The sequence below is a fragment of the Triticum urartu genome, chromosome 7A (genome assembly GCF_056163025.1).
Source record: "Triticum urartu cultivar PI428250 chromosome 7A, HENAU_Tu73, whole genome shotgun sequence".
Classification (NCBI taxonomy): domain Eukaryota; kingdom Viridiplantae; phylum Streptophyta; class Magnoliopsida; order Poales; family Poaceae; genus Triticum; species Triticum urartu.
Window position 1 is genome coordinate 48,638,802 of NC_141879.1, and position 144,179 is coordinate 48,782,980.

Sequence of the window (144,179 nt, forward strand, 5' to 3'; positions counted from 1 at the left end):
ACAAGATCTTCTTCACCAAGGGAAAGTGATATACTTGCTAAATGCTGAGATATCTCAACAACATAAGTTGATTCACTAGTATCTCCAGAACTTACCATCGAAACCCATCGATCTTTAGCCTGGAATAGGTGGACAAGATTGACTTCTGATTCTTTAACAAATGAAGCTATCCTATTTAATGAAAGCAGAACATTTGGTTGCTTGAATCCATTCTTCAGATAGGTACTCCATCCAATGTCGTGTTTCTAACCAACAAGATGCAAATACTCATCCACGGTATCCTCGATCCCATGCACAAGCATTCTCACATCCTGCACCCAAATTTCATATGCTTGATTGTTGCGATTCCGTATGTCTAGTCGACAAAGATATCCATGCATCAGCCTGAGCTCCCTTCTGATGCGACCCATTGTACTTTGAAGCTCTGTTAGCTGTCTGATGAACTGTTTGAAATGTGAACTAGCCTGGTTGATTGCTTCATACCCTAGAGCAGCACTAATCTTTGTCACAGCTAAAAGACTCACAGCCTCAGCCATTGCGCCTTGAGTCCGAAGGTGTTTGTTGAGTTGGCATAGATCAAGATTAGGATTTGTCACTCCGAGTTTCGGAGAGGTATCTCTAGGCCCTCTCAGTAATACACATCATAAGCTTGCAGGCAAATGACTAAGGAGTTAGTCATGAGGTGATGTATTACGGAACGACTAAAGAGACTTGCTGGTAACGAGATTGAACTAGGTATGAAGATACTGACGATCGAATCTCGGGCTAGTAACATACCGATGGACAAAGGGAATTACGTATATTGTCATAACGGTTCGACCGATAAAGATCTTTGTAGAATATGTAGGAGCCAATATGGGCATCCAGGTTCCGCTATTGGTTATTGAGCGGAGAGGTGTCTCGGTCATGTCTACATAGTTCTCGAACCCATAGGGTCTGCACGCTTAATGTCCGTTGATGATATAGTGTTATATGAGTTATATGATTTGGTGACCGAATGTTGTTCGGTGTCCCGGATGAGATCACGGACATGATGAGGAGTCTCGAAATGGTCGAGAGGTAATGATTGATATATAGGACGATGGTATTCAGACACCGAAAGGGTTTTCGAGATGCATCGGATAGCCATCAGGTCACCGGAAGGGGTTTCAGACACCCCCGGTAGGTGTTATGGGCCCAATGGGCCAAGGGAAGGACAGACTAGCCCCTGGTGTGCCCATTCTTTGGACAACATGCCCTAAGGGAAGGAAAGGAGGGAGGTCTAGCCCCTACTGTCTTTCCCTCTCATGGGAGAAAGGAAAAGGGGGGGTGGGGCGCCACCCGCCTGTGCCTTTCCCCTACACCTATATAAGGAAGGAGGGGGCGCGGCTTGGGAGGGAATCCAAGTAGGATTCCTCCTACTTGGGTGCCTCCCTTGGCTGCTCCTCCCTCCCTCCCACCTATATATATGTGGGAAGGGGGCGCCTAGCACACACCATATCAATTGTTAGCCGTGTGCGGCGCCCCCCTCCACCGTTTACACCCCCGGTCTTATTTTCATAGTGCTTAGGCAAAGCCCTGTGGAGATCACTTCACCATCACTGTCACCACGCCGTCGTGCTGACGGAACTCATCTACTACCTCGACGTCTTGTTGGATCAAGAAGGCGAGGAACGTCACCGAGTTGAACGTGTGCAGACCGCGGAGGTGTCGTGCGTTCGGTACTTGATCGGTTGAAGTGCGAAGAAGTTTGACTACATCAACCGCGTTGTGAAACGCTTCCGCTTACGGTCTACGAGGATACATAGACACACTCTCCCCCTCGTTGCTATGCATCTCCATGGATAAATCATCGCGTGTGCGTATAATTTTTTTGTTTTCCATGCAATGATTCCCAACACTCTGCACATTTTTCAGTCACCAAATCCTATGACATTCCATGAGATGACCAAGTAGAAGGCAAAATTCATTATGAAATATAAGCAACACCGATTACAGAACAGTACCGAACTAGCCACACCCCACCCCAACCAAAAGTTTGTGAGGGAAATAATTAAGTGGGCCAAGAAAAAGGACATGTGGGGAGACACGATTCGCCGAAACTGTCGCCGGCGCCCCCAGGAGCCCCCCAACGTGCTGGGTTTCGCCTGGGTTTGCCGACGCTATTTTGATATCCTGGGGGAGCGCTTGGGGCGTGGCTAGGCCGTTTTTCGGCAAAAAGCGCTGTCCGAGCCTAAAAAGGTGTCCTGGGGCGGGTGGAAATGCTCTAAAGTATGATGAACTAAGCCTATCACTACGGAAGTAGCACTCTAGGGTGGATACAGTCCACAAGCGATGCATCATGCAGAGCGAGCTCGAGCAGACACGGGGCAGAGACAGCCAACAAACATACCCCTCCTAGGGGCAGCATCCAATCAGCAGGAGGCAATTGTCAAATTTACGTTGTGCGGTCATGGGGTGCTGGCAGCACCAAAAGAGGATGGGATGTCGGCAACATCACCAGCGGGTGCTACGCAAGTAGTAGCGATCATGGCGAGAGAAGATGGGGAGGCCGGGACGGTGTTGTCCGAGGTGATGTCGCTGTCCTTGTTGCATAGCCTTGCGTGCACCAGTGCCTCCGACAGCTCCTTGGACGCGATGGATAGATCCAACTTTTTTGCCTTCGCGTGCATGGCCCGGGAAGTCATAGAGCCATAGAACAGCAGCTCACGCTCGCACAGCTTGCGCTGCGACATGGCTTGAGGCCGGAGTCTGAGTCCATCTTGGCTCGCCTGCTATTGTGACGCGCAATGCAAACATGGGGGCTCATCCACAACGGGGTCATCAAGAACAGAAACACCATGAGCCGCCCGACATCGACAACCGCGTCGAGAGGATTAGGCCTCTGGCGCTGGCAAGGCTAATGGCACAGTATTGGCATGCAGCGCCATGCATGGAAAGGCCGCCTCTTTGCAGTGCAGAGTCGTCAAATAATCGCACTGGAGCAGGAAGAGGGTTGCGCCCATGGCGCCGACACCAGCATGGCCACCAGAGCACCGTTAGCCATGACGGCGAGGAGTGGCTCACCGTCGAGAGGAGGAGAGTTCGCGCGAGCCCGAGTAGGGGAAGGAGAAATCCCGTATGGTGCTCTGGCTCGTAGGCAGAGGTAGACAACAAAGTCGTGGAGCGGAATTGGTATGCAAATCCGCAAGAGATCCTAGGGCTTCGGATGTGGCGGTGCGAAGAGGAGTCGCTGATGTCGCTGTCCAACGAGAAATGAGAGGGGTCGTCAGGGTCAATGCCATGTACTTAGAGAGCAGGACACTTGAGCTGCACCATGATGACATCGTTGCTGGGAAGGCAGGCGGGTAGGCTTGGAAGGATGGTGTAGTCGCGCGCGATTATGATGAGGGCACGCATGCTGTTGTACTCGCCCTAAAAGCAGTACTCATCCGGTGAGAGGAAATCTCCTATACGTACAAGAAGAAGTATTCAACCCCCTCCAGGGGCCAAAGCTCATAGGGGTAGTCAAACGCCTCCCCCGCAAAAAAACACCTCCACCTCCAGCCGCCATGTCGACGAAAAGAGTGATGGAGGAGTTGTCGGGGTGCTCCAACCGCTCGAAGAATAGTGTGTTTCCCTCATCATGGATTGGCCCGCGTCCGGTGACAGGGAACCACTCGCCTCCGTTGGAGAAGGAGAGGCGAGTAGAGCCGTGGCTTGAGGAGGTGACACCAATGGTAGGGTTGTTGCGGTGCTCTACGAGGGCGTTTGGATGAAGCGGAAGGGATTGTGCTGCGATGTGGATGTATAGCCAATGTTGCCGACTTCCGGATGAAGCAGCGAGGCGGCATGAGGAGTGGCATCGGAGGCGCAAGCAGAGGTGCCCACTTCGGTAGACCACGGTTACCCGAGAGTAGTGTGGTGGAGTCAGAAACCTACCTACAGAGGATGCGAACGACTCCGGTCCGATGGAAGAAGAGGACGAAGGGCTGGCAAGGGACACCAAGGCGGAGAGCCGATCTCGCGGCGGAGGTGGCAGCGCGGGCTAACGATGCCATTTCTTCTTCTTCCTTCCCCCCTTTTCGCTTGCTACTTTTGGGGTTGTTGGTGAATTCATTCGAGTTTTTTTTTCTGTTCTACTACTACTAGGCCCCATTCGAGTTCGCTGATCACCACTAAAAAAAATAGCATTCTATAGCATCGCTATATCACATTGAGAATTGCCTCGCTATATATATCAATGTACAATGTCTCGCTAATAGCATACTTAGCACGCTAATAGCATATTTTGAGGTCGACGCTAATTTGCTGTAGCGCGCTATTTTTTTCCTTGCTGATCACCGTTGGATTATGGGCTCTGGGGGTGCAATTTCTGGATACCCCTAACATTTCCATGATTTATGCAGGGGTCCATGTTTTACAAAGTTCAACCTTGACTACCATTTTTCTGCCAAAGGGATTTGCAACACGGGCACGATCAACATAAAAATGTATTTAGTGGTAGAGTGCAACGGACGAAGAAACACCACGTCGCAATGAACATCGCAATAGTGATGTCTCGACCGAATCGCAAGGTTTTGCTACACCAACCGTAATATGCTACACCGGAGAGAAAATGCTCTAAATGCATTGTAGAATGATGTCGCTCCTCGAGTATTCATAGATAGTGTCAGTGAAGTTCACGGCCATATCGCGTCAGAAGCATCCTTTGTATATCCAGTGCTGCTAGGAGACATGAATGGTGGATCATGTAGAGACTTGGAGACCTGCATTAGGCTGCTAGATCCGCATAGCAACGGTTGCTTCTCTCCTAATGTCTCCAGTTCCCTCATGTTTCCAATACATCTTAGTTTTTCACCTATCTGATGTGCTAGCATGTTCGAATAGAAGATGTTGTAACAAGCATAGGTGAATAACAATGTATTTTTTAGGGAATGGAAGTGAACAGATTCTTATAGTTGGTGCTACTTTTTTCCATGATGGAAGAGAGAATGGTTGTTGCGGTTGCTATGAGGAACATTGTGCCCCGCAAAGTTCCAATTTATAGAGCCGTGTCTCAGGCAAGGAGAAAATAAGGAGCGACCATGTACTTCTGCTATGTCACATGCCTAGAAGTTTGCCATTGCTCATAAAGGCATGATTCCATTTTCAATCACTCATACTTCGTTTTTTTTATAAAGCATACCTTATCTGTCACAGGGGAGTACAAGTACACATGTGATGATGCCATTCAATAGTCTCCCATCTTTGTCGGCATTCTCAGAAGTGTGTGGCAAGTGGAAGATTCGTTGATTTCTCCAAATTTTCTACACATCTCTGATTTTTTTGTCTTTTTTGAAATCAAATATCTAGTTCTGTTATTTTTCTCTTTTCTAGGGAGATATTCGTAGAGTTTATTTACGTGTGATACATTTCATCTAACCAACTCACTTGAATGACATCAGTGATGCTAGATCTGAGACAGGCAACCGAATTGCGTGAAAAAAGTTATGATTTTACTCTATGAACAACTGATGCTAGGTAAGCAACTCCTACAAATCAACGGAGATCACCAATAATATAAATCTCATTGTCCTTTCGACATTCAACACACCATTGGAAGGTGCATAATCAAGCAAAAAAATAAAATAAAAAGTAACACCTCGCATGTTCATCCACACATGATTTTGTGTGTGAAAATGATCAGATCAATCATAAGAGTTTACCTGATGTATAAAGCATCTCAAATATAGTAAAAATTACATCGAGATTCTGAGGCCACCGGAAGACCATTATTGTCGCCAGAACGAGCCGTCGACACTCCGCTGTCGTGGCTCCCCTACCGGAGCCGGCTTGATCTTGTCGATGACATCCGGGAAGTCTTCGTGCACAGACCCTAAGGACCAGTGCCTTGGAGCTGCAGTCGTCGCCGTTGAAAACTGGAGGCATAAAACCGATCGTTGAACTAGTTTCACTCATCAGAAAAATACAAAAATAACCTGCAGCAAAGAGGATTCGAACCGAGGAGGCTAGATATATAGGAGCGTAAATTGCAACTTTGGCCCCATAATCACCGTGGCTAGCCAACTTTTTTGTTAGATTTAAGTAAATGATTTTATTTTACGTCTATTTAGTATGACACTAATACACAAGAAAATTAATTATGGTATAAATCCATACTTCAAACCTGTGAACCGGTGGTCCGGCCGGTAAAAACCTGAACCGGCGGCATCGCCGGTTCGATCACTGGTTCGGTTTTTCAAACTATGCTCTGATTCCCTCATGTTTCCAACACATCTTAGAGTAATTGTGACCTATCTAATGTGCTAGCATGTCCGAATAGAAGACGTTGTTGTAACGAGCATAGGCGAATAACGATGTAATTTTTATAGGATGGGAGCGGCCAATTTTTTAGAATTAGTGCAAAAGTTTTGCATTTCATGGCATGTAGTAGTTGCTGCTAGTTTTTTCTTCCTGGTGGGAGAGAGAGTGGTTGTGGAGGTTTTTATGAGAAAAGTTATGCCTCGCAAAGTTGCAATTTATAGAGTCGTATCATGCAAGGAGACAAGGAGCGATCATGTACTTCTACTATGTCACATGCCTAGAAGATTGACGTTGCCTATAAAGGCATGAGTCTATCTTCAAACTGATACTTCATTATTATTATAAAAGCATACCTTATCTGTACGACAGGATTATAGGTTGACATGTGATGATGCCATTGAATAGTCCCCCTTCCTTGTTGGCATTCTCAAAAGTGAGAAGCAAGTTCAGGATTAGTTGATTTCTCCAAATTTTCCACGCATCTCTGCATTTTTTGTCTTCTTTTAAAATCAAATTTCTAGTTTTGTTCTTATCTTCTCTAGGGTGATATTCATAGAGGAAGGGAGGCTATGCGCATCTTTACCTCAGGTGATGCATGATCCCAGGCGCGCCGCTGGCATCGCGCTGTGCACGGGCATCCGCGTCTCCAAACCCGCCGTCGCTGACCTGCAGGGAAACTTGAGGTAAGCACGCGCCCGCAGCCACCCACCCATCGATCGATCTCTTGGACAGCCTAGCAAAACCTACTTGCGGAAGACCCCGGCGGCATAAGAGGACGACGAGGCGGCGATGGACGCCCGGCGGAGAGCGGATTTCACGGCGGACGCGGCGGCGTGGGCAGGCGATGCCATTTTTTGCTTCCTTCCTCTCTCTCGCTTGCAGCTTTCCGGGGTTGTTGGCGAATTTGTTCGGGTTTATTTTTCCTTTTCTATCGGTCCTGCTCGGTTTTGTTCATTTGGGCCTAGGATCTTGTTATTTATTTTATGTTTTTAGAGCAAGGGCCTGGGCTCTCGTGTGAATTCTTGATTTATACTAGCAAAAGGGCCCGTACGGCAACTGGATTTTTTTTCATAATCTCCAATGGCCATGATCACATTTTGCTGTGTCACCGAGATACACTATCACTCTCAATTTCGTAAAATCATGAAAATTATTTTAAACTCATGCACATATTTGAAATCATGAACATTTTTTCAAATTCATTAACACTTTTACTAAATTTCAAACATTTTCTAAAATCTATAACAATAAACGAATTCGTTAACATTTATACTATTTGTAAATATATTTTAATATTGTGAACACTTTTTAAAGAACTTTCTTGAATCGGCGGACATTTATAGAATAGGTGAACGTTTTTGTTGGAAATTGTTGAACAATTTTTTATTTCACGAACATTTTTTTATTCAACGAACATTTTCTTTGATTTAACGAACATTTTTTGAAATGTATGATCATTTTTAAATCAGCAAACATTTTTGTGAATGAAAAATAATTTGTAAGTCGCGAATAGTTTTTGAATTTTTAGGATATTTTCCCATTCATGATTATGTTTTGAATTGGCGACATTTTGTTCAGTTTCATTAACATTTTTTAATACACTACCTTTTCAAGAAATCATGATTTTTTTTAATTTCCCGAACATTTGCTTGCAAAATTCCAATTTTGTACAAAAGCAAACATTAGTTCACAAAATCACGAACTTTTTTTGATTCATAAACTTTTTTTAATTCAAAGTGCTGAATCTGTTTATGTTTGGAATTTTTTCATGTCCCAGATTACTTAAAGCATAAACGAAAACAAAAAAAATTGAAATTTGAAAAATAGCCCGCCTGGACGTGGGCCAAAACAAACTGGAGCGAGGCTTCTTGTCCCAGTGCGCAGATCACAGTATAGGAGGTCCCGACCAGGCGGGGATTCCCATTTGAGAAACGTTTTTTTATCACTTATATGTTGTATTAGTGGGTAATATTTTGTAACTTTGGAGGCAATTTTGTGACTTACCGCTAGAAGCAATACCCCCTTTATTGTTGTAGTAAAATGGCCCGTGCGTTGCAAAGCCAACGGGAGACTTTTTTCCCATAATCTCCAATGTTGATGACCATATTTTTCTGCATCACAGAGATATACAATCACTCTCATTTTCATGAAATCATGAACAATTTTTAAAAATCTTCAAGATTTTTAAAACTCGTGAACTTATCTGAAATCGTAAACATTTTTTAAATGCAAGGACTTATTTTACAGGTTTTCAAACATGTTTGAAAACCATGAAGATTTTCTGATTTAATGACAATATTATACTATTTTCAATCGTTTTTCTAAAATTGTGAATACTTATTGAAAACATTTTTCTTGAATAGGTGAACATTACTGGAATCCTTGAACATTATTTTGGAAATTGTGTCATGAAAAAGTTTTTGAAATTCACGAACATTTTTTTTTGATTAAATGAGCTATTTTTGAAATGCATGATTTTTTTATTAGCATACACTTTATGAATCAATAAACTATGATGTAAGTCACGAATAATTTTTTGAATCTTTAGGATATATTTCAATTCATGGATAATTTTTGAATTGGCCATTTGTTTTCCAATTTCATTAACATTTTTAATCCACGAACTTGTTTAAAAAATCATGGACATTTTTTTATATCCTTACCATTTGTTTTCAATATTGCGACTATTTTTAAAATATGTGACCATTTTTAAAACTTGCGAACATTTTGTGAATCCGCAAATATTTATGAATTATTAAACATTTTATTTCAATATTCTCGTTTTTTAATTTTTGGAATTGTTCTGAAGTCCCAAATTATATAAAGGAGAAAAATGAAGACGTAAAGGAAAACGAAAATAAAAAAATGAAATTCAAAAAATAGTCCGCCCGGACATGGGTCGGCCCAAACAGGCGTTGCTTCTCTCCCGAATCCTGGTGTCTCCAATTGCACCGTGTTCCTAATACATCTTAGACAGCCACCTACTGATGTGCCGTCATGGTAGACAGAAAATATGATGGTAAGAGAAGAGGTGAATAACAATGTGTTTTTTATGGGATGGAAGCGACCCGGTTCTTGGCCTTACTACAGGAGTTTGGCCTTTAATGGCATGCAGTAGTTGGTGCCAGTTCTTTTTTTTCCCTTGAATGGTTGGCGCTAGTGCTACGTATGCCTAGCATAGTCACAACATATATAGCAAGGCCAAGAAAGGAGATAACAAGGAGGAGCCCACATATTTCTGCTATACTTTAGTTACTCATACTTATTTTTCACGCACGGCAGGCTTGGTCGCTCGGCCTCCTCTCTCGTCTCTCTGTTCGACCATGGTCGCACCTCAGGGTGAACGACACGAGCGGTACTTTCGGACCGGCTCATGGGCCGCTCGGTCCTGGCCAGCTCGGGCCTAGCCTGCTCAAAAATGATGCGGTCCGGTCCCTGAAAACAGGACTGAAAAAGCTTTGATTTGCTGCGGTTAAAGCTCGGTTCGACCGAGCGGACCGAAGAAGCTTCTGCAGGCAGCCGATGGCATGGCGGGGGCGCAAGCAAGAAACTGTCTATCTACGTCCGCCGCTGCAGGGCCGTCGTCTGCGCGGCCACTGGACTCTCAGGCCCCGGTAACCATGTCCATTGGACGCGCCCCACTCGGATCCGTCATCTCCGCCAAAGAAATTGACGTGAGAGGTCCTACATCACTGCATCGGCCATCATCCCCTTCATCTCCGTCCATCGGCTGTCGTGCTAAATTTGTCCCTAATGAGCTCCCTCTCGTGATCTTCTTGGTTCCTTTAGCTCCCTTTGGTTCTTCCAAAGCCGCCGGATACCTCCACGACGAGCCGCGCTCCCTCCAGCATCCTCCCAACACTGCGATCCTCCGGCAGTATACTCTATGGTGGCCATTGGCCGGTCCGCTCGGTCCTACTCGGGCTTCGTCGCTGCCGGTCCGATCCCTGAAAACAGGACCACGACGCTGCTCGGCCCGGTCCAGTCCGGACCGCCGATGACCGGTCCAAACAATAGCTCGGTCAGGGACCGGACCAGCCCAGACCGTGTCCATCCTGAGTCGCACCGCCAACGGCAGGATGGCAGTGGCCGGCAATTGCAGTTCAAATTGAAGGTAGTGAGATCAGATCCCCACATATTCCACCTTTTGTGCATGTCCTGTCTTACCTAATAGTCTACCTAGCACAATAATACCCTTTGCCCTAATTTTCTATTTTCCTTTTTCATAATTTTGCATTGATCTAGTCTATGAATAATTATTTCTCAAAAAGAATTGATCATTAGATTCAGATAAAGATGCAGACACTTCAAGGCCCTCCGTTAGATGTGTGCAAACTTTATCAAATGTCGTTCCTGCAAATAACCTCTAAATCCTTACATGTTTTGTTTAATCTTTTTAGATGATGGAAATCAAAAGGAGACAGTCCGATTTATATGCTTCTTTTCGCTTGATGAGATGCATGTTTTAAGGAAGATAAATAGCTACAGTTGAAGCTATGAAGTTACTTTGGTGCTACTCTATTTCCAGTACATAAACAAGTGATCTTGTAAGTTTGTTCACAGTTTTTTTTTAATAATAAACAACTATATGTGATAATGGGTGTCATATTCCTATACATTTTGTTGTATTTAATTTACTCTTGTTATATAATAGACAGATAGTGTTACATAACACTTTACCCTTAATTAACTCATCGAGATCACTCGCATAGCCAGCCGTAGGAATATGATACCCCACCACCGGTGAATTGAAACACTATCTGAACAGTGTTAAATTTAGATAACACCATTTTATTACTGGCTACGCCACTGCTTGTGATGAGTCAATGCTTGAACCCATTCAAGAAATTTTCTGGCTCCGCCCCTGCTGCCTAGCAGAAACCTTCCTGCGGAGGATCCCAGCAGTTTAGCCAGCGGAAGAGCGTGGAAGCGACAAACCGGCAAGGGGAGTCTGTCAGCTGGTCTAGCGACGGAGGCGGCGGCGTGGGGTGAGAATGCCATTTTTTCTTCTTCCTTCTTCTCTTGCTTGTGGCTTTTGGGGTTGTTGGAAAATTCGTTTGAGTTTCTTCTTCTTCTCTATAATAGATCATGTTCAGTTTTGTGGATCACCGTTGGATTTTGGGCTTGGGATATCTTGTAAGCATGCTTAATGCACATGCGGAATTATTACTTTTACTGGTAAAATTGATAGGTGGAAATTTGATTTCCCTGTACCACATTCCAGATTTTTTATGTATGACGACCATGTTTCCTAAATTTCGACCTTAAACACATTGCTTACAAAACTGATTTTTTTTTTTGCGAATGGCTTACAAAACTGATATACATACCTAGAACTTGTAAAATGGCCATAAGAAATATTATTCAAAGGTACGAGCCTGGAACTAAGTGAAGAAGCGTATTGCTGAAGTGAAGGTCATAAACAAGTTCTCTTGTAGGAGAGACGTGGCTTCACCGTACCAGCCATGCTACACAAGAGCGAGACTCGGCGAGAGCAGCCGAGTAATGGCTGTTAATGCACCAGAGAGTGGTTTAGCTCCTCAAGAATTGGTTGATATGAGTGAAGTTCATGCCCCTACCGTCTACAAAGACTTGGTATACCTAGTACTATTAGGAGGCATGTCTGCTAGATTATGTAGATACAATCATATAATATGCCTCGTTGCTGGATTCGCTAAGCAATGGTTGCTTGTCTCCCGATGTCTCCAATTCCACCGAGTTCCTAATACATCTCAGACGGCCACCTATTTGATGTGCGGTCATGGTAGAGAGAAAATATGGTGGTAACGAGAAGAGGTGAATAACAATGTATTTTTTCATGGGATGGAAGCGACGAGAGTCTTGACCTCACTACAGGAGTTTGGCCTTTAATGGCATGCAGTAGTTGGTGCTAGCTTTTTTTTTTCTTGAATGGTTGGTGCTAGTGCTACGTGTGCCTAGCATAGTCACCACGTATATAGCAAGGCCAAGAAAGGAAACAACAAGTAGGAGCCCAGATATTTCTGCTATAACACATGCCTGGAAGATTGCCATTGCCCATACTTTAGTTACTCATACTTATGTTTCACGTACAACATGCCTTATCTTTAATAAAGGAGTACCAAGTGCGCCCATCATGACACCATCAATCAGTTTTCCTTCTTTCTCGGTAGGCATAGCAAGTGGAAGATCGCCTGCTTTCTCCTCACCAGTTTCATGTCTTTTATTTATAGACCAAATTTCTTGTTTTGCTCTTCTCATCTTCTCCAGTGACAGCTTCGCTACAATTTATTTATATACGGAACATATCGTACCCAGTCACTTGAATGCCACCCGTGATGGCTAGATCTGAGATGAAAACCAAATTACGTGAATAACACTGATTCTAGGTAAGCAGTTCCCACACATTTGTGAAGATCACCAATAATCTATTTCTTGTTATCATTTTGACAATCAAAACATCATTGGAAGGTACAGGGCGAAGCAAAGAAAGTACAGAAACAAAAACCTCTCATGTTCATTCACACATGGATTTTTCTTGTTAAGTTTGTAATCATTAAACACATGACACACACCCACACATGAGCATGTGCATCACACAGCCACTTCACACAGTCACACAAGCACATGTACACATCCGATAAGCACAATAGAATTGATGGAGACCGGGAATAAAATCTTCAATCTTGCTATAATCTTGGTGAATCTTGATGGTTGCATATTTCCGGCACCTAATTAGTTAATGTTGAATGTAAACAATAGCTGCTTTTTCTGGTTACTGTGTCACAAACAATCAACATATTTCCATATTGTGTTATTTGAACAATTGGCACATCGCTCTTCTAGTGTTTTTTATATGGACATGGGTGACTCAAGATATTATTATTTTTAGTGCAAAAGCCTTTTTGGTGATCTTACACGCAGCCCTTTTGGTGATCCCACATCTTAACATGGCACAAGATGGTTGTTCATGACCACAAAGGTTGTTCACCATGCAACCCTTTTGTGGAGCAGATGGTTGTTCTCGACTGGAAAGATTCTCCATCACGCAGCCCTTTTTTTTTTGAGACAAAAAAAAAAAAACAAGATGTGCGGCTCTTTTCGCCCAACGAGTTGGCTATCCGGGCTAGGCTGAAGACACAGGCTGTGGGCTTTGCGGTCCTTGAGCGTGCAAGAAAAAAACAATGCGCGAGACATTCCAACCTTCGTGACGGTAACGCCAACACCAAATTATTCCGCTGATGGGTCAGCGCTAGAGGACGCAAGAACCACTTCCATCGAATCAAGCACAATCATGGATGGGTAACTGACCATGAATGTAAGGAGGAGATCATTCGTGATCACTTCTCGGAGGTCATGGGTAATGGTGTCATGGCGGCCAACAACCTAAATTAGGAGGAGGTTGGCCTCGAGGCCCCCGACTTGAGTAACCTAGCTGTCATGGCGCCCAACGACCTAAATTGGGAGGAGCTTGGCCTCGAGGCCCCCGACTTGAGTAACCTAGCTGATCCAATATCCATGGATGAGGTGTGCGAGTCCGCGAACCTATAAAATCTCCACCCCGGCTGTCCATTTGGCCAGAGCACAGACAGAGAAGGGAATTAGCACCCAATCTAACAAAGCAGTCTTGATCTCTCGATCCGGTGAGCAGCGGGAGAGATCGAAGTCAGGGAGCTGTGTAGGTGCCTGATCAAAGCTAGCAGGATCCATGGCCATGGAGAGGTTCTTGACTATGCTTGTCTTCTGCGAGGAGCCCATCGACGGGTACAGTACGTCTGTGATGACAACTGGCTCGGTCAGCAAGCTGGTCTCCGGTGGCACGTCCAAACCGGCGTCTCACAAGGTGGACGACGAGGAGAAAAAGCAGGGATACTCCGAAGGGTCGACGTTGCAGCGGCATGCTTGGTTCCAGCTAGCCTTCGACGGCCTCAACTGCTTCGACACCGTCATGATGCACTGAGCATACCTTTTCTTTTTACCTGTATAGGACTTGGATCAGTTAGATTGTTTTCACGTACGTAGTAGTAATCATTTTTTCATCTGATTGCACTGTTTCACTAGTAGTACATATGCATAAGCTTCAATACAAATGAAAACAATTTTAATTGGATATATATTTGTCTAGTTGGGGTGTATGACAACTCAAAAAAAAGTTTGGGGTATATATATTTTATTTGTTTGTGCTTCGCACAGAAAACATATGGATCGTTCCGTGACTCTATTTGGGTTACTACGATGTAAACTAAAACATGCGGTCGGTAACACGTTTCGAATCTTCTTCAAGTTTTGTTTCCAATTCGAAGAAAGTCTCAATTTTGGATGTGGACAACCTCTATTTCAATTTGGTAGGAATTATACTTGATTAGTGCATAAGCTTCAAATACAAAAGAATGAAATTTAAATAAGCATATATAAATATTTTTAATTAGGGATAGTGGACATGTATCACTTGGTAGTTATGAAAAGAAATATCTATCACTAGTAGAAAAGGGGGCAACGATCCAGGCCGGGTTAGCCCATTAGTCCTGGTTCAGTCCAGAACCGGGACCAATGGGGGCATTGGACCCGGTTCGTGAGCCCAGGGGGCCGGCCGGGCCACGTTGGGGACGAACCGAGACCAATGGGCCTCGCGCCTGCCCACCACCATTGGTCCCGGTTGGTGGCTTGAACTGGGACCAAAGGCTCCCCTTTAGTCCCGGTTCATGCCACCAACCAGGACCAATGAGGTGCCTATATATACCCCCTCGCGTAAGAGCAGAGCACACTACTCTATTTTTTTCTGGCCGAGGGGGAGAGGGCTTGGTGGTGCTCTAGCTCACCTCCTATGCACACAAGGTGTTCGATGGAATGCCCGAGCCACACTACTTAAGCTTTCTCCTCTCCAAGCTCGACCTCCAAACTCCATTTTCCTCAATATTTGTCTAGGTTTAGCGGTCCGTCACGCCCCATCCCCGTCTTCACCGCCGTCGATCACCCATGCCGAGCTCATCGCCGGCACCATCATGGTGAGCCTCTTGTTCTTATCTTCTTTCTGAAAGGAAAAATATTCTTACTTGTATGTTTACATAGATACTTGTATTATTTTCTTACTTTTATTATTGCATCTTATATAATGCGATGGTTTTGGTATCCGCCCCCATCGGCCCTCGTCCTGTCTATGATTCGGATGTGGTATATATATTATCTTTATAACTATTGGTTCATTTATTGTTTATGAAAATTATGCCGACCAACGTGACATAGATTTTATTTATGTAGGATGTATGTGAATCAGAAATTCCAACCGACCCTATTGTCGAGAGGTTAAATTTAGTTGGAGAAGAAAACAATTTGTTGAAGGAAAAAATAAAAAAAATTGAGGAGGAGAAGATGATATTGGAGTTGCATGTTGCGGATGTCGTCGATGATCACAAGATCAAGATGAATGCAATGCGCTTGAAGATTAGAAAGATTAGAAAATATGTCATTCATACCGAGGCTTGGTATCATTATGCCGTTGGATCAATTGTTACCTTGGTTGCGATTATGATCGCATTTGTTTTCGCATTGAAATGTTTTACATAGTTCCAATGTATGGTTTAATTAATTAGATGCTCTGGAGAGCTATATGTTGTTAGATGAGAACTATGTATGTACTTTGGTTTTAATGTGATGATGAACTTCTATTAATTTGGACACTTAATTATATATAATGCACGCAGATGAACCGGCAATGGATGTACGGTGACAGACACACCTCCGAGTACATTAAGGGCATGCATGAGTTTCTCGATGCGGCTGAGGCAAACAAGCAGAATGGTTTTATGTGTTGTCCATGCACTGAATGTGGGAATACGAGGTCTTACTCTAAGCAGAAAATCCTTCACTCCCACCTGCTTTACAAGGGTTTCATGCCACACTATAATGTTTGGACGAGGCACGGAGAAATAGGGGTTATGATGGAAGACGGCGAAGAAGAAGAGTACCATGACAACTATGTGCCCCCTGAATACAGTGATGCTGCAACGTGGGGAGCTGGTGAAGATCAAGAGGAACCAGACGATGTGCCCAATGATGCTGCAACGGGTGAAGCTGCTGAAGATCAAGAGGAACCAGGCGATGTGCCCGATGGTGATGATCTCCGCCGGGTCATTGTTGATGCAAGGACGCAATGCGAAAGTTAAAAGGAGAAGATGAAGTTCGATCGCATGTTAGAGGATCACAAAAAAGGGTTGTACCCCAATTGCGAAGATGGCAACACAAAGCTCGGTACCGTACTGGAATTGCTGCAGTGGAAGGCAGAGAATGCTGTGGCTGACAAAGGATTTGAGAAGCTACTGAAAATATTGAAGAAGAAGCTTCCAAAGGATAACGAATTGCCCGACAGTACATATGCAACAAAGAAGGTCGTATGCCCTCTAGGATTGGAGGTGAAGAAGATACATGCATGCCCTAATGACTGCATTCTCTACCGCGGTGCATACAAGGATCTGAACGCATGCCCGGTATGCGGTGCATTGCGGTATAAGATCAGACGAGATGACCCCGGTGATGTTGACGGCGAGCCCCCCAGGAAGAGGGTTCCTGCGAAGGTGATGTGGTATGCTCCTATAATACCACGGTTGAAACGTCTGTTCAGAAACGAAGAGCATGCCAAGTTGATGCGATGACACAGTGAGGACCGGAAGAAAGACGGGAAGTTGAGAGCACCCGCTGACAGGTCGCAGTGGAGAAAAATCGAGAGAAAGTACTGGGATGAGTTTGCAAAGGACCCAAGGAATGTATGGTTTGCTTTAAGCGCGGATGGCATTAATCCTTTCAGGGAGCAGAGCAGCAATCACAGCACCTGGCCCGTGACTCTATGTATGTATAACCTTTCTCCTTGGATGTGCATGAAGCAGAAGTTCATTATGATGCCAGTTCTCATCCAAGGCCCTAAGCAACCCGGCAACGACATTGATGTGTACCTAAGGCCATTAGTTGAAGAACTTTTACAGCTGTGGAATGGAAATGGTGTACGTACGTGGGATGAGCACAGACAGGAGGAATTTAACCTAAAGGCGTTGCTGTTCGTGACCATCAACGATTGGCCCGCTCTCAGTAACCTTTCAGGACAGACAAACAAAGGATACCACGCATGCACACACTGTTGAGATGACACTGGAAGTATATACCTGGACAAATGCAGGAAGAATGTGTACCTGGGCCATCGTCGATTTCTTCCGACCAACCATCAATGTCGAAAGAAAGGCAAGCATTTCAAAGGTGAGGCAGATCACCGGAAGAAGCCCGCCATGCGTACCGGTGATCACGTACTTGCTATGGTCAATGATTTACATGTAATCTTTGGAAAGGGTCCCGACGGACTAGCTGTTCCGAATGACGCTGAGGGACACGCACCCATGTGGAAGAAGAAATCTATATTTTGGGACCTACCCTACTGGAAAGACCTAGAGGTCCGCTCTTCAATCGACGTGATGCACGTGACGAAGAACCTTTGCGTGAACCTGCTAGGCTTCTTGGGCGTGTATGGGAAGACAAAAGATACACCTGAGGCACGGGAGGACTTGCAACGTTTGCACGAAAAAGACGGCATGCCTCCGAAGCAGTATAAAGGTCCTGCTAGCTACGCTCTTACGAAAGAAGAGAAAGAAATCTTCTTTGAATGCCTGCTCAGTATGAAGGTCACGACTGGCTTCTCGTCGAATATAAAGGGAATAATAAATATGCCAGAGAAAAAGTTTCAGAACCTAAAGTCTCATGACTGCCACGTGATTATGACTCAATTGCTTCCGGTTGCATTGAGGGGGCTTCTACCGGAAAACGTCTGATTAGCCATTGTGAAGCTATGTGCATTCCTCAATGCAATCTCTCAGAAGGTGATCGATCCAGAAATCGTACCAAGGCTAAGGAGTGATGTGGCACAATGTCTTGTCAGTTTTGAGCTGGTGCTCCCACCATCCTTCTTCAATATCATGACGCACGTCCTAGTTCATCTAGTCGACGAGATTGTCATCCTGGGGCCCGTATTTCTACACAACATGTTCCCCTTTGAGAGGTTCATGGGAGTCCTAAAGAAATAAGTCTGTAACCGCGCTAGGCCAGAAGGAAGCATCTCCATGGGCCATCAAACAGAGGATGTTATCGGGTTTTGTGTTGACTTCATTCCTGTCCTTAAGAAGATAGGTCTCCCTAAATCGCGGTATGAGGGGAGACTGACTGGAAAAGGCACTTTTGGAAGTGACTCAATAATATGCAGGGACGGATATTCTTGGTCTCAAGCACACTACACAGTTCTACAGAACTCTACCTTGGTGACCCCGTATGTCAATGAACACAAGAACAGTCTGCGCTCCAAACACACGGAGGAGTGCGACAACTGGATTACATGTGAACACATCAGGACTTTCAGCAGCTGGTTGGAAACACGTCTCAGAGGTGACAACACTGTTTGTGATGAGCTGTACTTGTTGTCCAGGGGACCATCTTTGATTGTATTGACTTACAAAGGATACGAGATAAATGAGAATACATTTTACATGATCGCCCAAGATCAAAAGAGCACCAACCAAAACAGCGGAAAGGACACATATTATGGTTACATAATGGACATATGGGAACTTGACTACATGATTTTAAGGTCCCTTTGTTTAAGTGCAAATGGGTCAATCTGTCAGGCGGCGGGGTACAGATAGACCCACAGTATGGAATGACAACAGTGGATCTGAAAAATCTTGGGTACACTGACGAACCATTCGTCCTAGCCAATGATGTGGCACAGGTTATCTATGTGAAGGACATGTCTACCAAACCGAGAAAAAGAAAAGATAAGGAAGCGAATACATCATATGATGAGCCAAAGCACCACATAGTTCTTTCAGGAAAAAGGGATATCCTGAGAGTGGAGGGCAAGACAGACATGTGTGAAGATTATGAAAAGTTTCATGAAATTCCTCCCTTCAATGTCAAGGCTGACCCAAGCATCCTGATAAACGATGAAGATTATCCATGGTTACGGCGCAATAAGCAAATGACACAAGCGAAGAAAAAGTGAAGACCTTCTCCCGCAACTATTATGATGATACCATGCCAACTTTGTAACACACGAGTATGCTATGCCAACTTTTTCAGAGTTCATTTGAAAACTATGAATTTAGGTCGAATTTTCTCTATAGGTGCATCTATGTTCATTTTTTAGTAAAGTTAATCACAAACTTGTGATTCACACAAATTTCAAAGAATTCAAATTTTAACTATTCAAATTTGAAAACTAATGGCACTAACATAAAGTTTATAATTTTTCTAAAACTAATGGCACTAACAGAAAGTTTATAATTTTGCTGACCTAAAAGCAAAAAGAATTTAAAAATAAAGCAAAAAACAAAAGAAAATAAATAATACAGAAAACAAAACAAAAAAAACTGAAAATAAAAATAAAAATAGCAACAATAAGTATTTTGTTGTAAGTAGAAACAAAATAAAATAAATAAAGCAACAAAGAAAACAAAAAAACTAAAAAAGTGTTTTCAAATTTGAAAACTAATGGAACTAAAAAAAGTTTATAATATTCTAAAACTAAAAGCAAAAAGAATTAAAAAATAAAGCAAAAAACAAAAGAAAATAAATAATGCAGAAAACAAAACAAAAAAACTGAAAAAAATAGGCACTAAAAGCAAAAAAACAAAAAAAGTGTTTTCAAATTTGAAAACTAATGGCACTAACAGAAAGTTTATAATTTTTGTGACCTAAAAAAAATTCACTAAAAAACTATAATTATTTTGTTCTAAGTAGAAATGAAAAAATAAATAGAAAAATGCCTATAATATTTGTTATGACTAACTAAAATTACCAAATTGAGTATAATGATAAAACACAGTAATATTAAATAGCAGGAAAAAGAATGACTCAAAAATCAATTTTTATAGTAAAGTTATTCATAAACTAGTGATTCACACAAATTTTGAAAAAAATCAAATTTAAACTATTCAAATTTTAAAACTAATGGCACTAACAGAAATTTTATAATTTTTGTGACCTAAAAGAAAAAAATCACTAAAAAACTATAAGTATTTAGTTCTAAGTAGAAATGAAAAAATAAATAGTAAAAAAAATGCCACCTACTCGGCCACCACGGGCTGAATACGACTAGAAGCCCATCCATGGCCAGGATTCAGGCCCGCAGAAGGCCCAGCAGGCCCACATGCATTGCGGTATGAGATTATGCCCAAAAGCCTGCAGTTCTGAGGAGTTCGATGGAGAGGGCGGGGCAGCCCTTATAAACAGGTGCGGCTGCTCCTCAGCTAGCAAGGTGGGACTAAACATCCCACCGCACCGCGGCTTTTGCAGGCGCAGGCCATTGGTCCCGTTGGTGGCACCAACCGGGACTAAAGGGGGGCATTGGTCACGGTTCGTGGCACAAACCGTGAACAATGCCCCCCTTTAGTCCCGGTTGGTGCCACCAACCAGGATCAAAGGTCGCCGCTTCCCGTCCTTTGGGCTGCTGAAAAGAGGCCTTTGGTCTCGGTTGGTGGCACCAACCGGGACTAAAGGTGGCATTGGTCCCGGTTGGTGCCACGAACCGGGACCAATGCTCTTGGTATATAACCAGGACTTGTGAAAATTTCAATTTCTCATCGACCATTTGCCGCCGACGACGCCGAGCTCATCGACACCGCCAGGCTGCCCGACGCCCCCGACGCCGTCCGCCGCCCCTGCAGTCGCCCCCGACCGCGCCGTCGCTGTCGCCCGTGCCCTCGCCCGCCGCCCCTGCAGTCGCCCCCGGCCCACCCGTCGTCGTCGCCCTGCCCCGCCCGTCGCCGTCGCCCCTGCCCCGCCCGTCGCCGTCGCCCCGCTCCGCCCGTCGCCGTCGCCCCGGCCCGCCCGTCGTCGTCGCCCTGCCCCTCTGTTGGTCCGGCCCCCCTGTTTTATTTAGTTCTATATGTTTATATTTTGTATTTTGCTTTTTTATAAAAATGTATATATGTTTGTATGTTCTCTGTGTATATATGTTCATATATGCAAACAGTTAGATTTAAATATTTAGAAAAGGATTATCTATATATGTTCTCTGATTTAGTACATTTTAGGTTAGTTTCATTTCAAGAAAAGTTTTATATATTTAGGAGGGGAAAAAGGAAAATAAGAAGAGGAAAAAGGAGAAGAAGAGGAGAGGAAGAAAAGGAAGAGGAGAAGAAGAGGAGAGGAAGAAAAGGAAGAGTAGAAGAAGAAAGGAATAGAGGCGAAGAAGAAAAAATAGAATTTTTTTTCTATTTTTTCTTCTTCTCCTATATTCCTTTCTTCTTCTCCTCTTTTTTCTTCCTTCTTTTTTTCTTCGATCTTCTCCTCTATTCCTTTCTTCTTCTCCTCTTTTTATTTCTTTCTTCGTACTCTTATGTTTTATCGGGTCTGTCGTCGTCGATATACCCCTCCCGATAACTTCAACACGAGGGGGGGGGGGTCGATATACCCCCTCCCAATAACTTCAACACGAGGGGGGGTCGATATACCCCCTCCCGATAACTTCAACACGAGGGGGGGCGTCGATATATATAACACCTCCCGATAACTTCAACACGAGGGGGGGATCGATATACCCCAAATAGCAAGTATTGTCGATGTGAGATACATGTGGCCGTCGGTGTTGGACACTACATCCACGTCCCACAAGTGACGCGGGCTTCGACGCCCACGTCACTTGTGGGACGTGGATAGCCCACGTCACTTGTGGGACGTGGATGTAGTGTCCGACAGCAACGGCCACATGTATCTCACACCCACGATACTTGCTATTTAGGGTTTCCTCTACCGCTCGGCGACCCTCGACGACCCTCGTTCCCGATAAAAAAAAGAGGAAGAAGAAGAAAAAAGAGAGGAGAAGAAAGAATAGAGGAGTTCTTACTCCTCTATTCTTTCTTCTTTTTTTCTTCTTCCTCTTCTTTTTTTATCCTTGAAGCGTTGTTGAGGCCACTCCAAACCCTAGAGAAGCAGCGTCGAGGCCACCCCAAACCCTAGAGAAGCAGCGTCGAGGCCACTAATTAATATTAGTTCTACGTTTGCCACTAATATATCCATCTGTCATGTTTGAATAATAATTGCCATGTTGTAAATATTTGTAGAAACTATGGACACCACCCGAGACGAAGTACAAGAAGAGTTGTTGGGGGACATAATCGCACGAGGAAGTGATGCCGTCTGCTCATTGTTTCTCAACGACACCGATGGTCTGGAAGCATCTGGCTATGATTATGATGGTTCCGGTGATCTAATGCCGGTGCAAGAAGGAGACCGTGAGGACGGCTCCAGTGACACAATGCCGGTGCAAGAAGGAGACCGTGATGACGTCTCCGGTGACCGAACCGAGTCCGGCCAGGTATATATATTAGTTAAGCTTCTGCTGACTAGCTAATTGATGCATTCATTGTTTTGGTATGTACACATATTAATTAAGTCTTTGTTCTTTTTTCTAGCCCTCCGGATCGAGCACAACTTCGGTAAAGAGACGAGGCCCGAAGAGAAAGTTGAGCTCGGATGAAAAGTTTGAGATCATAGCAATCGCGCCCGACGGCCAACCGATTGAACCCCTCCGGACAAAGAGCGCATTTGTTGCTCAGTGCGGGGTTTTGGTTAGGGACAAGATCCCGATCAGCATCCAGCAATGGTTAAAGCCAGCTACAGAGGACCCTGAGGTGTCTTATGTCAATGATATGCAGAAAAATGATCTTTGGACTAAGCTGAAGTCAAATTTCACCCTACCGCCAGAGGATGATCCGGAGAAGCCAGTTAAAGAGCAATTAATAAAGTCTTTTGCTCTTAAGAGGATGGCAGAACTATTCAAGAGGTGGAAGAAAGAGCTGAATAAGTTTGTCGAAAGTAAAGAGACACCAGAATTCAAGGGCAGATATAAGAAGATCAGAGATCACTGGCCCGCATTTGTGGCCCACAAGACACCGGAAAAGAGTAAGAAGATGTCGGCGACAAACAAGCAAAATGCTACGAAGAAGAAGCATCACCATCGCACGGGGTCAGGTGGCTACCTCGCAGCCTGGCCTAAGTGGGCCAAGATTGAGAATGATCTGGTTGATAAAGGGATCGAACCAGAGACAATTAACTAGCCAGACCATTGCCGGACTTGGTTCTTCGGGGCTGGCGGAACCTTGGACCCTGTATTAGGGAAGTGCATCTGGACGGACGAGCAAATGGAAATACCAGTCAAGAGTCTTAAGCACTATATAGAAGCAGCGCAGCAAGGGACATTCGTTCCAGACAGAGAGAACGACGAGCTCACAATGGCCCTCGGGAATCCTGAGCACCCTGGACGGACACGAGGCACGCCAGGCTCCATTCCGTGGAAGGTTGGGTTTCCGGACACAGGCGGTTACAATTGCCACGAGAGGAGGAAGAAAGTGGAGCAGACCCAACTGCAGGCGCTGCACGCTAGGGTACAAGCAATAGAGGAACGAGAAGCAAATCGCAGCAAACGAACTGCCGAAACTTCCCCCGAAACTACCCCGCCATCTCAGCAGAGAAGCAGCGTGGCTTCCACTGAGCTGCTTTAGCCGGAGCATGTCTTGACGGCTCCTGCCAGCTATCCCGTGGATGCTATCACGGAGTCTCAAAATTGCCACCTTATGACGCAATGGATTAATATGAAGGTCAAGGCGGCTGTTGGCTCTGTTTTTCCTATTGAACCCGACGCAACTTTTCACTGCCGGTCGATTCCAGAAGGATATGCTAGGGTGATGGTGGATGAAATAACGGAGGGATTTGAGGACCTCCAGCTTGACCACCCTACCGGTGAAGGGGAGACTCGGCTGGGTTCTGCTCTGAAGACTCCATGCCTATGGCGGAAGGAGCTCATCAACCTTCCGAACTGGACGCCTCCGCCTCCTCCTCCTCCTCCGGCGAGTCAGGGCACTCCGCCTCCTCCACCGCCTCCTCCTCCGGCGAGTGACGATCAGGGCACTCGCCCGGCTCCTTCTCCGGCGTGTGGCGGCACTCCGCCTCCTTCTCCGCCTGTGTCGGCGCGCCCGAGCAGCCAGCCTCCTCCTTCTCCGCCTCGTCAGCAAGGGCGGAAGAGACCCGCCGCTGCTCCGGCTACTCCGGCGCGTCGTAGTCCTTCTCCTCCGCCTCGTAAGCAAGTAAAGAAGACAACCGCTCCGTCTGCTCTGCCGGCGTCTAGCAGTACAGCCAGAGGCGGGAGGACATACATATTCGGTCCTTCTCTGAAGGCTCCAGAGAAGTTACCATACGACAGGAGGAGAACGCTGGGATCGCACGAGAAGAAGTGAGGAACTTCTTTGAAGGGGTGAAAGCAAAGAAACATCCACCTCCGGAGGAGAAGGTAGATCCGGTGAAAGCGAAGCGCACTCTGGCTGCCCTGACAAAACCACCCAAGTCTCCGCCGAAAGGAAACTATGAGCGCATTATTGGAAAGGAATTTGCCGAAGCGGAGCGGTAGAAGTACTGTCAGTGATCAAAGGCTGAAAGAACGATGAGCTGGGAAACAAATTGCCCAGCTCGGCGAACAAGCGAAGCAATCGTGCCCCCCGCTCAAGGTGCCTAGCGACATCATCGCTAATGATTCGAGGATGGTGCCCGGTTATAGCAATCTTGGAGATTACCTTCCCGACGATGTACATTATGATTTCATGGAGGTGCAGATAGAAAGATACGAGTACGGGAAGCCTCTCGTCAAAGATGAAAGATCTCTATCAACGATGATGCGAAGATGGCATGATTGGTACTTGAAAATCTGCAGAGAGTCTGGGGGGAGGAGTACTTTGTATGTGAGAGTTAAAAAGGAGCATGACCTCGTTGGAATTGATCTGTTGCCTGTTCCATTTGAGGAGTTCTTTCAGTTTTTAATCAATTAGCCCTCGATAAAGCAACGGTCACCTGCTACTGTCTGTAAGTAGTACCACTTCTGTCATTAAGTCTCTCTATATAGCTCAGCTCTTTCATTGCATGTATTTATAATTATCCTCACTATATTATGTAGATTGAAAATCGTCGAATTGAAGAAAAGACAAATCGGTGATATTGGGTTCATTAACACAAATATCATAGATGCAACCCAGGTTAAATTTCACGCCGCAGATACCGAGACCAATTTGCTACGATCGTTGGTAATAAATGAAAACAAAGATATAATACTCTTTCCTTACAACTTCAAGTGAGTGTTACTGTCTTGTGCATATTCGGTTTCCCTTATATATTAGTCAAGGTTATAGTAATGTAATTGATGAGTTATGCATGCGTGTGCAGTTTCCACTATATTCTCCTAGAGATTAAGCTTGAGCAGGGAGTAGTAACCGTCTTAGACTCTAAACGAAAAGATCCCCAGGACTATGCAGACATGACTCAAATACTCCAGAAGTAAGTTAAATCAATCATTATCCACCATATCAGCAACTTTGTTCATTTCCTGATATCAAGTAATTGTTTTCTTTGTCCGGCAGGGTTTGGAGAAAATTCACCAAAACAGTTCCTGGACTGCCGAAGGAGCTGGAATTTAGACACCCGAAAGTAAGTACTATAGTAGCATGTTCCGCGCATCTCCTAGTGATTCAAGCGCTAGTTTCATTAATACCATTTAGCATTCTTGCTTATCAGTTTGATTGACCTCTATTTCTTGTAAAGTGGTTGTGGCAGGAACAAGGGAATGATTTCTGTGGATACTACGTTTGCGAGTCCATCCGCCACACGACCTGTGAGCGGGGCTACTCTGACGAACAATATGAAGTGCGTAAATAACAACATTCACAATTTTATTTTATTACCATCATTTTTGTTGAGTTACATTCATTCATATATATGTGTATTGACCCCCTTCTTCAAATTAGATGTTTCGGAAGCGGGATGAACTCCTAGCACCAGCTCGCATGCGAGCAATTCAAGAGGAATTGGCGGCATTCTTTCTTGACCACGTGATCGTTGAAGACGGAGAATACTATGTGTACCATGAGTCCGTACGTTAGGAGATTATATTTGTAAGAGATAATTATTGTATATATGTAGCCGGTAGTGTCGGATAGATATACGAGAACTTGTTGTTCGACCAATCTCTTGGAGAAGGAGAGGTGGTCGATATCACTTCTCTCTGTATGCATATATGTTCATGACGATCTTCTGTTTCCTTCGTTTGCTTACTAGCTAGCTAGCGTGTCTAGTCCTCTCTATACGTATGTATAGTACGTAGCGTCGACCAAGCACGGACATAAGAGAGGACACTTCTCTCTATTAATTATAGCTAGCTAACACAATATATGAAACACCTAAATTAACCCCCCAAAACCTCCAACCCCCCCCCCCCCCCCCTTTAAAAAAAACAAAAACCCCAGCCACAGAAATACTGACGCGTGGATGCCTATTGATCCCGGTTGGTGCCACCAACCGGGACCAAAGGCCCTCCTGCCTGGGCTCCGCGCACAGGCCACGTGGAGGCCCATCTGTCCCGGTTCTGGATTGAATCGGGACTAAAGGGACATGGCATTAGTACCGACCCTTTAGTCCCGGTTCAGGAATCGGGACAAAAGACCCTTACGAACCGAGACAATAGGCCCTTTTTCTACTAGTGTATAGACATTCGACCAAAGAAAAACACCACAAAAAAAATCAACAAGTAAATAAATACTACACCAACCTTAGCTGGTGTGAATAATGGTTTCTTGAAATATAAGTCTATTCATAAGAGCAGATGGAATATCGCGTAATTTTCCTACACTTCTATATGTGCTCCTTAATTTTAGTTGTTAGATTATGAATAAGGATGCGAAAGACAAGATAATGCGTGATGAAGTGAAAAAAAGTTAACAAACATATGTGAATCAGAGACATTGGGAGAGATGCAACTGAAAGTAGAATCATCTGATACTGGCACTGAAAGACAACTAGTGTGTGCATGGAGGAGCTAGGAGAGAAAATAATCGCTGTTTCTTAGGCTAGAGGGGATGGAGGTGGTTTTGGTGTCGGGGAGCTGCTGGAGATTCAAAAGAAGGCCAGAGGCATATGTGAACATCGTTGGGAGAGCAGGAAGAGGGCGCCAGCAGCCTGTGACTTTTTATTTTTCCTGTATAGGACTTCGAACAGTTAGAATGTTGACATGTACGCAATTGTAATATTTTGTTCATTTGATTGTACTTTCTTGACTAGTATATTGCACATGCATAAGCTTCAATACAAACCAAAGGAATTTTAAGTGGATGTGCAAAGTGTATAGACATCATTTTCAGTCAATCTCTCTGATTACGCGCGCGCGCACACACACACACGCACGCACGCACGCACGCACACACGCACACACACACACACACGCACACACACAATACTTCGAGTGATTTGACTTCCGATGATGCAACAACCTCCTTATATATGCCCCCAATGCAAATTGGTCTTGATAGTCATTGCCTTCATTCAACACTTGTGTGCCATCCCAACATCATATCCTCCTACTAATCCAACATGATCACTTTGATCCATTCATTTTAATCTAATCCGTGTTTCTTCTACAACCTATTCATTGCTACTGTATAAAAATTTATATAATAGTGTATAAATATAAAGACATGAAATACGCATGAATTGTAGTGGCGCGGGGCAACCACCGGCGCTGCTGCTATTTAGCAGGAGCGCTAGTCCAACCCACGCGCTACTGCTAACACAAGTAGACCCGCGCTACTACTACCAGTTAGCTGTAGCGCTCTAGCAGTAACTCCTAGCGCATAACCACGCGCTACTACTACGGTTTTCCCTAGCAGTGTTAAATCTACTATGCAAGCATGCATAACCTGAGAGAGATTTCTTTCCTTCTATGATCATTTATGCATATTAGCTTGTTGATGTGTTTGATCTTAGCTTTATTGTTATCCGTTAATATGGCCCCAAAGTAATATGATATGTGGTTTGTTTATATATATGGTGAGTGGGAGATGAGAATGCTACAATCCTGACCTAGTGGCTTGGGGAGGTAACATTGATTTTACAGGAATCTGGCACAATTTTTTAACATTGATGCTTTGCCAGGTCTCGAGGTGGCTATTAACAAATGTGTTTCGTTGAACTTAACTTTCAATTTCTTTTGCATGATTTTCCCGGAATATGTTTGTATGGCATTCTACATACATGTTCCTTTTACAAGTGAAAATCTAATATTTTTATTCTTTGCAAAATGAATGGCCATGGAACTATTTGCCACTTTTCCGTTGACCCTGAGTCACTAAGCTGAATATTTCTTTTGGGTGTGATTATCGAATAGAACTAGGGTTGTCATTATGTTTCTCAGTGTCCCACCATGAAAGTTAGTCAAACCACTAATGTTATGAAAGATAATATGACCGGCTAACCATCTTTGACTCCATCCGTATTAAATGGGCAATGACGTACTCCCTCCGTCCTTCAAAGAGTGTACTTCCAACATTGTTGGAGGGTCAAACTATCTCAAAGATTGATCGAGTTTGTGCAAAAATATATCAATGTTCATGAAACCAAATAAGTATATGATAACAATATATTTTATCATGAATCTAACGCTACTAATTTGATGGCATAAATGTTGCAGTACTATTGTATAAATACGGTCAAACATAAAAAAGTTTGATTTTCCAACTAAATTGGAAATACACTCTTTAAATGACAGAGGGAGCACCCATTTGGTTTTCCATGTCTTGGCAAGATAGACTCTGTTATGACTTATGAGAAGTATCAATATAAATGCATTTGGCCAATAATGCGAGATGGTAATAATTAGTTCTAGAAAAATACAACACAACTATGTAAGGGTGTAACGACAGAATGAAAAACTGGACATTTTTAAATATGACATGCTCTTGTTTTTACTTTCATGTAATTTTCATGAAAAAATGAAATTTTCTGTACCCACGTAAAGAAAATCAAAATTCAGTTTTAAGCACTGAACTTTGTTTTTACAGGGGCTGAAAAACTGATCCTTTTTATATATTTGCAAGATGCATTGTCTCCGAATTATTATACTAGAATTTACCCGCTAAAGAGGCAAACACAAATCTGTGCAATTATTTCAGTCTTATTTCTCATTTTAACACTTTTCACCTTGGAGCACATGCTCTTTGATGTCACTCTGAATTAACCCTATATATAACTCTATCCTCGCCCGAGACGATAGCAAAGTTTAGTAATTCGCCCACACCATACATTGAGCTGCTCCTTTTATCTGACATGTTAGAACACAAATAGGTCACAAATAGATAACAGAGAAGATGGAGACAAACCAATTGAAGAGATGCTTCGACACGTGAGAATCGGAGGCATTGGGAGAGAAGCAGTCTTAGCAAATTGAATTTAGTGGCCTTCGCAGTCGGTACCGTCTTTATCACTCGTAGGAGACATGTCTTATGATACTATTGGGCTGGCTGGGGCGAGATGTTGTACAAGAAATTTCTAAAGTTGTAACCTTTCAGCTGGCCGCTCATCCTAATTGTGAGAAGTTGTACAAGTTGAGTACAATTTTGACTGCGGTGAGAGCTTGGACCTTACAGTTGGGCAAATAAGCCACAGCGACCGCGTCGGGTGCGTGTGCGTGCGCGCGGCGCGTCGGGTGCGGTCCGGGCCGCGTCGGCTCCGTGACGAGCGTGCGTGTGTGTGCGTGCGTGCGTGGGTAGTGTTTTGATGCGCGTGTACATGTACAGGTGACGCGCCGTAGTAGGGGTAGTCTGTTGGTGACCTGGTCCGGGTGAGCATAGCGATCAGGGTGGGCTCGCCGCAGAGCGTGCATATGGGCGTACGTGGTTGACATGGCCAGAGCGGGCCAGATCGTGGGCTCGCCCAGGTTTTTTTTCGAAAAGGGGATATAAAACCCGTGTCATGGTCGTTGGAACGGGAAGTGGTGTGGCTCGAGTTGTTGCTTGAGGAAAAAAATTGCCGTTGTCGTGGCGGGCGTTCGTGCGCCGGGAAGCCCCACCGTGTCCACTGTACCTCCTTTTTCTTCCTTTCTTCTTTGGTGTGCGCTAGTGAAAGGAGAGCAGAGAGTGAGGGAGAGGACTCCGACGAGCTAAGGCAAGGCTCGGCCCCAACATTTACCACAGGCTCTCGCATTATTAGCATCAACCTGGTTGTTTTCTTATTTCTTTATTGTTGTTGTTTGTCAAGTTGCCATATGTCTTGTTACTAGTCCTTGTAAGCATGGAGCATCTCTGATCTTACCTGTGTGAATCAGGAGAATATGTGTGATGATGTCACCGGGCTGTGCAGGGACATCCATGTCTTCAATCGCGCCATCGTTGACGTGCAAGGAATAGCCGATCTCTCGGAACGCCATATAGTTGAGGATCCTACCGACTTGCACACATATAGAACATCCCGGGTGCAGCAGTGACGAACGGGGAACGTCGCTAGTGAGGAGCATCGATCTCGCCGGAGAGGCTGTGGCACAGACCCACAATGTTCTTAATTTTTTTTCCTTTATCTATTTCTCTCACAGCTTTTGGATCATTGGCGATTTTCTTTTTGTCCTTTTTTGTAGTATTTCCTTTGGTTCATCGTTTCTTTTGAAAAATGATTGAAATGCGGATGCTTATCATAATATATTTTACCTTGATGACTCTAGTCTAACAACAGATGCAATGTGACGAGGTTGCATAAAGTAAAAAAAAGTATACCCTGCTCATAGAGGAAAGTTGAAAATCTTCCATAATAATTTCCTGATTTATGTAAGGTGTCCATAAATTCGAATATTTAGCCACAGTTTTTGTGGAGTAAGTTATTCATGTTACAATTTATAAACTCAACACTGCATAAAGTGCTTCTACATTGTCACATCGCATTGTTTTAACTAAACACGTGTATGACTGCATATGAGCATGAGGAGGCACCAAGATATGGTGAAGATCGTAAAGATGTCCCTTTGTGGAAGTGTTACCATCACAATTAGGAAACGCTCATGGACTCAAATTTGAACCACCCAGAAACCAAGGTCCAGATGTAGTGCAGACTTTGTTTGGCCCCCTCATGATAAAAACAACCATGTAGGTATGTTTGAGCACATATCGCTTTGAAAAGTGATAAGTGTTCACATACTAGTTCATTACTTGTCAGGGCCTGTCTAATGGATTATAGAGTCGCAGAGGATTGTGCATATTGGATCTGCCTAGCAATCGCTTCTCCCCCAGTGTCTCCAATTCGCCTGTGTTTCTGTTATATCTGAGATTGCCACTTATGTGATGTGCTAGCATGTTAAATAGAAGGGAACAAATGGTGATAAAACTGAATAAGTTAGATTGTCTTGCTAACACAATGAAAACGAGAACTATATATAGGCTTATAACATCACTCACCCAATTAAAGGTTGCTGTAGAAATTAACTAGTTTGTTCACGTGGAGAATGTACTTTTTTCATAGTGCAATTTACTAACCTTATGGTTGATAAGGGCACTTCTTACTGATCCCTTATAACCGGTTAGAGGAGTGAAAATGCAGTTTTACTCCTCTAACCGGCACCTAGCCAATCCCTTATTAGCGGCGGATCCAGGATTTGAGCATAGGGGGGCGAAGGATACTATATATGACAGCAAAACAGACTTGAAGGTGCCCTTTGCATTCCACATCTAGAAATTTGTATTGCTACTGTAGTATATTGATCGGAGTTTTCATATCAACCGAACTGATTTCACTGTAGAGTGGCCCCTTCTATCTATTAATTCTTTAAATATAAACAAGTATAAACTTAAATTTAAGTATCATATGATCTTTTTGCTTTTTTCTTGTGCAATTTTGCATTTGTATATGGGGATTAATTATGTGGAAGTTCCTAACAACTACTAGCATGTAATTTGTACTTCTATAGTCAATTAACAAAATTATGAGCATGCAATTCTTATAAATCTAAGTGTGATACCATACCCTAGATCTTAGCGTCATTACGTGGGTTGCTGTGACATCTACCTCCACAGTTACATTTCCATTTTTCACTTGTAGAGTTATAGTCGTAGCAATTGGCTTGAAAAAATTACTTAGCGGTGGTGTCTTCCTCTTCATGACCTATGCAGTTATAATATTAGTGCAAAGCAAATATGTAATCTGTAATTTTTCTTTTGAACACAGTACAGACGCAAGCGCTCATATACACGCGCATACACTCATCCCTATGAACGCACACACGCACACACAACCACTATGAACACCTTTGAAAGGCTGAGTGGGCATATCATCTTGAAATTTACGAAGTCAATGTTTTCTCCCATTGAATGCTCATCGCTGAAAATCCTGAAATAAATCCAGAAATAAATGCGAGCACCAGGACTTGAACCCTGGTGGGCTGGGGATACCACAGTCCCTCTAACCATTTAACCACATGTTGGTTCGCATGTAATCTGTAATTGATCTTACAAGTGACAAAATATACTAACTACTAACACATGATTAATTCATTTGTTCAATCAAACTGACAAGTGACAACTAGAGTACTATGAACCTGTAGACAATAATACATTAGTAGTTTAGTACCTCCTTCCCTGATTTTTGAAAGAAAACCTTCTTCCCTGATCACGGGATCATGTTAGGAATTGGGAATTGGGTGTAGGCTTGTGGCGGTGCCGTCCGGCTGCCTGTACTTGATTGATGCGCGGCCAGCGGCAGTTTCGCGAGTTACCACGCGAAGACGTGAGGAACACAGCGGGGCGACGTCCCGCGGCCGGCGTCAATGAAGCCCTAGCGGTGGGGAGGAAAGAGTCCAGGAAGCAAGTCGCCTCAACGCGTAAATGCGTGTGTGTGTGTTGATTGATCGCCGTCGATCGATTACCTAGTACGTTTCTTTTTTGAGTAGAATTACCTAGTACGTGAGCCGATGGTGGATGCGTACCAGCGTACATACGTGCTGAGAACGTGTAGGCTTGGCATTATTGCGTTTTGGGCTTCCCTGTTAGAAACAATCTTGTCATGATGTATCATGTTTTGTTTTGTCGTTCGGCATGTAGCTTATGGAGTAGCTTGTCAAGGCAAAGCTTCAGTTGTGCGCACGAAGGAGGCGAGATGCCACGAGGCCGTGCGATGCGGCGAGAGCAACGAGATGCCGACGGTGCCGTGTGAAACGGCGATGCCATGAGAAGTGGCATGGCGTGACAGTGTTGGAGCATGACAAGCTATACGTCGAGCCGGTTGAGCCGGATAGTCCGATAGTCATAGGTGCATGTAGTTTGCTTGGGCTAATTAGTGGCCGGGTCGCTAGAGTGATTCTAGGAGAGGAAGACCAGGTTAGCCGTTGGTACCAAGGTGAGTGCATGAGTTAGTTAGTGCATGTGCAAGTGTTGGCCGAGCCAAGTGTGATGGCCGGTGTGAGTGCATGCGTGCATGGAGGTAGTGGGCATGAGTCGTGCCTAGAGACTTGGAGTTAGTGGTCAGATGTGGCTGTCGAGTGGTGCGTGATGGTTAGCTCCCTCTGTATATATATAAGTTCAGCCAATGAATGAGAAAAGTGAAGCTGTGAGGGCTAGAGAAAAGATGTAGCCCCTCGTGTACCAAGGAGAAAGGCCTCTTTGCAAAGCCAGTTGGATTTCTTTCTGGGTGTGTGCGTGTGTGTTGTATTGAGAAAAAGAGAGAGAGTTGTGCGAGGCAGCTCGAGGAAGAAGAAGAAGCGGCGCTGCGGGAGGCGGCGCCAACATTCACAGGGGGGGGGGGGGGGTCTGCCTCAGTCTCTGTCCCTTATCCTTATAAGAGAGTGAATTTTTTTACTCCGGCCGTAACTTTCCCCCTAAATATAGTCCACCATTCAGCACTCGAATAAAAGCTGCGGCTCTCCTCCACGGCCTCCCCCTTTCCCTCCCGCGCCCCATCTGTGCCAGCGCCGCCCCTCCCACCCCCCACCGGTACATGCTTGCCGCTGCGGACACTCCGTAGGCTCCACCACTGTCCTCTACCACTTCAATTTTTGCCTCTTCGTCCTATCGCCGACGAAGAACTGGTGGACCTGCGGCTGCTCCCGCCGCTGCCGGATTTGGCGTATCTGGTCATCGGTGGTTGCGCCTTGCCATGGATTGGCCGGGAAGTAGACTAGAGAGCCCTGAAAACGCCTTTGGGCCGCATGCAGGTACCGGCTCCTCTCTAGCCACTCGAATCTCTCTTATTGGCGGCTCGCCGACAAAGGAATGCCCGACCGTCACCCGGGCTTGGTGCTGGCCGAGCGGCTTGTCGGCTCGCCGTTGCCAGTAATACAGTGCGACGATTGCCCGCGGCAGGTGGTGCGCCGAGTTTCTACCACACCACAACATCCCATATGGGTGTTTTCTAAGTGCACAAATGATGGGGTATGTGCTTGTTTTCATTCGGTTGTTCACCCGATTCGGTGCAATTTCAGTAGCTCATCGTTTGGTCAAATTTGTGTGTAGGATGTGTGGAAGTTTAGGTATTGGGAAGAAGAATATATCGATCTATTGATAGCACGAAAATTGATTGATGTTCGTGCACCCGTTGCTAGAATCGAAGCTAGAGATGAGACTAGAGATAAGATTAGATGCGAAGCAACGTCTACTTCTTTAGAATCGAAGAAGAAAGAAATGTTCGAGCTCGAGAACGCACAAATCAACAATGGAGGCATCGAGAAGATACTCCTCCATCCGATAATCTGCTATTTTTAGGGAATGAATTAGAAATGCCCTAAGTGACTAGTCATCTTAACCTGTCAATTCAGAGAATACTCTAGTCAATTCAACACGAGTTTTTCTCATATGGGCAATTTAGTCTAGGTCTTGAAACATTCTGCACCCAAGAACTGCATGAACAATGTAGGAGAACGTATCCAGTGGACCGAGCTATCTGGTGCACCAGATGCTCCGATAGCTCATCGGCCAGTAGATGCGGAAGGAAGGGACCTGATCCATCTTCAAGGGAGCCTGCCGGTACATTTGCAAAACAGACCCTGAGGTGCAGCTAAATCTAGCGAATCGATTGCCCCAACCCAGTTCGTCTCTCTCCCTTCGCCTTCCTGTACCACCAGACCAGGCTGAGCTTGGTTACAGAAAATGGGGAATCACCTCTCTCTCTATCTCTCTCTCTTCCTAGTATATATTTTTCGTAGAATCATAAGGAATTCTTGCTATGTACTATAGCAAGTTCATAAAAAATTCTTGCGCCATACTTTAGCAAGTGGAAACATCTGCAGCAGTTCAAGAATCTTGCGCGTATTTGCTTCTTCCTTTAGCCATGTATCAAGTTCATATTCTATTCTTAAAGTTCCAACACCACTGTTTCCCCCATTCACTGAATCAGTTGTTTGGAGATACTGTGACTAATGTTGTTTCAGTTGACTTAAATGCATGATGTTGTTGATTGAAATTAGGAATTTTGTGATTGTTTGAGGATGCATGAGCTACCAGTATACCTGTATAATCTTATCCTCTATCAAAATAGTCTGATGAATGTAAAAGAAACAAATGATGTGCTTGCTGTTCTGATTCTTGGTTTGTATAAATTTAAATAGGAGGTGCACTTATGAAGTCCAATTTGAAATTTGTGAAAGCAGTACTAGTTGTTTCTGATCCAGATTTTATTTTGCTGCAATCCTCCAAAAAGTAACACCTTTGATATGCAGCTCTTGAATAACTAAGTATCGTGTGATAAGGACCACGAAAAGCTTCTTTTAATCATGAATCAACAAGGGTTTTAGGAGTAGGAAGTAAGAACCAAGATCTATGAAACATAATCTTATGTTTTTTTACAAATACTACTGAAAGTTTCAGCAATACAGACATGAATCTTGTCCAATATATTGTTTTGTTTATATTTTTGTATGTACATCTGAAACCTGATGTTGTTCATGTTTTTCAGGTCCCCTCTGAATGTTCAGCTACATGCTCATCTGTAGAAAAAAATTGCTTGTTGTCCAAGCTAGTGTTCAAGTTGAATATATTCCTCCTTCTGCAAGTTGTGGTATCTCTTTCAGATGATCAGAAGAGATGCGTGTGGTGGTTTACTTATCATACTCTAAGTGCTTCAGTACACAGTGGGACATGTTCAAATAAATGTATGTGTGGAGGAACAATTGCAGATACAAGAGTTCGACAACGTCGACGTAGAGCAAGAACACTTATGTTTTAATTAGAAGGATTTTTTGGAACATGGCAGATTAGTTAGTCTTAAGCTCTCGTAAACATGATTTTTCTTCCTGACGTGTTGAGTGATAGAGGAAAGGTAGAGAAGCGAGCGACCGGAACAAAAATTATCTTACTCAATCTACAAGGGTTGTTTTGCAAATGGCCAAGGAAGAGTGATGAGTTGGCTTCAGGAGAATGCATCACTGATTTCATCAAACTACAAGGGTTGTTTTGCAAATGTGTCAGCAGGCTCCCTCATAGATGGATCAGGTCCCTTCCTTCTGCATCTAGTGGCCCACGAGCTATTGGAGCATCTAGTGGCTCTGGTGCGCCAACATTCACAGGGGGTGGGGGGGTCTGCCTCAGTCTCTGTCCCTTATCCTTATAAGAGAGTGAATTTTTTTACTCCGGCAGTAACTTTCCCCCTAAATATAGTCCACCATTCAGCACTCGAATAAAAGCTGCGCCTCTCCTCCACAGCCTCCCCCTTTCCCTCCCGCGCCGCATCTGTGCCAGCGCCGCCCCTCCCACCCCCCACCGGTACATGCTTGCCGCTGCGGACACTCCGTAGGCTCCACCACTGTCCTCTACCACTTCAATTTTTGCCTCTTCGTCCTATTGCCGACGAAGAACTGGTGGACCTGCGACTGCTCCCGCCGCTGTCGGATTTGGCGTATCTGGTCATCGGTGGTTGCGCCTTGCCATGGATTGGCCGGGAAGTAGACTGGAGAGCCCTGAAAATGCCTCTGGGCCGCATGCAGGTACCGGCTCCTCTCTAGCCACTCGAATCTCTCTTATTGGCGGCTCACCGACAAATGAATGCCCGACCGTCACCCGGGCTTGGTGCTGGCCGAGCGGCTCGTCGGCTCGCCGTTGCCAGTAATACAGTGCGATGACTGCCCGCGACAGGTGGTGCGCCGAGTTTCTACCACACCACAACATCCCATATGGGTGTTTTCTAAGTGCACAAATGATGGGGTATGTGTTTGTTTTTATTCGGTTGTTCACCCGATTCGGTGCAATTTCAGTAGCTCATCGTTTGGTCAAATTTGTGTGTAGGATGTGTGGAAGTTTAGGTATTGGGAAGAAGAATATATCGATCTATTGATAGCACAAAAATTGATTGATGTTCGTGCACCCGTTGCTAGAATCGAAGCTAGAGATGAGACTAGAGATAAGATTAGATGCGAAGCAATGTCTACTTCTTTAGAATCGAAGTAGAAAGAAATGTTCGAGCTCGAGAAGCACTAGTGCAGAACCGGGCAATAGCACCGGTTCGTAAGGCCCTTTAGTGCCGGTTCCATAACCGGCACTAAAGTGTGGGCACTAAAGGCCCCCCCTTTAGTACCGATTCAGCACGAACCGGTGCTAAAGGGCAACCACGTGGCACGAGCCAGCTCCGAGGGCCGGTAGCCCTTTAGTACCGGTTGGTAACACCAACCGGTACTAAAATGTTTGGGGGGTTTTTGGTTTTATGATTTCTTTTTCATTTAATTTTGTGTTTTCCATTTTAATTCTTTTTCGTTTGCTGGTATTTTACCATACTACACATTATACATGTTATGCATATATATATATAAATAGAATTTCTAGTAGAACCAATCATATATATATCATCAATGTCTCACAAACCACCATATTAATTCACACATACACACATGTATAACTATATACAATTTCTCCTACATATGCATGTTGCCTTCGGAGCCAGTGGCATTAGCCTAATTGGTCCCTTCGGAGCACGATGACAATTGGAAGTGGTTCATGACCTGGTCGATGGGGGCGGTAGCGGGTAATAGTATTCTCCCTTCGGATTTATGATCTGGTCGAGCAAAAATCCCGCTATTTCCTTTTGAAGTGCTTCTACACGCTCCGTTTCTAGGAGCTTGTCCCGCACCTCCGTGAACTGTTAAGAAGGAGATCAATATGCATGTGTATTAGTTGTGTGACTAGATATCGATAATGGTGTAAAAATTGTGAATAGTGTTCTGACAAGCGTACCCATTCCTGTCTTTGAGATCTGCTCCTTTCGGACGCCATCATGCGAATGTTCTCGCAAACGCAGAATGCACACAGATCAGTCCCCTGCGCCTGCTTCAGGGCCTTTATTACGAGAATGAAATTTAATTTGATCAGATAATAATTAATCAAGCATGATAATTAAAGAGATGGCAGCTAGCTAGCTAGCTAGTACTACTTAATTACTTACCTTGGGTCGAAACCATTTCAGTTGTCGTTTCCATTCGCCTTCCGTGACGCTGATGAACCTTGCCCAAGCCCTGCCCGCCGACAAAGAAAATGAATAAAGGGGTTACTAAATAGTTCATATCATGAAATGACGAACTAAATAGGCCGAGATATATAGTTAATAATGATTGAAATTACCTGTTGACTATCCCAAACAAGATGTTATAGTCACTATTTGTTTTGAGTAGTGAGTCCAGTATTTCAATTATTCCGGTGTCAACTTTAATGATACACAAGATCCAGTGATATCTGCATGCACACACGTTTGCATGTCTTAATTAAGCGGGCATATGTAAGCAAAAACATGTAGCTAGCTAGTAGGCAAAAACAGAGAATTTGTAGTACAAGAAAGTGTGACTCACTGGAAGTTGTAAGGAAGTAGTATATCTTCATTGTATTTGAGGCGCTTCAAGAACTCTAGCATGCTGTCCTCTACCTGCTTTTAATGATGCTTGTTTATTTTCCATGTGTATTCGTTAACGGTGTTTGGGTCAATGAACCCAATGCCATAGCGTCCACCTTTTCTCATTTCATACATCTTCATCCTGCATAATACCACAGAAAAGAATATAGTGAGGATAATTACAGGTAATGATTGATCAAAAGGATCACTACAGCTAGCTTGAGACTTAAATTACAGAAAGAAATCACTTACAGACAATAGCAACTGGTGATAGATTTGTCGAGTGCGTCTTGATTCTATAACTGAAACAGTTCAGAATACTCAACGGTCATAGGTTTCTGATGGTAGTAATGATCCTTCTTGACTTGCACCATGAGGGACTCTCGATCGGATCTCTTGGTAATGTCCATGTACCATTGATGCAATTCATACATTCTCGTTGGGAGCTTCTTGACCTCTTCTGGCTTGACCAAAGGTTGGCCCCGGGCATATTTCCATTTTATTTCCTCCTCTGTAAGCACAGGCATGTCCTCGATCTCGAGGAGTTGTCCAACAGTGATGTTGAGAGTTTCAGCCTCCATTATATACTCCTGGGTTATTACCACATCACCCACCTCGGGAACGTAAACTGTTTGCCCACAATAATATTGGGCGCGCGTACTGTCACGTGTTGTTGGCGGCACAACAAACGGGGGGATCGATTGCGCCGCCTGTTCTCCCAGCTGGGCAACGGTTTTCCCGCATTTTTTGACAGCTGCTTGTTGTTTGCTCGAGCTCGAGCTCGCCTCCTTCTGTAGACGTTGTCGATGTAACTTCCTGATGTGGCACTCATAGTCTGTGTCAACAGGCTTAGGAGCTGGTGGTTGAGCCATACGAATGAAGTGGTCAACTACTTCCATAGGCACTTTCTCCCTTAGTGGTGGTGGCGGTTTCGGTCCAAAATGGGCGTCGACTTCTGCCCGCACTATGGCATTGGTTTGCTCCTCGGTCCTGTCGTAAGCCCTCTCAGGAAGAGGAGTACTGAGGTTTGGACCATATTTATATCGCTTGCCTCCGCCTGTACTTCCTGTACTATGACCTCGACTCGTACTGCTACGCACCATAGCTGCAGGGTGTCTCTTCTACGATTGCTGAGGCGGCGGAGACGGCTGACGGGGCTGAGTTGGACGAGGAGGAGTGGCTTGAAGCTATGCCGGACTTGGAGGAGGAGTGGCCTGAGGTTGTGCCGGACTTGGAGGAGGAGTGGACGTCTGACGTTGTGTCGGACTTGGAGGAGGAGTGGCCTGACACTTTGCCGGACTTGGAGGAGGAGGAGTGGCCTCACGGTTGGTGGACTTGGAGGAGCGGGAGTCTGCTGACTCGGTGGCGGACTTCGACGAGGAGTCGGGTGACGCGGTGTCGGTGGCCTTCGAAAGATGATGCAATCCTTTCTGCATAGGATGATACGATGTTTGGCATCTCCGAGTGTGTGCTCCTCGTCACCTCCAGGAATGTCAAGCTCTAGCCCCGAATATTGGTCCACCACCTCATCAACCACGACACGAGCATAGCCTGCTGGAATCGGGTTGCAATGGAAGGTTGCATCGGGGGAATTTGTATAAGCAACGCCGTCCGCCACCTTCAAGGATATGTTCTTAATTTTGAAGTGTAGCTCGTAGTTAGTGTTCTCCGCGATGTCATCCACGGGGTATCTATCCAGCATTGCGTCAAACGGGGCAGAACCCATGCTGCTTCTCGGCATGGATGGGGCGGTGGTATCCAATGCTGGATCATCCGCTAGCTGCTGCAGCTGCTGAGACCCCCTTTGCTGGCTAAGTGAGTCGATCTGCTCCTGCTGCCGCTGGAATTTGACTACCAAGTCCGCGTGCGCTGATTCTAGGCCTTGAAGGCGTTCATAGTCCAGCTTCCTCTTCTGCTCCTCCATCTTCCTCTGCTTCTCCTCCGCAATCTTCCTTCTCGCACGGGTTCTGTAGTCGGCGTTCCAGTCCGAAAACCCCTCATACCACGGAATAGCGCCCTTTCCTCGTGTTCTTCCCGGGTGCTCAGGATTTCCCAGGGCACGCGTAAGCTCGTCATTCTCTCTGTTGGGCTGGAACACCCCCGTTCGATCCTCTTCTATTGCAACAAGTATATTATCGTCGGCCCCGTTCAGACATGCCTTCGTCGAAACTTTGCCTGTCTTCGGGTCCAACTCCCCCCATGCGCATAGAACCAAGTCCTGCACCTGGGGGGCCAGCTCTTAGTAACCGGAGTGACACCTGCATCCTCCATCTCTTTCTCAGACTTATCCCACTTAGGCATTGCCACCCACGTAGCCACCTGGCCCCAGCTTATGGAACTTATCCTTTTTTGGCATTCTTCTTGTTTATTCTCGACCGTTCCTTAGCTAATTCTGAATCCTTGAATTTCACGAAATCGTCCCAATGAGCACTTTGATTCTCTAGTGTTCCCTCGAATACTGCAGTCTTCCTTCCTCCCTTGACGTACTTGTCCCATTCACGATTCTTGTGGTTCTTGAATGCAACCGCCATCTTCCTAAGAGCAGCGTCCTTGACTTTTTGCACATCTGCTTCTGTGAAATGATCTGGTAGGGTGAAATGTTCCATGAGAGTATCCCAAAGCAGACTTTTTTGTCTGTCGTCGACAAAAGTAAGATCTGGACGTGGCTTTGCTGGCTCTCTCCATTCTTGAAGGGAGATCGGGAGTTGGTCCTTCACAAGAACTCCGCACTGACGAACGAACTTGTCCGCAATCTTCTTAGGCGCTAATGGTTCACCATTAGGTTTGATTGCCTCGATATTATACTTTACGCCCTCCTTCAACTTTTTGTTCGGGACTCGTTTCGTCCTATTGCCTGAAGATTTGCTCGATCCGGATGGCTGAAAGAAGAAAGATCGATTCGTTAATATATCTTCAACTCATTTAAAACATGTGATGATCACCAGATGCCTGCTTATATAAATATATATACCTCGCCGGTCATGACTTCATCAATTCGGTCGTCGCGATCGAATATCATATCACCCTCTCCGGTGTTGTTTAGAAATTCGGAGCCGTCATAATCTTCTTCATTCTGATCATCATCTGGCCCGCGTATTATATCGAACATGGTCTGTTCTCCCTCTCTGTCGGTATTGTCCGCCATAGCTTTTATTTAACTATGCCAAAAGAAATATAAAACAATTTAGTATTAAAATTACATCGTCTCAAATAATAGATATAATCTCGAATACATCGTCTCGAATAATAGATATAATCTCGAATACATCGTCTCGAATAATATATAATATTGAATAGTACATCACTGGCTAGGTAGCTAATTAAAGATCGAATACTACAGAAGAATCTAGGACACTCGCGGTTCCTGCGGCGCGGGCGGTGGACACCCAAAGAGAAGGAACCCTCACAGGATCATAGCTTAAGTGAGATCCGTGAAGAAACTGCCAGGTATTGGAGAACTTGCCGCCCTCTAACGCAACCATGTAGCGATGGACGTGCTCGTCCTCCTCCCTGACACGGCGACGTACCACCTCCGGCGGGGCCGGCTCCCTCCGCACCGAAACTGGCCCACGCGAACGCCACCAAACGAGATCAGGGTCGACGATGGGACCCGGGGCCGGGTTCCTCATCAAGCGGCGGCCCCTCCAGGCAGCACCTCCCAGTGCCAGCCCGGCGGAGCCCAGTCCCGGACATGGGTCAGTCGGACGTCGTCGCGGACGGGTCGACGGCGAGGATGCGGGCCGGGCATTATCGAGAACAAATACTAGCTATATGGCCGCAAAAAGTAACATTTTTTTAATGATTGGATTTTGATAACTAAAATTTCTAACATTTCTATATAACACTAATTATGCTATCATTGCATATGTTAAAATTCTATATGCTATTTCATACTAATTAAGCATCTAACACTAAAAACAGAAAACACAACTTTTATACATCCATTAAAAAACTGAAAAACAACATTATATAAAAAATTTCCATACTAATTAAACACTAATTATATCCATCTAACATGCATTCATACATATATACTAGTAAAAAAATAATCTAAAAAAATCTAAACTAATTAAATATACAAAATACGTATATACTAATATATACATGCATTAATTCATACATATGTATGTGTGTGTGTGTTCATCATGCTTGTGTGTGTGTGTATGGGCTCGGGGAGGGGCGGCGCCCATGGTGGCCGCCGGGGGCGAGGGAGAGGGGTTAGAGGGGGAGAGCTCACAGCGGGGCGACGGCGACGGCGAGGCGACGGCCGGGGGCAGCGACAGGCCGGGGCGTGACGCAGGGGCGGCGACGCGGGGACGGCGCCACGGGGACTGGCCCAAGGCGGCGACGGAGACGAGGGCGGCGACGGGGACGGGGGCGGCGACGACGACGGCATCGATCGATCGGGGCGCGCGGGCGGTGCTTCAGTGGGGAAACAGAGGAAGAAACATAGGGAGAATGAAATTTTCGTAAGTGTTGTATATATAGAAGGCACCTTTAGTACCAGTTGGAGCCACCAACCGGTACTAAAGGCCTGTTTTGGCCAGGCCAAGCGGCGGGAACCGCACCCCCTTTAGTACCGGTTGGTGGCTCCAACCGGTACTAAAGGCCCCCCTTTAGTACCGGTTGGTACCACGAACCGGTACTAAAGGGGGTGCGCTGGCGCAGGTGCGGTGCGCAAGTTTAGTCCCACCTCGCTAGCCGAGGGGCGACCGCACTGGTTTATAAACCCCCGTGCGGTAGCTCTCTCGAGCTCCTCTCCAAAGCAGGCCTACATGTTCTGTGCTGCCCTGTTGGCCTACTGGGCCTTTGCGGGCCTGCATCCTGGCCCAACAACAGGTTGGGTTTCTAGTCGTATGCAGGCCGCTCTGGCCTAGTAGGCGGGCTTTTATTTTTATTTTTTTTGCTTTATTTATTTTTGAGTTGTTTTTTTGTGTATTAGAGTTTCTTTGTGAATATTTTTACTTTAGGTACAAAAAATTACAAACTTTCTGTTAGTGCCCGTAGTTTTCAAATTTGAATAGTTTAAATTTTGAATTATTTGAAATTAGTGTGAATCACTAGTTTGTGAATAACTTAACTTTAAAAATCAGTAAAGGCATGAAAGAATTTGTTTGCACATAAAATTTCTTCGCGTTTCAAATGCCAAAACACATAATTAACTACCCTAACTATTACAGAGATTCCCTTCTGAGTGTGAAACACAGAAGAAAGTGATGATAGTGAAGCCGATCACATCCCAGATCTTTGGGTGTGAAACTTTTTCTTCGCGTGTGTCCCTTTGCGCCGTAACCATGGAAAATCTTCATCATTTAACGGGATGCTCGGGTCAATATTCACTGTGAATGGAGCAACTTCATCAAATTTTCATAATCTTCTGACTTGTCTGTCTTGTCATCCACTCCCACGATGTTTCTCTTCCCAGAAAGAACTATGTGCCGCTTTGGCTCATCGTAAGATGCATTCTCTTCCTTATCTTTTCTTTTTCTTTGCTTGGTAGACATGTCCTTCACATAGAAAACATGTGCCACATCATTGACTAGGACGAATGGTTTGTCTGCATACGCAAGATTGTTGAGATCCACCGTTGTCATTCCGTACTGCGGGTCTTCCGTTACCCCGCCTCGTGTCATATTGACCCATTTGCACCGAAGCAAAGGGACCTTCAAACCACGTCGATAGTCAAGTTCCCATATGTCCTGTATATAACCATAATATGTTTCCTTTCCCGCCTTGGTTTCTGCATCAAAGCGGACACCACTGTTTTGGTTGGTGCTCTTCTTATCTTGGGCGATCGTGTAAAATGTATTACCATTTATCTCGTACCCTTTGAAAGTCATTATATTCGAAGATGGTAACTGGGACAGCAAGTACAGGTTATCTTCAATAGAGGTGTCATGCATGGTACGTGTCTGCAACCAGCTGGCGAAACTCCTGATTTGTTCACGTGTAATCCAGTCATCAGACCGCTCCAGGTGTTTGGAGCGTAGCAAATTCTTGTGTTCATCCATATACGGAGCCACCAAGGCAGAATTCTGTAGAACTGTGTAGTGTGCTTCAGTGAGAGAATGTCTGTCCATACATATTATTTGTTCCCCTCCTAGCGTGCCTTTTCCATCCAGTCTGCCCTTATGCCGCGATTCAGGAACACCAATCGGCTTAAGGTCAGGAATAAAGTCAATACAAAACTCAATGACCTCCTCATTTTGACGGCCCTTGGAGATGCTTCCTTCTGGCCTAGCACGGTTATGAACATATTTCTTTAAGACACCCATGAACCTCTCAAAGGGGAACATATTGTGTAGAAATACAGGACCCAAAACGTTAATCTCTTCGCATAGGTGAACTAGGACGTGCGTCATGATGTTGAAGAAGGATGGTGGGAACACCAACTCGAAACTAACAAGACATTGCACCAAATCATTCTCTAACCTTGGTATGATTTCTGGATCGATTACCTTCTGAGGGATTGCATTGAGAAATGCACATAGCTTCACAATGGCTAATCGAACGTTTTCCGGTAGAAGCCCCCTCAATGCAACCGTAAGCAGTTGCGTCATAATCACGTGGCAGTCATGAGACTTTAGGTTCTGAAACTTTTTCTCTGCCATATTTATTATTCCCTTTTTATTCGACGAGAAGCCATACGGTACCTTAATACTGAGCAGGCATTCAAAGAAGATTTCCTTCTCTTTTTTGGTAAGAGCGTAGCTTGCATGACCCTGATGTAGGCCGTCTTTTCCATGCATACGTTGCTGGTCCTCTCGTGCCTCAGGTGTATCTTTTGTCTTCCCATACACGCCCAAGAAGCCAAGCAGGGTCACACAAAGATTCTTCGTCACGTGCATCACGTCGATTGCGGAGCGGACCTCTAGGTCTTTCCAATAGGGCAGGTCCCAAAATATAGATTTCTTCTTCCACATGGGTGCGCGTACGTCAGCGTCATTCGGAACAGGTTGTCCACCAGGACCCTTTCCAAAGACCACCTTCAAATCCTTGACCATATCATGTACATCAGCATCAGTACGGTGGCGAGGCTTCGTCCGGTGATCCGCCTCACCTTTGAAATGCTTGCCTTTCTTTCTTACGGGATGCCTGCTCGGAAGAAATCGACGATGTCCCAGGTACACATTCTTCTTACAATTAGCTAAATACATACTGTCGGTATCGTCCAAACAGTGCGTGCATGCGCGGTATCCCTTGTTTGTCTGTCCTGAAAGGTTACTGAGAGCAGGCCAATCGTTGATGGTCACGAACTGCAACGCCTTTAGGTAAAATTCTTCCCCCATGTGCTCATCCCATGCACGTACACCTGTTCCATTCCACAGTTGTGAGAGTTCTTCAACTAATGGCCTTAGGTACACATCAATGTCGTTGCCGGGTTGCTTAGGGCCTTGGATGAGCACTGGCATCATAATGAACTTCCGCTTCATGCACAACCAAGGAGGAAGTTATACAAACATAGAGTCACATGCCAGGTGCTATGGTTGCTGCTCTGCTCCCCAAAAGGATTAATGCCATCTCCACTTAGACCAAACCATACGCTCCTTGCGTCATCTGCAAACTCCTTCCCGTACTTTCTTTCGATTTTTCTCCACTGCGACCCGTCAGCGGGTACTCTCAACTTTCCGTCTTTCTTACGGTCTTCTCTGTGCCATCGCATCGCCTTGGCATGCTCTTTGTTTTGGAACAAACGTTTCAACCGTGGTATTATAGGAGCATACCACATCACCTTGGCAGGAATCTTCTTCCTGGGGCGCTCGCCCTCGACATCACCAGGGTCATCGCGGCTGATCTTATAGCGCAATGCACCACATACCGGGCAAGCGTTCAAATCCTCGTACTCACCGTGGTAGAGGATGCAATCATTAGGGCATGCATGTATCTTCTGCACCTCTAACCCTAGAGGGCAGATAGCCTTCTTTTCTTCGTACGTACTCTCGGGCAATTTGTTGTCCTTTGGAAGCATATCCTTTATCATTACCAGCAACTTTTCAAATCCCTTGTCAGATACACCATTCTCTGCCTTCCATTGCAGCAATTCCAGTGTGGTTCCTAGCTTTTTCTTGTCACCTACGCAATTCGGGTACAACAATTTTTTGTGATCCTCTAACATGCGCTGCAACTTCTTCTCCAAATCACTTGCGCAGTTTCTCTTTGCATCGGCAATGGCCTGACCTAGATCATCAACGGGCTCATCTGATGCCTCTTCTTCAGCTTCTTCCCGCATTGCCGGCTCAGCTTCTTCCTGCATTACCGGCTCAGCTTCTTCCCCCGTTGTTGTATCATCGTATTCAGGGAACCCATGGCCAGGATAGCTGTCGTCGTCCTCTTCTTCTTCATTGTTTTCCATCATAACCCCTCTTTCTCCGTGCTTGGTCCAAACATTATAGTGGGGCATGAAACCGGACTTAAACAGGTGGACGTGAATGGTTCTTGACGTAGAGTAATTCTGACCATTCTTACAGCCAGCACATGGACAAGGCATAAAACCATCCGCCTGCTTGTTTGCCTCAGCCGCAAGCAGAAAAGTATGCACGCCCTCAACGAACTGGGGAGAGCATCGGTCATCGTACATCCATTGCCGGCTCATCTTCATTACACAACACCGAATAGACCAAATTAATACAAGTTCATACATAAATTTCATACAACACTTAAATGCAACAAACAAATAACTCTCTAGCTAAAGCATTTAAATGCAATAACAAATGCGATCAAGATCGCAACTAAGGTAACAATGGATCCAACAGCATAATGATACCAAGCCTCACTATCGATGGCATATTTTCTAATCTTTCTAATCTTCAAGCCCATTTTCTCCATCTTGATCTTGTGATCATCGACGACATTGGCAACATGCAACTCCAATTCCATCTTCTCCCCCTCAATTCTTTTTAATTTTTCTTTCAAGTACTCATTTTCTCTTTCAACTAAATTTAACCTCTCGACAATAGGGTCGGTTGGAATTTCCGGTTCACATACCTCCTAGAAAAAATTTCTATGTCAACTTGATGGGCATAATTTGTCATAAACATGAAATGCAACTAGTTTTAAAAGAGAATATATATACCACATCCGAATCATAACAAGGACGAGGGCCAACGGGGACGGATATCAAAACCATGGCACTATATGTATAACAAACAACGTACAGGTAAGATAATTATACGAGTAACTATATATCCAAATCACACAAACATCAATTTTTATATAAAATTTCATGAACAAGAGGCTCACCACAAGGTGGTGCCAGCGACGGGACGGTGCGGGCGATCGACGGTGGTTACGACGGAGATTTAGAAGGCACTAAGTAAACCACACCTACATATGCAAACTAAGTGTTATTTTTGACCTCAAATTGCATATAAATCAAATACTAGCACATATATATATATCCTCCCAAATTACTAAACTCACAAATTAATCACTATATAAAGCATTGCAAGAGCTAATCTAGCAATGAGAGATGAAAGGACAAAGTTGCTAAACTTTGTGATCATTTGAATGGATGGGGGCCTTCAAATCTTGACAAATTTTGGGCAAAATGTGTGATGAGCTCGAGAGGAAGAGGGGAAGAACAGAGAGAGGAGAGGGGAAAGGGGAAGAACAGAGCGAGCTCAGGTGGACGAAGGGTTTATGTAGGACGACCTTTAGTACCGATTCGTGCCAAGAACCGGTACTAAAGGGGCTGGAGGGGCCCCAGTTTGACAACATCCTGCCACCACTCTCATTAGTACCGGTTCGTGGCACGAACCGGTGCTAAAGGTTTGCCACGAACCGGTACTAATGAAAGCGGCCCGGCTAGCCGTTGGAACTGGCACTAATGTATACATTAGTGCCGGCTCAAATACAAACCGGCACTAATGTGCTTCACGTTTGACCCTTTTTCTACTAGTGAAGGCACAAATCAACAATGGAGGCATTGAGAAGATACTCCTCCATCCGATAATCTGCTATTTTTAGGGAATGAATTAGAAATGCCCTAAGTAACTAGTCATCTTAACCTGTCAATTCAGAGAATACTCTAGTCAATTCAACACGAGTTTTTCTCATATGGGCAATTTAGTCTAGGTCTTGAAACATTCTGCACCCAAGAACTGCATGAACAATGTAGGAGAACGTATCCAGTGCACCGAGCTATCTGGTGCACCAGATGCTCCGATAGCTCGTGGGCCACTAGATGCAGAAGGAAGGGACCTGATCCATCTACAAGGGAGCCTGCTGGTACATTTGCAAAACAGACCCTGAGGTGCAGCTAAATCTAGCGAATCGATTGCCCCAACCCAGTTCGTCTATCTCCCTTCGCCTTCCTGTACCACCGGACCAGGCTGAGCTAGGTTACAGAAAATGGGGAATCACCTCTCTCTCTCTCTCTCTCTTCCTAATATATATTTTTCGCAGAAGCATAAGGAATTCTTGCTATGTACTATAGCAAGTTCATAAAAAATTCTTGCGCCATACTTTAGCAAGTGGAAACATCTGCAGCAGTTCAAGAATCTTGCGCGTATTTGCTTCTTCCTTTAGCCATGTGTCAAGTTCATATTCTATTCTTAAAGTTCCATCACCACTGTTTCCCCCATTCACTGAATCAGTTGTTGGGAGATACTGTGACTAATGTTGTTTCAGTTGACTTAAATGCATGATGTTGTTGATTGAAAATAGGAATTGTGTGATTGTTTGAGGATGCATGAGCTACCAGTATACCTGTATAATCTTATCCTCTATCAAAATAGTCTCATGAATGTAAAAGAAACAAATGATGTGCTCGCTGTTCTGATTCTTGGTTTGTATAAATTTAAATAGGAGTCCAATTTGAAATTTGTGAAAGCAGTACTAGTTGTTTCTGATCCAGATTTTATTTTGCTGCAATCCTCCAAAAAGTAACACCTTTGATATGTGCAGCTCCTGAATAACTAAGTATCGTATGATAAGGACCACGAAAAGCTTCTTTTAATCATGAATCAACAAGGATTTTAGGAGTAGGAAGTAAGAACCAAGATCTATGAAACATAATCTTACGTTTTTTTTATAAATACTACTGAAAGTTTCAGCAATACAGACATGAATCTTGTCCAATATATTGCTTTGTTTATATTTTGTATGTACATCTGAAACCTGATGTTGTTCATGTTTTTCAGGTCCCCTCTGAATGTTCAGCTACATGCTCATCTGTAGAAAAAAATTGCTTGTTGTCCAAGCTAGTGTTCAAGTTGAATATATTCCTCCTTCTGCAAGTTGTGGTATCTCTTTCAGATGATCAGAAGAGATGCGTGTGGTGGTTTACTTATCATACTCTAAGTGCTTCAGTACATAGTGGGACATGTTCAAATAAATGTATGTGTGGAGGAACAATTGCAGATACAGGAGTTCGACAACGTCGACGTAGAGCAAGAACACTTCTGTTTTAATTAGAAGGATTTTTTGGAACATGGCAGATTAGTTAGTCTTAAGCTCTCGTAAACATGATTTTTCTTCCTGACGTGTTGAGTGATAGAGGAAAGGTAGAGAAGCGAGCGACCGGAACAAAAATTATCCTACTCAATCTACAAGGGTTGTTTTGCAAATGGCCAAGGAAGAGTGATGAGTTGGCTTCAGGAGAATGCATCACTGATTTCATCAAACTACAAGGGTTGTTTTGCAAATGTGTCAGCAGGCTCCCTCATAGATGGATCAGGTCCCTTCCTTCTGCATCTAGTGGCCCACGAGCTATTGGAGCATCTAGTGGCTCTGGTGCGCCAACATTCACAGGGGGTGGGGGGGTCTGCCTCAGTCTCTGTCCCTTATCCTTATAAGAGAGTGAATTTTTTTACTCCGGCCGTAACTTTCCCCCTAAATATAGTCCACCATTCAGCACTCGAATAAAAGCTGCGGCTCTCCTCCACAGCCTCCCCCTTTCCCTCCCGCGCCGCATATGTGCCAGCGCCGCCCCTCCCACCCCCCCACCGGTACATGCTTGCCGCTGCGGACACTCCGTAGGCTCCACCACTGTCCTCTACCACTTCAATTTTTGCCTCTTCGTCCTATCGCCGACGAAGAACTGGTGGACATGCGGCTGCTACCGCCGCTACCGGATTTGGCGTATCTGGTCATCGGTGGTTGCGCCTTGCCATGGATTGGCCAGGAAGTAGACTAGAGAGCCCTTAAAACGCCTCTGGGCCGCATGCAGGTACCGGCTCCTCTCTAGCCACTCGAGTCTCTCTTATTGGCGGCTCGCCGACAAAGGAATGCCCGACCGTCACCCGGGCTTGGTGTTGGCCGAGCGGCTCGTCGGCTCGCCGTCGCCAGTAATACAGTGCGACGACTGCCCGCGGCAGGTGGTGCGCCAAGTTTCTACCACACCACAACATCCCATATGGGTGTTTTCTAAGTGCACAAATGATGGGGTATGTGCTTGTTTTCATTCGGTTGTTCACCCGATTCAGTGCAATTTCAGTAGCTCATCGTTTGGTCAAATTTGTGTGTAGGATGTGTGGAAGTTTAGGTATTGGGAAGAAGAATATATCGATCTATTGATAGCACGAAAATTGATTGATGTTCGTGCACCCGTTGCTAGAATCGAAGCTAGAGATGAGACTAGAGATAAGATTAGATGCGAAGCAACGTCTACTTCTTTAGAATCGAAGAAGAAAGAAATGTTCGAGCTCGAGAAGGCACAAATCAACAATGGAGGCATCGAGAAGATATTCCTCCATCCGATAATCTACTATTTTTAGGGAATGATTTAGAAATGCCCTAAGTAACTAGTCATCTTAACCTGTCAATTCAGAGAATACTCTAGTCAATTCAACACGAGTTTTTCTCATATGGGCAATTTAGTCTAGGTCTTGAAACATTCTGCACCCAAGAAATGCATGAACAATGTAGGAGAACGTATGCAGTGCACCGAGCTATCTGGTGCACCAGATGCTCCGATAGCTCATCGGCCAGTAGATGCGGAAGGAAGGGACCTGATCCATCTACAAGTGAGCCTGCTGGTACATTTGCAAAATAGACCCTGAGGTGCAGCTAAATCTAGTGAATCGATTGCCCCAACCCAGTTCGTCTCTCTCCCTTCGCCTTCCTGTACCATTGGACCAGGCTAAGCTAGGTTACAGAAAATGGGGAATCACCTCTCTCTCTCTCTCTCTCTCTCTTTCTTCCTAATATATATTTTTCGCAGAAGCATGAGGAATTCTTGCTCTGTACTATAGCAAGTTCGTAAAAAATTCTTGCGCCATACTTTAGCAAGTGGAAACATCTGCAGCAGTTCAAGAATCTTGCGCGTATTTGCTTCTTCCTTTAGCCATGTGTCAAGTTCATATTCTATTCTTAAAGTTCCATCACCACTGTTTCCCCCATTCACTGAATCAGTTGTTGGGAGATACTGTGACTAATGTTGTTTCAGTTGACTTAAATGCATGATGTTGTTGATTGGAAATAGGAATTGTGTGATTGTTTGAGGATGCATGAGCTACCAGTATACCTGTATAATCTTATCCTCTATCACAATAGTCTGAGGCCTCCTTTGGTTTGGAGGAATTTCGTAGGAATTCTAGAGGATAGGATTCTTATAGAATTTTTTTCCTTTAGAGCCCTTTGGTTTATAGGAATAGATTCCTATTCCTACATAAGATTGTTCCTATCCTCCACATTTCATAGGAAAATAAAAATGAGCCTAGACTCAATGAAAAAATCCCTTTGGTGTCAACCAAATGACATCTCATTTCCTATTCCTACTCATAGGATTTGGGATACATGTCATCTCATTTCCTACAAAATTCCTATTCCTACGATAATTCTATCCTATGAACCAAAAGAGGCCTAAATGTAAAAGAAACAAATGATGTGCTCGCTGTTCTGATTCTTGGTTTGTATAAATTTAAATAGGAGGTGCACTTATGAAGTCCAATTGAAATTTGTGAAAGCAGTACTAGTTTTTTCTGATCCAGATTTTATTTTGCTGCAATCCTCCAAAAAGTAACACCTTTGATATGTGCAGCTCCTGAATAACTAAGTATCGTGTGATAAGGACCACGAAAAGCTTCTTTTAATCATGAATCAACAAGGGTTTTAGGAGTAGGAAGTAAGAACCAAGATCTATGAAACATAATCTTACGTTTTTTTTATAAATACTACTGAAAGTTTCAGCAATACAGACATGAATCTTGTCCAATATATTGTTTTGTTTATATTTTTGTATGTACATCTGAAACCTGATGTTGTTCATGTTTTTCAGGTCCCCTCTGAATGTTCAGCTACATGCTCATCTGTAGAAAAAAATTGCTTGTTGTCCAAGCTAGTGTTCAAGTTGAATATATTCCTCCTGCAAGTTGTGGTATCTCTTTCAGATGATCAGAAGAGATGCGTGTGGTGGTTTACTTATCATACTCTAAGTGCTTCAGTACACAGTGGGACATGTTCAAATAAATGTATGTGTGGAGGAACAATTGCAGATACAGGAGTTCGACAACGTCGACGTAGAGCAAGAACACTTCTGTTTTAATTAGAAGGATTTTTTGGAACATGGCAGATTAGTTAGTCTTAAGCTCTCGTAAACATGATTTTTCTTCCTGACGTGTTGAGTGATAGAGGAAAGGTAGAGAAACGAGCGACCGGAACAAAAATTATCTTACTCAATCTACAAGGGTTGTTTTGCAGATGGCCAAGGAAGAGTGATGAGTTGGCTTCAGGAGAATGCATCACTGATTTCATCAAACTACAAGGGTTGTTTTGTAAATGTGCCAGCAGGCTCCCTCATAGATGGATCAGGTCCCTTCCTTCTGCATCTAGTGGCCCACGAGCTATTGGAGCATCTGGTGCACCAGATCGCTCGGTGCACAGGATACATTCTCAACGATGTAGACAGGAAGCAGAGCGCCGGCCATCGCTCTCGCATAGTCGGCCCTTTCTGGCAGTCAGCCTCGTGCGTGGTGCTTTTCCCCACCCTTGCTTGTAGCCGGCTACGTGCGTGCTCTCGCTGTCTGTGGTGCAAGTGATGTAGGCGCTCTGTGTTACCTAGCTTCGTTGAGTCATTTTCTCACAACGAAAGAGAATGGTCGATTATGGATAAATCGGAAATTTCTCGGCTGGTTCGGATTCCGCCTTCAGTCTGCGACCACGACTGGCGTGGATTCCGCGTTCGCGCATGCCGGTCGCAGCCGGACTGCCGGTTTTGACCACTCCATCTGATTAACGCCCACGGCACGGTCGCCATCAATCCTTTCGAGTCCGACTCTTGCATGCGCACAGGTCTGTGCCGCTATCCTGTAAAATCTCCGCCTGGGTGTTCCCTTCGACCAGAGCACAAACAGAGGCGGAAGTTTTGCCATCTGATCGAGCAAGCACTCTTGATGTCTCGATTTCGCGGCGGCTGCACGGGCCGACGATGCCATTTTTTTTTCCTTCTTCTATTTCGCTTGCGTCCTCTGGGGTTGTTGGCGAATTCGATCTAAGTTTATTTTTTCTTTTCTTGGCCCTGCTCGGTTTCGTCTTTCGCCGTTGGATTCTGGGTTTGGACTAGGGATGGTAATGGATAGGGTAGAGCAATACCATATTCATACCTATGTAGTCAATGGATACAAATTAAATTTTACCTTCCCATTGGTAATGGGTAGGGTAGAGCAATACCATATTCATACCTATATAGTCAATGGATACAAATTAAATTTTAACTTCATCATAGCTGTACCCGTGGGTATTAAACTTTACCCGTACCCATACCTGACGAGTATTCATACCCATTGGTTACCCACGGGTAAATCAAACAGTACACACGTTGTTTATATTTTTACATTCATTGATAGCACATTTGACAAAAAATATATTTAACAGAGACCAGGGGATTTTGTGTGATGATGTGATGCTTAATTATAGGAGTATAGTTGGGTCACCCAACTCCTGTGATGCTACCGACCCTTACGCATATGTTGGAGCTCCATGAGTAAGGTCCACATGTCAATATATGAGTATATTCATGGGTACAAGGCTATACACTACCCTACCCACGACTTAACGGGTAGGGTACGGGTACTACCAATGGTTATAAAATTGTGCCCATACCCTATCCATGCGGGTACGGTATCGGCGGATAATTATACCCATGGTTAAAATTGTTGTCCTTAGCTTGGACATATTGGGTGAGCATGCTTTAAGAGAGCTGCACAATTACCATGGGAAAAAAGGGTTGCATAATAATAATAATTTTTATTATATTTGAAGGGTTGCATGTTTTTTTATTTTTTGGGGGAAAACTTTTCATCTATTCATTTTCAATCATGACAGTACAACCAACATTATAATTATAAAGAATACATCTAGCATAGACCGCCTAGCAACGACTACAAGCACTGAAACGAGTCGCAGGCATGCCGTCGTCATCGCCTCGCTCTCGCCGGAACCGGGCAAAACTTATTGTAGTAGACAGTCGGGAAGTCATCGTGATAAGGCCCTATAGGACGAAGACACTAGATCTGCAATCGTCAAGATGAAGAGTAGTGTAGATCGGTAGAATCCAAGCTCAAGACATACGAACGTAGACGAATAACGACCAGATCAGGGCAGATCCGTAGGAAACACACCTCCACACACTCATTGATGTTACTAGAGCCACCACCAGGATGGGTGCTAAGCAGGGAGAACCTTATTCCATTTTCAGGAAGGGCCGTCGTCTTTCCTTCCTGAGCAGGTCACAACCCTAACAAAACTTAAAAAGGAACATCTGAATACATAGCCGTCCCACTGGTAACAACCTGGATCGATTGCGCCCGCATGAGGATGACCTTAAGTCCACCGGGGACGAGGCGGACCGGCGATGGCGCCGGTGGAAGGCGGAGGAACTCTAAGCTGTTTTTTAGAGGAGACGGCGGCTGAGTGAGCTTTAACAAATGGGCCTTAAAGACAAGATCTACTTGCTTGTGTTAAATAATGGATTGATTGGCACAATTTCATCCCGACTTTCTTAATAGGGCTGCACAATTGTTGTTCTTACTGACTGATTGGTGGAAATCTGAATCCTCCATGCCACTTTCCTAATTTGCATAAGGCGTCCATGTTCTAAAAATTCCAGTAAGTATTGATCGCATTGCTTGCAAAATACTATGTCCAAGCCCTAAACGAAGTGACTAAGCACATCGTTGTCGTGAAGATCATGGGCACGTTTTCTTGAAGTAGAGGCGCGACTTCATCACACCAACCGTGAAGCGGTGCATAAGACTAATCATAGTGGGAGTAACTTTAGGAGTAACGTAAACTCCAGCTCAGCAAAATAGCTTATGTGATTTTGACTTAATGAGCAGAGAGACAAATTGAGTAACTTAGCTAGTTACAAAATCACATACCCCAATACAATATGAGTCTATAAACTAATAAATGGAGGTTTGCATGACACCACACTTATGTTCCTACACACTATGAAGATAGTAAGATAGCTGAAGATAATGTGTATGTTACTCTTTGAAGTTACTCTCCATTATGGCTAGTCTAAGAGCAAGACTAAGCCAGGGCAACCACTCTTTCCTGTACTAATGATTGTTGTTTCTCCTCGAGAATTGGTTGACCTTGTCAGTGAAGTTATCGGCCATGTCATGTCAAAAGCCATGGCAGTGTACCTAGTGCTACCATTAGGTATGTCTGTGGGGTTATGTAGAGAACATGCAAAGATACTAGGTCACCGGATTCGTCAGACAATGGTTGTGTCTCCTCCGATGTATCCAATTCCCTCGTGTCCCTGATACATTTCATATTGCCACATATCAGATGTGTGTGATGGTAACAAGCAAGCGTGAATAAAATTGTGTTTTCTTATGGGATGGACGCAGCTAGAGTCTTGATCTTACTACAAGGGTTTCACCTTTGGGGCCATGTATTAGTTGGTGCTAGTTTTTTTGTCCTTTAAGGAGTAAATAGTAGCTAGCTAGTTGCTACGAGGTTGTGCCTAGCAAAGTCGCAATTTATATAGCTGGACCAAGCAAGGAGACAACTAGAAGGGGCCATGTACTTATGATAGATCACATGCATGGGAGATTGCCATTACCCATAAAGGCATGGATTTATCTTTAGTTAATTGTAGTTAATTTTCACTTTAAAGCATACCCTGTGTACAGAAGTGAAGTACGGAGTACGTCCCGGCATGACACCATCGATCAATTTTCGTTCTTCGGCGTTGTTGAAAGTGCATAGCAAGTGGAGATCCATTTTTTCTCCAAATTTTCATTTGCGATCACGGTCCATGGGAAAATCATCCTCTAGAATTCCAAGTAGTTTTTGAGAGTTAAACTAATGGGATATATCTTGTATCTTTGTACCCCAGAGTTCCTGGTAATAGTCACCAGTAAGAAAACGAGATAGTGTATGTTTTGAATTGCACTACTAATTTGAAATGACTTACTCTAAAATCTCAGTAGAATTGATTAATTTGATGCAGCTACAAAGTGCACCTACTAACTCATCTAGGCTCATGTTGAGAAGAACAGATATCAGAGCTAATGAGATTAATGTTTTTGAAAAAAAAACGTCTAGACTTTCCAACATTTTAATATCACTAGGTACCTGCATGTGAATTGCCAAGGGGGTAAAAGATTTTTTATCTGAATAATTCGGTACATGGTTCATGCAAAGAAAGTAAATTAATGTAATTGACCGGCGTACCGGAAGGTGCGGGGATATATGGCATGGAATTGAGCGGCTTTATTCCGCGTTATTGCAAAAGGTAAGTTAATTAAGGTGGAATGAACAAAGAAAAAAAACTTAGGGTTCCCTTGCCTCTCACCAGGACCGCCGCCGGCCGCTTCATCTCCGGTGGCCGTAGGGCCATGGAGGCTTGATGGACCTAGAACCTTGCCGGCTGGAGGGATCTTGTTCCATTTTTAGGTGTTTTTCTGAGTTCTTTTAGGGTTTGTGTCCTACACAGAAAGATGAGGAGGTGGCGGCTCAATGAAGATGGGATTCGGTCGATGCTGATCTTTGATGGACCTACTTGGATCCAGTCTTTGTTCGTGTGTCTCTATGTTGGATCCTTTCAATATATACTTCTCATTGTTGGCAATGACTCGTGTGCTGGCCTGGGAGGACCTTAGCATGATGACTTCCCGACTGTCTAGTACAACAAGTTTGGCCTGGCTCCGGTGAGGAAGGGGCGATGACGGTGGCGCACCTCCGTCTCGCTCCAGTGCTTGTAGTCGTCGTTAGGTGGTCTATGGACATAGATGTAATTTTTTTATGACCATGTTGTTTGTACTGCCATGGAATGATGAATAGATCGACAGTTTTCTCAAAAAAATTTAAGATGAAACTGATGTACTGTTGCAAAAGGTAAGTAAATTAATGTGATTGTGCGACGTACTTGGAAGATGCGGTAAAATTTGACATCATAGGGAAAACCCTCCTAGATGAAGAAAAAAAACTCGATGGAAGGATGTGGTGGGAGCGTGGAACCGGTTGACAAAGAGTAATGCCTGGTAGGAAAAGGAACACTACTTATTTTTTAAGTCTCTACTACTTAAAAAGAACGTAAGGCTCCCATTTCATCTTTCTTCTCACCACCCCTTCGTCCAACCTTCTATGTATGCCTAGATGAAGAAAAAAAACTCGATGGAAGGATGTGGTGGGAGGTAGGGATGGCAGTTTTGCCCATGGGTACCCTACCCGAAAACAATGGGCATGGGCATGACTTGGAGAGATTTTGTACCCACGGGTAATGGGTATCCATACCCGTTAAATATATGGGTAGGGCATGGGTATGAACTTGTGCCCATGGGTAACCCAATGGGTACCCAAAAAATGATAAAAAATAAAAATAGTTCCTATGACATCTGGGTCAACATACAACTCCTATGGTCCAACCCTAAATCTCATATTCCTTAAACCGTCCATAGCTCATAGGCCCGTAATCATTTGCTCGCCACTCCTCCTACGGCCTATGTGACTCCTCAAAAATATGAAATATCGACTCTTCTCTATTGGACTACTTTCTAACGATCAAGCTATCCCCACGAACCGCTGCTCATACTCCATTGATGCCTCCAAGAGGCCTCCCACGTGAGGAGTCTGTGTGTGTGCTATACTGCTTGCGCATCATCACATGATTTTTAAACTCATTTCTCTACCTTTTAAAAATGTAATATTATGCATTTTACCCACTGGGTATCCATTGGGTATAGGATACCCATGGGTATGGGCACGGGTGTTAATTTATGCCCATGGGTATTGAAGTGGGTGGGTATAGAAAGTTTCTGTGGGTATGAATTTGGGCAGAAGGAGGTTGTACCCGCCCATATCCTAACCATTGCCATCCCTAGTGGGAGGGTGGAACCGGTTGACGAAGAGTAATGCCTGGCAGGAAAAGGAACACTACTTATTTTTTAAGTCTCTACTACTTAAAAAGAATCGTAAGATTCCCATTTCATCTTTCTTCTCGCCACCCTTTCGTCCAGCCTTCTATGTATATGATAATCAATCGTCTTAATTACTTACCTTCTGAACCAATTCCATTTATTTTACTTACCAAACTTCTAATCAAAATATCTATACTACTTAAAAAGAACATAAGTTTCTCATTTTACCTTTCTTCCCACCACCCGTTCGTCCAACCTTTCTTGTATATGATAATCAATCACCTTAATTTACTTACCTTCTAAACCAATTCCATTTTTATTTACTTACCAAACTTCTAACCAAAATATAAGAATTCACGGGCAGAATTTGATGAACATACACAATCGCATTAATATTGACAGGTAAATCACAAGCTAACGTATTAGAATATTTATATCCCGTTGTAATGCACGGGCATTCTTCTAGTAACATAAATAAAGTAGTGATTAGGATCTCGCATGAGTGTTACAATCACTTTGTTCAACCCTTTTAGATTTTAGTCATCTTTCTAATATTTGTTCCCAACATAATATTATGCTGCCTTATACCTAAAAGAAGGAATAATTTCCTATGCAGCACCAACAACTATTAGTATACATATTATATATATATATATATATGATCACGGGATCAGAATAATATTCTGATCACAACATGAACTTCCCGAATAACGCGCCTGACCTTCCCTGAGTACTAGGTTGAACTTCAGCTAAAAGGTGTCCAGATGGGATTGCGATATACCGTTGGATAGCTATGGACATCAGTATCATGACCCAAGTTAAATTTTTGGCAAAATGTAAGCGGTTTAAGAGCAGTTTTGAAAACCGTTTTTTCGTCATACAAAAAACGTGAATCATATTTTCGATCGCATTTTTAAACCGTTTATCGGAATGAGGCAAATAATATGGCGTTGGAAAGCTGCTGCAAAACCGCTCCTTCCACATGTTGAAAGTTTACTCTAATTCCCTACGGTTAAAGAGTAATTCGGAAAATCGTAAAATTTCGTAAACCGAACACCCGAGTTCGTATTTTTGACGCCATTTCTAAACGGCTAATCCAATTGAGGAAAATAATATGGCGTTGGAAAGCTTATGAAAATGCGTTACTTTTTTATGTTAAAAGTTTTTTCTGATTTTGAATGGTTTAAAAGTAATTTAGAAAATGGTACAAGTTCCACCGAGTTCGTATTTTTGAGCTAATTTTTTAACCGTGCGTCCAAATGCAGCAAACTACGGTTTTATGTCAGTTTTGAAAATGGTTAAAAACATATTTTTGCCGTAATTTCTACAAACTTTATCGAGATGGGGCAAATAATATACCGTTGAAAAGCTACGGAATACGGCAAATAATATATTGGAATGGAGCAAACGATGGTTTTCTCTAATTCCTAGCCGTTTTCAAGTAATTTCGAAAACGGCGGGATCATGTGTTCTGCCTTTATCGCGAAACAGATTCTTCGAAAATGCACCGCGTGAAGAACCTGCACTTCTCGGCGCGTGTACCTGAACTTCACTCTATTTTTCACGTGATTTTTTTGCTCGTAGGTCTCCATCCACTTCTCGTAACTCTCCATCCATTCACCGGAATTAAGCAGGTGATATACGGATGGAAAACTGTTGTAAGCACGCAAGTTTCTCATGTTGATCATCTTTTCATACTCGCGACGATTTTAAATGTTTTTAATCTAAAATTCATTCAGCGTAGTAGTTGAACTTCCAGCTGTTTTCACGTTGAACTTCTGTGACGTATTTTTGTTTGTAATTTTCTAATCCATTCGTCAGTGTTACACAAATGATATTGTTTTTGTACAAGCCTCTCTCACAATAATTTTTTTCATTTTTTCTGACTGAGGACTTAAACTTACACAAATGATATTCCCGACGTTTTGAAGTAAATTAGAAAATGACGAGATCATGATTTCTGCCTTCATCGCGAACGGAAACGCACTGCATGAAGTAGTTGAACTTCTCGAGCATGTCTGTTTGAACCTCACTCTGTTTTTGACGTGCTGTTTTTTTGCAGTGCGTGAAGTAGTTGAACTTCTCAGGCATGTCTGTTTGAACCTCAATTTGTTTTTGAACATGCTGTTTTTTGCACTATATGAAGTAGTTGAACTTCTGGGGCATGCTGTTTGAACTTCACTCTGTTAGAATTTTTTTGTATTTTTCTTATATGAAATACACACCATGTAGTATGTGAACTTCTGGTTGTTATCACTCTGAACTTCTCTCTGGTTTGAGAGAATTATTTCAAAACACAAAAACACATTTTTAATGTATTTTGGACATCTAAATACACGGTGAACCTCTCTCACAACAATTTTTTGAACTTTTCCTCATAGAGCACTTGAACTACTAGCAACCTTTTTTCGTTTATGAGTTGTTTTTAGAAGTGCAAAAAATGGCGTTGTGTTTTTTTATTTTTTGAACAGATAAATCCTAGGTTTTGATAAACTCCAAACTTCTCTGTTATTTCAATATGAACTTCACCTTTTTTATATTTTCGAGTAAATAATTGTATTCAATTTTTATATAGAAAAAACCAAACATGGAAGTACAAGGTGAAACTCTTTCGCAAGAATTTTTGAACTTCTCCGCACATAGCTCTTGAACTTCTTTTCAACAAATCTGAGTTTTCTATATACTTTGAAATTCTTGCGAAAAAAGCATACCCATAGCACGAGCACATCAAACGCACGCACACTACTGTCTTATAAAAGAAATGGGTGGTGATATACTGTGGGCTTGCCAAGTTTTTCTAAATTGGTTTCATTTTATCTCAAAACGAGGTTTAGTGGTGATTTTCCTTCTCTATTAGTAGTAGCAGGACTTCACATATTCACCAAATATGCTAGTTACTAGAGAAAAAACCAAATCCCGCAAATCCACGTACACACATGCTTGGAGTAAATGAATCATTTTATCATTTTGTTATAAGGTGGGGCAGAGACTAATTGCAAGACACACTGTCGAACCCGTTTACCATATATATAGCCTAAGGGTGTTTCATGGTTACTCTAGTAGATCAAAGGGTGTTTCCTTAATTATCTGGATAAGCAATACTGGTGGAAAATAGGAACACAATCATTTTTATGATCAAGGGTGGAATTATTGACAATCATACTGGAATAAAATCTCGACCCCAAGGAAACTACAAGTGACACTCCCAACATGACATGCTTAGGATAAGTGGGAGGAATTAACTTGGAATGTAATCTCTGGATAATTGTTATGTGATTTTGGGGAAGTCACTATAAATAGTAGAGGAAGACTCCTAAGAAGGCTTAATTTTTTTACATCATTGTCAACTATGGGTGGAAGAAATGCGGGAAGGAGTAAACTCAATGAGGAATTATATAGTTTGGGAACTTATTATCATACCAAATAACCGCAAGCCCATTTTTTGTAAGTTTTTTTTATTTGTGAGGAAATTTGTCTCATTGGAATATTATATTGTCAAGCTTTCTATTAAGTTCTTTACACAAAGGGAAATATACTTTGTGGAAACTCTCTTTCCTGGAATTTTGGGAAAGAGGAACTAAAAAGACACGGTTTGCTAATTGAGTATATTAATATATGGTCTTATTACAAGCTTCACATCAATGGAATAGCAGGTCATATGGGTTTCTAAATGAAGCAAGGCGGTCATCTACAAATTCACATTGATGGAAGTGAAAGCTTGGTCATCTTTTAACTTTCATATGAAAGGAACATTTGAAACATCCTATGTTTTACGAGTTAAAATACATAGAAAATATTTTGAAGTGTTTCTCTATGGAAAATTGCAAATCTGTTAAAATACCATTGATAAAGGGAATCATACTCAGTGAGGAATTGTATTGAACCCCTGAGGAAAAATTGAATAATAAATGGTACTGGAATTCATATGTATCTTCATTATATTATCATACCTTAGCTACCGGAATTTATGATGCATTCAAGGAAAGACGAGCAGCTAAGGGAATCTCACACATCATTTAAGATTGTGGAAAGTGCATCACAACCTGTCACTTTTTCTAAAATTTATATTAAAGGTAAACACATTGAGGAAACTATTACTCTATCTACAAGATGAGAAATAAGTCCAGGTACGCATATTCTTTTTTTTGTAGTACTAATATGGTGCAGGTTCACTGACCGAAGTCAGGAATTTCTTTCAACACATGGTTAATTATGGAACTTCATTTACTGATTGGACTTGATATTTATGTGGTTTTGAAAATTTATTCAATATGGTTATCTTATACTTGAATCGATGTGGAATTAATCATATTATTGATATATGTGACGGAAAACAATTGATGCGGAATTTCACTTGAGGAAGCAAAATACTCAAGGTGCCTATAAAGGTGGAATTACACTTGAGGAAATAATACTCGAGGCGCCAAGGACAGCTATGCTGGAATAATTAGGCGGAAACTAAAGGTCTCTAGTGAACTTAAGTGTCACAGCAAGGAAACATACCGAGGGAAGGTATCGCTATATATTTCTTTGGATTTTCAACGTAGTGTTAACTTGGTTGCTGGCCTCTTGACTAAGCCTATTAGTCATGAGGTATTTGGTAAGCATGTTAAGGCTATGGATGCGAATATTTGAATGATCGTTTTGGACAAGTGGGAGATGTTGGAATTATGTGTCCCGCAACTATATTCAAATTACTAGGAATTACTAATATTTGGAATACCTCATTACGGAATTTATATATATGTACTTATGCATGAAATTAATTTACATGATTATCATGGAATTATTACCTGCTGGAAAGTACTTAAGTTTTGTATGCTTAAGGAAGCTGGTCGATTATTAGTGGAATACAATATACTATTTATATTGGAAAGACTACCCGGGTACACTGGTGATTGGAAGGAGCTAGATTGTATAATTAGATTACAGCCCTAATGTTGATCTACATAACTAGAGAAATTTACACTCTATTATGGCGCGTTGCTCACAAGCGCGTGCTCCGGGGACATAACGGGTAGAATCCGTTAACAGACAAATATGATCGTGGTTGGTAATTTGATCTGGACTCTATCCCGGAAACTAGTGGAAAAGACTAGGAATCTTATATCTGTATAAGAGGTGGACTCTTTGGAAAGGCAGTATAAGAAGGTCCCTACCCCCTAGCCTCAGAGATGCAAATTGTGAGCGGCACCACGATAAGCGCAGAGGAATAGGGGGTAGACCGCAAACCCTAAATTTCTAACATTGGTATTAGAGCTGTTTCATCAAACATCGTGTACTGTTGTAGGCACTCTGTGTTAGCATTCGTTGAGTCATCATCTCACAAGCAAAGTGAAAAGTCGAGATTTGCTGGTCAATAACTATGATGTTGAATAGGGAGAAGTGTTGACCGAGCAATCAGTCAGACCACGGCTGGCGTGGCTTCCGCGTTCGCGCGTGCCGGCGGCAGCCGGACTGCAGGTTTGACCACTGGATCCGATTAATCCCCACGGCACGGTCGCCATCAATCCTTTCCATTCCAACTCCTGCAGGCACGCTCTCAGCTTCCGAGTTTCATCCGGCGGCCAACACGCACAGGTCTATGCTGCGAGGCTAAGGCTATAAAATCTGCATCCAGGCCATGGAGAGGGAATTATTAGCATCTGATCGAGCAAGCCCTCTTGGTATCTTGATTCAGCGAGCAGCAACAGGTGGTCTCAGGTGCCTGATCGGAGCTTCCACACGATCCATGGCCATGAAGAGGTTTCTGATTGCGCTTGTCTTCTGCGAGGCGCCCCTCGATGGATACAGCATGTCAATGATGACATCCTCCATGGCGGTCAAGCCGCTGGTCTCCTGTGGCTCGATGAAGCCGGCAGCTGATGCGCCGAAGGCCGAGGATGCTTACGCCGGGAAGAAGCATAGATTCTACAGAGAGACGACGACACAGCGGTGTGCTGGGTATGAGCTTGCGTTCGATGGTCTCAATTGCTTCGATACCGTCGTCATGCACCAAGTATGAAAAATGGTCGGTTCATTGTATATTTTTATGGACGTGTGTAATGGCGTCAGGGTTCTTTCATTTTGATCTCTCTATATCTAGGACTTGGATCAATTGGGTTGTTACCATTCTTTCAAAAAAGAAAAGAAAAAAGAGACAGGATTTTCAGCACGTGGGTGCCCCTACACCCTCTATGAACAGTAACTTTAAAACAAATTAAAAAAATCAAAAAAATCTGAAACATTGGGACATCAAACTTGATCAAACATTTGATGATTTAGCAAAGTTTTAGCTAAAAATAACATTTGGGGAGCCCTCACCTTAAAAAAAATCATTGTTCAAAGTTTATGTATATTTTTTAGCAGCGATTTTTTTTGAAGGATCCATGAAGATTATTTCTTGCTGAAACTTTGCAAGAACATCAAATCTTTAATCATCTTTGATCCCTGAAAGTTTTAGATGTTTTTTATTTTTTGTCATTTTTTTTATGAATTTACCATTTATGAGGGTGTACGGGCACCCGGGGGCTGTTACACCTTTCTCAAAAAAATTGGATTGTTACCATGTGCGAACTAGCTAGTGGCTCGCTTTGTCATACGAACGATCACAGCATGTGGGTCGCTTTGTCATGTGAACGATGTAAGAGATTGTGTGGCAGTCTGTCCTTGAATCTTCTCCCGGCTTGCTTTGCCTAGATCATCCGGACGTTTGCCCGGATCGTCCGGCCGTCTCGCAGCAGTTCTTCTCACAAGTGTTATCCCGTGTTCCTCTCGAACATCCGGACCCCCTTCTACTGCGTTTATTTTATGAGGTGTCCAGATCATCTGGATTCCAAACCAAATCATCTGGGCCATGTCTAGATCATCCGGATTGTCATCCAGATCATCCGGGTAGGTCAACATATGCTCCAAAGGGCTGTAAACTCTGTGGAGGTATATATAGCTCTTAGCCCGTTCGGGATAAAATTGACCACTACACTCAAACACACACGAAAGAACACTAGTGCTCCCTCTCTCTTACTCTGCCACCAAATCCTAAATCCCGAGTCGATCTTTGAGAGTTTTTGAGAGTTGTTCCAGAAAGATCCACTTCCTCTCCTTCTTGTGACTGAACCAAATCGTGATTTGAGCAAGTCTTGAGTTTCCCCCCTTGGATCTTATTACTCTTGGAGGTTGGAGACTCCTAGGCGGTAGGAGGTTTCCAGTGAGGAATCAAACCATTGTGATCACCCCCCGGAAAGTTTGTGAGAGTTTGGAGACCACCCCAAGGTCTATCACTAGTGGTTGGGAATCGCCTTCGTGGTGATATCTCAAAGAGAGAATAGGGTGAGCCTTCGTGGCGTTGGTGTGCCTTCGTGGTAACATCCACCTCTCTAAACGGTGACGTAGCTTCCCTTCAAGGAAGTGAACATCGGCATATCCTCGTCTCTCGGGGTTGTGGTTATTCCTAACCCTAGATGCCTACTTGTGGTTATTTGTCTCTTAGTCTTTACTTGAGTTATATTGTGCTTGTGTGTCCATTTACTAGCTAATCTTGTTATCCTTGTTTAGCTCTCGTATCATCTTTGCAATTGTTAGGCTCACTTTCATATTCCGCATTATTGCCTAAAATTGCTAAGTAAAGAATTAAAATTTGTAATTGTACCTATTCACCCCCCTCTAGCTAGGTCCATCTCGATCCCTTCACACGTCCCCTATGCGGGCACCGCGCAACCGACAATGTATCCCCTCACACCTCATTCTCTCATTCCTTCAATTTCCCTTCTAGTATTTCTCTCTCAAGTTGAATTACACCCTACCCGCTCCCTGCTACCGACAACATGGTCGCCACTCCTCCTATTGGTCGGCAGCAGCATGGCCGCCACCCGCAAGCCTTATTACGACTGTCACGAGGCACGATGTCATTGTCATCGATGTTGTAACTAGGTGGCATATGCTTCAACACTATGGTGCGCGACCGCGTCGGAGTAAGTTGCAGCCGGCTGCTGGATGGATGCAATTGGTGACCCTGGATGCTGTGACCGACGACCCCGAAAGCTACAACCTACGCTTGGCATAGATGTGATTGCGCGCACAGCGGTGGATGATGTTGTAACCGGCAATGTCCAGTGTTGGGGCCAGCAACTCCTGGTACTAGAACCGACAACGACTAGCGGCAAGAGTTGCATCTGTGGTGCCCGCAAGCTACGATGGCGATGATCGTGTGTCGCGTTTTGCTGCATCCGGCATGACTACTTGCTTCGAGCGGCATGGTGTTGAGTTGGGACCCGTCCGCATAGATGTTCCAACCAGTTAGCGGAGAGGAGATATGACGGCGGCGACAGCGAGCTGATTCGTTTGCTTGAACCGGCGTTTCTGGGTATCGTAACCGGCGTCGCCAGGCGCTGTGACTGGCAACTAGGGTTGCTGGAATGGAAACATCAATTTCCTCTAATTAACTAACGATTTGGGGTGCTGGAACCAGCAACCGTTGGCACTGCGACACGAGGAGAAATACTGGGAACGACGACAGTGATGCTGCGACTGCAAGGCTACGATCTTGGGGGTAGACACCCCCGTTCTTGCGAGCGGAGCGACGCTGCTGACGAAGAGTGTGGCGAATTTTTCCTTGCAATGCGCTAAGGTGGACGAGAAAAGAAGACCGAGTTGACCGAGTCAAAGACATATCCTAAACGTACAACGACGAGCAATCCTATGGCCCAGAAGAGGACTGGCTGAGAGCTGGCTCCGGTAGATCATCGCCTAGCACTGGCCTTTATGTAAGTCGTCCATGTTTTCTAAATTTCGATATTGGATGCATTGCTTGCAAAAAATTATATTCATAGTTAGAACTTGCGAAAAAGAAAAGTCATAACCTATAGTATTCAAAGGTACGAACCCTGAACCATGTGAAAGGTCATGAGCAATCTCTCAAAGGAAAGGCATGGCTTTGCTGCCCAAGAGCTACAGTCGGTGAGAGAGGCTTCCCAAGAGCTACAATCGGTGAGAGCGGCTGAGCAATGGCTATTAATGCACCAAAGAGTTGTGTGGCTCCTCTAGAACTTGTTAACCTTCTGAGTGAAGTTCAAGACCCCTGTCCTCTTCGAAGAGATATCATTATACCTAGTGCTACTAGGATGCATGTCTGACAGGTTATGTAGAGACTACCAGAATGTTCTTGGTTGTTGGGTTCGCCGATCAGTGGTTGCTTCTCTCCTGATGTCTCCAATTCCCATGTGTTCTTAAAACATTTCAGATTGCCACCTATTTCATGTGTTACCATGACAAATAGAAAATGTGTGGTGCTAATGAGCGGAAGTGAACAACAATAAATTTTCTTATGGGATGGGCGTAATCGCATTCTTGGTCTTACTACAAGAGTTTGGCCTTGCATGGCATGTAGTATAGAAAAAGAGTGATTGATGCTAGGATCTACGAGGAACGTTATGTCTTGCAATTTATAGAGTTGGACCACGCAAGGGGACGACAAGGAAGGGCCGTGTACTTCTGATATATCACATGCCCAGAAGATTTGGCATTGCCCATGAAATCATGGTTCTGTCTCATATTTAAGTTTCTCTTTAAAGCATGCCGTGACACAATCAATCAGTTTGCATTCTTTGTTGGCATTCTCAAAAGTGCATAGCAAGTGGAAGATCGGTTGTTTCTCCAATTTTTCCTATGCATGTCGTTTTTCTAGATCTAAGTCTTAGTTTTGTTCTTCTCCTCTGGTAGCAAATGTATGAATTTGCCACAGAATTCTTGTCATGTGAACTAAAATGTGTGCAAATTAGTGTATGTTTTCTTTTTAATTAATATGACATTTTTATGCTGTACAACATAGCAAATTTGTTTTTGTATAAGATGCCAACTTTTTGATACTTTTTTATTCTTTTACCTACATCATGACAAATCATTTTTTTCATTTTCTGTATACAAAAGGAATGGCGATTGGGCCTGGAGGCCGGGAAAAGGCCTATCCGGCAAAAATGCTTGTCTGGGGCTCTTTTCTACAGCGAACCAAAACGTTCCCGGGGGTGCCATGCGCCGCGAGAACTATTTATCGCATTAAGCCCTCGCTGAAGCTTTCCACCCCCTCGCGTTGTAATGGGCCGGCCCGTTAAGCGTGTGCAGTGTTAAAAATAGAAAGAAGGTAATTGGGTTAACCTGGAATTCGATCCTAGGTCTCCAGGGCGTAGTGCAGTGCTCGTAACTAGGCTACACTCAAGATCTTGTTCAATAGCTGGACGCGTCCTACGTGAGGTATAAAATAGCTGGGCACGCCCTATTTTTCTTTTCTTTCTCCATTTTCTTCTACGCTATTCGGTTTTCTTCCTTTTCGATTTTTAGTTCTTTTTTGTGTCTCCAAGAGTTTTCACTGTTTTTTGTATTTGTTTCTTTGGTTGTAATAATTTTTCTTGTGTTATTTTTTTTCTTTTATTATTATTCTCCGGTTTAATATAGTTTCAATTTTCTAAATCTTTGTACATTTGCTTCTTCCATTTTTAGTTTTTAGTTTTTTATTTTTCTTTTGTTTCATTTTTTATTCTCCGTCTTTTTATCATTCTTTCTTCTTTGTTATCAGATTTGTTTCATTATTTTTCGTTTTCTTTTGTTTCATTTCTTTTTTCTTCTCCTATTTTTTCATTCTTTTCTTTGTTCTTCTCCTTTTCTTTTGGGTTTCATTTTTTGTGGTTTTCTTTTTTCTTCTCAATTCTTTCCTTTCTTTTTCTGTTTTCTTATGTTTGTTTCCGTTTCACTCTAAATTTTTTACATGTCAATTGTTTTTTGTTTACAGGTTCAACATTTTAATAGTTAGTCAAGATTTTTTAAAATACATGTTCCACATTTCTAATAGTTATTCATCATATTTTCAAATACTTGTTCCACATATTTCTATACTCGTTCAACATTTTTTAATACTCGTTCACCATTTTTTAATACTTGTCCAACATTTTTCAAATACTTGTTCAACATTTTTAAAACGTATTCAACATTTTCAAACTCTTGTTCAACATTTTTGAATACTCGTTGAACATATTCTTTATTTTTCTTTTGTGTTCAAATACCTGAATAATGTCGGTTAACAAACATAGAAAAACACAAAAGAAAAAGAAAGAATATGTTGAACAACTATTAAAAAATGTTTGTTAACCGCCATTATTCGGGGGAAAAGCATGTGAAAACTGAGTAAAAAGAAAAACATAGAAAAAAAGCACGTTGAATTAGACGAGTAGAAATGAAGGAAAGGAAAGAAAGGGAAAAAGAAAGGTTAAAACAGGAAAAGAAAGTGAACATGGTAAATCCTAGCACATTTTTCCTTCTAGTAGGCCGTGCTCTCCATAATGTACAACAAGTTGAGTCTGTCGCAGTGGCTAGCAGCGCTGGGAAAGCAACTAGTTGATCCTAGGATCGGTCCGCCCTCCTCTCGTGTAACGCGAGAAATAGGGGCGCCCGCCATGCGCGGTGTCCTTTTATTGTTTTAGACTTTTGAACTTTGTGTATCTAGTTATGTAGAGATCGGGTCACACTCAGTACTGTAGTATCATCTTTATGCAAGGATTAAATGAAATTTCCTTTATTTTTTTGGAAATGAGGATTACCCCAACCTCTGCATCAATCGATTGACAAAATTATTTTTATTAAATTATTAAATAGAGTCTGACAAAACAAAACAGATACAATGGATCGACTCAAAGCAATCTTCATGACAACCTCAATCGCACACAAGTATGATGAAGTGCACTGGCGCATCCACACACGCCATCTATTCTGGTGGCCTCATGGCCTTAACAGGTTGCCCCGCAACAAGCCGAGAGCATCAACCGGTCTAGCAGACCATCAGCGCACAGAAGGACTACTCTAATCGATCCGTGGACCAAAATTTGTGAAGCGTGCCACGAAGCAGCTAGCACCAGTGACAACCGAAATGCTTTTAAGTACATACACATCATTGATCATTGTTCTACTTGACCTACTACTACTTGTTCTACGTCTTTGAAATTTAGATCATTGATATGCACGCGGCTGGCTGCAGGCCAACCGAATTGTAAGCGGAAGCCAGGGGAAGTGTACAAGGAGAAGAAGCAAGATACCGTGGCGTCTAATGATAAAATCATTACTACTGGAACTAGAAGAACGTCCGTGCGTTGCAACGGGGCCATATTAATTTTAAGAATTCAATATCAATTATGTTAATATTACATTTGATATTCTCATACATATTAAATGACGTTGACGATCTTTTTTACCATCAAATTATCACACACACACCCTCTCCCTCCCTCTTCCTCACTCTCTCTCCCCTCTCTCTCTCTCTAACACACACACATATCCATCTTATTGGATACGGGACCATAATCCATCTATTTCACACGCACACACGCTAGTGCATAACAATATATTTGCCACCACAACTGAGAGAATTAATTTCATGTAATCGGCCAGCCACAGCTCCATGACAAACAATACATCTAAATTCTCAGTGTTATTTTTATGTAACATTGGCAAGAGGTAAACGACGGTGATTGTTTCCTTTGTTTGGAGATTGATTACCATCCATGAGTTAAGCTGGGTACTAAAGAAGAATCTGATTGTGATACGTGAATTGATTGTTGCCTTGTACATTTGGTTTTGGTATTTGAAGATTGATTACCATCCGTTAGTTGGGTTACCAAAAAACAAATCAATCACCATATGTAGAAAAAGGAACTACATTGCACATGCTTACACCTCATCTACTCGTGAGAATATTTAGAATTGGAGCAAACAAAATAAGTGCAGACGAGAGATAAAACATCAATGAGGATCCCTAATGTCTTGACTAATATGTTGTCCTCTAGCTTGAGAAGCACCTACAAGAAATTGGGAGGTGGGAGGGAGGACAAAAAAACCAGGGGAGGTGGGACGAAAATAAACCCAGAACGGAGACTACCAACTGAGACATTAGGAGTAGAGATCATTTAGTTGATAAGAATAAATAGAAAATGGTGTTAAAAAGGAGAAATAAATTAGAATACATTGAAAAACCAAAAGGACGATGTAAAAGGGGATTCGCCCTGCCCCTCGGGCCTTGCCACCGAACCGGCTCAGCGGTCCAGTCCCCACGCGGTCGTCTTCTCCTGTTCCCCGAGCCGCGTCGCTACAGAGCCGGGCTCCCGCCCGACCACCTCGCTGGCATCGAAGGGGAATGGATAAGGGTGACGCCCTGCCTTCCCTGCCCCCGTGGCCTCACTCCTCCTCGACGCCCCCTCCCAAATCCACTTCTCCTCACTTGCTCGATCCCGTCGATCTGGACGAAATCAGACGCCATGGCCACCATGACCGACCCCGTGCACACGGCCACTGCCCTCCCTGCGGGCTAGGAGCTTGTCGAGGAGCTCCGAACGCCTTCGTTACTTCGTCTGTGCCAACGAGATCACCCCCGCATCGACGTCGCTGTCGTCTTCCTCAACCTTGGGCCACCACGACATTGCCGTTCGATCCGCGCCGCCCCGAGCTCCCATGTCTTCCCCTAGGGCGCCATTGACACCGCCATGATCTCCTCTTGCCTTTCCCCTGTTTCCCCTCTCGTTTGCTCTCGTTAGGTATTTCGCCGTGGCCGAGAACCGCCGTCCGCCATGGCCATTGCAGGGGTAGCCACCGAGCTCCTCAGATTAACCCCGTGGTACATGCCCGCTCCTATGCACACCCATGCCCGAGCCTGCCGCTCTTCTTCTGCACCCGCGGGGCCACTCCCTCTCCATGCCCACGCCCGTGCTACACCGCGTTGGTCGCGCCCGCCGCTGCCGTCGCGCTCGCCGCAGCCACCGCACCACTGTGCCCCGCGCGACACACACCCTGGCCGCGCGCCACACTCTCGTTGGCTGCGCTCGCCCCGTTTGGTGCTGCCTATCCCTTCGGTCGCCCCGCTATCACGCCCCTACCTCACGCCGCCTCCAGTCGTGGCCATCTTCTGCCGGCCGCCCCCTCAGCCACGGGACCGCATCTCGGCCCTGCACCGTCGCCCGCTCGCCTCGCCTGCTGCGTGCTGCTTCCTGCTGCTATGCGCTGCTCTACCGCTGGTACGCTGCTGCGCCATGCCCTCGACACCGCCGTGGACAAATGTGGCGGAGGGATTGTTAATGGAGTACGAGAAGGAGGTGGCGGAGAAGGTGTGGAGAGGCAGGAGGTCTGGGATGGTGTCACCTGGCTGTGGTGGAGGTGTTTATGCGAGAAGGAGCCGGAGTGGAAGGAGAGGTCACAATTGGAAAGAATCGCAAAAAAAATCATAACCCGGAGATCTCATTCCAAAAAATGCTAATATCGATGGAGGGGTGATTTCCTTCAATAGGTGGAAAATATAGGAAATATTGGTTGTTATCAAGGAAAGGTAAAAATTTAGGAAAGTTAGGATTTTTGAACTGATTTCTATGAAAATGGGGTTTTATTGTTTGGTAACGTGATATCAGTACCTGCCCGTTTGTGACGTGTCTGATTAGGAAAGTTTGCAAATGTTAAGAAACTATTTATTGGGAGGAAAGTTGTGACGTGTCTTCATTTGTTTCCTAAAACAAATTTCACTAATAAGAGAAATTGATTGATTTAGATAAGTTAGGAAAGTTAGATTAAAATGTATTATTTGCTTTCTGAAAATCTGTTATTTGTTTCCTAAGACAAATTGAACCAATAAAAGGAATCGATTGATTTGCATAATTTAAGGAAGTTAGATCCGTGATTTGTTATACGTTAGGAAAGTTTTGGTTGTAATAAAGAGTGGAGAGAAAAATAAACCGATGGACCAGGGTGGGAGAGGGTGGTGGGAGGAGAGACGGAAATAAACCAGCGAAAATAAACCGCGGAGACTATTCACCAACTCGTCCATTAGAAGTAGAGATTTATCTCAAGCAAAGCTTTGTCATACATTTCAGAATCATTTGTTTGAAAAGGAGAATAACCCCGGCATCGGCATCGATTGATGCACATAATCATCTTCAGGTTTTGCCACTATGCACGAACATTTCTGGACGCCATTCATCTATAAAAGAACTCTATGATTCACATGTATCTCGATCTGCAGTGCTTCTATGCTGCAGAAGAAGAGGACACATAAGTAGCCCAACTTCATCAGAGATTACATTATATACTGTAAACACGGAAACAACATACAGAGAAGATATCTAATGTGGCACGAGAGAACGAAGGTGGTGGTACACCACCTTGTACCTCTGATTCTAGGGCAGTTGTGCAGCAACTTCAAGAACTCTGGGGTGATTTCATAAAAGGTTACAACACGGAGGGTCACAAGGAACTCAAGACCAGGTGGAATCTCCATCATGTTGCTGAGGTTCCAAAGTGTCAGCTCTTCTAGGCTCGCCATGGCACCTTTATGTATCTCCATGCACTTCAGACTAGGCAGGTCTCGCAAAATGAGTCTCTTCAGCTTGGTGAAGCACCCAGTGAGAAATGCCAGCTTCTCCCCGTTGTAGGCGTTGCTGAACCTTAGCTCCGTCAAATTTGACAACCGAGAAAGGGAAGGAAGAGGATCTCCTCTCAGCTGTGACCAATATAGACGCAATGAATACAAGTATCGCCCTGCCTCTTGGAAGAGAGGAGACTGGTCCAGTGTGTCTTCATCTAGCTGTCCATTCAACCGTAACTTTTGAAGGTTTAGTGGGAGAGCATTCAACTGGAGAATCACATTCTCATCACTCGCGCCCACAGTTAGGTGGGACAAAGATTGCATCTGAGCTAGAGATTCACAGAGGTGTCCACAGTAGAGTCCCTCCACATTCCATATTCTCAAGCTTCTAAGCTGCCCCGGCTCACCCAAATGTCTAATGGAACCACTCTGTGCTTCCAATGTTTGTAACGTCTGCAGGTTCCTCGGGTTCCTCAAAACCTTGGGGATGCATATACCACTGAGGCACCTGAAAATTCGCTCAGATCGATCACTTGCTTTCTGAGAGAATAAGTGTATAAGCCTCTGCAGTTTGACTATCCCAATAGGCAACTCTTCTATGTTACTCCTATATAGGTCCAACGTCAACAAATTTGAAAGCTTCTCAATTGACTTCGGGAGCAGCTTCACCTTTGAATTCTGCAAACCCAAATGTCGGAGATTGAAAAGATCCCCAATAGAATTTGGAATCTTCTCAATTGGCAGGTCACTTAACTCCAACACTGACATATATCTAGCCTTCTCCCCTATCCGAGGCGGAAGAGTGGAAGATGGCATATTGTGGTCCAATGCGATGACAGATCGAAAGCCGGTATATACTTGGGACTGAATGGTGAATGTCCTTCCTTCTTTAGTTTGTGCACGACCAATCGACGGCCATCATTATCAAAAGATCCACCGTGTTTATCCTCATCATATGCAATACCAAAACATTCTTTCTCACACAAAACAACCGCTAGTTCACGTAGTATATCATGCATTCTGATTTTCTTTATCCTGCCAAATGAGTTCCTGTCAACAAGTTGTAGCATATTAATATGAACCAATTCTTTCACGTAGCTTTCTGCCACTTCTTCTAGTGTGCTTTCACCCCTCTCCTCGATGAGCCCCTCAGCTATCAATAACCGTACTCCCTCCATTTACTTATACAAGGCCACTATGGAATATATGTTTTGCATCTATACAAGGCCACCAACAGTAATCGAGGAAAGAATTAACGATATTTTCTCGCACTAGCAATCTGTTTAATACTTGCATGCATGCCGTCATAATAACACTAGCTAATTCCTCCATTCACTTTCCTTGCATGCATGTTGCGTATTGATGATCCCAGTAAAAAAGACAAAAGTTGGGTTGCAAAGTATGCATTACATTTTTCCTTGGTACCTGTACTATGAATTTGTGGACTTGTATATAAAAATGGAGGGAGTACAAGCTTTTTCCTTTGGAAAAGATAGTCTTCTGGAAACAAGGTACAGTATAAGAAACAACCTTTCAAGTAAGGTGGAAGATAGATAAAGCTCAAGTGAAGGATGTTTCTAACATCCTCCATGCTTGGATTATTAAGAAGCTCCCAGTCAAGCTGGTCACGTATTCGCTTGAATTCCTCTTTTGTCTTGTCACGCACAAAGAGGGTCCTGCCAACTGTGACAATTGCAAGAGGTATACCTTTACACTTGGAAACTACTTCATGTGTTAATTCTGCCAATTCTGTGGGGCAATGGCAATCTGTATCTTTTGGGAAAGCAGTCTTACAAAAGAGCTGCCATGGCTCCTTATTTGATAGAGGAGTTAGTGTTATTCTTCTATCTTGGAAAGCAAGGTGGGCCACATCATCAATGCGTGTTGTGATAAGGACTCTACTCCCCTTAGAATTTTGAACGAGTGCTCCAAACAAGTCATTGACTGCTTCTGGAGCCCAAACATCATCTAGTATGACTAAATACTTCTTGTCCTCTAGGAATCTCCTTAATACATCTTGAAGACATTTAGTGTCCATGTGATCGATGTTACCTGGGGTGTATTTGCTCTCTTTATAAAATTCAGTGATCAAACACTTTAGAACATGTTTTGCAGAATACCTCTGAGAGATAGAAACCATGCATGGCATTCAAACTTTTCTCTCTCCTTCCTATACACATTTATTAGACTATACTCATATTGTCTTGATATGTGTGATGTTACTCATACTACTAGTAACTAGCTATATTACCACAAGCCTCTCTTTCTTCATTTATTACTTGTCGCATCATCCATTTTATCTAGATATATGTGGTGTTACTACCTATATTACTCCCGCTGTGAGTAGTCAATACTAAGGCTGGTCATAATGGGAAGTAACTTAGAGAGTGCTTGGATCCAAGGGACTATTTTTAGTCTGACTAAAAATAGTCTCTTTTAGAGGCTAAAGTTCTAAGCACCCCTGACTAAAGAGAGGCTAGGACTAGTCTTGAGGCTAAAATTTTTTAGTTATAGGAAACCTACTAAAATATGTATTAGCCCTCTCTCTCCTTATTTAATGCCTCTTTTTTAACACATGCGAGTTCTGGGTTGGAGGGTTTGGAGGATAATTAATGCTCAGTAAGTTGATTTTAGTCTTTTTAGTATTTGGAACCAAGCATAGGTGAGGCTAGCAAGTTTTAGTCCCACTACTTTTAGTCATGGGACTAAAACGTATCCAAACACCCTCTTAGACTAGTATATGTTACTAGTCTATGTTAGTACCTCTATAATGCATAGTATTATAGATTAGTATCATAGATGGTCTCATTTATTGTCATGCATGACACATAGTAGCATCACATTTACTATGTTACGGTAATCATCTTTCTCTTATTTAATTGCCTGTCATATAAGCATATTTGCGAGTCCTAAATACATAATACTACTTATGTTACCCCACTATGACCAGCCTAACATAGACTAATAACATGTACATGTTACTAGTCTGTATTACTACTTTCTCCAGGTTTAAAGGGCCGAAGGCCACGACGCATCGTCCGTATTTTTTAGGCCGGGTAGTTATGGCGCCGTGGTAATTCGCGTGGATCAATAAGCATTCATTCTGGGATACGTGGGGACGGATGAAAGAGCAGGCATGCGAGCGCGCTGGTTGGCTGGCCGCACGGCTGCCCGCGAGATTTGTGGCGTGCAGGCTTGCTGATTGGCGAAGTTGGCGGAAGGTTAATTGTTAACGCATTAATCGGAGCAAATTAAGACGCGTTGCTTTGTGTACCGCTGCGCTACCTTGGTCCTGTAGAATCGGTCGGCCGGCCTTTTAAACCTGGAAGGAGGTAGTACTATCCATTGTAGCTAGTCTAACATCAGCATAGAACAAAGAGTTAATCTCGTATATTGCGCCTTTCTTTTCGCTCCTGCTCCTGACCTACAGCGGCGGACCTACTCTTCTGTCCAGTGAGTCCAAGGGCCCCCTCTCCCTCGGGCTATGGCTCCAACGACAGGAGAGCATGGGACCCCAGTGCTTCGGTCTTGTAGTGGTAGGGTTAAACGACAGGAGAGCATGGGGACCCCAGTGCTTCGGTTTTGTAGTGGTAGGGTTAGGAATAATACTCCCGCTATTTTTATATATATAAAGCCACAAACTCAAATTACATCTACCAAGGTAAATTAATACATGTTTTGCAACTCAATTTTTTTCGTTTACTGGGATCATTAATACACCACCTGCATTCAAGAAAACTGAGTAGAGCAAGTGGCTAAGTGTCAATATGAATGCATGCATGTAAGTACTATCTCCGTCCTGGTTTATTAGTCTTCTTTGTATTTTGTGTTAAACTTTGACCTTTGATTTAACTATCAAAAAATAAGTTATATACACTTGAAATAGTATCATTCAAAACCTTTTTCAAATATGAATCCAACAATATAAGTTTTTTGTCATACAACTTATAATTTTTTAGTCAAAGTTTGGCACGAAATACTAAGGGGATCAATAAACCCAGACAGAGGTAGTATTAAACAAGTTGCTAGTATAAGAAAACATCATTAATTTTTCCTCGATTATTGTTGGCGGTCTTATATAGATGCAAAACGTATATTTCATAGTGGCCTTGTATAAGTAAATGGAGGAAGTATTAGGGATTATCTTCGTTCGGCGGCGGCGAGACGATTGGGCCGCCATCAGTATGGAATAAGGTCCCCTGCCCTCGCACTCGTTCCGATGAAGCTTCTTCGTATCATCGAGAGGAGTGTAGAAGATAATATGTCCCCAGATCCGTTTCTCCTGGTCTTGTGGTTTTTCTTTTTGCATGTTTCTGTCATTTCTCTGTCCTGTAGAGCGGACAACGTGGCTATCTGTCTTGGTACTCCGGCTTCAATTCAAACAGATAAAGGTTGACCAGCCTCGACCTCATTGGCGAGTGTGTGAGCTTTGTGCTGCTCAGACTTCATCTGGATGGAGCTGGGGTGTTCTATAGACGCTCTCTGGTGTTTTCTTCTATGTGGCGGCACAAATCATGGTAGCCATCATCTTCTGGTCTACATTAACGACTTCTTGGCCACTGCTTCTATAAGCTTTTGGGTTCAACAACTTTGCCCCATTGAGATGAACGCTCATAGGCAGATGTGAGTAAGCACCACATGTGGATTCAGGAGGGAAAAGCCTTCGGCATATTTTTTTTCAATTTCTATAAGGGTGTTTTTACAGAGGTTTGTGATATTTAATATATGGTATTTGGCCTAAAATAAGAACAATGAATAACAACAGTAAACGGGTATTTAGCGCATAGCAGTCTCAAGGTGTTCTTGTGACATGTGGTTACCGTATATGGGGTCATATAATGTATAAAAGGAATTGTTTTTCAGTACAACCGTAATATGAGCAGTTACATAGTTATTTTCATGAATTGACACGTGTTATTCACCAACTCACTTCAAATTACTAGTGCATTTCCATATGAAAACGCTCATCTATCCTGCAGAATCAACATGATTTACTTTTACTAGCAAAAAAGCCTGTGCGTTGCAACGGGAGAAAAAAATGCATTCATATCTCTAGCTTGGTCAGTTGGACAAACCGTGCGTGGCCGGTTGGTAGGTTCTGATATCGAACCCTCCCATCGGCAATTTTATTTTTCTCCGAACCTGGGCCACAGTGCGCTGCCAGATGGGCTTCCTCTATTGGGCCAAACTGAGTGGCAAGTAAAGAAACCAAATAGCCTACATGAAATTAATTAAAACGGGACCAAATGAAGTGGGATGAAACCAAGAATATTATCTCCCTTTCATAGTAGGTATCGATATAGATATAAATATAGATATCTAGGATTTTATGTTGTATGAGTAGATGATCTCAACAACAAAGCCATACGCATGACAGTGTCAGCAAGCCCTCCCATGAACGCAACATGTGCAACCTGCCGAATGCAGTATCTAGCAGTGTTCTTGGAAGGGAAATCAATCAAATTTGAGGAAGGATTCCTGCGTTCGAGATCAACACAGTTCGTGCCGTACTAACTGACAATAGAATCCTCATAGTCATAGTGCAAAATCAATCACGCAAATTTTACTCTGCACAGCCATTCCCACAGAGAACCAAGATCCAATGTAATGTAAGCTAACGACCAGCAGAACAGGAGGGGGAGAAGAAGGGAGTCTATGCGCAGGTTTACCTCGGGTGATGCAGGATCCAAGACGCGCTGCTGACACCGCGTTGTGGAGGGGCATCCGCGTCTCCAGACCCGTCGCAGCCGACCTGCAGGGAATCTCGAGGTGAGCACGCGCCCGCAGCCACCCACCCATCTATCGATCGATCTCTCAGACCGCCTAGCAGAAACCTGCCTGCGGAGGATCCCAGCGGCTCCCAGCGGCTCCGACGGTGAGGGGCGCCGGACGGAGAACCGATCTCGCGGCGGAGGAGGCGACGCGGGCCGACGGGGCCATTTTTTCTTCTCCTTCTTCCTTCCTCTCTCTCGCTTGCGACTTTAGGGGTTGTCGGTGAATTCGTTCCAGTTTATTTTTGGACGCCGATAAAACCCACACGTGTAGCATACTAGACATCCGTCCACACATTATGTTTGGCATGAGCAGGAGGCAACCCACACGGGCTATGTGTGGGTGAACATTAGAATTTCTCACGTGTGAGGGCGGACCTATTTCGTGCCACACGCACAACAAATACTACTCATCTCCACTCCGCGTGTGTGACACGAAGTAAAAATGCCCACAAGTCCTGGCACAATTATATTAGATACTCGTGGGATGATGATTTAGTTGCCATCCGGGATGGCAGATGTAGTTATCCAAAATGTCAAATGTAGTTGTGAAAGTATGGTAACTCTATCTGTTTTCATTAACCATAGTTGCCGTGTGTGATTAACTAGTTGCCATACATGGCTAAACAGTAGTTGCCATGTGTGTTTACCTAGTTGCCACGTGTGGTACAACCATAGTTGCCATGTATGGTTAATCACGGTTGCCATGTGTGTTTATCTGGTTGCCATGTATGCGCAACTGCAGTTGCCGTCTAGCAACAAATCATAGTTGCCATGTGTGTTTACCTAGTTGTCATGTACGCGTAATTGCAGTTGCCATCCAACAACGTATGAGTGTCGTGTGGGCGAAAAGCAATTCGCCCACACGCGCGTGGACTAGATGGTGGTTTTGTGAGCAGAAACTAGTTCGCCCACACAGTGCTGCTGGCAAACCACGTGCTGCGGGGCGTGTGGAAGAACTCTTCAACGCCCACACACCAGCCCCGCCCTACGTGGCACGCAAATTCTGCCTTATTGTGTCAAGATTCGTGCAAACTCAACTGGACGGTGATCCACGCGTGTGGGCGAGTTAAAATACTGACACATGTGTGGGCGTTATCATTTGGATTTTTTTTTTTTTTGCAATAGGTTCCGTTCGAGTTCACTGATCACGGTTGGATTCTGGGCTCTCGGGGTGGAATTTCCGGACACTCTTAACATTTTCATGATTTATGCAGAGGTTCGTGGTTTACAAAGTTCAACCTTGACCACTTTTTTTTGTGAAACATTATAGCCGGAGCTTGCAACAGGGCCATGACCGATGCGACAATGCATTTAGGGGTAGAGCGGAGAACGGATGAAGAAACACTACGTCCTCGTGAAGATCGCGAGTATACCCTCTCCCCCGAATCACAAGGTTTCGCTAAACTAGCAGTATGATACACCGAAGAGGGTATTGCTCTAAGTGCATTGTAGAATGGTGTAGCTCCTCGAGGACATAGAGATAGTGTCCGCGAAGTCCACGGCCATATGGCTGCAGAGGCAATTTTTGTATACCAAGTGCTACTAGGAGGCATGCATGGTGGATTATGTGGAGACTAGGAGACTACCCTAGGGTGCTAGATTTGCGCAACAACAACTGTTTCTCTCCTGATGTCTCCGACTCCCTCGTGATTCCAACACATCTTAGATTCTCACCTATCTGATGTGCTAGCTGGTCCGAATAGAAGACGTTGTAACGAGCATAGGTGAATCACAATCTAATTTTTATGGGATGCAAGCGGCCAAATTCTTAGAATTAGTTCTGCTTTTTGTTCTTGATGAAAGAGTGAGTGGTTGTTGCGGCTGCTATGAGGAAATTTGTACCCCGCCAAGTTGCAACTTATAGAGTCGTATCAGGCAAGGAGACAACAGCGATCGATCGTGTACTTCTGCTATGTCACATGCCTAGAAGATTACCCATAAAGGCATGATTCTGTCTTCAATTAGTCATACTTCAATTTTTCTATGAAGCATACCTTATCTGCAGGAGGAATTCAAGTACACGTGTGGTGATGCTGTTGAATAGTCACCGTTCCTTGTCGGCATTCTCAAAAGTGTGAGGCAAATGGAAGCTTTTTTTCCTTTTTTAATATCTAAGTGGCCAATGTAAGATATTTGGTGCTCTCCAGCGAACGCTCCAGGAACCCTTGGATCTTGGTCACGGATGTTGAAGCACGGAAAGGATACATGTCAGCTATAGAAAAACGTTCGCTATATTCATGTTCCTAGCCAACCTCCTTTCTTTCTTCATTCCCATAAAACTATGGCTCACCACTTGGACTGGAAGCGGTTTGTGTACATTTTGATCAAACTTCTCATATGTTTTGAAGCTTAGATGAATTCGGTTTTTCCATTAAAAATTTTGGCCGAAAAAATCCAGAAACTCCAAAAAATTCCATCTTTGGAAAATAACAAAATCCCTGGAAATACAATGGGCTCCCATGTTTTTTAGAGAACATTTTTTTTTTGTAAACTTGCCATGTGCAATTTTTTTGTCATGTAGCCTTTTTGTACAAATCTCAAAAGTTGTCATGTTTGTTTAGTGGACAAATTTCCAAAACTTGCCACGTGCAATTATATTATAGGTGGCACGGCATTTTTGAGTAGGAACCATGACATTTTTGTAGAAACCATGGCATCTACAATTTATATACCATTGCATTTTTATTTGTGAGACCATACCATTTTTTATATTGAGAGCATGACATTTTTGTTATTAAGAGCATGCCATTTTTAAAAAAATATCAAGGCCTTGTTTAAAAATAGCATGTCACTTTTTTTCAATCACATGATATTTTTAAAAATATCAAGGCCTTGTTTAAAAAAAATTAACCATCACCAGGGAGGAGAGTTTCCCCGCGTGATCTCTCTCTCTCTCTCTCTCTGACAACCTCGCAGAAACCTACATGCGGAGGATCCCGGCGTTTTCGGCAGCGGAAGAGAACAACGCGGTGGCGAGGGGCACTCGGCGAAGAGCAGATCTCGCAGTGAAGGCAGCTGCGTGGGCTGACGATGGCATTTTTTTCTTCCTTCATCTCTCTTTCTTGCAGCTTTGGGGGTTGTTGGCTGATTCGTTCGGGGTTTATTTTTCTTTTCTATAGGCACAATTCGTCTTTGTTGATTCTGGGCGTAAGGGTCTCGTGTGACCATGTGCCATAGCAGGTGAAAATTTCCTCCACGGCATGAATTCATGATTTATATGGCTAAAACAATGAATTATTGATTTATGTAAGGTCTCCATGTGTTTTTCCTGAAAAAAAGGCATTCATGTTTCCTGAATTTCAGAAAGTACCGATCACACTGCATGATATCGTTCTGAAAGTAATGGGCACAATCTCTCGAACAGGAGGAATGACTTCACCACACCAATCGTGAAGCGCTACACAAGAGCTAAACTCCGTGCAGATGGTTGAGCAATGGCTCTTAATGCACCGCAATGCGATCTGCGTCGTCAAGAGCTGATTGACCTTGTCAATTAAGTTCATAGCCCTATCATCTTTCAAGAAATGGTTTATACATAGTGCTAGTAGGAGGCATGTTTGTTGGAGTACCTGCAGAACCGGAGAAGGTATTAGGTTGTCGGGTTCGTCGAGAAATGGTTCCTTCTCTCCCGATGTCTCCAATTCCCATGTGTTCCCGATACATCTGAATACTATGATCTATCTGATGTTTAACCATGACAAAAAGAAACTACGGTGGTAACAAGCAAACATGAATAACAAGGTGTTTTCTTATGGGATGGAAGCAAACTAGATGCTTTGTATTACTACAAGAGTTTCGTCTTCTATGCCATGGAGTAGTTGGTGCTAGTTTTTTCCCTTGAGGAAAAAAGAGTGGTTGATGCTACGTGCTACAAGGAATGTTGTGCCTAGCAAAGTCACAATTTATATTGCTAGACCAAGCAAGGAGACAGCAAGGAGGGGGCATGTACAATTGATATATCACATGCCCGGAAGATTTCCAACGCGCATGAAGGCATGATTATATCTTGTGTTAGTTGTCATTAAGTTTCACTTTAAAGCATATCTTATTTGTAAGCGGACTACCAAGTAAGTCCCATCATGATACCACCCATCAATTTTTCTTCTTTGTCGGTGTTCTTGTGCATAGCAAGTGGAAGATCTGTTGATTTCTCCAAATTTTCATATGCTTCACGAGTCTTGTGTCTTTTTTTCTATATCAAAAACTAGTTTTGTTCTTCTCATGTGCTCCAGTGAAATGTTCACTACAATTATTTACATCTGAAAGAAAAATTCTAACGGTCACTGGGGCGGAGAGCTTCCCCACCTGAATTACAAAAAACCATAGTCTGTCATTACATTAGGGAAGAGTCTAGAGCTTAGAAGAGAGATACAATATCTTTGATATAGCGACGTCACGCAGAGTAATTTTTGTAAATCTGAATATCCACAGTGAGAAGTTGAACACGGTGTTTTCTAATGGTGGTCTTGGACGTATAGAACTGAACACAGAAGACGAAAGAATTTATTGAATACCATAGTTTTCAAAGAACTGGAAGAGCCTCCGAAGGCCAGATGTTTGGATCTAGGCCAAGTGGCATGTTAGACTTCCATATATTTTGCAAGTCAGGATCAGGAAGATGTCCCAGATCGATCCAAACTTGTGAAGCGGTCAGACAAAGTAGAGCTAGGTGAGATATGTCTTTACAAGGGGCAGCACATCTAGGGCAATGTTCTTGTGGTGCATGTTGCCTTTTTTCATCCTATCTTTAAATAGAAGCCAACCGAAGATCTTCACATTGATGGGCACAGTCGAGGACCAATGAACGCATGCTTGCGGTCGATAGTCGTGTCATCAGTGATGATCATGTAGGCATTCCTTGGAGGGAAAGGCAGACCATGGATAAGAGAAGGCTCGTCCGCACGGTCGAAGACTAGATATCCTGCAAGAGTGAAAGGGAAACATGCAAATTGCGAGCGACAACAGTTGTAAGACAGTTTCGCGGGTTAGATAAATAATGCACAATTCCAGACAGTGGCTAAGTCTAGAAGCCAAGTGTCTAACAAAAAAAGTAGAGAGACCATCATTTGTTAGGACAAAGGTACAATCAATGAGGGTGGGTAGTTGTTTGTTGATCACTTTCTAGATATAAGGTGGGTTCTATGTTCTTCGAGAAAATAATGTGTGTAGTTTGAGTGGTACCACTGGACGCAAGGTAGGTCAGGGTTTTGTAGAAGTTTTAAGGCAAACTTCCTTAGGAGGCAACTATTCTGAATATGTAGTTTTTTAATGCCCATAACACCATTTTTCTTATGTTTGCAAACATTGTTCCAATCCATAAGACATCTAGGACCAGTGCACGGGTCCTTGTTTGACCATAAGGAATTTCTAGGTAGAGCATATAATTTTCAGAGACTTATTTTGTTAGACGAACCCCTCTTGAAAGCAACCTAGAAGCCCAACCAAATAAGAAACATTTGAAACAATATATGATTGAGTCAAAGGCAGTAACTGGAAGTTTTGTGGGAGACAGTGGCAGGCCTAAGTCGATTAGTGGGAAGAATTGTTGTGCATAGTTCATGGCAGAAGCAATGGTAGAGGAGATATTTGTTCCGAATGGATGGAGGAAAAATCATTTTTGTTGAAGTTAATGCTAAACCTATGGCAAGGGCAAATGTGTCAAGAATTCGTTTAAGAGTAATGGATGGGTTAGCATCGGCTCATGCATCCACATATTGAAGGTTGACTGGCGGAGAATCTGGTTTAAGAGGGTGGCAGGGGATGTTAGGGAGGAAAGCTATTGCAATGAGTCGTTGGAGGAGATCAACGACAATGATAAAATAGGTAGTGTGATATCCGACCTCCTTGACGTAATCTGTTTTTTTTTTTGCAATGGATCCAGGGACCCGCCACCCCATAAAAAAACCACCGTTTTACCGGTATAAAGGATGTCAGGGATCTAGTGGCAGAAGGACTGTGAGAAGAAACATGCATGAAGAGATAGACCATCATTTTTTCTGAGTGTGGCACATAGTGATGAGGTCTGTTGCGTAGATGAAATTTCCTGTAATGTTTCTCCCGTGAAGAAAACTAGTCTGATCGGTGTGGGTAAGTAGTGGGATCAAAGGTTTATTCTGTTAGTCAGGAGCTTGGAGCTAGCTTTGGGTGTGTAGTTTTGAAGGGAAATTGGTCGAAAGGAATCCAGGGAAGTTGGAGCATGTGTTTTGGGCAGGAGAACCATATAGGTAGGGTTGAATCCATCTATGTCTACCAAGTGGTTGTGATATGCATCGAAAAAAGGTAGGATGGTGCTTTTGATGGTATGCCAATATCGTTGATAAAAGCATGGCCAAAACCATCGGTCCGTAGGCTTACATTATTGTTCATTAGGAAAAAAGCATCATGAATTTCTTCTTGAGTGAATGGTGAGTCTAGAGAAAGAATTGTGGCACTGTTTTCGGTTATAGTGATGTGAGATCGAAATCCTATTGAACATTTTTTTACCCTGATTAGAATTTGAAAGAAATCTATCCTTGACCAGTAAGGGTGTATATTTTGTTATTTCTCAAACGTTGGCTGTGTAAGCGTAAAAGAAGCATGTCTTTTCATCGCCGGCCAGCGGAACAAATTTTCCCGCATTGTTTCTAGAAGGCAAGTTTTGACCAATAGATTTTTAAAGGATGGTGGTAATTATACCTCCAAGTTCGAATTCTAGGAGAGAGAGAGAGAGAGAGAGAGAGAGAGAGAGAGAGAGAGAGAGGGAGGGAGATTGAAAGAAATCTATCCTTGACTAGTAAGGGTGTATATTTTGTTGTTTCTGAAACGTTGGTTGCGTAAGTGTGAAAGAACCATGTTTTTTCATCGCCGGCCAGCGGAACAAAATTTCCCGCATTGTTTCTAGAAGGCAAGTTTTGACCAATAGATTTTTAAAGGATGGTGGTAATTTGTATGAACATTTTTTGAAGGCAAGTTTTTTTGTGTTTGATGAACAAATTCTGAACTCGTTGAACATTTTCTTCGAACTTGATGAACAAAATTTGTACTCGATGAAGAAATGCTGAATTTAATGAACATTTTTTGAAAATCAAGGAACAAATTTCGAATTCATTGAACATTCTTTTATTTTGATAAAGATTTTTTAAATCTGATGAACAAAATTTCAATGAAATGACAATTTTTTTGAATTGACGAAAATTTGTTTACACTGATGATTTTTTTGAACTCCTTGAACAAAAATATGTTTACAAATTTGAAAATAAAATTCACAAAAAAATGAAAAATTAAAGAAGAAAAAAGACAATCAAAAAAGAAAACAGAAAATAAAAATAAAAATTGGAAAAAAATAAAAATGAAAAATGAAAAAGAAGGAAAAAAAGGAAGAAAAAAAAAGGAAAATGGGCAGGGCCATGTGTACACCCCCGCGTTAGGGGAGTGGGGTTGCGAGCTACGTTGCCTGCCATATAGGTATCCCCGTCAGGACAAGACACCCAAATCACTAATTAAGGAGCACTCCTTTCAAAGATCACTTCCACCCTCCTCAGGTTGTGACAAGTGGCACGTTGCATGTCTGCCGCTTGTCACAACCTGGAAGTTTTTCCTTTTTTCAAAGCTGCATTTATCAAAATGTTTTATCTTTTAAACCGTGCATCCAAATGTCGAACCGTTTTCATTGTTGGATTTCTCGCGTCGAGATCTTGAAAACTAGATCTCATGTTGATTGGTTTTGACAAACTTTTTTTCACAAAAAACCGGACAAACAAACCGAACCGAGAGTATGTTTTTTCTCCCTTTCCGAAAGCTGTTTCTGAGAGGCACGACCACGCCTTTCACGAAAGCACATCCGTGTCTCTCGCGAAAGCAAAACCGTTTGAATCTTTCGAATCTAGAGTTAACCAGAATCTTTCGAATCTGAAAAGGCGGGAGGATGGTATTTTTGAAGAGATTGGAACTAACAGAGGCATGTGATCATAGACTCGGATTGTGAGGAAGTTATCACCAACATCAAGAAAGGGCTAAGAGGGCTGTAGGCACTAGGGCTGCAAGAAAAGCTCGAGGCTCGTGAGCCACTCGAGATCGACTTGTTTTTTGGCTCGACTCGGAAAGAAACAAGCTGAGTACGAACAATTTCTGTAGCTTGGTCGAGAAACAAGCTAATGTTGGGCCAATCCTAGCTCGCTCGATTTTAGCTCGATGGCTCAGCATAATATAATTATGTTAAATGATCATGGCATATATTAAATGGAAATAGGATAATTTATTACTCCCTCCATCCCAAAATTCTTGTCTTAGATTTGTCTAAATACAGATGTATCAAGTCATATTTTAGTATTAGATACATCCCTATGTAGACTAATCTAAGACAAGAATTTTGGGACGGAGGGAGTACCATATAGGTCGTATAGGATTTTTCTTCATTTTATTTACCAGCAAACATGGAAGCTTAATTAAGTGTAGAGAAAATTTAGGTCTTATATGGTACGTGGTCAGCCATGTCTTAAATATCCTGTCATTTCTGGCAAAATTTCTCAAGCATATCATTTTTCTTTTCTTTCATCCACCAAGATGAGCTCTCCCGAGCATGATGAGATGGATGTACCTTCGGTTGGAATTAGCCTTTTTTTCACATCATCTAGTTGGTACTATAGTTTATAAATAAATGAAGAATCTCTGAATAATGTTTTGATTGGAATAATATGTTTGTAGTGCTTTTTTATGTCATGTTGTGCCTTATCTAGTTGAAATAATAGTTGTAGATTTTATAATTTTTATCGTCTCATTTAGCTCGAAACTAGCTCGATATCGACTCGAGATCGTTACAAGCTGAGCACGAGTCATGTTCTATAGCTCGACCTTGAGCTTCAGTTGGTATGAGCTCGCTCGAATTTTCATATGAGTTGAGCTGAGCCAAGTCCAACTCGCTCGAACTCGACTCATTTGCAGCCCTAGTAGGCACCCATCATAAAGGAGATAAATGCGACATCGTCACAGTGGCATGAATGGACCTTCATCATCGAATATCGTGACACGAATCATGAGGCTCATATCCTCGCTAAACACACTTTAGGTCTTCCTTTAGGACGCCATTTTTGGCTCCTCAATCCTACTGATATAAACTGTATTCCCATGTATTTGGACCTTGATTAATAAAGTGAAGTGTGTTTAGACTAAAAAACAAACAGAGGCATGTGATCCGAGGCAGAGCATCAGAGAGAGAGAGAGAGAGAGAGAGAGAGAGAGAGAGAGAGAGAGAGAGAGAGGGGATAGATGAGTGGGGAGGAGTTCATCCTAGGCCAAGTTAATAAAATCCCTATCGAGCATTTCCAGCGGGGGATTGATGCGTTTGTTAGATCAGGGAAACTAACGATCTAAAAGTGGAAGTTTAAGAAGAGCTTGGATATCGATAGTGTCGTTTAAAGCATTGGCATCATCACAGTGGAAAATATTGGTTGGTCTCATTAGCAAACAGGATAGAGGCTCAATATGATTTAATTTTGCAAGGAAGTCTAGGTTAAGGCTCTAGAAGATGGCGCATAGACATTTTTTACTATAATTTGCTTTTGTGAAACTAGGCATGAGAGAATTAGAGAGGAGGATAATTGATGGTGTGTTCAATTTAGTAGAGAAAATGATCTAGAGTTAACCACGGAAAGAATGCCCCCAGTGGATCGCAGAGAGGTGATCGTGTGCATCTAAAAATCAGGGGAGGAATGCACATATTTTGACTATTTGTGGGTTTGAGAGCTTCGTTTCCTGAATGAGCATGATGGAAGGGCGAAGGGATGATAATTCAAAGAAGATCTACGCACATTTTTCAGTCACCGAGGCCTCTGACGTTCCATCAGATGATCTAGTAGAAGGCAAAATTCAATATAAAACATAAGAAGCGCCGATTACAGGATAGTGCCGAACTAGCCAGGGATTACACGAGAACATTAGCCCTAGTGGCACACAGCTAGAAAGTAAAGTAAATGAGCTAAACCTATCACTACGGGGGTAGCAGTCCAGGGTGGATACCATCCAAAAGCTATGCGTCTCACACGGCGAGCTCGAGCCGACACGGAGCTGAAACGAGCAACAAACATACCCCTCCCATGGACTGCCCCCAAGCAGCAGGAGGCAATGGTCAAAGTTACATTGTGCGGTCATGGGGTGCTGGCACCACCAGAAGAGTACGTGATGTCGGCAACATTAGCAGCGGGCGCTCCGCAAGCAGCAGCGACCGCTGCGAGAGAAGATGAGGATGCCGGGTCAGTGTCATTCGAGGTGATGTCGCCGTCCTTGTTGCATAGCCCCGCGTGCACCAGTTCCTCCAAGAGCTCCTTGGAGGCGACGGAGAGCTCCAGCTTTTTTGCGTTCACATGCATGGTCCGGGAAGTCATGGAGCCATAGAACAGTAGCTCACGCTCTAGGCTCTACCAAGCGCGCGCTGCGACGCGGCTTGATGCAGGAGTCAGATGCCATCTTGGCTAGCCTGCTGTTCCGGCGTGGGATGTAAACATGGGGCTCACCCACAATGGTGTCGTCAAGACCACACCGAGAGGAGTAGGTGCCGGAAGAGGGGATCGGTTCCTAAATCCGTTAGAGATCCTAGGGCTCCTGATGTGGTGATGCGAAGAGGAGTCGCTGATGTCGTCGTCTAACGGGAAATGAGAGGGGTTGTTGGGGTCGATGCCATGCATGTAGAGAGCTCGACACTTAAGCTGCCCCATGACGACGTTGTTGGCGGGAAGCCACACGAGTAGGCTTGGAAGGATGTTGTAGTCCCGCGCGATCATGACGAGGGTACATACGCTGTTGTAGTCACCCGAGAGGCAGTACTGGTCCGCGGAGAAGAAATCTGCTATGTATAAGAAGAAGTATTCAACCCCCTCCGGGCGCCTTCACCTCCACAATGTCGACGAAGAGAGTGATGGAGGGGTTGTTGGCGTACTCCAGCCGCTCGAAGAATAGTGTGTCCCCCTCGTGGTGGATTGGTGTGACGTCCCCGATTCAATCGTACACTAATCATGCACGCAAACATGTACGATTAAGATCAGAGACTCACAGGAAGATATCACAACACAACTCTACAAATAAAGTAAGCCATACAAGCATTATATTACAAGGTAGGGGCCTCGAGGGTTCGAATACAAGTGCTCAATCATAGACGAGTCAGCCGAAGCAACAATATCTGAGTACAGACATAAATAAACAAGGTGCCATAAGATGGCTAGCACAAACTGAGATACAGATCGAAAGAGGCGCATGCCTCCTGCCTGGGATCCTCCTAAACTACTCCTGGTCGTCGCCAGCGGCCTGCGCGTAGTAGTAGGCACCTCCGGTGCAGTAGGAGTCGTCGTCGACAGTGGCGTCTGGCTCCTGGGCTCCAATATCTGGTTGAGACAACCAGGTAGAAGGGAAAGGGGGAAAAGAGGGAGAAAAGCAACCGTGAGTACTTATCCAAAGTACTCGCAGGCAAGGATCTACACTACATATGCATGGGTATATGTGTAAAGGGCCATATCGATGGACTGAACTGCAGAATGGCAGCATAAGAGGGGGATAGCTAATCATGTCGAAGACTACGCTTCTGGCAGCCTCCGTCTTGCAGCACGTAGAAGAGAATAGACTGAAGACCTCCAAGTAGCATCGCATAGCATAATCCTACCCGGCAATCCTCTCCTTGTTGCCCTGTTAGAGAGCGATCACCGGGTTATATCTGGCACTTGGAAGGGTGTGTTTTATTAAGTATCTAGTTCTAGTTGTCATAAGGTCAAGGTACAACTCCAACTCGTCATGTTACCGAAGATCACGGCTATTCGAATAGATTAACTTCCCTGCAGGGGTGTACCACATAACCCAACACACTCGATCCCATTTGGCCGGACACACTTTTCGGGGTCATGCCCGGCCGCCGAAGATCAACACGTCGCAGCCCCACCTAGGCACAACAGAGAGGTCAGCACGCTGGTCTAAACCTAAGCGCACAGGGGTCTAGGCCTAACGCCTTTAGCACACCTGCACGTTGCGTGGGCGGCTGAAAGCAGACCTAGCAACCTCCATTACAAAGGAAGTCACGTTACGAGGTCCAATCTGGCGCGCGCCGCTTAGTCGCTGACGTCACGAAGGCTTCGGCTGATACCACGACACCGAGTGCCCATATCTTTCCCACGTAGTTGGTTAGTGCATATAGACCAAATGGCCAGACTCAGATCAAATACTAAGATCTCGTTAAGCGTGTTAATGATGTAACCGCGGACACCGACCAGGGCCAGGCCCACCTCTCAACTAGGCGGTCTCAACCTGCCCTGTCGCTCCGCCACAAAGATCCACCCAGAGGGCCGTCGGGACAAAGGTCCTTTCAGCCCCCAATCCGTCAATCACTCGCGGGTGCTCCACGAGCCGACCCGACTTTAGTCACCACATGTATCATGTAAAAAGTATATAGTATATACCCATGATCACCTCCCGAGTGATCACGGCCCGATAGTATAGCACAACAGACGGACAAGAATGTAGGGCCACAGATGGAATACTAGCATCCCATACTAAGCATGTAGGATTGCAGGTAAAGGTAACAAAAGTAGTAGCAAGGACAGGCTATGCATCATGATAGGATTAACGGAAAGCAGTAACATGCTACACTACTCTAATGCAAGCAGTATAGAGGAGAATATGCGATATCTGGTGATCAAAGGGGGGGGGGCTTGCCTGATTGCTCTGGCAAGAGAGAGGGGTCGTCAACACCGTAGTCGTACTGGGGGTCGCCGGCAGTCTCGGGGTCTACCGGAAAGAAGTAACGGAGGGGGAACACAATAAATAATAGAGCAATCAAAGCAACACAAGGCATAACATGGCAATACGCGGTGCTAGGTGTGTCCTAACGCAGTACTAGGTGATACCAGCGAAGGGGGAAACATCCGGGAAACTATCCCTGGTGTTTCGCATTTCCGGACAGATGAACCAGAGGGGGAAAGTTGCGTGTTTTCTATGCTAGGGATGTGTGGCTTATGAACGGTCTGCGTACCCGGATTCGTCTCGTCGTTCTGAGCAACTTTCATGTAGAAAGTATTTTCATCTGAGCTACGGTTTATTTTATATGATTTTCTAAAGTTTTAAATCATTTTTACAATTTATTTAATTCAACATTATCCAAAATAGTGCATGCTGACGTCATCATGACGTCAGCAGTCAACAGGGGGTTTGACTGGGTCAACAGATGCGTGGGTCCCGGTTGTCAATGTCACAGATTAGCTAATCAGAGTTATTAGTTTTAACTAAGTGTCTCGGTTAATTAACATGAGTTAATTAGATTAATTAAAAGGATTAATTAAGTTAATCAAACTAATTATTTATTTATTTAATTTAATTATTTACTATTATTATTTTTAACTAAAACGTTCTGTGGGCGGGGCCTACACATCATAGGCCCAGGGGCCGATGCGGGTTAGCAGGCGCTACGGGCGCCCGTGCGGGCGCTCACTCGCAGGAAGCGGCGGGGCGAGGCCAGGTCACGGCGCGGCGGCGTCGGTGGCGCAGGGGATGGAGTGCGGGCGGCAGAGGAGCAGTAGCAGGGGGGTAGAGGCGCGTCGGCGCGTGCGGCCATGGCAGCAGCAGGCGCGAGCGGGAGGAGGTCACGGTGGCGCAGCCGGGCGAGGACGGCGCCGGAGGAGCGGGCAGCCGCACGGGGAGGCCGGAGCGGTGCGATGGACGCCGAGGAGGGAGGTCGGGCATGGCGAGCAGAGGCCTAAGGCGATGGCGGCCTCGCTTGGCAGCAACAGGGCGAGGCGGAGCTCGGACATGCGTGCGGCAGGGGGAGGCCACGGCGGAGCGGGAGCGTGCGGTCGGGGTGCCGCGAGCGCGGGCGCAGGACGCGCACTGGCGCAGCAAGGTGCGCGCGAGCGCGACGGGCGGGCACGACACGTGGGCGGGAGGAGCGGCGACCGGTGCTTGGCCCGTGCAACGACGCGGTGTACGGGGCAACGACGCGGGGCGCGACGAGCGCGCGCCGGCGGTGCCGGACGAGGTGACGCGCGCGTGAGAGAGAAAGTGGAGGCCATGGCCTCACCAGTGTCGTAGGGTCAGGGCAACGGGTGTCGAGGAGGGGGTTGGGGACGAGGTGCGTAGAGGGAGGTAGCGTTCCAGGCGACGATGGACGAGGTGGAGGCGGCGGCGGGCGATGGCGGTCCGGGGACGGTGATGGCCGGGCGACGGGGTTCATTCCCCCGATCCCATCTGGATCTGGGAGGAGGAGCGAAATGTGGGAGGGGAAGTGGGGGAGTGGGGCGCTAGGGTTTCGGGGGGAGCCAGGGTTAAGGCGGCAGGGTGGGCCGGCCTGGGGTTGGCTTGGTGGGCCAAGGCCCAGTGGCACAGGGGGGTTTTCCTTTTCTTTATTTTTGTTTTACTTTTCTTTTTATTTATCTTTTTTTTACTGTTTTATATTTTATTTTAGTTTTGTAAAATACAAGAATGATCCCTAAATTTGTGTCACCACTAAACGCACTGCCACAAAAGTTTAACCCCTAATAAAATAGTTTAACATTTTATAAATTATTAAACGCATTTATTTGATTGTTTATGCTGCTGTTTAAATTATTTTAGTGCATTTAAATACTTCATAAAAGTGTGGTTTCTCCATCATTATTACCTATGCACTATCTCGTTCACTTCGAACATTTTAGTTTTAATATTCGAAAACTTTTATTGTTTGCTGGATTTTGAATTTGAATTTGAATTGGTTTCGAACTAACATGAGATTAGCGACAGTAATCGAAGTGACGTGGCATATTTAGCAGAGGTTTACTGTAGCTTGATTATCCGGACGTCACAATTGACCCGCGTTCGGTACCAGGGAACCGCTCGCCTTTGTTGGAGAAGGAGTGGCGAGCGGAGCCGCAGTTTGAGGAGGTGACATCGATGGTAGGGTTGTTGCGGTGCTCGACGGGAGCGTCGTGGATGAAATGGAAGGGATTGTGCATGGGGGCCGCGAGGTGGACTTAGGCGACGTTGCTGATTTCTGGACCAAGCAGCGTGGCGGCATGAGGAGTGGCACCGGAGGCGCAGGCAGAGGTGCCCATGTCGGCGGACCATGGTTACCCGACAGTTGTGTGGTGGAAGGAGAATCCTACCTGCGTAAGATCCCAGCGACTCCCGCCGGTGGCGGAAGAGGATGAGAGGCAACAAAGGGGTACTCGACGGAGAGGCGACCCTGGCCGCAGCGAAGGGGTGGCGCGGGCCGACGATGCATTTTTTTATCATCCTTCCCCCGTTTCGCTTGCGGCTTTTGGGGTCATTGGTGAATCCGTTCGAGTTTATTTTTTCTTTTTTATACTAGGCCATGTTCGAGTTTGCTGGTTACCTGTGGACTCTGTGCTCTGGGGTTGGAATTTTTGGATACTCCTAACATTTCCATGATTTATGCAAGGGTCCATGTTTTACAAATTTCAATCTTGACTACTTTTTTTTTCTGCCAAACGTTCGAGCGAGGCCTTGCAACACAACCATGAACAGCGTGAAAGTGCATTTAGGGGTAGAGTGGAGAATGGACGAAAAAACACCGTGTTGCTACGCAAGTATGGTTTCTGAATCACAAGGTTTCGCTAGACCAACAGTAAAGTGCTATGACAGTACATATGCCATCGCCTAACGCTGGATGTGGATCTAAGGTATACCATATCACCGTTCCCTATTCCCTACACATGTACTCATAAACTAAGTAATTTATCATTGCATACATTATGCATAGACTGCACTATTCACCATTTGATCATTTATTTGTTTAATTTCCAGCATTGTGTTTCATCATGTCATCCCAAAAGTTTGCATCTCCTAGCAAGAAATGGAAGATGAAAATGGAGTTGGCAACATTATGCATCGAGAAGAAGTTGTTGAATGAGATTGGCATCAACCTCATCATAAGTTTGCAGTGAAGAAAATTTAAGGTAATATATTTAAATAATTTGATATAACTATTGATTTTAGATGTATTCAAGTGTTTATTGGATACATTTCATATGTGCGCACATCATTAATCATTAGGATGTTTATATTAATGGGCCTCAATTTTTTTCTGCCCCGGGCCCCCAAAACCTCAGGACCGGCCCTGCCTGTGGGCTCAAGTCTTAAAGGCATGCTACTATCCTGATTGTTCAATCCTTCAATCCTTGAGGCGGCTAAAAGTGATGGAATTTCCTACACCTGCATGAGTATTCTGAAGGGTATATCACTGCTGAAAGAGGGAATTATTTGGCGTGTTGGAACGCGTGAAAATATTATAGTCTGGGAAGACCCATGGATTCCAAGAGGCACTACTAGATGGCTTGTTTCACAGAGGGGCAACGCTCTGGTTACCCAGATCTCGGAACCGATCGATCTGGTTACTGAAACTTGGGAAGAGGAGTTGCTGACAGACAGGTTTTGTGAAGTGGATGCAGATGCCATTCTGTCAATCCCAGTGAGAGCAGGGATGGAGAACCAAGTCGCCTGGCGTTTTGACTCGAGAGTAAAATTCGTAGTAAAGCTGCTATCACAGGGGTGTTGCCATTCGGGATGGAAAACTGGGTCGAGATGCGAGTACATCCGCAGACAATGTGCAGTGCAAGGGGAATGGAATCAGCTCTGGAACCTTCCTTTGCTTGGGAAGGTGTGTATTTTCTTGTAGAGATCTGCACATAATATCCTCCCCCTACGCATGAACATCAAGTGTAAACGAGTCGAGCTTGACACTCGATGTCCTGTGTGTAACCGGCTGGACCAAGATGGTGGGCACCTGTTTCTCAAATGCAAATTCGTAAAGCATGTCTGGAGAGCTGTTGATTTGGAGGAGACAAGGTTGGCAGTGCTGGACCTTACGGGTCCTATGGTTGTACTGGAGCAAGTGTGTAGCCTGGATGATGCCAAGAGGGATTTGGCGCTCGTCATGCTGCGGTGGTCAACCAGGAACAAAATCAACGCAGGTGAGCAGGCGCGGACCACTGAAAATATTAGTTTCAGGGTGAGACAGTATGTACAAGAGTTTACTGTGATGCACAGAATTCAGTCTGAGGACGTGGGGCACAGGCAAAGGAGCAGCTGGCAGAGGCCGCCGTCTAGTTTGGTGAAGATAAACATTGATGCGGCATATTATGACAGCACAGGACCGGGTGCCTGGGGGTATGTCGCTCGCTCGTATCAGGGCGAGTTCCTGGTCGCCATTGCAGGCAAGGGTTCTCATCCGCACGCGGGGGCTCGTTGCTCATCGCCGCTCCCTCGCCGTCACGCCGTGCGGCGACGTCTTGCTGGTGGCGAGGACATCTTGCCTGTTAGAGCGCCTTGATATCTACGACAGCGGGAACGCCTTCTCTGTGTACAAGCTTGACCTCAGGGCGAAGAAGAAGGTGAAATTAGAGGGCATCGGAGACCATGCTCTGTTCCTTGGAAACAAGAGCTCGACGGTGTGCGCTCCGGTCGTGGACTGCCCCAGGCTCAGACCAAATTGCGCATATCTGGCCGACTTTAGCCGTGCGAGTATCCCCAATAGAGAACGCGAGGTGATCAAGAAGCGGGACGTCGCCATCTACTGGGACTTTGAGAGCGGGGCAATGCATAACATCTGTAATATGTGGCCTCTCCGTTTGCTGGGTGTACCGGACACGGCGCCGGCTCCAGTTTGGTTAACACCCTCTCCTTTGTAACGGACCAGTAACCCTAAGTGCACGTACCCCGTATCAACAAATGCTGTAGCCCTAACAAGGCGCACATTGCCCTTTTCCGAAAGATTGATCAGAATTTCTATAATGGATCTTACATTTTCAATAAGTTGATCCTCACTCCCGCAAAAAAATAAAAATAAAAATAAGTTGATCCTCACTATTCCCTTCGTTCCTAAATATAGGTCTTTTTGAGATTTTTTTTATATAAACTACGTAAGGAGCAAAATGAATAAATCCACACTCTAAGGTATGCTTATATACATCCGCATGTAGTCTGTATTGAAATCTATAAAAAAGACATATTTAGAAACAGAGAGAGTACTACCTATTCTCTTAACATGCACACTGTTCACATCAGCAAGTTTGCCACGTCATCATTCCACTACTCGCTTACAGAAGGGACCGACCAGACGTTTGAATTACTGAGACTTGCCACCGCTAAATGCGGGAAAAAGTCCAAAATAAACCTTGAACTTGTAGGCAAAAACTAAATCAAACCCTGAACTCCTAATCCTTGAAATAAGCAAACCAAATTCTTCGAAATCATTAATTAAGGAGTACTCGTTGCAAAGAACACTTCACTTTCCAAGATCGCGACAAGTGGCGCACATGCAGCGCGCCACTTGTCGCAACCTGGGAGTTTTCCCTTTTATCGTAGATCCGTTACATACAGAAGTGGTGGCCTGCGTGAAGGCTGTGGAGGCAGTGCTGAGATGGGTTTTCATAGAGTGAAGTTTGAATCTGTTGCTCAAGTGCTGTTGAAGGCGCTCAAGTCCGATGACTACGAGCAGTCCATGATTGGAGTTCTCATGCGGGAAACACGTAGTTTATGTTTTGAAAATTTGGAGTCCTTTGATTTTGATTTTTGTACTCGCGATTGTAATAAGGTTGCCCACGAGCTAGCCGCGTATGGCTTCAGGGCAGGAGTCCTGACCTCGTCTTGGATGGAGCAGGCTCTGGATTTTGTTTCAGATGTGGTCACCAACGAGTCTGTTGTGCGGGTTTAGTAATGGAATGAACTATTTCCAGCTCAAAAAAAAACATCAGGACCAAAAACTCCCCTTGAGGAGTAGAGATTTTTTTATTTTGGGACATTCATGCACATACTTTTTTTTAGGCAAACTCGCAAGCTTTATTCATGCACATACTAGATGCACCAACAGTGGCGGATCCAGCCCAAAATGCTAGGGTGGGGCTAGGCTGAGTTGGGCTGGGTCTTTTTGAAGTTTTTTATATGTTCAGCAGGTATATAGACTGGGCCAAGATCTTAGGGTGGGCCCAGCCACACCCTATACTGGATCCGCCCCTGACCAACATATGCCGTTTTTGTTACTAGAACATCACCTGATGGTCCGTAGAGTTGTATATCAACACATTGACATGCATTCATCACATGAACAAAATGAATACTCCGGTAGCTTTAGGCTGCGCGAATAATGGTTTTCCATATTTATACCACGCTAGCAATCTTCATCCTTTTACCCTGTAACACCTGCTCGCAGTGCGGCGGCGCTGGCCTCACAACACTGACGGCCGACTCGCATCAGTTAGTGATTGGCTCGTGTGGCAGCTGACACCGACTTGCAACACGTAGCCCCGGTGATCCCTTTTGCATCAACGTCGTCCATAGGCCTTGTGAGGTGTTGCAGCGTGGCCGTAGTGCCCCTGTGTGGCTGTTTGCACCTTGCCACGATGACCTTCCCTTGCCGCAACGTAGATGTGCACACGGGTTTGCAACAGAGGCATGGTGCAGGCGTGCAGCCTTCCACCATGGTGGTCGGAGGAGGGTTTATTTTTTTGTTGCAACACTGGTGGCTGATATTGTACGGGATTGCGGCGGCGGCACGATGGTGGTGTGGCCTTATAGTGCGGTGGCAGGAATCATTTGGCAGTGTGGTGGGGTGAGAAAACGGTGATGGGAGGATGGATTTGTAGGGAAACATGCGTGTGTGCGTGATAGAGGATAAGGTTTGCATATGCACTTCTGCTTCGGTACACCCTCTTTAAACACATCAAGGGCTGAGATCTGCCTATACCCCTTCGCTGTCAGGGGCATGATCGTCTAATGTAAAAAATCCCCCCCCTCCCGCGCGTCCACGCCGATACCCCCCGCGCGCCTGTGTATACGGGGCTGCCACACGAGCCGAGCCGCTTGGCAGCCGTGAGGACGCGAGCCGAGTCGAGCCGTTAGCATCCATGGGCCCACAATGTCAGATGCAGGGCGTGTCGGTGGGGGCGTACGTGTGGTCGTGGCGCGGTCGTGTAGTTAAATGCGCACTAATTGCGGCGCTGACTGCTCACGGCCGATCTCCTGCCGCCAGCCTTCTGCCGTCGTAGTCCGTGCCCTCCATTGCCGCGCGTGCGGCGACCGGGCGCCTTCCGCCTCGGGCCGGCAGTTGACGCAACCGGTCGGCTACCGCCGCTGCGGCGACCGCCCACCCGCCTTCAGACGCCACCAACGCTTCGATTGCCGCGCGTGCCGTCCCCGCGGCTTCACACGCCACCGATGCCTCGCCTGCCGTGCCGCGCCTTTGCCGCCCGCCTCTCCCTCGGGGCGCAGGCCACCGACGGCTCGCCCGCCCACCTCCCCCCCGGCCGTCTATAAAAGGCCACGCCAACCCTGACCAGGCCGTGCCATCTCCCTCGCCCCGCCCATCTCCCTTCCTCTCCTCGCCCGCCCATGTCCCTCTCCTCGCCGGCAATGTCTTCCAGCGACTCCGACGAGGGCGCGTGGCCGACCGGCGTTTGGCCGCTGAGCCTCACCATCGGCGACACGGAGGATCTGGCCCGGTACGGCGTGATGGTGCCGCCGGCAGCCAAAGTGCCGCGGCCATGGCGGATCGGGGCGGACGGCATCCCCACTATGGGACCGCCGCCGACGAGGCAGCAGCTCAACGCGTTCCCTGGCGGCCGGTACAACCGGAGGGCCCGGCGTAGGTTCTGGCGTGGGAAGAACTTCGACATCGTCCTTGGCGCGTTCAGGGACGCGGCGGCCGGCCGCATCGTCGGGGACATTACCGGCGAGGCCGGCACTTCCCATGGCCGCCGCCGCCACGGCCCACCTCCGGCCGCCCCCACTGCCCCGGCACAGCAGGCGCCCCCTGACCCGGCGCTGGTCGAGATCCCACCGGCGCAGGCCGCCCTCGCGCAAGACGGAGACCCCGACGACACGCCGAGGCTACTTGCGGTGCTGGCCCAGTCGGCAGAGGAGGCGGCGGCGGCGGCCACTCGTGAGGAACGAGAGCGGCTGGCGGCCATAGCGGCGGTGCAGGAGCAGCAGGCGCGGGAAGACAACTGGTGGGATTTCAGCGACGATGACGATGACGACGATGGCGACGATGCCGGCGACGGCGGCGAAGCAGAGGCCGGCGGTATGGCGCCGGTCGTCGACCTCACCGGCGCCAGCGACGACGAGTAGTCTAGTTTTAGGGTTTTTATTTAAATTTCGGTCTAAGTTATGTAAGAGCAGTGCTCGGTTATGTTTAGTGTTATGTAAGGTAGTTTGAATTATGAATGAACTCGGAATCGCTTATCTGAAGAAAAAAACCGTATGTTTAATTTGATGTTAGTCGTACAACTTCAAAAAATAAACGGAAACATGCATTTCAACGTTACGAGAAAAATCAGTCGCAAAACGCATGCATGGGGCCTTCACTCATACTCGAACGGTCTCTGGAGAACTTATCATGCATGGACACCAAAAACATATTGCGTCACGTCCGGGGTGTGGTATGTGGTGTTATCACCAAAAAATTAGAAAAAAATACTGATGCAAAAAAAATGCCCGGCATGTGCTCGCAGGCCACAATTGCGCTTAATTGGTCCGGCCCGATCAAGCCGGACGGCGAAAGGGCCGGCCTTTCGGCCCAGCTACGGCCTGCAGCACAGGCAAATGGGGCAATGGCGGGACGAGGCGGGAATCAGAGGAGTTCGAAAGTGCTGTGGGAGGCAGGTATTTAAGGGGGTCGCGGCGTCGCTCGGCGGGCGAGGTGGGACTAAACTTTAGTCCTCACCCCCGCCGACCCTGCCCCCCCGCACCGCGCCCACAGTGTCACGCACAGCCCACGCGCGGCGTCGCGCACAGTCACTGGGCCGTCGCGCACAGTCAACACTTTTGTTTTTTTAAATAGTATTAAGTTTTTTTAGTTATTTATGTCATTCGTTAACTAGATTTATTATAATAATAATGAGTTCTTTATTATACTTTATAGGAAAATAATAAGTTCTTTATAACTAATTACTAAAACAATACTGCATTTTTTGATAATTAATTGATAATGAGTACTTTTATAATGAATATTATGTTCAGTTATTTGTGTAAATTAGTAATTACGTTTTTAATATTTATGGAATGTTAATTAATGTCTACAAAATACTTAAAATATGTGCAAAGTTTAGTACTGTAATGTGTATTGCATTAATGACTAATTGTTTTTCATAATAATAATGAGTTTTTTGTTATAATTTATAAGTAAGAATAATGAGTTTTTTATTACAATTTATAGGTAAAAATTACTAGTTGTGTTTTAATTTTTTACGAGTTCATATCCGATCAGTGCCGGTTGCATTGCTGGTACGAGGTGGCATGCACGAAACGTGACCCAATTTTGGGAGGCAGTGGGCATGCCCATCTTAGGGCCCCACGCAAGAGTTGAACGAATTCGGACACCATACGCACGTTGCGTCACGCCCGGTCAGTGTTTTCGGTGTGTTTCACGAAGAAAACCATAGGAAATTCATACGGTGCCGGAAAATTATGAAAACTTGCACGCATGATGGTCCTAGCGATGGGTGCGTGTCCAAAAAGTTTGGGGTCCACCGGCTGAGTCAGAAAAGAGAACACAGTACGGGGCTGACATCGGTCATATCAGATCAGTGCCGGTTGTATTGGTGGTACGAGGTGGCATGCACGAAACGTGACCCAATTTTGGGAGGCAAGGATGTCGAAAAAAAAACTCCTTTCGGACGGGTCCTTCGGTCCTGCCCGAACGGTCTCCGAAGAAGGAGGTCAATTTTTGACATATTCGGAATGACCTCAACTTTTGCAAGTGAGTTGGTATGGTCACCCTGACATTCAATCCAAGAATTGAACGTATTTGAACACCAAAAACACGTCGTGTCACGTCCGGGGTGTGCTATGTGCTGTTTTCACAGAAAAAATTATAGAAAATTCTTAAAGCGATAAAAAAGATACAAAACTTGGCATGCATCCTAGTGATGATGGAGGAACACTATAAAAAAATTTGAGTTCATTTCAAGGATGTCGGAAAAAAACTCCTTTCAGACGGGTCCTTCAGTCCTGCCCGAACGGTCTCCGGAGAAGGAGGTCAATTTTTCGACATATTCGGAATGACCTCAACTTTTGCAAGTGAATTTGTATGGTCACTCTGACATTCAATCCAAGAATTGAACGTATTTGAACACCAAAAACATGTTGTGTCACGTCCGAGGTGTGCTATGTGCTGTTTTCACAGAAAACATTATAGAAAATTCATAAAGCGATAAAAAAGATACAAAACTTGGCATGCATCCTAGTGATGATGGAGGAACGCTATAAAAAATTTGAGTTCATTTCAAGGATGTCGGAAAAAAACTCATTTCGGACGGGTCCTTCAGTCCTACCCGAACGGTCTCCAGAGAAGGAGGACAACTTTTCGACATATTCGGAATGACCTCAACTTTTGCAAGTGAGTTGGTATGGTCACCCTGACATTCAATCCAAGAATTGAACGTATTTAAACACCAAAAACATGTTGTGTCACGTCCGGGGTGTGCTATGTGCTGTTTTCACCGAAAAAATTATAGAAAATTCATAAAGCGATAAAAAAGATACAAAACTTGGCATGCATCCTAGTGATGATGGAGGAACACTATAAAAAATTTGAGTTCATTTCAAGGATGTCGAAAAAAAACTCCTTTCGGACGGGTCCTTCAGCCTGCCCGAACGGTCTCCGAAGAAGGACGTCAATTTTTAGACATATTCTGAATGACCTCAACTTTTGCAAGTGAGTTGGTATGGTCACCCTGACATTCAATCCAAGAATTGAACGTATTTGAACACCAAAAATATGTTGTGTCACGTCCGGGGTGTGCTATGTGCTGTTTTTGTTGGGGAACGTAGTAATTTCAAAAAATTTCCTACGCACACGCAAGATCATGGGGATGCATAGCAACGAGAGGGGGAGAGTGTGATCTACGTACCCTTGTAGATCGACAACGGAAGCGTTAACTTGGTTGATGTAGTCGTACGTCTCCACGGCCCGACCGATCAAGCACCGAAACTACGGCACCTCCGAGTTCTAGCACACGTTCAGCTCGATGACGATCCCCGGACTCCGATCCAGCAAAGTGTCGGGGAAGAGTTCCGTCAGCACGATGGCGTGGTGACTATCTTGATTTTCTACCGTCGCAGGGCTTCGCCTAAGCACCGCTACAATATTATCGAGGACTATGGTGGAAGGGGGCACCGCACACGGCTAAGGATATGATCACGTGGATCAACTTGTGTCTCTAGGGGGTGCCCCTGCCTCTGTATATAAAGACTCAAAGGGGGGGGGGGGGCTGGCCGGCCAGGAGGAGGCGCGCCAGGAGGAGTCGTACTCCTGAAGGGAGTAGGACTCCCCCCCTTTCCTAGTTGGAATAGGATTCGCGGAGGGGGGGAAAGAGGAGAGAGAGGAGGAAGGGGGGCCGGCCCCCTCTCCTTGTCCTATTCGGACCAAGGGGGGAGGGGCGCGCGGCCCATCTATGGCCACCTCTCCTCTCTTCCACTAAGGCCCACTAAGGCCCATATACCTCCCGGGGGGTTCCGGTAACCTCCCGGTACTCCGGTAAAATCCCGATTTCACCCGGAACACTTCCGATATCCAAACATAGGCTTCCAATATATCAATCTTTATGTCTCGACCATTTGGAGACTCCTCGTCATGTCCGTGATCACATCCGGGACTCCGAACAACCTTCGGTACATCAAAATGCATAAACTCATAATATAACTGTCATCGTAACCTTAAGCGTGCGGACCCTACGGGTTCGAGAACAATGTAGACATGACCGAGACACGTCTCCGGTCAATAACCAATAGCGGAACCTGGATGCCCATATTGGTTCCTACATATTCTACGAAGATCTTTTATCGGTCAGACCGCATAACAACATACGTTGTTCCCTTTGTCATCGGTATGTTACTTGCCCGAGATTCGATCGTCGGTATCCTATACCTAGTTCAATCTCGTTACCAGCAAGTCTCTTTACTCGTTCTGTAATACATCATCCCGCAACTAACTTATTAGTTGCAATTCTTGCAAGGCTTAAGTGATGTGCATTACCGAGAGGGCCCAGAGATACCTCTCCGACAATCGGAGTGACAAATCCTAATCTCGAAATACGCCAACCCAACATGTACCTTTGGAGACACCTGTAGAGCTCCTTTATAATCACCCAGTTACGTTATGACGTTTGGTAGCACACAAAGTGTTCCTCTGGCAAACGGGAGTTGCACAATCTCATAGTCATAGGAACATGTATAAGTCATGAAGAAAGCAATAGCAACAAACTAAACGATCGGGTGCTAAGCTAATGGAATGGGTCATGTCAATCAGATCATTCAACTAATGATGTGATCCCGTTAATCAAATAACAACTCTTTGTCCATGGTTAGGAAACATAACCATCTTTGATTAACGAGCTAGTCAAGTAGAGGCATACTAGTGACACTCTGTTTGTTTATGTATTCACACATGTATTATGTTTCCGGTTAATACAATTCTAGCATGAATAATAAACTTTTATCATGATATAAGGAAATAAATAATAACTTTATTATTGCCTCTAGGGCATATTTCCTTCAGTCTCCCACTTGCACTAGAGTCAATAATCTAGATTACACAGTAATGATTCTAACACCCATGGAGCCTTGGTGCTGATCATGTTTTGCTCGTGGACGAGGCTTAGTCAACGGGCCTGCAACATTCAGATCCGTATGTATCTTGCAAATCTCTATGTCTCCCACCTGGACTAGATCCCGGATGGAATTGAAGCGTCTTTTGATGTGCTTGGTTCTTTTGTGAAATCTAGATTCCTTCGCCAAGGCAATTGCACCAGTATTGTCACAAAAGATTTTCATTGGACCCGATGCACTAGGTATGACACCTAGATCAGATATGAACTCCTTCATCCAGACTCCTTCATTCGCTGCTTCCGAAGCAGCTATGTATTCCGCTTCACACGTAGATCCCGCCACGACGCTCTGTTTAGAACTGCACCAACTTACAGCTCCACCGTTTAATGTAAACACGTATCCGGTTTGCGATTAGAATCGTCCAGATCAGTGTCAAAGCTTGCATCAACATAACCGTTTACGATGAGCTCTTTGTCACCTCCATATACGAGAAACATATCCTTAGTCCTTTTCAGGTACTTCAGGATGTTCTTGACCGCTGTCCAGTGATCCACTCCTGGATTACTTTGTTACCTCCCTGCTAGACTTATAGCAAGGCACACATCAGGTCTGGTACACAGCATTGCATACATGATAGAGCCTATGGTTGAAGCATAGGGAACATCTTTCATTTTCTCTCTATCTTCTGCGGTGGTCGGGCATTGAGTCTGACTCAACTTCACACCTTGTAACACAGGCAAGAACCCTTTCTTTGCTTGATCCATTTTGAACTTCTTCAAAATCTTGTCAAGGTATGTGCTTTGTGAAAGTCCAATTAAACGTCTTGATCTATCTCTATAGATCTTTATGCCTAATATGTAAGCAGCTTCACCGAGGTCTTTCATTGAAAAACTCTTATTCAAGTATCCCTTTATGCTATCCAGAAATTCTATATCATTTCCAATCAGTAATATGTCATCCACATATAATATCAGAAATGCTACAGAGCTCCCACTCACTTTCTTGTAAATACAGGCTTCTCCAAAAGTCTGTATAAAACCAAATGCTTTGATCACACTATCAAAGCGTTTATTCCAACTCCGGGAGGCTTGCACCAGTCCATAAATGGATCGCTGGAGCTTGCACACTTTGTTAGCTCCCTTTGGAAAAACCTTCCGGTTGCATCATATACAACTCTTCTTCCAGAAATCCATTCAGGAATGCAGTTTTGACATCCATCTGCCAAATTTCATAATCATAAAATGCGGCAATTGCTAACATGATTCGGACAGACTTAAGCATCGCTACGGGTGAGAAGGTCTCATCGTAGTCAACCCCTTGAGCTTGCCGAAACCCTTTTGCGACAAGTCGAGCTTTGTAGACAGTAATATTACCGTCGGCGTCAGTCTTCTTCTTGAAGATCCATTTATTCTCAATTGCTTGTCGATCATTGGGCAAGTCAACCAAAGTCCATACTTTGTTCTCATACATGGATCCCATCTCAGATTTCATGTCTTCAAGCCATTTTGCGGAATCTGGGCTCACCATCGCTTCTTCATAGTTCGTAGGTTCATCATGATCTAGTAGCATGACTTCCAGAGCAGGATTACCGTACCACTCTGGTGCGGATCTCACTCTGGTTGATCTACGAGGTTCAGTAGTATCTTGTTCTGAAGTTTCATGATCTTTATCATTAGCTTCCTCACTAATTGGTGTAGGTGTCTCGGAAACAGGTTTCTGTGATGTACTACTTTCCAACAAGGGAGCAGGTACAGTTACCTCGTCAAGTTCTACTTTCCTCCCACTCACTTCTTTCGAGAGAAACTCCTTCTCCAAAAAGTTTCCGAACTTAGCAACAAAAGTCTTGCCTTCGGATCTGTGATAGAAGGTGTATCCAATATTCTCCTTTGGATATCCTATGAAGACACATTTCTCCGATTTGGGTTCGAGCTTATCAGGTTGAAGCTTTTTCACATAAGCATCGCAGCCCCAAACTTTCAGAAACGACAACTTTGGTTTCTTGCCAAAACATAGTTCATAAGGCGTCGTTTCAACGGATTTTGATGGTGCCCTATTTAACGTGAATGCGGCCGTCTCCAAAGTATAACCCCAAAACGATAGCGGTAAATCAGTAAGAGACATCATAGATCGCACCATATCTAGTAAAGCACGATTACGACGTTCAGACACACCATTACGCTGTGGTGTTCCGGGTGGCGTGAGTTGCGAAACTATTCCGTATTGTTTCAAATGTACACCAAACTCGTAACTCAAATATTCTCCTCCATGATCAGATCGTAGAAACTTTATTTTCTTGTTACGATGATTTTCAACTTCACTCTGAAATTCTTTGAACTTTTCAAATGTTTCAGACTTATGTTTCATTAAGTAGATATACCCATATCTGCTTAAGTCATCTGTGAAGGTGAGAAAATAACGATATCCGCCACGAGCCTCAATATTCATCGGACCACATACATCTGTATGTATAATTTCCAACAAATCTGTTGCTCTCTCCATAGTTTCGGAGAACGGCATTTTAGTCATCTTGCCCATGAGGCACGGTTCGCAAGTACCAAGTGATTCATAATCAAGTGGTTCCAAAAGTCCATCAGTATGGAGTTTCTTCATGCGCTTTACACCGATATGACCTAAACGGCAGTGCCACAAATAAGTTGCACTATCATTATCAACTCTGCATCTTTTGGCTTCAACATTATGAATATGTGCGTCACTACTATCGAGATTCAATAAGAACAGACCATTCTTCAAGGGTGCATGACCATAAAAGATATTACTCATATAAATAGAACAACCATTATTCTCTGATTTAAATGAATAACCGTCTCGCATCAAACAAGATCCAGATATAATGTTCATGCTTAACGCTGGCACCAAATAACAATTATTTAGGTCTAATATTAATCTCGAAGGTAGATGTAGAGGTAGCGCGCCAACTGCGATCACATCAACTTTGGAACCGTTTCCACGCGCATCGTCACCTCGTCCTTAGCCAATCTTCGCTTAATCCGTAATCCCTGTTTCGAGTTGCAAATATTAGCAACAGAACCAGTATCAAATACCCAGGTGCTACTGCGAGCATTAGTAAGGTACACATCAATAACATGTATATCACATATACCTTTGTTCACCTTGCCATCCTTCTTATCCGCCAAATACTTGGGGCAGTTCCGCTTCCAGTGACCAGTCTGCTTGCAGTAGAAGCACTCAGTTTCAGGCTTCGGTCCGGACTTGGGTTTCTTCTCTCGAGCAGCAACTTGGTTGCCGTTCTTCTTGAAGTTCCCCTTCTTCTTCCCTTTGCCCTTTTTCTTGAAACTAGTGGTCTTGTTTACCATCAACACTTGATGCTCCTTCTTGATTTCTACCTCCGCAGCTTTCAGCATTGCGAAGAGCTCGGGAATAGTCTTATTCATCCCTTGCATATTATAGTTCATCACGAAGCTCTTGTAGCTTGGTGGAAGTGATTGGAGAATTCTGTCAATGACGCTATCATCCGGAAGATTAACTCCTAGTTGAATCAAGTGATTACAATACCCAGACATCTTGAGTATATGCCCACTGACAGAACTGTTCTCCTCCATCTTGCAGCTATAGAACTTATTGGAGACTTCATATCTCTCAATCCGGGCATTTGCTTGAAATATTAACTTCAACTCCTGGAACATCTCATATGCCCCATGACGTTCAAAATGTCATTGAAGTCCCGGTTCTAAGCCGTAAAGCATGGCACATTGAACTATTGAGTAGTCATCAGCTTTGCTCTGCCAGACGTTCATAACATCCGGTGTTGCTCCAGCAGCAGGCCTGGCACCCAGCGGTGCTTCCAGGACGTAATTCTTCTATGCAGTAATGAGGATAATCCTCAAGTTACGGACCCAGTCCGTGTAATTGCTACCATCATCTTTCAACTTTGCTTTCTCAAGGAACGCATTAAAATTCAACGGAACAACAGCACGGGCCATTTATCTACAATCATACATAAATAAGTAAGATACTATCAGGCACTAAGTTCATGATAAATTTAGGTTCAATTAATCATATTACTTAAAGAACTCCCACTTAGATAGACATCCCTCTAATCCTCTAAGTGATTACGTGATCCAATTCAACTAAACCATGTCCGATCATCACGTGAGATGGAGTAGTTTCATTGGTGAACATCACTATGTTGATCATATCTACTATATGATTCACGCTCGACCTTTCGGTCTCCGTGTTCCGAGGCCATATCTGTATATGCTTGGCTCGTCAAGTATAACCTGATTATTCCGCGTGTGCAACTGTTTTGCACCCGTTGTATTTGAACGTAGAGCCTATCACACCCGATCATCACGTGGTGTCTCAGCACGAAGAACTTTCGCAACAGTGCATACTCAAGGAGAACACTTCTTGATAATTAGTGAGAGATCATCTTATAATGCTACCGTCAATCAAAGCAAGATAAGATGCATAAAAGATAAACATCACATGCAATCAATATAAGTGATATGATATGGCCATCATCATCTTGTGCTTGTGATCTCCATCTCCGAAGCGCCGTCATGATCACCATCGTCACCGGCGCGACACCTTGATCTCCATCGTAGCATCGTTGTCGTCTCGCCAATCTTATGCTTCCATGACTATCGCTACCGCTTAGTGATAAAGTAAAGCATTACAGCGCGATTGCATTGCATACAATAAAGCGACAACCATATGGCTCCTGCCAGTTGCCGATAACTCGGTTACAAAACATGGTCATCTCATACAATAAAATTTATCATCATGTCTTGACCATATCACATCACAACATGCCCTGCAAAAACAGGTTAGACGTCCTCTACTTTGTTGTTGCATGGTTTACGTGGCTGCTACGGGCTTAAGCAAGAACCAATCTTACCTACGCATCAAAACCACAACGATAGTTTGTCAAGTTGGTGCTGTTTTAACCTTCACAAGGACCGGGCGTAGCCACACTCGGTTCAACTGAAGTTGGAGAAACTGTCACCCGCAAGCCACCTGTGTGCAAAGCACGTCGGGAGAACCGATCTTGCGTAAGCGTACGCGTAATGTCGGTCCGGGCCGCTTCGTCCAACAATACCGCCAAACCAAAGTATGACATGCTGGTAAGCAGTATGACTTATATCGCCCACAACTCACTTGTGTTCTACTCGTGCATATAACATCAACATATAAAACCTAGGCTCGGATGCCACTGTTGGGGAACGTAGTAATTTCAAAAAAATCCTACGCACACGCAAGATCATGGTGATGCATAGCAACGAGAGGGAAGAGTGTGATCTACGTACCCTTGTAGATCGACAACGGAAGCGTTAACTTGGTTGATGTAGTCGTACGTCTCCACGTCCCGACCGATCAAGCACCGAAACTACGGCACCTCCGAGTTCTAGCACACGTTCAGCTCGATGACGATCCCCGGACTCCGATCCAGAAAAGTGTCAGGGAAGAGTTCCGTCAGCATGACGGCGTGGTGACGATCTTGATGTTCTACCGTCGCAGGGCTTCGCCTAAGCACCGCTACAATATTATCGAGGACTATGGTGGAAGGGGGCACCGCACACGGCTAAGGATATGATCACGTGGATCAACTTGTGTCTCTAGGGGGTGCCCCTGCCTCTGTATATAAAGGCTCAAAGGGGGGGGGGGGCTGGCCGGCCAGGAGGAGGCGCGCCAGGAGGAGTCCTACTCCCTCCGGGAGTAGGACTTCCCCCCTTTCCTAGTTGGAATAGGATTCACGGAGGGGGGAAAGGAGGAGAGAGAGGAGGAAGGGGGGCCGGCCCCCTCTCCTTGTCCTATTCGGACCAAGGGGGGGAGGGGCGTGCGGCCCATCTATGGCCACCTCTCCTCTCTTCCACTAAGGCCCACTAAGGCCCATATACCTCCCGGGGGGTTCCGGTAACCTCCCGGTACTCCGGTAAAATCCCGATTTCACCCGGAACACTTCCGATATCCAAACATAGGCTTCCAATATATCAATCTTTATGTCTCGACCATTTGGAGACTCCTCGTCATGTCCGTGATCACATCCGGGACTCCGAACAACCTTCGGTACATCAAAATGCATAAACTCATAATATAACTGTCATCGTAACCTTAAGCGTGCGGACCCTACGGGTTCGAGAACAATGTAGACATGACCGAGACACGTCTCCCGTCAATAACCAATAGTGGAACCTGGATGCCCATATTGGTTCTTACATATTCTACGAAGATATTTTATCGGTCAGACCGCATAACAACATACGTTGTTCCCTTTGTCATCGGTATGTTACTTGCGCGAGATTCGATCATCGGTATCCTATACCTAGTTCAATCTCGTTACCGGTAAGTCTCTTTACTCGTTCTGTAATACATCATCCCGCAACTAACTCATTAGTTGCAATGCTTGCAAGGCTTAAGTGATGTGCATTACCGAGAGGGCCCAGAGATACCTCTCCGACAATCGGAGTGACAAATCCTAATCTCGAAATACGCCAACCCAACATGTACCTTTGGAGACACCTGTAGAGCTCCTTTATAATCACCCAGTTACGTTGTGACGTTTGGTAGCACACAAAGTGTTCCTCTGGAAAACGGGAGTTGCACAATCTCATAGTCATAGGAACATGTATAAGTCATGAAGAAAGCAATAGCAACACACTAAACGATCGGGTGCTAAGCTAATGGAATGGGTCATGTCAATCAGATCATTCAACTAATGATGTGATCCCATTAATTAAATAACAACTCTTTGTCCCTAGTAGAAAACAGGGCTATGGTCTAGGCCGGCTCAGCCCATTAGTCCCGGTTCAGTCTAGAACCGGGAGTAATGTGAGCATTGGTCCCGGTTCGTGCGGCTAAGGCATTAGTCCCGGTTCACTCGGGCTCTTTAGTCCCGGTTTAAGACATGAACCGGGACGAAAGGGTGCGATGACCTTTAGTCCCGGTTCGTGCCTCAAACCGGACTAAAGATTAGACCTTTAGTCCCGGTTTGAGGCACGAACCGGGACTAATGGGGTTGAGACCTTTAGTCCTGGTTCGTGCCACGAACCGGTGCTAAAGGTCCCATTTTCAAACTCTACCCCCCCTGTGGATCGCCTTTTCAGTTTTAAAAAAATAAAAGGAAATAATGGAAATGTCAAAAAAATAAAAGAAAATAAGTTTCTCATGTGATATGTGGTCTGGTTGTTGGGAAAATTTGCAAATGTGAATTTTGACTTTATTTGCATACTAACTCGGATGAAAAAGTTTTGTATATGAAAAATCATCTACTCGAAAAGTTACATCCAAATTTAACTGGGGGAACCCCGTTAAACATTTTCAAAATCCTCAAAAACCTAATAGAAAAAAAGTTACGGGGCTTTTAAGATCTAGAGTGGAAAAAATTGAAAAATATTCAAACAGTGGGCAAACCGTGGTCAAACAATGGTCAAACTAATTATTCTAGAATATTAGTGTTACTAAATAATTATTTTAGTTATTTCAATTTTGGTCAAATCTGGTCAAACTGTGGTCAAACAATGGTCAAAATAATTATTCAAGAAATATTAGTGTTACTAAATAATTATTGTTTTTTAAAACAATAGTTTCAAACTCAAACAGTGAAATCTCAAGAAAAATTCCTGAAGGTTAATAGGATTGACTTCTTACTATTGTCAGGAAAACAACAAGTGCAGACTTGGAGCGAGGGAGAATAGAACCCGGAAGTTAAGCGTGCTCAGGCTGGGGGAGTGGGAGGATGGGTGACCGTTCAGAAAGTTAGATGATTTGGAATGATGAAGGGTGATTAGAGGATAAATTGAGAAGTGATGAGGGGTGGTGATTACATACTAGAGGTTAAAATAATTCAGAAGTTTGAAAATAAAAAATTTCAAAAAAAAATTTCAAAAAAATTTTCAAAAAAAAATCATAAAATTTCCTTTAGTCCCGGTTGGTGTTACCAACCGGGACTAGAGGTGGAGCTCCACGTGGCCGCGCCCTTTAGTGCCGGTTCTGGATTGAACCGGGACTAAAGGGTCAGGGCATTAATACCGACACTTTAGTCCCGGTTCAGGAACCGGGACTAAAGGCCCTTACGAACCGGGACTATAGGCCCTTTTTCTACCAGTGATGGTTAGGAAACATAACCATCTTTGATTAACGAGCTAGTCAAGTAGAGGCATACTAGTGACACTCTGTTTGTTTATGTATTCACACATGTATTATGTTTACGGTTAATACAATTCTAGCATGAATTATAAACTTTTATCATGATATAAGGAAATAAATAATAACTTTATTATTGCCTCTAGGGCATATTTCCTTCAGTTTTCACAGAAAAAATTATAGAAAATTCATAAAGCGATAAAAAAGATACAAAACTTGGCATGCATCCTAGTGATGATTGTGGAACACTATAAAAAAATTGAGTTCATTTCAAGGATGTCGAAAATAAATTAATAAGTTTATTGCTATAACTAATAATTTGGAAACGACCGTTAATAAAAAACAGTACTTAATACAGAATTTATTTCGTATTGACATTATACATATGATGGTAGATATTACTAATGTAATTTGGGTCCATTTGAAGGATGTCAAAAAAATATTGTAGATAGTACTCATGAAATTTGCATAGTGTGACAATTAATAAAAAATAAGACAGATAGTAATGATATGATTTGAGTTTACACTGCTAGCAGTACACGGCCGCACTGCCCGGACAGTGTAATGAGCTTACACTGACCGGGCAGTGCGGCAGTGCCGCCGCTAGCAGTGCAAAGTCAAACCAAATTATTACTAACTGTCTCATATAGCAATGTGCACGAACGCGGGTATATAAGTCGGTCGTGGCGTCCCTCGGCGCGCGAGGTGGGACTAAAAAAGCGCCCCTTCCACCTTCCCCCGTGCCGTGACTCATAGAAGGCAATAAAATTGTGATGCAAAAAAAATCCCACCTATGCTTGCATGCCGCAACTGCGCTTAATCGGACCGGCCCGATCAAGCCGGGTGGCGAAAGGGCCGGCCTTTCGGCCCAGCTACGGCCTACAGCACAGGCCAACGGGGTAGTGGCGGGATGGGGCGGGAATGAGAGGAGTTCGAAACGGTCCTAGGAGGTTGGTATATAAGTCGGTCGCGGCGTCGTTAGGCGGGCGAGGTGGGACTAAACTTTAGTCGTCACCCCCGCCGACCCTGCCCCCGCACCGCGCGCACACTTAATGGGCCGGCCCACGCGCGCCATCGCGCACAGTCACTGGGCCGTCCAACGCGCGGTGTCATTGTTTTTTTTGTTACGTGTTTATTGTTTCAAAAATAATAGTAAATTTTTAAATAAATGGTTTATTGTATAACTAATAATGAAAATTCCTACGTATTGTATAAATGTTCAATAATTTATGTAATGATCATTATGTTTTTATGTGTTTTGCATTAATGGCTAAAGTAGTTTTCATAATAGTAAACAGGTTTTTGTTATAATTTAGAAGTAATAATAATTTGGAAAATACCCTTTTTTTAAAACAGTACTTGATTTAGAATTTATTTAGTAGTTATGTTTAAAACAATACTTAAAATATAATTTATTATGTAATTATATTAAAAACACTACTTAATATAGAATTGAATTCACGGAAAAAATTATAAAAAATTCATATCCGATCAGTGCCGGTTGCATTGGTGGCACGAGGTGGCATGCACGAAACGTCACCAAATTTTGGGAGGCAGTGGGCATGCCCATCTTAGGGCCCCATGCAAAATTTGAACGACGTCGGATACCAAACGCACGTTGCGTCACGCCCGGTCAGTGTTTTCGATGTGTTTCAAGGAGAAAACCATAGGTAATTCATAAGGTGCCGGAAAATTATGAAAACTTGCACGCATGATGGACCTGTCGATGAGTGCGTGTGCAAAAAGTTTGGGGTCCACCGGCTGAGTCCGAAAAGAGAACGCAGTACGGGGCTGACATCTTTCATATCCGATCAGTGCCGGTTGCATTGGTGGTACGAGGTGGCATGCACGAAACGTCACCAAATTTAGGGAGGCAGTGGGCATGCCCATCTTAGGGCCCCACGCAAGATTTGAACGACGTCGGACACCAAACGCATGTTGCGTCACGCCCGGTCAGTGTTTTCGATGCGTTTCACGGAGAAAATCATAGGTAATTCATACGGTGCCGGAAAATTATGAAAACTTGCACGCATGATGGACCTGTCGATGAGTGCGTGTGCAAAAAGTTTGGGGTCCACCGGCTGAGTCCGAAAAGAGAACGCAGTACGGGGCTGACATCTTTCATATCCGATCAGTGCCGGTTGCATTGGTGGTACGAGGTGGCATGCACAAAACGTCACCAAATTTTGGGAGGCAGTGGGCATGCCCATCTTAGGGCCCCACGCAAGATTTGAACGACGTCGGACACCAAACGCATGTTGCGTCACGCCCGGTCAGTGTTTTCGATGCGTTTCACGGAGAAAACCATAAGTAATTCATATGGTGCCGGAAAATTATGAAAACTTGCACGCGTGATGGACTTGTCGATGAGTGCGTGTGCAAAAAGTTTGGGGTCCACCGGCTGAGTCCGAAAAGAGAACGCAGTACGGGGCTGACATCTTTCATATCCGATCAGTGCCGGTTGGATTGGTGGTACGAGGTGGCATGCACGAAACGTCACCAAATTTTGGGAGGCAGTGGGCATGCCCATCTTAGGGCCCCACGCAAGATTTGAACGACGTTGGACACCAAACGCACGTTGCGTCACGCCCGGTCAGTGTTTTCGATGCGTTTCACGGAGAAAACCATAGGTAATTCATACGGTGCCGGAAAATTATGAAAACTTGCACGCATGATGGACCTGTGGATGAGTGCGTGTGCAAAAAGTTTGGGGTCCACTGGCTGAGTCTGAAAAGAGAACACCGTACGGGGCTGACATCGTTCATATCCGATAAGTGCCGGTTGGATTGGTGGTACGAGGTGCCGTGCACGAAACGTCACCAAATTTTGGGCGGCAGTGGGCATGCCCATCTTAGGGCCCCATGCAAGATTTGAACGATGTCGGACACCAAACGCACGTTGCGTCACGCCCGGTCAGTGTTTTCGGTGCGTTTCATGGAGAAAACCATAGGAAATTCATACGGTGCCGGAAAATTATGAAAACTTGCACGCATGATGGACCTGTCGATGAGTGCGTGTGCAAAAGTTTGGGGTCCACCGGCTGAGTCCGAAAAGAGAACGCAGTACGGGGCTGACATCGTTCATATCCGATCACTACCGGTTGGATTGGTAGTACGAGGTGGCATGCACGAAACGTCACCAAATTTTGGGAGGCAGTGGGCATGCCCATCTTAGGGCCCCACGCAAGATTTGAACGACGTCGGACACCAGACGCACGTTGCGTCACGCCCGTCAGTGTTTTCGGTGCGTTTCACGGAGAAAACCATAGGAAATTCATACGGTGCCGGAAAATTATGAAAACTTGCACGCATGATGGACTTGTCGATGAGTGCGTGTGCAAAAAGTTTGGGGTCCACAGGCTAAGTCTGAAGAGAGAACGCAGTACGGGGCTGACATCGGTCATATCCGATAAGTGCCGGTTGGATTGGTGGTACGAGGTGCCGTGCACGAAACGTCACCAAATTTTGGGAGGCAGTGGGCATGCCCATCTTAGGGCCCCACGCAAGATTTGAACGATGTCGGACACCAAACGCACGTTGCGTCACGCCCGGTCAGTGTTTTTGGTGCGTTTCACGGAGAAAACCATAGGAAATTCATACGGTGCCGAAAAATTATGAAAACTTGCACGCATGATGGACCTGTCGATGAGTGCGTGTGCAAAAAGTTTGGGGTCCACCGGCTGAGTCCGAAAAGAGAATGCAGTACGGAGCTGACATCGTTCATATCCGATCAGTGCCGGTTGGATTGGTGGTACGAGGTGGCATGCACGAAACGTCACCAAATTTTGGGAGGCCGTGGGCATGCCATTCTTAGGGCCCCACGCAAGATTTGAACGACGTCGGACACTAGACGCACGTTGCGTCACGCCCGTCAGGGTTTTCGGTGCGTTTCACGGAGAAAACCATAGGAAATTCATACGGTGCCGGAAAATTATGAAAATTTGCACGCATGATGGACCTGTCGATGAGTGCGTGTGCAAAAAGTTTGGGGTCCACCGGCTGAGTCCGAAAAGAGAACGCATTAAAAAATGCATTAATATTTTCTGATGTTAAAAAACATCAGAGATAATGGCTCTCTTTTTGAAGAATATGCATGATTCATGTGAACCTTCACAAGCTCAGAGCAGGTGAAGACTCACATCGATCCTGCATATCCTCCAAATAGAGTCGCACAAACTGAGATGTTTGTGCATTGACCAAAGGAAAATTATATAAAGGAGTCAACGGCGCGTCGGCTTAGCGATGTGGTACTAAACTGAAATGTTGAAGTACAATGCATGTTTTTAATAAATGCATCGTGGGCCAGCCAGCGGTAGTTTTACGGGACGGGCCAAGTGGCCCACTATGGCGTGACCACGTCTATGACGCCGTACGTGCGTGCATGGCATGGAAACCACGCCGCCATTACCTCGCCCCAGGAACGCCTAACCCCGCCGCCTCCACGCACGTCCTCACCCCTCCCCGATCTGACGGTCGCACCGTCGTGGCCGTCCCAACTCCCTTCCCTGCCGGCCTGACGGCGGCCATACAATCCGGCATCTGCGCGCGACTTGGATCTCAGGCCCGGCCGTGCCGTCTCGGCAAAGTCGCTGGCACCCTAAACCCTAGGAAGGGCCGTCAGCCAGCGCGCTGGTGTGGGCACAGGGCGCGCGGCTGCCACGACTAACCCACACCGGGTCAGGTTAGGCAACGGGGGCTGCCGGTGCACGTCGAGACGCCGGAAGGTATGATATTAAACCATATGTAATGTTTTTTGAATCTCGTAACTAGTTAGATAACTGTCATCTTATTTAGAATGCAAGAATTGGGAGATGTGCACTGCTCGGTTGAGAAGTGGTGTGAATTGGTGGGAAAATTCACACCCAGACAGCGCATGATGCTACGTGGCACAAATTTGGACAGTATGTTGAGAATTCCTTCGGTGAAAATGAGGAAAAATTTATTGGAATTTATGATTACAAAGTATGATAGTAGTAGAAAGCGATTTATTATTCGGCCAAATACTGACGGCATCAGTGTGCTTAATGGAGATGTTTATGACATATTCGGGATACGTAACGAGGGTGATGATGTCAGTAGCATGATAGCAACAGTACAACTAGATGCCAAAAAAATTGTTCCGAATCGGTTTCTAGACAAAAGAACATGCCTAATCCTCATCGATGAGTTGATAAAAAATATTGTTGATACTCAGTCATATGATGATGATTTTGTGAGAAGGGCCATACTGGTTCTTATGGGTACAGTCTTAGCACCACAATCCACCAAGTTTATTTCTTATCGTTATTACAAAATGGTGGAGGACGTGAACGCTATCAAGTCATACAATTGGAACAATTTCACGTTGAGGGTGTGCATGGATGCTATTAAAAAATCGGTCGAAGATCTTGAAAAATTCAAGTGGCCTATCGGGAACTTGGCTCTTCTTCAGGTACAAGTAATTTCGTAATAGTTGTATGTACATATCATTATTATGTGATCTATGTGTCTGACTAGTTGTGGTTACTATCATGCAGTATATATACTGGGAAAAAGTTGAGCCAATTGGTGTGGATACATTTGATCCTTTGTCTCGTGAATACCCACTAATGCTTAACTGGCCAGAAACGGAAGGGAAAAAGCGAGATGACTATGACAACATGCACGGGCGTGGCACCGGCAATGTAAGTCAATAAGTAAAGTCCTTATTGGTTGCACATAGTAATTAATTATATTTGTTATTTAATTTATTTTTTTGTTTGTTGTACAGATTGAAAACTGCGTTAGCGAAGACTACAGACGTGCTAAGGTAGCACGTGAAGGGGCTGTCCCAGAGGAAGAAACGAAGAAACCTAAACGGAAAGGTGGTGGCAGGAGTAGAAAGCCAAGCACGTCCGCGGTTTCATCGAACACGACTTGTAGTATGGACCGTGTGATGACATAGATAAAGCTGCTTCACAAGGAGGTTCTCAATATACCCGAAAGATGTGCACAGGTAATTTAGAAGTTGTATTGAACATGGTTTAATTGTTCAACTACTTATCGTGTTTCATTTGTGTTTGTAGATGGTAATGGAAAGGTTGAACACGAAAGGTGTGCTGTACAAACCCAATAAGACGGAGAACAATGACGAATTTCATAATGTACGTGAAGGAGTTGGGATGGAGAATGGCCAGTACAAGTCATCAAAATATTAGCCAGATACTGATTCACCTACCGACGTAAAGGTACAAACATCTTTCAAGGGTATCAATGATACCTCCGTGTCTGTTGATGACACGGGTGCTCCGGCGACGACACCGGGTAAAAGTGAAGCTACTGATCCTTTCATTATAGACGATAATGGAAACTCTCCATCTTCGGCATCAACTGTACGTACAAAAGAATTTCCGTCTATGTCCCGAACCCCGCAGAATGCTGATATTTCTGGTGAGTCTATGGATGCTTTGTCATCAACAAAGTCCGAAGACACGTTTGAGAGTTTCCCGGCAGATAGCAACATAGGTAATGGTGAAGGCAGTCAGGAAAATGATGGTAAGCGCAAAAGAAAAAAGTTGAAATATTGCCAATCCCCCTACGACATTCTCATTACCCGCAAGAAACGTGTTAAAAAAAGTAAGTCAAGTACTACTTTATAATTCATTCACGCGTTATGTAAATTTTTTATTATTTTTAATGACTGTAGCCACATTGTTTTAGATCTATTTGCATCGTCACCACATTCAATTCTAGTAAGTTCTCTTAATATGACTCCGGATCACATAGAGGCAGCGAGAGTTTTTGTTGAGACTCTAGCATCGACAAAGAAGCATGCACACCGAACCGTGGTCGATATGCCGCCACCAGATGGGGACATATGCACGCCAGCTATGTTTAATGATGTCCTGACGTTTAAATGGTTGCATGGCGCTGTAAGTATGAGTTTGGTTTTAACATATCTCTCATTTGTACTTCACAAGTTGATAGAAATTTTTTGTTTATGTATGCAGATCATCAATGCATATTGTAAACACCTACAACACCGTGATTTTTCTGATCGTTACATATCAACAACGTGGTTTCCCAAATTTATGTTGAGTAGGGCAAGGGGAAAGACCAAGTCAGTAAATGATTTAGACTCGGAACATGTTACAAAGAAAACAAAAGTCATCGCAAGAGTAATGGATGAGTATTTCAGACGGGACAATGTATTGCTTTCATATTTATTTGTTTATATTAGACATTACTATTTAATTGCACTAACATCATTTGGTTACTATGTAGGCGTATTTTCCTATGCACGTTAATGATAATCATTGGATAACCATAGTGATGCACACCGTCAAGGTGGAGTTTCAAGTTCTTGACTCAAATTCTAAAGGCGCAATTAGCCAAAGAATTCGCAATATGATTGCCACCCTGGTACGCTATAATTTTCACACTCGCATTCAGAAAAATATTGAGTCATATATGGAGGCCAACTCAACTCTTATGGAGGCCAACTCAACTCAACTCTTGAATAACCATAGTATATACATTAAATTCTGGTTTGTTAATTTGTTTCAGAGAGCTGAAATTTCTAAGGATATTGTGGAGGCCAACTCAACTCTTGAATCAAAAAAATTTCCAAATGTCTCATCATGGCCAATTAATGAGTATAAAATGCCGAGACAAAACGATGGGTAAGTTAAATGAGTACAAGGAAGTGCATGCTATATCCTAAGCTGATCACACATGTTTATTGCAGAGTGTCTTGTGAACTTTTTGTGATGTGGTGCATAAAATACTGGGACGGAGATCGCTGGACACATGAATTTGACCAGGAAGAGATTAATGAGTCAAGGCCACGTATTGTCGCGGAAATTATTTTTTCAGAGGTGAACAAATTAGAGAAGGTCAAGATGAAAATTGTTAAAATCATGGAGAAGGAATAGGTATTACCATCGGTAGGGTTTTAGTCCCGTAGAAGGTTTCCCTACTTTTGTTGGATACTTTGAATGATTGTAATGCGACATGGCATTGGGATAGATTTCGACAATTTTTCACGTTTTATTTATCGCTTTCGTGTGAGACTAAACATTTAAATGCGTGTGGGCAAGTAATATTTTTGCTGTCCTAAAATGTATAGGTTTGCGGCTGCGATGTTATATGTACTGTTGTTTTTTCTACTCGCGGCGGTCATTTATTTATTAGAAAATATCCCCGCTGTCCTGAGTTGGCGCGATGTGGACAAAATTTGCACAATTTCCCACGTCAATTGTGCTGGCAGTAGCGGCGCTGGATCCGACGAATATTGCAGCCCAGCCCGTGCGGTGGCCGACAGCCGAGGCAGTGGCGGGCCCGCGCAGTCCCGCTAGTGCGGGCTGGCGTGATTCGCCGTGCGCCACGCGCGGGTCTGCTGGCCCAGTAGCCGACTGACCGACAGCCGCGCGCCCAGTGGCAGAGGTCTCGTCTCGCCCCACCCCGCGGGCACATGCAACGATCCCGAGGGGGAATATGGCGATCTGTCGGCCCATAAACGACGCGCGTCGGGCGCGTGGGCGGATCCTCTTCTTGCGCGGATGGGGACGCTGGCGCGTTGTGCCGACTAAGTTTAGTCCCACCTCGCCCGCGGAGAGATGCGCCGACCGGTTTATATACTCCCGTCTTTGCCTTCTCACAAGCTCGCTACAGAACACTAATGAATGCCTGTTGTACGCCGTGGCCTCCTCGCTCGCCGACCGAAAAGCCTCCCAGAAGGCGTTGTAGTATACTGTCCGTGTGCGCGCCCAGCCACGGCTGGGCTTTTTTTAAATATTTTTTTCACATACATTAAATTTAAAAAATGTTAACCAGTTGACAAAGTCATGACAGTAGTAACACACTCATATAAATATATCATGTTTCACACATAATAATAGAAATCGCGTGTCTAATAATATCGAACAAGGTGGCATAAAGATTAACTCAAAGTGCCATGTCTCCAATCCTTAAACAAATAAACTTAAAGTGCCAGTGCCTTCCATCGAACAAGGTGGCTTTAAGAATAAACTCAAAGTGCCATGTCTCTTATCCTTAAAGAAATAAACGGAAATTACGAGTGCCTTCAATTGATTATGAATACTTCATCTTTATGCCCGGTTCCTACATAACAAATTGTAAACAACTCATCAGACAATTGTAAAGAGAGAACCCAAAAAATAATTAAAATAATGTAAAACTTACTTTTCATTCTCAGCGCACGTTTGCCGTCTATGGTCCTCTTTTTTACAAATGCCACAAAGAGGACCGGGTTTTTTCTCAGAAAATGATTTTGGTCTTCCATTTTTTGTAACATTTGGATCTTTCTTTGCCCGCCCTGTTGTGCTCTGTTTAGGGGCGCCCTTCGTGGAAACTTTCACGGGATTACCTATAACATCAACATGTTGTTCCGGCTGACGTGGCTCCTCATGCACATTTCTTCTACTACCAACAGCATCATTATCAAGGACCTTTTTCTTCGCTATTATATTCCGCAGACACTGCATCAACTCATCAAACACGAATGGATCATTTGAAGCAACATGAAAAGCTTCAGCTCCTGTTATACTGAGTTGACTATAGCGAGCACGCTGCTCTGCCCCTGTCCAACCCCAGCCAAACATGTCACTCTTTCGCTGTGCAGACAGCCCACCTCTCGCAACTTTCGACATCCTCTTAAGGATGCAACACTTAGGTATTTTAGATATTTTCAGATGAACCAACACATACAGAATGTGTTTGCAAGGCAATCCTTTCCGAAGCATTCGTCCACAACTGCAGTCTATCGTATTTTCAGAGTTTTTAGCTCGATAATTCACGCTGAACTGAAATTTGCGGTTATTTCTCCATGTCACGATGAAGGTGTGGCAGTCAACTCCCACTAGCGTCTCAAAAATCTCAAGCTGTCCCATCTTCTTCAGATCTTGTTGAAGAATATAAATATTGGAATGAGTGAATACTTCGGCAGCATGCTTCTCAATATCCTTATATTCTGTGACTGATGGTGGCAATGAATGATTTGAAACATAGTCATCATGCGCCTCGTTCTCACGTAGTCGAACTATGCAATTCTCATAATGCACAACTAGGTCAACAATAGTCATACCGCCGTCCAGGTGAAGGTGAAGACAAGAGTTAAGGCTTTCACTCCTCTGATTACTGCGCATACCCAAAAAAAACCATCTGACAGATATGATGCTGCCCACAGACTCCTCTTCCTATACATCCTGCTCAGCCACTCTTCTGTTTTATCAGTCTTCCATTTACGGACGAAAGCGTGCCATCTCGCCTCAAAGTTGGCTGGAGAGGTGGAGTAGTACAAGAGTGCCCTGAACTCATTTAGCGATTTGTAATTAAGGTGCTTCTGCATGTTTTTTTCCACGTGCCATGAGCAGAGACGGTGCAACACATCAGCAAAAACCAACCGAATAGCTCGTATCATTGCAGCGTCTCCATCTGTGATGATTGACCTTGGCTTTTTCTGACAATTGGCCCTCAGGAATGTCTGGAGCAGCCACACGTACGTCTCTTCGGTCTCGTGGGACACAATGGCACAACCAAAAACTGTGGTGCAACGGTGATTATTTACACCAACAAAGGGGATAAACGGCATACCATATCTGTTCATCTTATACGTGCTGTCGAACATAGTCACATCTCCATACAACTGATAGTCCCGCTGCGACTGTGCATCGCACCGGAACATGCTCTTCAAACGGCCCTCCTTATCGAGCACGTACTCAAAGAAAAAGTCTGGATCCTTCTCCTTTCTGCTCCTCATAATCCCGATTGCCATGTTAGCATCACCCTTCGCAATGAACTTCATTTTTTCTCGACAACATAGGTTGTACACGTCTCGTCTCAGAAACCCACACTTATCATACGAGCCATACCTGCTAATGAAGTTGTCGATGATGATATGCTTTCTGATCCCAGCTCCTTCCATCGCCAAGATCTCAGCTATCTGGTGATCTCCCATCACTCGATGTGACCGCAGAAATACCACCTCATCTGGTCTCGCTAACAAATGGTTGTGATCATCCATAAAATCTGCCACGAACCAAACTCCACGTCCTTTGTCCAACTTCACAACTAAATGTGCGCCACACTCGCAACGAGTCTCAGGTCTTAGCCTGCGGGTACGGCCCTCCGGGTTTAAAAATTTACTGAGACGTTTTCCTGCCCTCGAGCAAACGTATCGCCTATACCGAACAGTGGTTGAAAGTCCTTTTCCTCGTTTCACCTTATCTTTTCTGATACTGAATCCACGGTCTTTGGCGTAGTTATTATAGAACATGTAGGCCTCCCATTGTGATGCAAATGTCATACCCATAACCTTCAACTGTGTCTCAAGCGCACGTTGCTGGATTTCAGCTTCCTCAATGTCCATATTAGCTCCATCCTCATGCTCATATTCATCATCACCACTCCAACCATCAAAGTTAGCCTACAATATTCCACATAAGCAAGTGTAAGTTGTCATCAACAAGTTGTTATTATTCAATGACATCTTAAATTTTGGACCGAACCTGGCTTATGTTATCCGCGAAAGATTCAACACCATGATTTTCCTCGTTCTGGACGTCAATACCCTCCTGCACATAAAAAAAATCATATGCACATGTAAGTACCATATGTTTCTTCATCCAACCAAAAGATTGTACACGACACTTACGTTTTCACTACAAGCACCCTCCTCCTTCTTTTGAAAATCCTCCTTAGGTAAATTATCGTACGACGACCAGGATTAATTGTCGCTGCCATCATCATCATCTTTACTATCATTACCATTCGTACGATCAACAGTATCGCTACCATCCCACTCACTCGTGTCCAAAAACAGATCCGTAAATGCAGTTTCTTTATCCATTGAATGATCTCACAACCAACACTGCAATATTATAATAAAAATTGATCTATCAATTTTAAATCAAATTAAATGTGCTATGATCATACAGATGACAACTTCTTATCTAACAAGTGATTACACATAATTATTTACAGATACAATTTCTTTGACAAACTAGACGGCTTACATGGCGTGCACGTGCACTTCGGCCGGCCTGGCGTGGCTGCGGACGGCGAGGACGTTTCCGGAGAGGTTGATCACGGAGTTGCGTGCGGCGACGGCGTCCACGTAGGCCACGTCACCGCGACGACCTGCACGGAGGCGACATCACGTACGGCGGGCGACTCCAACAACGTCCGCGCTGGCCAGATCCCGGGTGAAGACGGGGAAAATGGTCGGCGATCGGTGGGGAAAGGCGGCGATCGGCCGGACGGGAAGACGTTGGAATTGGCAGCGTGATCACGGCTAGATCGGCGGGGAAAGGCAACGATCGGCGGGTAAGGGCGGCGATCGGCGGGGCGGGGCGACGTTGGAACGGGCCGCGTGATCAACGCAGATCGTGGTTTTTTTGTTTCGCACGACGAGGAGAGGGTAGATGTGAGCCGGCCGTATCGGCTCGAGCCGTGCGCTCGGCTCTACCTGTATGGGTACGTCGCATACGACGTGGGATACGTTAAGCACCGTATGCCCAAAATGCCCTTATACGTTAAGCGAGGGGAGGTGTACCGAAGCAGACCTCTATGCATATGAGAATGACACCGGTGGACCAAGGCAGATGGGAGGAGATGATCCATGCGATGTAAAGATCAGTCGGACTAAACGAAGCGTCTCCCGATAAATATCAAGCGGTAAGTGACATAGCGGTGATGTGAATGCAAGAGGCACACACGCATCGTACTCTATTAGGTCGCCAGAATTACACGTGTTGCAACCACGTAAACTGATTTTAGCACAGCAAAACTAAAAAAAAACAGAAAATAGAAACCCGTTAGGGTATTGGCAATTCAGTATTTATTTTACCAATTCTTCGGACCAACAAATATATAGATCATTGAGTCAGTCAGTCAGTCTGATTACAGTACAATTAAAAGATACGGCTGGCAACACAATGTTTAATCTTGTTCCGGTTTGCTTGCCAGGACAGCCTCTATTTGATTAGTGCATAAGCTGCATTTCAAATATACAAAGAAAATGAATTTTAGGAATACGAATGACAACTTTTTTTTAATCTTTTCTTAGGGAAAGTGCACACATATAGTGTTCTAAGAATATCTATTGGAATTTGACCAACGACAAAAGGGCATGCAAAAGAAAATAGTGAACAATAAATACTGCACCAACCTTCGGTTGTGTAAATAATGCTTTCCTGCTATACAAGCCTATTCACATGAGCAGATAAGAAGCCACTCTTGCTTTTATTTCACATTTTTTTAGTACAAATAATTGGCAACCATGCAAAAGAGATATGATGAAGGAATCCAAGAAGTTTAGAAACATGTGGGAACGGAGACAACAGGAGAGATGCAATTAGACATACCCTCTCCACATGCGGGCATGGAATGACGACCGGTATGGGCATCGACGAGCTAGCAGAGGAAATTGTGGCAGTGTTGGTATGTTGGCGGGATGAAGGCCGCTTTGGTAGCACGAAACCATGGAAGATTTCGAAGCAGACAAGACGCATTTGAGCACCTGGCAGGTTTGTCGACGAAGAAGGGAAACGGAAAGGGAGGATGCGTAGAACTGGTTGGTGGGAGAGAGCTCGCCGACCCCACGGTGGTGCTAGCAAGTTCACTGCAGCCACTCACTTGGACTGTGAGACTATGCTGTATGGGAAGCTGGAGACGAAGATGTTAAAAGGATTGATCACAGTCAACAAGCAAGAGCTTTTGGGCTTTTTGTTGAGCTTTACTTGTTTCTTTCTCTTTTGCTGTGGTGTGTTTTAGTTGAGTTTGGTGTATCAGAAGTAATCTTGACCACAAGTCCACAACCGTCATGCAAGCAAAAGAGGCATAAAAAACCACTCCATTCGAAAACTGCAACTAGTAGGGACAAGGGATAGATTATCGTGAATTATTTCCTTACGAGGTTTGTGTTGTTCCATGCATGGATAATTAGCCCGTAGGAAAGTGTATCCTGTACCAACTTACTAAACAAGCATTTTATATGCACACGTCATATGCTGGTTAGTGGTCCGGCTACAAACACACATGCCCCTAGATCACCTTTTGTGGTTTTCATTTACACTCACAAATTGTCAGAGTATCAGTAGTAAGAGCTTTTTATTGACGGCTAATGCACTCATATGAGCAGATGTAAGAAATGTGCTTGTATACCCTGGTACGATAAACCAACATGCGGTAACCGTACACGCTTATACTCCCTCCGTTCCAAAACAGATGACCCAACTTTGTACTAACTTTTTAGGGAGTATTTCATATCTACTGTATGAAATTTCAGGATTAATCAGATAATATGAAAACTGTACATGCTTGCCATACGGAAACCAATAAATTGTATAACGTACTCCCTCTCTTCAATATTTATTGATGCACTGTTAGTACAAAGTGTGCGTCAATTAATATTGATCAGAGGGTGTAGTAAATTAAATCCATGGGCTATAGAAGTACTGGGATCATTAGTTCATACAGATCCTTGCTTGTGGTAGTACTAGACTACGTGCTACTACTAGCCGGGTACTATAAATGTTATTGCTTCTGACGCAGCTCTCCATGTTGCAAATGCAACTACAAACGCTACTGCAAGTAGCATCCTTTTCCCTATCTCTATCTACTTTCATAGTGTGAGTTCAAGAACACGAGTGTCTGGCTGCATATCTCAAAGGATTGAAAGGCATCAAGAAAACACTATTAGGTAAAAACTCGTATGGCCACATGCATGAGCCAGAAGCCTCGAAATAAAAATACATCTCTCGAGTCACACAGCAATCAAGCCTTCTTTTCTTTCTCTCGAGCCTCTGCATCTGCATCCTTATTTCACTACACTTCACGTTCTAGATCACCAATAGCAAATGCACGAGTGAGGCGATCATCACCAATAGCAAATGATGACGAGTGCAGAGATGAGGCAATATTGTCTTCTCCAGAAATACATCGCAAAAGTTTGGTTCCTTATCCAAGCTGCATCATTGTAATCATATACTCCCTCCCTCTGTACATAAATATAAGACGTTTTTGAGACTTGGACAGACTTCCTCCAATTTGAAGTTCAGGTACAGCTTCAGAGAACAGACTTGCTGCAATTTGACGTGTTTGGGGCAGCCCGCGGCCGCTGAGGTTGCAGTTGGAGGTCACCGCACCTGGATGCGGACTATCACGGTACACTGCCACACGTGGAGCTGGTAGGCACTTGTAGCGCTTCGTCAACGCACCGCTCTACTTCGCCTCTACGGACTACGGCGGTGTAGCCGGCACGTCTCAGACTACGCAGTGCTGCTCTCCCGTGTCGTTGGTGACAGCCTGGACCGATGCCTCAAGCATCCTCGCGTGCCCCACAGGCAGCGTCCCGTGACTTGGCCCTCCCCACCGAGGGGAGTTGCGATAAGCCAATGGGCAAATAATACATGGTTGAGAAAAGGAGATATCTGCTAAATGGCGTTTAAGTGGCTGATTAGAGATCCCTCCTTTGAACTACAACATTCATTGTACACCCGTAGGCTAGTTTTCAGATTTTCACTGGTACTTGGCCAACATTATTGACGCAACTAAAGATTGGAGGGGTACTGTGATTAATGTTCATAAGTAGTACAGCTATAGGATGCCTAACTTGATGGGTATGTAACTTAATCAACACACCTTAATGTGTGTACTCTTTGTGAACAAACATTTACCACTAAAAAGATGAACTAAAAATTTGATCTCTCACGTTATAGAGTAGCCCATATCATATGCCACCCGACCGAGCGGCTCTGATGAAAGTTGTTGGCCCGAACTACAATTGTGCGAGAGAGAACATGTGTGGTTTTGTCCAGAGAAGAACTTAAAGCTTTTTGGCTCTTTATCTCCATTTATTCGGTGATCAAAAGGGAAGCATGCCAAGGAGCTCGCTCAGCTACGGATCATGCCATCCGACGACCCCAGCGTGCACCGGGCATCCTACAATGTCGCTAGGGATCAGACAGACCGCTTGTTCTGGCTAAAACTAAACAGAATTGCACAAAAAATGCTAACTAACAACCAAAAGCAAAATGGGCTGCCATGGCAGCAGTTTTGGGCCAAAAAACTGTTGTCATGGCAGGATAATTATCACGACAGGGTGAAAGTGTCAGCAATAACCACTGTAGAAATTTTTGAAGATTATTCAGTTAAGTTGAAAACTGTACACATGGTTCTCATGTGGAAACCCATGAAGTATTTAACATAGTAAAATTAAATCCATGCGCAATAGAAGTGTTGGGATCAATAATTCAAGTATCCTTGCTTTTCGAGTGTTTTAATACTAGACTACATGCTACTGCTAACCGGCTAGTATAAATGTTATTGCTTCTGACTCAGCATTTCTACGTTGCAAATGCTACTATAAATGCTGCATTTAGCACCCTTTTCCTACCTCTATCTAGGTACTGTGATAGTGTGAGTGCAAGAACTTGTAGTGGCTTGTTGCATATCGCGGGGGGATTGGAAGACATCAAGAAAATAATATTAGGTAGAAACTCGTATGTAGACATGAATGTACCAGAAGACACCTTGCAATAGAAATCCATCTCGATTCACACAGCAATCAAACCTTCATTGCTTTCTCATGAGCGTCTGCATCTGCCTCCTTATTTCACTAATCAACAGCGTTTTGGGCCCAAGGAAAGAGAAAGGAGTTGGCTGGTGCATATGAAGTGCTTGATGAAATGCCAAGAAGAGAGAGGAGGACGAAGAAGAACAAGTCACTTTTGCACACATGGCGGGTTTCTTTCCAACTAAGCTTGACGAGCGGGCCCATCCAATTAGTGACACCAGCAAAGTATTCAGCACTTATCGTAGGAGTTTTTTTTTGCCAATGCCAATTTTTCGGCACGGCGAGAAATGCAACGTTTTCGAAAGTGGTGGTTTTCTGCTAATCGCACATCATATGTGTTGGTTCGATACATTTAACTCTCACAAGTGCGTGTCAAACATTCTAATTGACCTAATCATATAGATCAACATAAAGAAACAACATGCGCAGTGTGTAAAGACCGTGTCAACGAAGTTGAGGCCATCGGACGTGTGATTGAAAAACCCAACAGACTGCTATTGTGATGTCGGCTTGCCACAGACTCCGAATCCTCCTCCTTCTGAGTCTCAACCTTGTTAGCCATCAGAGATAGGTTGTTGATCGTGCTGATGGTGTTGAGCACCGACGTGTTGTAACCGTCCAGGGGTGCCTCGCAGAAGACGAGTACCATGAAGAACCTCTTCGTGACCATGGATCCTTCAGTAGATTTTAGATTCGATCAGGTAGTCAGGCACCAGCTATTCCTTGCTTCTGCTTGTCGAATGGGGAGATCGAACATGCTACCCTATGTGTTGAAGTCATCACCTCGAAATGAAACAACTACCTACCCCATATATGTGTGTGTGGGGTACACGGGACCGGCCAAAGATCGTAGTTCTGCGCCACCGATCATGTGGATGAGATGTGGGCCATACCCCCTCTCGTCTCTTGGGTCGTTAGGAGTTTAGCCACGAGATCCATTCCAACAGAGGTGTCTATCTTTGTTGAGCCATGTAACTATATCTGTGTCACCTACTACAGAGAATAAGCAAATATTCAGCGAACATAGGCAAACAAGATTCTCTAGCAGTAAATTTGGTAGCTTAATATTGCATTTTAAAATATTTTCTTAGGACAACTTGTCTACGGAGTAGATATTCACGCATGGAACACGACAAACCTCGTGGGCGGGGGGGGGGGGGGGGGGGGGGAGGGTAATGCACTGGGAATTATCCCTCCTAGTTGCATCTTTCACATGTAATGGGCAGGATAATGTCGATGCTTTTTCTTGTCACATGTGCATGTGTTCGGCTTTTTATGCAGGAAGAGCATATCAAAAGTACATTTGGCAATCCAAACTTAATTAAAAAAGTACTTTTGATGGAAGACATGGATCCATCCTTTTAACATCTCTATCATTTGCTTGGCAACCTGTATACGTCCAATTCTCATGACGAGTCATGGTCGTTGATGGGGACTCGTACTTAGAGTAGGGTAACAGGCCCGAACTACAGACCCTACACTAGGACACCATTCACCTTACACTGGGCCCCAGGGCCAGACCAGCATTCAAATACTCTACAACCTGATTGTCATTCAGAAGTCACCAATCACCTGGAGGATAGCACTCCATTCGACCAAACCACTTCACTCGGAGAACCTGTCAGCACTCGGATAGAGAAGACAAGGAGGCTCCCGGGATCACAACGGCCAGGACGTGCGTCCGCCGTCATCAAGTGTAATTAGTGCGCCCTTTACCGCCCTTAAACTCCTCCTTAAACCCTTAGTAATAGAAGCATTCATGGGCAAGGGCGAACTCTATATAAGCCTCCCCCTCCGTGGTAAGGGTTCACATCTTCTATAAACCATACACTCCATCAAAACAGCTCTAGAGTACTGAGACATAGGGCTATTACGTCCACGGCGAGGGGTCTGAACTCGTAAATCCGAGTGTAAAAACTGCGGCGTAGCTAGGATCTGCCCTCTAATTCGTACCCCTATACACTATTGTCAGACTAACACCCACGACAGTCGTGGCCTTGCTGGGACCACCACACGGTCAACGACCTCTCTTGAACCAAGTCATTCCATGCCTTCTCCATCAACGTACTTGTTCACTATCACTGTCTTCTTCCCAATCTCCGATGGCTCCTAGGTACCAAAACTGCATCCATCCTACGGCCTACGAACCCTGCCACCATCTAGGTCATTGGTCTCCAGACAAGTAGTCTTTTCATGTCTCGATCCAACGACAATGCTTCTAATTGCTTCTCTCCTGATGTCTCTCACCCCCACATGTTTGTGCATCTCATTTTTCCTCCATCATTAGCTTATCCTTTTGCATGTTTGCCACTTAATCATATTCTAATATCTAAATAAAACTAAGAGGAAATAAAAAAATTATGGATGGATTACTGCAGCTACAATAGGCCATGTATTGGGAAAGCATTATTTACCCAAGGAAGGTTGGTGTGGTATTTTTTGACTATTTATGTTTGGAGCTTTGTTACGATAGTTGGCAAGTACTGGTGGTACTTTCAAGTACTTACCCTTCTAAATTTTGCAACTCTCATAACTTCATTGATCAAGGTTCAATCTTCATTACTACACAACATACTTAATTGATTAGATATGATGAAGACCAGGAAATACCAGATCTCAAAATAATCGGGCTACTATAAAGTCCTCAAAATATCAAATCTTCATGGAGCCATTGGGCCGCTAGCATTTAAACTCATATGTTCTACACATGGTTCTAGATATTGAAAGAATGTTAACCTCTACCAGGAGTAATACGATGACTTAGTTGAGAGGGGAATGGATACAGATATCCCAAATTCACCAAATACAAGGTGTTTAATAGTTTGTGACAGAACAATGAATAACATCAGTCTAGAATGCACGGTTAATCTTGTACATTGCGCCTTTCATTCTGGTCCTGCTCCTGACCTAGGTGGCCATGGACCACTAACTCTGTTTATCGCTTTGAAGATGGGAGAGGGCGGGGACCACGGTGCTTCGGTCTTCTAGTGGTAGGGTTCAATTAAACTAGGGATTATCTTCGCTCTGGAGCGTTGAGAGAATTGTTCCCCCATCAGTGTTGTATAATGTCTTCTGCCCTCGCCCTCGTTCCTGATGAAGCTTCTTGGTATTGTCAAGAGGAGTGTAGGAGATAATGTATCCCAGATCTGTTTCTCCAAGTCTTGTGTGTTTGCTCTTTGCAGGTTTTGCTCGTTGCTCCGTCCTATAGAGCCGACAACATGGCTATTTATCTTGGTACTCTGGCTCCAATTCAAACTGATGAAGGTTGGTCAGCCTCAACCTCATCGACGAATGTGTTAGCTTTGTGTTGCTCAGGCTTCGTCTGGACGGAGCTGGGTGTTCTATTGGCGCTCTCTGGTGTTTTCTTCTTCGGGGTGGCACAAATCACGGTAACCATCATCTTGTGGTCTACATCGACGACTTCTTGGTCGCTGCTTCTACAAGCTCTTGGGTTCAACAACTTTGCCCCATTGAGACGAATGCTCGTAGGCAGCAATGAGCAAGCACCACCTATCGATTGAGGAGGAAAAAGCCTTCGGCACATGTTTTTTAATTTCGGTAATGGTGTTTTTACAAAGGTTTGTGATACTTAGCACAAAGTAATCTCAAGATGTTCTTGTGACATGTGGTTGCCGTATATGCAGTCATATAATGTATAAAAGGAAGTGTTTTTTAGTACATCTGTAGCATCATCACTTACATGATTATTCATGAATTCACACGTGTTAATCACAGCGAGGATCCCAGCGGTGGAAGAGGAGAAGAAGCAGCGAGGGGAGCCTGGCGGAGAGCCGATCTCACGGCGGCAGTGGCGGTGACGATGCCATTTTTTCTTCGTTCTTCTCTCTCGCTTGCGGCATTGGGGGTTGTTGGGGAATTTGTTCGATTTTTTTTCATTCTCTACTAGGTTCCGTTCGAGTTGGCTGTTCACCGTTGGATTCTAGGCTCTGGGGGCGGAATTTCTGGATACTCCTAATATTTTCATGATTCATGCTGGGGTCCATGTTTTACAAAAGTCAGCCTTGACCACAACTTTTCTGTGAAACATTATAGCCGGGATTTGCAAGAGGGCCATGACCAATGTGAAAATGCATTTAGGGGTAGAGCGGAGAATGGACAAAGGAACACCGGGTCGCTATGAATATCGCGAGTTTTTGCTTTCAACCGAATCACAAGGTTTCGCTACACCAACCGTAAAGTGCTACACTGGAGAGAAAATGCTCTAAATGAATTGTAGACTGATGTGGCTCCTCGATGACTCAGGAATCATTTCAGCGAAGTTCACAGCCATATCATATCACAAGCATTCTTTGTATATCCACTGCTTCTAGGAGTCATGCATGGTGGACTTTGTAGAGACTCTACATTAGGTTGCTAGATTCACATAACAATAGTTGCTTCTCTCCTGATGTCTCCGATTCCCTCATGTTTCCAACACATCTTATTTGTCACCTATTTGCTGTGCTAGCATGTCCGACTAGAAGCGGTCAGTACCCATGTAAAGTTTATGGGATAGAAACGGCCAGATTCTTAGAATTTCTGCTACTTTTTTCCTTGGTGGAAGAGAAAGTTGTTGTTGCGGTTGCTATGAGGGACGTTGTGCCTCGCAAAGCTGCAATTTATAGAGTCCTATCAGGCAAGGAGACAAAAAGGAGCGACCATGTACTTCTGCTGTGTCACATGCGTAGAGTATTGTCATTACCCATAAAGACATGATACCATCTTCAATCACTCGTATACTTCAATTTTTCAATAAAGCATACTTTACCTGTAGGAGGGGAGTACAAGTACACATGTGAGCATTCTCAAAAGTGCGAGGCAAGTGGAAGATTCGTTGATTTCTACAAATTTTCTATGCATCTTTGATTTTTTGTCATCTTCTGAAATGAAATTTCTACTTTTGTTCTTCTTCTCTTCTCTAAGGAGATATTCCTAGAGTTTATTTAACTGTGATATGTTTCATCGGACAAAGTCACTTGAATGACACTAGTGATTCCTAGATCTAAGACAACTAAATTGCATAAAAATATAACCTATGATTATACTCTATGAACAACGCTGATGCTAGGTAAGCAAACTCATACTCATTAATATAGACCACCAATAATATAATTCTCATTGTACTTTTGACAATCAGAACACCATTGGAAGTCACCAAATCTCAATACAATTTTTGTACATTTCGCTGATCACCGCTGACTCTGGGCTCTAGGGTGGAATTTCTGGATACTCCTAATATTTTCATGAATTATGCAGGGATCCATGGTTTACAAAGTTCAACCTTGACTACTTTTTTTTTCCAAAACATTTATAGCCGGGTCTTTCAATAGGGCCATGACCAATGTGAAAATGCATTTAGGCCCGCTTGGATTCGGTGTAAATTTATACACCCGTATTTAATCTACAGGTGTATATTACCGACCACGGCGCTATTTCCATCTGGAATGAAAACGGCGTCCGGAGGTCTGTATTCTTTACGGGGTTTTTTAGGAACAAATCGACAATTCAAGCGGGGCCTGAGGGGTAGAGCGGAGAACGGACGCTTGAAGATCACAAGTATGCTCTCTCGTCCGAATCACAATGTTTCGCTACACCAACCTTAAAGTGCTACACCAAGGAGAAAATTGCTTTAACTGCATTGTAGAATGATGTGTCTCCTCGAGGACTCATGGATAGTGTCAGCGAAGTTCACAGCCATGTAGCCCTCAAAGCATTATTTGTGCATCTAGTGCTACTAGGAGTCATACATGATTGATTACGTACAGACTAGGAGACTACATTAGGCTGCTAGATTGGCATAGCAACGATTATTTCTCTCATGATGTCTCCAATTCCCTTGTGTTTCCAGCACAACTTAGATTGTCAGCTATCTGACGTGCTAGCGTGTCCGATTAGAAGACGTTGTGGTAACGAGCATAGGTGAATCACAATAATGTAATTTTTATGGGATGGAAGAGGCCAAATTCTTATAATTGGTGCTACTTTTTTTCTTGATGGAAGAGAGAGTGGTTGTTGCAGTTGCTATGAGAAACTTTGTGCCTCGCGGAGTTGCAATTTATAGAGCCGTATCTAGCAAGGAGAAAACAAGGAGCGATCGTGAACTTCTGCTATGTCACATGCCTAGAAGATTGACATTACCCATAAAGCCATGATTCCATCTTCAATCACTCATACTTCAGTTTTTCTATAAAGCATACCGAGGGGAGTAACCACTCCGTCATGCGGGACGGGGCTCTAATGACAAATAGAAAGAAGCCATGTGTCCGCCGTTACAGGCCAGTATAAAATGTTTGCCGAGTGCCTTTGGAAAAAAAAAACGACTAATAGCTTGCCGGGTTTCCAACGTGGCAGAGCTCACTCAAATAAGGGCCCGACGTGTGGCACTGCCTTATTGCCCGGTGCCAAATATCGCCGAGTTCAAGGCCAATGGAACTGGGCCAATATTTTACTTAGTTTGGAACTCGACATTTTCCTGTAGAATAAGAACTCGACGCGTGTCACTGCCTTATAGCCCGGTGCCAAATTTTGCCATGTTCAAGGCCAATGGAAGTGGCAAATATTTTTGCCAAGTTTGGAACTCGGCAGCATCTGGTTGAGTAAGAGCTCGACGCGTGACACTGCCTATTGTCAGGTGCCATTTTTTCGCTCAGTTCATGATGAACGAAACTGGGCAAATATTTTCCGAGTTCAAAACTAGGCAGTCTCCTAATAGGAGACTGACGTGTGGCACAAACCATATTGCCTAGTACAATGTTTTGCCGAGTTTCCCTTTTTAAACACGCTAAAGATTTGCCTATTACCGAGTTTGCAACACGGTGAAGGTTGTTTGTGTCGACAGTCGATCCTGGTTTCGCTGAGTTCCAGGACAACATTTTGCTCGGTTCGGGTACTATGTAAATGTCCCTTCCTCCCCCCCCCCCCCCCCCTCCTACCGCCTCCCATTTGGGTCGGCCTACACAGAATATCAATATATATGCACATTGTTGATTACACACATGCATCACACCAATCAAAATGAGGCCTTTAGCTCTTAATAATACCACCGGTAGCAAAATTAGAGCATCAAATCCAACTATGCTGTAGGTACTATGTGGTAGTTAACTGTGTTGAACATATTGTACTATCTATCTATCTATCTATCTATCTATCTATCTATCTATCTATCTATATCTATCTATCTATCTATCTATATCTATCTATCTATCTATCTATACCTATACTAATTTGTGACTTCCAAAAAATTCTCACGTTAATTAGATTTTACGAGCCGTTCATCTGGTGGGACCGAGTTATTATGGTGTAGATTAACCTATCTAATCCTTCACAAAAAATTACTTAAAGGGCCCACAATCCTTTGTCGGTTTTAGAAATAGAAAAAAAGGCCAACATGACTCAAACAGATGCACGTTCATGGTTTTAGGAATAGAAAAAAAAACCTGACTCAAACAGATTTACGTAACTCCTGTCCAGATTCGCGTGTGTCTCTGTAGCCAGATGGACTCATGCCCTCTCCACGTAGGTGGATGCATCTCTCCAACCCATCGTGGAAAACAGATCTCCCCTAGGTACCTTCGCAACACCGCGTCTCCGAGGGACTTCAAGCGGCGATCGATGTTCCTAATCGTCTGCCTCACACGTAATATACCAGATTACGATTACACTGGAATCCAATGATGGTGGCTGACTTTTTGGCAGAAGTGTATCTTCTATCGATCACAATCCATAATTGTGCTCCTGCTTTGATGAATCTGGCGTCTAGCACAACAGCAGCTCGGCCAAAGTTTGACAAAGGATCGAGGAGGAGGCATATTGGGTTGCCCAGATTCGGCAGCGGCAAAATCCCTGGGTACCAAATCTGTTGGAAGGTTGCGATGTCATGAGCCCATCCCGTCAGCTGATCACCAAATTGCAGCTCCTCGCTCACATCTCCTTCCACCTACCCTTCAGCGCCTATCTCGATCTGTTGCATTTGTAGCGGTACGTGAACGTATGAGATCAATGTTCAGCATCAAGTGGGCATACTTTGTGCAGAAGCCAGGATGGAAGTGCAACTGCATGCATATCCGTGAAAGATGTTGTGTAGCAGAGGCATGAATGGTGGTAGCCGGGGAACCATCGACAGCGACAGAGCTTCACGGCTCTTACGAACGTGTTTCCCATTGAAACCTGCAAAGAACTTGTGGCACGACGGTTTGCCTCTCTGATGTCATCGAGTTCATCCTTGGTTGTCCGTTTCCAACTCCACAGGCAAGTAATCTATCTTCAATTTTCTTAAATTTTCTGCTTCGTTTTCAGTACGTTGGACTCATGAGGAACCCAATAAATTATCTTCATACCTAGCGTCTAATGAAGAAGAAATTCACCATGTACATGCCCATCCAATTATTACTTCAGGACTTGATTAAGTTGTACGGATAGCAGCCGACCAGATTCAGTTGGGGTGACGACATTTGTCTCTTGAAAATCCTTATTGAAGGTTAACCAACAGATTTAAGGGATGTACTACGATGCAACGCCATAGAGCGCGATGCCCGCTGGTCACTATTCTGGTGTCATGTTGATGTCACGCATCCATGAGAAACCTGTGCATGTATGGCATCAAGCCAAATCCGAAGGTCCTGCTGGAAGCATATACGGACAATGAGTACGTTCTCTACGATCGCCGAAGAATTAATTGTTGTTTTCCTATAGAGGATTTGGATGCTACATGGTTTTATAATGTTTGATAAATCTCTAATTATATGCACCGCACTATGTATCTACTTATTCTGCCTTTTTGTAATATTAAGTAAAGGCATTAATTGATGCCTAGAAGTTCTTGGTTTGGTAAGAGACAAGAAAAGGACATGGCAAGGATTCTTATGTTTATGTGCCTTGAGTATTTAGTGTCTAGGTACTATATTACATGATCATATTCCTTCTCCTAGATGGCACCATTTTTTATAAGGCATCCTGCCGTGGACACTAAGGTGACGCTTAGGTGGCAAGACGCCCTGGCAGCGCCTTGCAATTACGCTCGCTTTCGGCGCTTAGGCGTTAGAGCTTTGGGAGCTCGCCTTGCCGCCATGAAAACCATGATGTGCACACAACTCGGATGAACATTTAGACCCTATATACTTGAACCTTTCCATTTATATGTGCTGTAAATTCTTATGATATAGTTTGAAATTTAATTATACATTATTATAACTGCGGTATGATTGACAACCCCTACAACGTGAAACTTCAGATGTGCATTAGGAGATCTCCTCCCAAGTTTACTTAATGTATCATGAGGGTTCTGCTATCTATATTGTGTAATATTATCTTCAGTTATGATTTCTGGGTTTGTACATTTTGCCATCAACACCAAGAATATCTTATCTGTTATATGTTAAAGATCATCAAGTTTCATTTTCCACCCAATATCGTGGTATGCTAGCTATTCACCATGTACAACCATATAGGTTTAGCCTGTTATTGTTTTTGATTAATTTCTTAGGTGATATGAACCACTCAACATATGTTGTTGTGTTAGCAATGTATCCAGCAGAATGATGTACCTTGGATCAATACATTTATTGTGAGGTTGTCTTTGTCCTTCATTTCACTAGGACAAGCTTCATGCTGAGTCCCATTGTCATGCTTCCAAATGTTGTCTTCGGAAGGGCCTCCAATAGCCACCAACGATGAGGGTGCGTCCAATTGTGCGCTTTCACGGATTATACACAATGCAAGTACTCCCTTTGATAGAGGTACTATTGCAGAAATCTACTCTAATTAAATCAAGATCTGTAAAAAAATTGCATAGTACCATACGCATCTATTTGTAAGCTAGGAGTGGCATGGGGGATATTTAATAATATATTTTTTAGGTTAAATAAGGAGTGCAAAATCTTGATGTGTTGTATGATGTATGTGATATGACCATCTGAAGCTCACTAGCTCCTCTGATTTCTGAGTTTTCATTACATTACTCAGTAAATATATTTTAATCATGTAAGATTTTCAAATATATTATTTTAAGCATCCCTTCATGTGAGAGCTCAATTTTTTTGGTATGTGAAAACGGTGACCGCTATCAAATTGTGGATTGAAGATTACATCTGTAGGGTTAGAATTGTTTCGAGCCATAGCGTGACTCAAAGTGCTAGCCATATTTTAGTGATAATGTTCTTTGAAATTTTGTCAATATTTGTCTATCTCAGTATATGCAAAAATTTAATTCATACAGAAGAGAGGGTACACAGGCTCATGAGTAATGACTAAGATTCAAAATGTCCAAATTTTGCATTAAAATGTAAACGCTAAGAACATACAAACATATGCTAATACTAGATAAAATTATATTTATCTTCCATGTGTCCATTCGATGGGCCCAGCTCATAGTAACTCAAGTGGACAAAAAAATCTATCATATTATTCCAAAAGTCTTTCCACGTCTACATCTTCTAATACAAACATATGTTAATACTAGACAAAACTATATTTATCTTTACTGTGTGCATTGCATGAATAGTATAATAACATGAGATTTTAACAAAAACTTCATTGCCAAATAAATTTTGAAGAATTTTCAAAACAAATCACTTTTACTTTTTATATTTATATAAGAGCCTATGCCACCTTCTATATGATGCATATTTATATTTTGCTAGCCAGTGCGAATGCACGAGTTCCCGACTAGTTTTGTAAATTATGATCCAATATGCTTTTTTCGGGCAATTTATACCAACATTGATCAAGAAAGGTCGAAGGCTACTAAGTATCTTCACTGTTAGCCGCGTTCGCTAGTAGAACACGCTGGCTACTAAGTAGTGAAGATACCTACCGCTGCTATTAGTCTCTTACTACCTCCGTCCGAGATTATTGGTCCCGGCAAACGAATCGCGGCAAGGCCAAGGCAGAGCAAACAACGCACGCAAATTACTTGATTTGTGTTGTTATTTACTGCCACATGCAGCTGCTGCCTTTTGTGTTGATGGCATGCACTGGCCCGCTTCTGCGTACGCTACGGAAGGGGCACTAGTACTGGAACAAATGCTCGCATGCAGCCGGCCTTTCTGGATGAGACTTGCATGCTTCCCGCGCGTTCGCCCATGCGTGCTCCCGCATACGTGGCTTGATTTGATTGCAACAAAATAAAACCCGGCTTCACCTCTTTAAAATCAGGGGGAGATGATTAAATTAGAAAGGGAAAGGGAAAAAATACAGCCATAGGATGAAGTGGGAGCACGGATGGAAGCATGGGGAGGAAGCTGGCAAGTCGGATCCGCCTTTCCTGTGTGCAGCGGCTGGGAATTGATTTCCCTTAACCACGGATGGAAGCATGGGGAGGAAGCTGGCAAGCCGGATCCGCCTTTCCTGTGTGCAGCGGCTGGGAATTGATTTCCCTTAACCAGTGAAAGCAACTACCGAGGAGACACGACTAAGTTGCTAAAGAGACCAATAAACCCGGACGGACGTATTACATAGCAGCAGCGTTCGGGGATGAGCGCTATTAGGCTAGCCATAGTGGGTGTAACTTAGGTAGTAACTGAACACATCCCAAGACAATTTTGCTTATGTGGCAAGTATTTAATGAGGAAAGAGGTGCTTGTGGTAACATAATATGTTACTATAAGATAGCGCTTTCCGAGGCAAAGTGAGTTATGAGCTAATAAATGAAGCAACTTATGACACTATTATTATGTTACTTTGCACTATGGAGATAGTAATTTAGACTAATGTCATATACATAACACTAGTACAAGTTACTCTTCACTATGACCAGCCTTAGTCTCTTACCTGTGGTGTTGTACTAGCAGCTTATACTAGCAGCGCGCTGGACGAACACTGGTACAAGGAACTCTGGAACGCTGCAGGGGGGAGGGGGGGTCTGAGTACTCTGGAAGGCTGAGACTAGAGGGATCCCCAGATTCGTTGTGCCCAACGCTGCAATTGCCGACATGCAAGCACCACCGCGCACAAGTTTGCAGCCATATGGACACCTGGACAGTCGCGCTTGCTCACCCACCATGCTTCCGGCAACCGCCCCGTTAAGAAGCACTGGCCGCCGCCCCCAACCTCATGAGCCAGCCTCTCGCAACGCCAAGAGAGACTCCGCGCACACGGAAAGGCGGCAGGCCACAATGACAAGTCCCCAAGACCCCAACCAAGCAAGCTGACGGGGGAATCCAAGTACCGCTGCCGCCCCAGATCCGTCCGGAGCAAGCGAGTCAAACGGCCCCGTTGCTATCGCTGTAGGCCAGGTTTTGCCCAGTGGCAACGGCGGTACTAGGCGGCAGCGACGGGAGGGAAGCGGCGCTACCAACGAGCTAGCTAGGGTCCGCCCGTGCCGCTCCGCGGAGAGCGACGCGGGAGAAAGACGAAATTTGACATTGGTTTAGGGTCATTTCGACCCATCGGGTTTTGACCTAGATGTAAATGGTCTATATTGCACCGGGGACTCAACAGTGAGATAATGTTGATTCCGGTACCAGTATTGGATACTTTTTTAAGGGAAAAACCAGTTTAAATCCTACAACCACTGAATCGGAGGGAACAGCCAAATTTGCTGGTTCAATAGTTACCAAGTTGATCTCTGACTTAGTCCACTAATTTTGAGGTGGTCCCTGACCTCAAGTCATACGGAGTTCGGATGAGATCTCTTTTTTGAGTGTACAACTAGGTGTACCATAGCTTTATAACAGAGAGAAGTTTGATTACAGGACACTGTCATTCGCTGCGAACAACAAGGGTACCACAACACCATACCCCAGCAAGTCCGAAGACATCGACAACACGACCAAACAGAACAACAAAGCAAAAGAGCTTGTCCTAACTGAGAACAACACCGCGTCTCGACCAATGCCGGACACCTCCAAGACTGATTGCTCCCTGACTATAGCGCCAGAAAGCTCCTGTCTGCTACGACTACGTCGATATTTCCCCAAAGAGGAAGGGATGATGTAGCACAGCGAATGTAGGTATTTCTCTCAGTGATGAAACCAAGTTTATCGAACCAGTAGGAGAACCAAGCAACACAACGTAAACAACACCTACACACAAATAACAACACCTCGCAACCCAACGTGTTAAAGGGTTGCCAATCCAACGATTCCAGAAATTTGTAATAGATTGAATAATAGATCGCAAATAAAATAAAGTGCAACAAAGTTTTTATATATTTTTGGTTTAATAGATCTGAATAAAAATGCAAAGTAAAAGTAGATCGCAAACAAATATATGAGAAAGAAGACCCGGGGGCCGTAGGTTTCACTAGTGGCTTCTCTAGAGAAAAATAGCAAACAGTGGGTAAACAAATTACTGTTGGGCAATTGATAGAACTTCAAATAATTATGACGATATCCAGGCAATGATTATTACATAGGCATCACATCCAAGATTAGTAGACCGACTTCTGCCTGCATCTACAACTATTACTCCACACATCGACAGCTATCCAGCATGCATCTAGTGTATTAAGTTTATGAAAAAACGGAGTAATGCAATAAAAACAATGGCATGATGTAGACAAGATCCGTTTATATATTGTGTAGATATAGATCCCATCTTTTTATCCTTAGTAGCAACGATACAGACGTGTCATTTCCCTTTCTGTCA

The 144,179-nt window shown here is 44.3% G+C and overlaps 4 protein-coding genes and 4 pseudogenes across 5 annotated transcripts; 1 reads left to right on the forward strand and 7 right to left on the reverse strand.

Moving 5' to 3' along the window:
* LOC147957569 (disease resistance protein RPM1-like) overlaps positions 1 to 536 on the reverse strand; it is a 2,745-nt pseudogene extending 2,209 nt beyond the window's left edge.
* Positions 537 to 37,902: 37,366 nt separating this feature from the next.
* LOC147957570 (uncharacterized) lies at positions 37,903 to 39,061 on the reverse strand. Its single transcript, XM_087531514.1, has 5 exons — positions 38,885 to 39,061; positions 38,661 to 38,771; positions 38,485 to 38,554; positions 38,277 to 38,378; positions 37,903 to 38,181 (listed from the first exon to the last, which is right to left on the reverse strand). Exons 1-5 carry the CDS (start codon positions 38,944 to 38,946, stop codon positions 38,038 to 38,040), a joined length of 489 nt encoding a protein of 162 aa, XP_087387640.1. The 5' UTR covers positions 38,947 to 39,061; the 3' UTR covers positions 37,903 to 38,037.
* A 4,829-nt stretch (positions 39,062 to 43,890) lies between these two features.
* Positions 43,891 to 80,589, reverse strand: LOC147957571 (uncharacterized; annotated as a pseudogene). The gene is made up of 6 exons (XR_015612097.1): positions 80,433 to 80,589; positions 80,268 to 80,350; positions 48,166 to 48,249; positions 47,999 to 48,056; positions 46,420 to 47,913; positions 43,891 to 46,318 (listed from the first exon to the last, which is right to left on the reverse strand). The product of XR_015612097.1 is annotated as an uncharacterized LOC147957571 (transcript).
* LOC147957572 (disease resistance protein RPM1-like) lies at positions 74,274 to 75,914 on the reverse strand (annotated as a pseudogene).
* On the reverse strand, positions 75,783 to 76,741 carry LOC147957573 (disease resistance protein RPM1-like). The gene has a single exon (XM_087537489.1). It carries the CDS (start codon positions 76,736 to 76,738, stop codon positions 75,914 to 75,916), a length of 825 nt encoding a protein of 274 aa, XP_087393615.1. The 5' UTR covers positions 76,739 to 76,741; the 3' UTR covers positions 75,783 to 75,913.
* A 40,176-nt stretch (positions 80,590 to 120,765) lies between the features above and the next one.
* Positions 120,766 to 121,932, forward strand: LOC147957574 (uncharacterized). The gene is made up of 5 exons (XM_087537488.1): positions 120,766 to 120,930; positions 121,009 to 121,206; positions 121,283 to 121,420; positions 121,565 to 121,680; positions 121,746 to 121,932. The coding sequence occupies exons 1-5, from the start codon at positions 120,766 to 120,768 to the stop codon at positions 121,930 to 121,932; spliced, it is 804 nt and encodes a 267-aa protein (XP_087393614.1).
* A 1,266-nt stretch (positions 121,933 to 123,198) lies between these two features.
* LOC147957575 (protein FAR1-RELATED SEQUENCE 5-like) lies at positions 123,199 to 124,439 on the reverse strand (annotated as a pseudogene).
* Positions 124,440 to 124,469: 30 nt separating this feature from the next.
* On the reverse strand, positions 124,470 to 125,431 carry LOC147957576 (protein FAR1-RELATED SEQUENCE 5-like; the record flags this gene model as incomplete). Its single annotated transcript, XM_087531771.1, has 1 exon — positions 124,470 to 125,431. A coding segment is annotated over exon 1 (918 nt), but the record flags the coding sequence as incomplete, so codon positions are not given.
* Positions 125,432 to 144,179: the final 18,748 nt, after the last annotated feature.

Excerpts from the sequence above, each read along its gene's own strand:
- LOC147957570 (XM_087531514.1), bottom strand. The coding sequence starts at position 38,946 with ATGCTAGAGTTCTTGAAGCGCCTCAAATACAATGAAGATATACTACTT. Across the intron at positions 38,772-38,884 it reads CTACTTCCTTACAACTTCCA|ATATCACTGGATCTTGTGTA; the intron begins GTGAGTCACACT and ends GTGTGCATGCAG. Across the intron at positions 38,182-38,276 it reads GATCTCAAAGACAGGAATGG|TTCACGGAGGTGCGGGACAA; the intron begins GTACGCTTGTCA and ends CCTTCTTAACAG.
- LOC147957574 (XM_087537488.1), top strand. The coding sequence starts at position 120,766 with ATGACTCCGGATCACATAGAGGCAGCGAGAGTTTTTGTTGAGACTCTA. Across the intron at positions 121,207-121,282 it reads AGTATTTCAGACGGGACAAT|GCGTATTTTCCTATGCACGT; the intron begins GTATTGCTTTCA and ends GTTACTATGTAG. Across the intron at positions 121,421-121,564 it reads GCAATATGATTGCCACCCTG|AGAGCTGAAATTTCTAAGGA; the intron begins GTACGCTATAAT and ends AATTTGTTTCAG.
- LOC147957573 (XM_087537489.1), bottom strand. The coding sequence starts at position 76,738 with ATGGTTTCTATCTCTCAGAGGTATTCTGCAAAACATGTTCTAAAGTGT.